The sequence below is a fragment of the Bubalus kerabau genome, chromosome 1 (genome assembly GCF_029407905.1).
Source record: "Bubalus kerabau isolate K-KA32 ecotype Philippines breed swamp buffalo chromosome 1, PCC_UOA_SB_1v2, whole genome shotgun sequence".
NCBI classification, from domain to species: Eukaryota; Metazoa; Chordata; class Mammalia; order Artiodactyla; family Bovidae; genus Bubalus; species Bubalus kerabau.
Genome location: NC_073624.1, coordinates 19,997,389 through 20,126,038, shown reverse-complemented (window position 1 = coordinate 20,126,038; position 128,650 = coordinate 19,997,389). Strand labels below are relative to the sequence as shown.

Here is a 128,650-nt window from a genome sequence, read left to right as displayed (position 1 = left end):
CTGTCTGTGGGATTCTCCAGGCAAGAATACTGGAGTGGGTTGCTATTTCCTTCTCCAGGGGATCTTCCTGGCCCAGGGATTGAACCCGTCTCCTGTATCTCCTGCACTGCAGGCAGATTCTTTACCACTGAGCCACCTGGGAAACTTTTCAGGGAAAGGAAAGAGAATGATTATTGAAGGGTTTGTTAATAACATATGGTTCTGTTTACAACACATGGCTCTCACGAGTTCTTTCATTGCTTTCTGTCACTGTAATTCTGGTCACAAAAATTGCACAGGAAATCCTGGTAGGGGTACAAAAATCTCATGTTTTAGGGCAGCTGAACTAAGCTGAAATGAATGCATCAATTATGTCATATATATATGTATGTGTATATATATATATATATACACACACACCATATAATGAAAGTTTATATTTTACTAAAAATCGCTTACCGATGTAACATATTAACATAAGGAAAGGATAACATGTAAAGAAAGACTTAGAGTGAATTGATGCTTTTGAACTGTTGTGTTGGAAAAGACTCTTGAGAGTCCCTTGGACTGCAAGGAGATCCAACCAGTCAATCCTAAAGGAAATCAGTCCTGAATATTCATTGGAAGGGCTGATGCTGAAACTGAAACTCCAATACTTTGGTCACCTGATGTGAAAAACTGACTTATTGGAAAAGACCCTGATGCTGGGAAAGATTGAAGCCAGGAAGAGAAGGGGATGACAGAGGATAAGATGGTTGGATGGCATCACTGACTCGATGGACATGAGTTTGAGCAAGCTCCGGAAGTTGGTGATGGACAGGGAAGCCTGGCATTCTGCAGTCCATGGGGTCACAAAGAGTTGGACATGACTGAGTGAACTGAACTGAACTGATAGTGATTGAAGGCTGTTTAGAGTCTATTAACTTGTTGAATATCCAAGTGTTAGATGCAATTTGATTTTGAGTACTGCATGCACCCTTTTCTAGCACTTAGGGCTTCAAAGCAACTATCTTGTAGAATCATGACATTTGGCTCATTTTCAATTTCTTTTGTATCTCTTGTCAATTTCAAAGGCAGATCTTCCTCAGCTTTCAATGGCCTTGAGAGAGTGTGTGTGTGTGTGTGTGCACGTGTGCTCAGTTGATCAGTAGTGTCTGACTCTATGAACCCACGGACTGAGGCTCACCAAGCTCCCCTGTACATGGGATTTTCCAGGCAAGAATACTGGAGTGGGTTACCATTTCCTTATCCAGGGGATCTTCCAGACTCAGGGATCGAGCCCTTGTCTCCTGCATCTCCTGCACTGGCAGGTGGATTCTGTACTACTGAGCCAGCTGGGAAGCCCTTCAATGTCTTAACCTCCTGATAAACCCATTGGTAAATTGAAATTGTCCTGAATAGAAATGCATTTAATACTCCTAACCTCTAAACATGGTGGTTTAGCCTAGCTTTCTTTGAATGTTCTCAGAACACTTACATTAGCCTACAGTTAGGTCAAATCATCTAACACAAAGTCTATTTTATAGTGTTGAATATCTCACATAATTCATTGAATGCTGCGCTTGAGAACAAAAAATTGGAGTGGTTGGCTGGGTGCAGAATGGTTGTCCACCTTTGGGGTGGTGTGACTGGCTGGAGGATGTGTTTCATTCCTGTCACTGCCCAGCACAATGAGAGTAACTGACAGCATATCACCAGCCCAGGAAAAAATCAAAACCCAAAATTGGAAGTACAGTTTCTCCTAAACGTGTATTTCTTATCTCATTTCTACAAATGCTTGGGTCCTTTCACCCGTATTCCTATTTCAAAATCAAATTCATAACCACGGACCGGAAAAGATTCATGGTACCTTTCCTTTTACTGTTTATCATGTAATATGAAGATTTTATCAGAGTCAGTTGAAAGGCACTTTTAATAGAAAGAGGAACATCACAGAAACAGCAAAAAGGAGAAACATTTCCACTTACAGGAACTCATGAGAGCTCAGAATGAACCATAAACTTGATAAATGTTCTTCCCAAAGAGAAGGCTCAGGCTTAGCTGAGAGGAAGGGGAAGTCCTATGCATAACATGAGATAGTGGTCCCACTAGGGTTAACTTTGTGCATGATGTTTGATGTTTTTAACTATCTAGGGCAGGGATTGTGGACCCGAAACTTAGGTCCCAGAGACTGGGTAAAAATGTGTATTTTTAAATAAATATATCAGGCATATTCCTTGCCAGGGAGCATCTTTGAAAAGCAATAACTTACTGGGAATAAAATTAAGTCTAGAATGTTGGTGCCCCACACATGAAGATATGGAATTTTCAGTAACCAAAATTTGGAGAAAACAAATGGAAAACTATTGCAATTGTTGTATGTTTTAGAAAGATAAGAGGCTGGTTTCCATTGGAATTGTCTTCTAAAAGGATGAACTCTCAGCATAGTATGTGATGTGTTTAACCCTCTTGCCCCAGCACTCTGAAGAATCCCTGTGAAGAAAAGAAATAGAAGTAGCTAGAGGAATCCTGTGCTGTGATTAGATTTTCTGCCGAAGGTAAGCAGAGAGCTCCCCTTTGCACCATATAGGCATCAGAGCTGCATTTCCTCTTATCAATTGCTTACTGTTTCTGGCTCTTTAGATGCTCTAAATGGCCGGGGCTGGAAAACTGAGAACTACATTTCCCATAAACCCTTACAGGAGGAAGCTGAACTAAATTCTGATGATAGATTCTCCCATTTAGGGGAGATTTAGTTTTGCAGGAGTGTTTGCATTTGCTTGAAAATTGCTAGCCTTGGTGTTGCAGCATCCTTTAGAAGTGGTTTCCTGGGTTTTTTTTTGAAGCTTCCTGATGAGGATTTTGTAAGCACATGATTTCCTGTAGTAAACCACTTCCTGCACTAAATACTTACAGGGCTATCTGATTTTAGAACCCTAGGTCTCCGTGAATTCGCTTAACTCTTAGAAGAATTACATTTCAGGAGCAGGCAACCAGGTTTTAGAGTTGTAGTCTCTCATTCCAAAATATTGAAACATGAATAATAAAACAAGGAATAAAATAAAACATTTGGAAGGAATTTGTTGGGCATATAGATCAATAAGAGAGAGAGAGAGAAAGAAATTAACCTAATGTTTAGTTGATATGTCAGGTATGACTCTTTTGTGACTTCATGAACTACATGTAGCCCACCAGGCTCTTCTGTCCATGGGATTTCCCAGGCAAGAATACTAGAGTGGGTTGCCATTTCCTACTCCAGGGGATCTTCCCTACCCAGGGATCGAACCCTTGTCTCCTGAATTGGCAGATGGGTTCTTTACCACTAACCCACGAGGAAGGCCCAAAAGAAATTATACTGAAAAATTATCAGAAACTTTGGAAACAGAAGTAGAAAAGACATGCACAGGCCTAGAGATAAAGAAAACAAAAATTATTTAAAACTTTAAAAAACAAGCTATTAAAAAATCAAATTTAATAAATAACTTATTAAAAAGAAAACAATAAAAATAAAATAGAAAATAAGAGAAGAAATGTGTTCCCAGAAACTGCAGAAGCACCTATGAAGAGAAAGAATATTCAGACATAGGAAGTGACACACCCCCCCAAAATACAGATACAGACAGAAAAGACCAACATCCCACGGACATTTTGAATATCATCTTAATAGACATCCATACAGTTTTACAAACACCAAAGTGAATAGTGATTTCAGCAACTCCTTATCACAAATTATTGTAATTTTTAGACAATAAAGGTACTTTTCCAGACTGTTTTAACTTTCCATTCAATGTAGAAATTTCTCACCTAACTGTTCTGAAAGGCAGCACCAGATTTTTCTTTAACATTTCTACTTATTTCATCTCATGAACAACATCTCATGTTTCTTTCATCTCAAAACAACCTTCTCCATATCTTCAGTTCGGATATCTCTCTCCTCTTCTCCCTTCCACTCCTCTACTCTCCCCTCCTTCAACTCCTCCCTCTTTCTCTGTTTCCTTCCTCCATCTCTTCCTCCTCCTCTTTCTTTTGTCCACCTCTCCCTCATCCTTTCCCTCCTTCCATGTCTCTCTGTCTCTGTCTCTCTCTACCCTTCTTGTCCCCACCCTCCTCCAGATCCTTATATGCTTTTCCAACTAGAGATTCCTAGTAGATGCCTTAATGACTCATTAGAACGAACATATTGCATTTGGTTAAGAACAGAGGGGTAAACATGATATGTAAAGATGAGGAAAATTATGTGTAGAAACTTACATGAAAAGAAAACCTGATGTGGGAGAGGAGAGATAAAAATTAGTTTCACTTGATAATAATGAAGAAATGTTTGGGGGTCATAAAGCTTCTGGTAGAAAAAAGATCTATAGAACTTCCTTCTCTGCATCTCAGTGAAACTATGTTCCATGCTCAGATGGGTGAGGAGCTTACCAGTGATAAAAGAAAAAAAAATGCAACATGGACAGAACATTTCAGAAAGTTCAGATAAGTTTGCAGTGTGATCATCTTAGATGGAGAGAGAAAAGTCTCAGCTGTGCTCCTGAATTAAGTGACTGCTGAGTCTCACAGGGACCATGAGCTTTTCTGCCCCTGTAAGAATTACTGTATATGTTGCTTTAGGAGAATAAGATAGTGTAAGTAATCTACCTAGGATTTTTACCTGGAAACAGGAAATTTGCTAGAGATTTAAGTTGAATAAAATTGGTTGAGTACAAGAAGGAATAAGTTCAACAAGATATTCCTGGTAGCACAGAACTTTTCTGAGAGTCTCACAATATTTATTGTCTTTTTTCCCCAGTATAAACACAGGCAATGAAGGTCTCTGAAGACCTCTCCCATCTGGGATATGATGTCACAGGACTCCTTACAGGCTTAGCTACTTTCATCAAACGGATGGTCCAGGGGGACAGATCTCAGTCTCGGAATCCCTGGGCTCTCTTGCTATCCTCACGAACAGTGGGGGATCTCCTCTCATCTCTTCCTTCCCTCCAAGAACTTCTGTCCTTGGTGGCTCCAGGGGACAGCCTGAAACAATAAGAAAATTACTTGATGATGCCTGTGACCCAGAAGAATGATAACATCCATTTTAGAGAGCAGGAACAATGGAAGAGATGCAGAATGTAAAAATTGCTGTACATTGTCAAACACTCAGAACCATTCTGTCAGGACATAACTTTAGGTAGATAAATTAAGATTTTTTAGTTGGAGTTTCAATATCAAACTCTCAAAAGCTAATAGAATGAATATAGAGAGAAATAGAAAGATATAGTAGACCTGAAAATCACTATGAACAATTCAACATAATTAAGATTTATACAATTTTCACACAACAGAAGGATATAAATTCTATCCAAGTTCCCATAGACTATAAGATACACTGGAAACATATCCAGGGACAGAAAACAAGATGTAAAAATTTTATGGTCTGAAGGTATTGAAATCATATAGAATCTGTTCTCTTATCACTGTGGAATTATGTTAGAAATCAGTTATCAAAAGATATTTGAAAGTAGCCCACATATTTTTAAGTGCAATGTGACATTTACCAAGAGAAATCTTTGATTTAGCCACTGAAACCCTCAGTAAAGTTAGAAGACTGAAAAAACACAGAGGGTGACTGTAGAGAAGAAAGCATTTAACTGAGAAATTAATATCAGGACAGGACTTTATGACTCTTGACCCAGAGTCTGAGGAAAAGTTGTCACAAGAAAGGACTATTTCCCAAGGTGAATATACCAGAAGTGGGAGAGAGGAAAGCATAGCTCTAAAACTGTCATTGTCATTCCAAAGTGACAGACTGACCATTTTCTTGTGACTTGTCCCAATTCCTAAAATATCTGTGCAGATAATCCCAAACTTTATAATAATTGTTATATAATAGGAGTTGCCATGTGAGCTATAAAACAGTCTTCACCAGCAGGCTCGCAACTTTTCACCTTACACAGCAAAAGCAAGGACTTTCTAATCTGTTAATTAAAGACATTATAGCTGATATTTGCTACCTCAGTTCTCATAAGGGTCTATGAGTCTTCTAAAGAAATCTGCATTAATTTCTGCTCCATATAATCCAAGAAACTATATATTTGTAAGGGAGGTCAACCTAGTATATTAGGGGCAATGGTTATCATAAGGTAAGAAATGTCACAAAAATGTTCATATTGTGGCCTCTCACTGATTTTCCATGCAGAAATAATGCAAAGATCGATGGATAGTCCATGAAACTAATATTCAAGTCTGAGAAATATGGTCATAAAAGCACATAAAAGCACAGCGTGCATGCATCAGTTACTGAGAATGGAGGCGGAAAGGGGGTATAACCACAGAACACAGGATCTACCCAGCCTTTATGAGGACACAGAAATAACAGAAATGTCTTGAAAAGGGCAGACTTGATGCATGAGAGAGATAGAAGCCCACTCAGATTTTCTAACATCAGAAAAGATAGCTGTACTTTCCTCAGTCCCTTAGAGAGCCTTAGCTGATAAACCTGTACCCCTCTGTTAGAGAGACACTTCTTCACTCAGCAATGGAAAAGGAACCACGTCAGACAAAGCTGCTCATTCGACATCACTTAGGGAATTTTGTGTGCTGACTTTGGACTCTAAGGGCAGACAAGGGTTTCAAGGACAGTGGCAGTAGTGAAGTGGATCATGGATGAGGGAAGTGGAGACATTTGTACAGATGACTGTGTTACAGTGACTTAATGTAAAGTTTGGGGCAATTCATTTTAATTTTTCCAATTGCGTGTGTGCTCAGTATGGCTCAGTCATGTCTAACTCTTTGGGACCTCATGGACTGTAGCCTGCCAAGCTCATCTGTCTATGGAATTTTCGAGGGAAGAGTACTGGATTGAGTTGCCATTTCCTCCTTCGGGGAGCTTCCTAACCCAAGGATCAAACCCACTTCTCCTGTGTCTCCTGCATTGGCAGGTGGATTCTTTACTACTGCACCACCTGGGAAGCCCAAACATGTCCAACTACAATAATTAATTATATATTCTCAGGTTACATAATGGCAGTGTTGGGCTAGACATTCTGGTTGTTGACAATTAAAAAACATGATCTACTTTATTTTACCTCAAAGCAACTCAATAGCCTTTTACAGACTAGGCATTTAAATATTGTGTGAGGGAAACCTGGTCAGAGTATCTGCAGGACATGGGACATTAATATTGAGGGAGCGACATGGTGGATTCAGGGAACCCAAGAATCCAGGATGTCATCTCTCAATGATGTCACAAGGGAGCCATAAAACAGAAACCACCCTTTTCTGGAGAGGCAGGTCATTTGACATACACAAGTTGCAGGATTTATGGTCAATAGGTGGTCAGAATGTCTCCTAGAAAAATGGACTTTCAGTCTCCCCAGTGTGTTCGTATTAGGATCTATCTTATCACTTATCTTTACCACAAAGACAACTTTATAGGAAGTGCCTGGAGATGAGGCACTTCATTTTTCATTGTATAGCATAAAAAACAAACAAACAAATGTAGCTTAGTCACTGAGTCACTTGAGAGGGAACCTTGATAAGATGAGGAACATCCCAAATGTAGATGAGAAAAGAGAAATCTTTTAACCTACAGGAGCTCCTAAATAACAAGCCTATTTTGAACATGAGGTGACTGTCTCACTGAGGCCAGATTTGAGTTTGGTGTTCTCAGCTGTTTAGCACATGGACCATGGGAGTAACTAGACTGCCAGCCTATGGCCATATGAACCCAAAGGTGAAGGGCAAATGTTCTCACCTGGTCTTCCTAGATGGTCTATCTTCATGTCATCATTTTCTTTATCCTTATGGACAATATTGTGCAGAGTAAACCTGCATTTGAGCAAGACTAAGACAGCATGCTGGGTCAGACAACATCATCTGGAAATTCCATCATGTATTCCCAGTTCCCCAGGGTTCCTTGTATCCTTCCACCTGGGCATTATGTAAGCTCAGGCACGGCCCCAGATACTTCCTCATCTTTCACAGGTACACCAGGAATGGACTGCTTAGCCCGGTCCTGACCCATGTTCTGCAAGTACTTCTATCACATAGAAGATTGTAATTCTAAGATCTTTAGCCCAGTGTCATTGAGGCCTTGGAGATTACAGAAGAGTAGATATTTCCCCTCATGTTCCCCACATTATAGTATATAACCTCTCCTCTCTCCATACACACATTCTCTCACTATAATTTTCCTGTGCCCTAAAGCCCACTGTGACACTTACATTTCTTTACGTGTTGGTCTATCTCAAGTAAAAAGGGAGAAAACATGACAAAGAGAAAAAAGACAAAGAGCATAGAAAACAGGGCATAGAGCCAAGGAACACCATTTGGGGATAAACTGGCCTCTGGTACAACTTCCTCCATCGAGGTCTGAGGACACAGAATCCTGTGCCTCAGCTGTCTCGCCTCCTAGGTGACGAGGTGATGACGTCACAGCTTCAGGCACAATGGGAGATGAAGACATGGATGGGGATTGGCCAAGCCTCATCCCATAGCTGCTAGAAAGAAGCAGGCAACCTGAGGGAGCTTCACTTCCATCACAACTCCAGTGAATCAAAAATGCTAGATGATCAGGTTAGACCAGTGAGGAGGTAGATTTTCATCACTCATATTCGGAATGTGCCTCTCACACAGCATTGGAGACATATCCAATCACAAAATGAAGAAACTAATTTCTTTAGACTTTGTAGCCCTACAGCCAGTCTTACTCAGCAGAATAATGTCTAATTTAAAAGACCAAATAAAAGACAGGTTTTCCCTGCCACAGGGAACATTGTCCCGCCACTGCTCCCTCCCACTGCTCCCCCATACACACAATGATCTCAGTTCCTCGTCTGAACTCAGACTTCTCTAGGGTGACTGACCAGTGCAGAACACCTGGTAAGATGTTAATGTGGTTCAGTCTTTGCCAGCTCCCAAGACTGTTGCATACCACCTCCAGGAGTCTTCAAGCCTCACCTCCATCTGCTATGAATGTTTTCTCTCAAGGGCCACAAACCCTTTATTTCTCAACCACAACAGAAAAGACATCAACCACCTAAGAATACAAAAACAAAATATGTGGCCAGTGTTGGATTGGACAAGATAAATGAGTTCTAAAATCTGCTGCTCATCCAACTGAGGAAATGAAACCCAGACAGAAAAGGCAAGGGTCATTATGGACTATGATAGTCAGGGAGTACTTTATGAACCATTAGAGAGAAAAAATAACAAGCAAATACAGTTGAAAGGAAATTATCTATTGAAAGTCATATTGACTTCCTGATTCTGAGGCATATAAACAGGAAACCAAAATGCCTTTGTGCCTTTATTGGCTTAATTTTTGGCTGAGTATCAGATATTAAAATTCTCCAGCCTAAGTTTTTTAAAAACCTTATCAAGATAAGAATTTATGTTTAAAATCTGAAACAATATTTGTTCATGTCTTTTCACTCTCATAATTCCTAAGACCCGCACTAGGATAAAGTCTACATGGTTGTGTTGTGTTGACATCTTCACACAGAAAGATTGATGATTTAGGCTAAAATAACACTTATTGACTCAAGCACAGCTTTCTCCTCCTAATAAAGCTCTTTCTTCCTTATGCACAACTCTGCAATTTTTTATCATTTTTCATATAAAGTCTGTTTATAGCCCCTTGTGTAGGAAAAAATCAGGAAAAAGACAATTTAAATTGTCATAAATGAGGAGGCTTTTTAAAAAACAGTCTAGCATTTGCCTTATCCTTTTTACAAAGAGGGGTTTTTAAATCTGATGTTTTATTTAATGATTCAAAATATAAATATAAGTAATTAAAGGAGAACAATATAGGAACAAAGATGTTGAAATTGTATAGGAAAATAGTATAGTACCAAAAATTGGCTCACTAAAATATCTTCATGTTTTATTTTCTTCAGAAATTCCCACCCCCCCCCCCTGCAGATTTGTTGAGATACAATTAACATATGGCATTGTGTGAGTTTAAGATATACAACATGATACTTTGGTACATATATAGATATATATATATATTTTTAAAATACATTTATTTATTGCATCAGGTCAAGGCCAAAGTCAATGATCATTTTATATATGTTCTCCTCAAGGATTTTTACAGTTTCAGGTCATACATTTGAGCCTTTAAACCATTTTTAGTTAATTTTAGCATAAGTGTATAGTAAAGGGATCTTGTTCTATTCATTTGCTTACGAATATCAAGTTTTACCAACACCATTTTTTAAAAGATTTTTTTGATGTGGACCATTTAAAAAAATCTATTGAATTTATTGCAATGCTGCTTCTGCTTTTTGTTTTGTTTTGTTTTTTGGCCTAGAGGCATGTGAGATCTTAGCTCCATGACCAGGGATTGAACCTGCACCCCTGCACTGTACCACCAGAGAAGTCCCACCAACACCATTTATTGAACAGACAATTGCTTCCTAATTGAGTGTTCATAGTACCCTTGTCGAAGATTAGCTGAACACTTATAAGAAAACATATTTCTAATAGAATGAACATAAATGGCCCAACAATAGCATGCCAGTAGGTGTAGAAATTTGTAAGCCACTTAAAAAAATCACTTGCTGAGATTTGCAAACTATATACCTACTGTACCCTATAACCCAGAAGTTTCTTTTCTGAGTATATTCCTAAACAAAGCTTTCATCAATTTTGAGTAATAGTGGCTGACATGAATATACTTATATATGTGTTTTGGTAGAGAGATTAACTCATTTTTTGCTTCCCTATTATACAACTCTCATATCAGATTTATTTATAATGGCCAAAATTAGAAATAATTCAGTATTGAAAACACTAATAAATTTCTGATAGAGACTTGCATTAGAATATTAGCAATTAAAAAATACTGCTAAATATAGTAACATATTTGAATTTCACAGACACACTATCTTGCAAAGAAAGGCAGGCCAAAAGAAATTTTCACTGTTCAAATTGCTCAACTGCAGAAAAAATAAATCAGTGATGATTAATGGCACCCCACTCCAGTACTCTTGCCTGGAAAATCCCATGGACGGAGGAGCCTGGTAGGCTGCAGTCCATGGGGTCGCTAAGAGTCGGGCACGACTGAGCGACTTCACTTTCACTTTTCACTTTCATGCATTGGAGAAGGAAATGGCAGCCCACTCCAGTGTTCTTGCCTGGAGAATCCCAGGGATGGCGGAGCCTGGTGGGTTGCCGTCTATGGGGTCACACAGAGTTGGACATGACTGAAGCGACTTAGCACAGCGGTGGGCAGGGAAAGTAGAGAAGAGAGTGTCTTCCCTGGTATAGAAAATATTCTTTACCAAATAAATGTACAGGTATAGTTATGTATCAGTTCTTTAGTTATATACTTATTATTTGTGAAATTTGCTTTACATAAGTTAACTCCATAAAAAAGAAAATTAATATTGTTCAAGGCTTTTTAAAGGAGCTGGGTTTTCCCCTCTATTTTCTGGTACTTCTGTTTTTAAAATTTAAATAATAATTATTGTTTGAGAGTTTGATGAAATGTACTAGTAAAACCATCTAAGCCTGTAAGTTTTGCTGAGAAAACTGATCTTTGAAAAGCATTTCAGTTCCATTATATTTATTATTGAATTCAGTTTCACTGTTTCTTCTTGTGTTAATGGCAGAATTATATACATGTATGTATTTGATACAATTGTGGACTTACATATTTCTCTCTCAGGACTGATACTTTTAGCTGTACATACAATTTCAGATTCAATGTTCTTATCCTTTTAAAAATTTTGCTTTATTGTCTTGTATGTGATGTTGCTACCGATAACTTCAGAGTCAATCTGATTCTTACTTCTGGGCAGATGATGTACTGTTTTTTTCTGAAAATTTTACTTTGCCACTTAAAAAAATTTCTATGTAGTGTGGTGGATATTTTCCTTATTTCACTGGTAATCTACAAATCCTTTCAAAATGAGACCTTACCTATTTTTCAAAATTCTGTACAATTTATATCTATTAGTTTTTCAAATTCCTTTCTTCTCTCTAGTTTTATGTTTTTTTGATTTTTTTTTTCCTGGAATCCTCTTAAGTATGTATGCTGTCTCTTCAGTCACATCTGACTCTTTGTAGCCCCATGGACTGTAGCCTGCCAGGCCCCTCTGTCCACGGGGTTCTCCAGGAAAGAATACTGGAGTAGGTTGCCATGCCCTCCTCCAGGGGACCTTCCCCACTCAGGAACTGAACCTGCATCTCTTTGTCTCTTGCATTGGCAGGCAGGTTCTTTACCACTAGCGCCTGCTGTGAAGCCCCCCTTAACTATATGGTGATGCTTCACTCCTGTCCTCTGGATCACTTACAATTTTATTTTTATTTTCTACTTCTTTATTTTTTTCTCTTGACTTCTTGGAAAATCACTGAAATTGATATTCCAACTTACCCACTTGTTCTTCGTCCAGATTCATCCTACTTGTTTCCTAATTGTATATTTTAACTTCCCAGCTGAGTAGCACTTTTGTGCTTGCCTGATATTCGTCATGGACACAGTGAGTAGCTTCAGTTGCTACTATAGATTTCTGTGGCTATAAAACAAGTGATAAAATGAATGGGGGGAAATGCAAGATCAGAGCTCCACATGCAGCTTTCTTTCCATGCTGCAGCCACCCACCAGCCTCTGCCTGGTCCTCCTCTCTCCACTCATCAGTTCAGTCTGAGTTCAGTGTACACAGGGGATGCTTAATTCTTTTTTTTTTGGCTACACCGAGTCTTTGTTGCAGCGTGGGTGCCTGGGCTCAGCAGTTGCAGCCACCAGGCTTAATTACCTCCACAGCTTACAGGATCTTAGTTCCCTGACAGGGGATTGAACCTCTGTCCCCTGATTGGAAGGCAGATTCTCAACCACTGGACCACCAGGGAAGTCCCTATGTGGTCACTTCTTTGGATACTTATTTCCCCTTTGTCTCTGTCATTTCTCCAGAATTGATTTTGGAAATCAGAGTTGATTTTGGAAGTTAGCAGCCTCTGTTAGTTGAACATTTTGGCAGGAATAGGGCATTGTGGCCTATTAAAGAAATGATGCCTTTGAAGAAGAAATATTTGAGAACACAATGCACATATGTGTCTTTTTTTTTGAGCCAAACTAAATGTAATGTGATCAGTAAGGTGTAGAGTTCAAATTTATAAAATCATAATTATCCATTTATCTCTATGAATGATCCATGGTAAGGCAGTCAGTTTAGGATATTCTGTAGATACTGTAGCTCTTTCAGAGCAATGATAGACATATAGAGAGTGCACCACACATGTCTGCCAAGTAGAGACCAGCAGGGCCTTTCACATTGCTGTTAATCAGATATTACTAAAGATGCAGGATGTTTTTCTGTTCATCATTAGGCCAATTTGTGATTATAACCACAGTGGTATTTAACAGGAAGGAAAGTTTGCTGTATCAAAAGAAAGAACAGCAGTTGCTTTTGCATTCAGGAGAAGGAGGTGGGTTGTGGGTAATAGTATGTGTGTGAACTCAGTAGCATGCGACTCTGCAACCCCAGGGACTGTAGCCTGCCAGGCTCTTCTGTCTATGAGATTTCCCAGGCAAGGATACTGAAGTGGGTAGCCATGTCCTTTTGCAGGGGATCTTTCCAACTCAGGGATTGAAAGTGTGTCTCTTGCACCTCCTGCATTAGCAGGTGGATTTTTTACCAGTATGCAACCTGGTAATAGTAAAAGTTAACACTCTATGTGTGTGTTTTATTATCCATTTATTTGTACATTGGTGTCAATATCCAAATATTATAATTGAAAGTACATTCCTTATAGCAAGTCTGCTAGTCTGCTCCATGGACAAGGTTCCTGGCTGTACCTCCTAACTAATATGTTTCTATTCTATTAATTAAATTCTGCCAGCTGCCTTTACAGAAAGGTAGACAGTCCTGCCAGACCAAAGCACAAAGCTGGCCTAACCTCCAGATAGGCAGAATGTGCAAATGCTATTTAGTGGAATCAAACTGTGCTCAAAGATACCTTAAATATGAGAATCAGGGAACCAAAAGCTGGCCAGACAGTGACAGCTGAAAGGATAAACTGATTCTCTGATCTCCTGTCCAGGAATCAAGTATACAGTCTGAAGTGGACATAATTCTTCTTCTTTGTCTTTTTGGAAGGAGGACTTTTGGGGTCAACTTTCCTAGTACCTCTGTTTACCTGAGGCAGGAGGGTCAATTTTCAAAACACTTCTGGGAAGCATTTCAAAACATGTGAGAAAAAGAAATTAGGAAAAGTCAATAAAAGAGAGTGTGTGTACTAAGTAAGGGTGCTAAGTCGCTTCAGTAGTGTCCAGCTCTTTGCCACCCATTGGACTGTAGTCCCCCAGGCTCCTTTGTCCATGGGATTCTCCAGGCAAGAATACTGGAGTGGGTTGCCATGCCCTCCTCCAGGGGATCTTCCCAACTCAGGGATCGAACCCATGTCTTTTATGTCTCATGCACTGGCAGGCAGGCAGGTTCTTTACCACTAGCTCCAAGAAAAAATGGAAACAAAAACCAAGAGAAATCCCTCGAGCAGAGAATGGGGGAGAATAATGTTGGGATGTTAAGATTAGGTCAAATTTGTTATTTATTTACATTTTGCACCAGGCTATGTCCCCTACTCTCCCTCCTTTAACATTAAACTTTAGTAGACATTGACCACATAAAGTAAGCTTTTTTTTTTTAAATTTATTCTTTTTTGGCCACACCTTATCACTTGCAGGATCTCAATTTTCCAGCAGAGATAGAACCTGGGCCACAGCAGTGAAAGTCCAGAATCCTAACCACTAGGCAACCAGGGAACTCTAAAATAAGCTCTTCATACCAATGTTTTGGATGAGAAAGAAGAAGCAAAATGTCTACACATTATGTGAAATGGGGAAGAGAGAAGATTGGAGGCATAGAAGAAAAAAAAAAGAAGAAAAAAAAAAGAAGAAAAAAAATTTAGATTTTAACAGAAACACTCTCAGGAAGTCATGGTCAGAAGTATGATAGCCCAAAGACACTCAAGTGCTATTAGAAATACTTGTGCAACACTGCTTTTTAAAACATCGATAATCAACAAGGACCTGCTTGCTGTGTAGCATGGGGAATTCTGCTCAATGTTATGCGGCAGCCTGAGTGGGAGGAGAGTTTGGGGGAGAATGGATGCACATATATGTATGGCTGTGTCCCTTCACTGTTCACTTGAAACTATCACAGCATTATTTGTTAATTGGCTATATCCCAGTACAAAAAGATTTTCTTTCTTTCTTCTTTTTTTTTTAAAAGAAGTACTAGGTACAGTATACAAAGCTAATGATTCAAACCACTGTATTTCTTATTAGTCAAAGGACTTGAGAACTTGAACGTGTTTTATGTAGATGGTATATTTGTCCTCAGCAGACGTGTGAACTCTAATGATTTTTCCAGGAAGCTCAGAAGATGAGCAAGTCTGACCCTATTCTGTATAGGATTACATATTCTACAGCAAGTGAGAAATTAAGGACCTTATTCTCTCCACTTTCCACTGATAGGTACACATTAGAATGGAATTTGGGGATGAAAGCAGGTACTTTTTTCTTGTAAGAGCTTATCTTTTGACTTATCTGTACTGCTAGCTTGAGGAACTGATGCTAAGGCTGAAGCTCCAGTACTTAGGCCTCCTGATGAGAAGAGCCAACCCTGATGCTGGGAAAGATTGAAAGCAGGAGGAGAAGGGGATGACAGAGGACAAGATGGTTGGATGGGCATCACTGACTTGATGAACATGAGTTTGAGCAAGCTCCAGGAGTTAGTGAAGGACAGGGAAGTCTGGCATGCTGTAGTCCATGGGGTCGCAAAGAGTCAGACATGACTGAGTGACCGAACAACAGCTTGAATCTAAAATATTAGTCACTCAGTTGTGTCCGACTCTTTGCAACCCCATGGACTGTGTAGCCCACCAGTGTCCTCTGTCCTTGGGATACTCCAGGCAAGAATACTGGAGTGGGTTGCCATGCCCTCCTCCAGGGAGTCTTCCTGACCCAGGGATTGAACCCGTATCTCATGTCTCCTGCACTGGCAGATCGGTTCTTTACCACTAGCGCCACCTGGGAAGCCCATAGACAGAGTACAGCTGCTTATAACTTACATTTCCCAAAGTGTCATGTACCAGTATCTTCTAGGATATGAGCTAAGAGCTGAAAAGACTATCCATGTTCACCATGACTATAACATGCTGAGGGAACAAGAATGGTCCAGTTCCTAGTGAATCATCACTAAACCTGATGGTAATCCAGCTCCCAGCTCCTTCTTATCCACCAAGAGACTCATCATTTCTGATATTTTTCTTTAGCTAGAGGAAGTGAGAACAAGGAACTCAAAGTTGTTTTCCCAACTAAAATCTAACCATACTATGGGGTAACTTGAATTGATTTACATTGTAAAGGGTCACTATACTTGAGGACATGAGAAATAATCTTCATTTAAATCATTTATTAATACATACGTATGGAATCTAAAAAACATGGTACAGATGCATCTATATTCAGGGCAGGAATAGAAATGCAGATGTACAGGATGGACTTGTGAACATAGCAGGGGATGGGGAGGGTGGGACGAATCGAGAGAGTATAATTGACATAAATACACTGCCATGTGTAAAATAGATAGATAGTGGGAAGCTGCTGTATAGCACAGGGAGCTCAGCTCTGTGATGACCTGGAGGGATGGGAGGAGGGGGTGGGAGGAAGACTTGATGAGGAGGGGATATATGTATACATATAGCTGATTCACGCTGTTGTACCACAGAAACCAGCACAGCATTGTACAGTTCAGTCTCTTGGTCGTGTCTGACTCTTTGCGACCCCATGAACCGCAGCACGCCAGGCCTCTCTGTCCATCACCAACTCCTGGAGTCCACCCAAACCCATGTCCATTGAGTCAGGGATGCCATCCAACCATGTCATCCTCTGTTGTCCCCCTCTCCTCCTGCCCTCAGTCTTTCCCAGCATCAGGGTCTTTTCCAGTGAGTCAGTTCTTCATATCAGGTGGCCAAAGTATTGGAGTTTCAGCTTCAACATCAGTCCTTCCAATGAACACCCAGGACTGATCTCCTTTAGAATGGACTGGTTGGATCTCCTTGCGGTCCAAGGGACTCTCTAGAGTTTTTTCCAACACCACAGTTCAAAAGCATCAATTCTTCTGAGCTCAGCTTTCTTTATAGTCCCATTCTCACATCCATACATGACCACTGGAAAAACCATAGCCTTGACTAGACGGACCTTTGTGGACAAAGTAATGTCTCTGGTTTTTAACATGCGGTCTTGTATAGCAATTAACCAATTAAAAATAAATTTTAAAAATGCCAAAAAAGAAATACTCTTCATTTAAATTAACCAGGTAGCACACATTATGTCCTATAACTAGTAACTCAATCATAAAAAGACAAAATTGTGTTTGAAAAATAAAGCTGAAGCCTAAGAATCTTCACAACCAAAATTAAAAAGTTAACATAAAAACATTCTAAATGACTTCTGTACTTTCCTATTTCAATTATGCTTCTGAGAAGTTTTTAGATTTAGTTTTACTAAGAAGATTCTGCCAAACCTACATCTACCTCCATGAAATCAATTTTCCAGAGTCTATGTGGGGAGGGAACCCAACTTATGTAAGAAGAAATGATGTAATTAGGATAGAGCATTTCTGGAATATTCAAGTGCTGTTACTATGAGGTCATCTTGGGAGAAGAAGAACCCTGACTCTGGATCTGGATTCAGCACCTCTCTTAGTCTGACCATGGATCACTCACCTAGGGCTTAACTCCAGAGAAGAAAATATATATTTGGATGAAAGTGGCGAGGGGGTGAATATTGTAAAAGCTGTTTGTGTTAAAGTCTCTAGACGCTCACAAAGATTTCTCAATAATGGAACTGATATAAAAGGACCAAAGTATTTATTGGACAATGTATGTAAAAATGGGACACAAGTCAGTGTTACCCTTTTATTGACATATGAAGTGATATTGTCTGTACCTCTAGTTTGGACCAAAATGTAACAGGAGTTTCAATAGACACATATTTGTTCTTCAAATGGAATTCCACTGCTTCCAAGCGTAGCATCCTCATTTCCAAACTCACACTCTTCGGTCAGGAGTTTCTCCTCTCCCAGATTTTCTTTCTTTGAGGAACGTGAAAACCAGCCTGCAATAGCAAATTTAGGGCCTGGTTATGTTTATGACTCAGATGAAACAGAGCCCTCTAGAGGCATCAGAATGGAGGACAAAGTGAACACACAGCATTCCTGGTGACTCAGATTGAGATCATTTCTGCATGATATAAAACACATCAGGAAAAGCATTTTAGATACTGACTGTTGATCTCAGACCATGTCCAGGAAGTATCTGTAACACAGACTTAAAAACTTCTGTGAACTCTAATTTTCAGTCTATATAGATGGTTGGGACCTGAAACTGGAGAAAGGAATTTTGAGCATTTGACTTTTCTCAGTACTAAATCAGAGAAACTGGTAAGAAAAAGGTGCAACTCCATTGTTATCTATCCCATGAGGACACTTAGGGACCGGATCCCAACTTCCCAAGGGTCTACAAGGATAACCCTAGCCTTTTCTGAAAGTCTTCAATGGCTAAAGCTGCTTCAGCTTCCACAGTTTTTCTTCTCCCAAGGAACCCCACCACCCTCACACTGCTATGGTAAAGACGGTTTATTGGGCCTTCCAGCTCTGAAATTCTGTGGATCTGGGCAAACTCACAATCATGCAACCTATGCTCAGAAGGGCCCTGGGCTTGGTTTAAAGCTCTACTGTCACAAACTTCAATGTCTTAATAATTTTTGAACATGGAAATCCACACTTTCATTTTGCATTGGAATCTGAAAATTGTGAAATTAGTCCTACCATGGGTCTTAAAGAAAGATGAAGGGATTCTCACCTTTCATTCAAAACCGCCTCCATGAAAACATAGTTATCAGAGTAATCTTGACATTTAGCAGCTATAGAGTATCAAAATATATCTTAATATCAAGGTTTTGCCATTTTAACTGTATTTCTCACTTTGTCAAATCTTGGATTAACCACCTAGAAGGTACCCACTGTGAAATCTGATTTAGTTCCATCCTTCCTAGCAATACACAGAGTAACTGAATATGGGCTCACTCAAATTTTGTCTTTCCAGGTAGGATTGGCTTTTAAGGGTTCAAACACATCTTCCCAGGAAATAAGACTATAACTATAAGAGACTGGACTTCTCTTTTACTTGCTTCTCAGGGAATATTTTCTGGGAAATAGAATTTTGGGGACCTTATTATCCAAAATGCAGACCTCCTTATACAAAACTATTAAACATTTCAAGATGGCAACAGGAAAGTGATAAACCAAGTGCAAGGTCATTCCTAATGTGGCAGCCTGTGCCATTGCAGAGGTCACACGAAGGTGGACACTGAGATGGTCATCTCATTCATTTCACATAAAGAGATCTCAGGAAGAATTTCAGGCATAGAAGCCCTTTACTTTTGTCATTGAATTTTAGACGACTTCTCTTCTGTCCTTGAATAGCAGTCAAGAATCTTTGGTAGAAAGCATGCAAGTGGAGTCTTGAGAGTCCCTGGGACTGCTAGGAGATCAAACCAGTCAATTCTAAAGGAAATCAACCCCGAATATTCATTGGAAGGACTGATGCTGAAACCGAAGCTCCACTTTTGCCGCCTGATGTGTAGAGCTGACTCATTGGAAAAGACTCTGATGCTGGGAAAGACTGAAGGCAAAGGAGAAGGGTGGAGCAGATGATGGGGCTTCCCTGGTGACTCAGATGGTAAAGAATCTGCCTGCAATGCAGGAGACCTGGGTTTGATCCTTGGGTTGGGAAGATCCCCTGGAGCAGGGCATGGCAACCCACTCCAGTATTCTTGCCTGGGAGAATCCTCATGGACAGAGAAGCCTGGTGGGCTACAGTCTATATGGTTCAAAGAGTCAGACACGACTGAAGCAACTAAGCACTCACACATGCAGCAGAAGATGCAATGGTTAGATAGTATCACCAACTTGATGGACATGAGTTTAAGAGAACTCCAGGAGACACTGGAGGAGAGAGGAACCTGGCGGGCTATAGTCCATGGGGTCACAAGGAGTCAGACACGACTTAGTGACTGAACAACAAATATAAGTGGAGTGAACCCATCCCTGGGAATCAGGATAGTGTCATCCTGGATCTAACAGTGACTTCTTACATAACCTTGAGAAGTCACACATTATCTACTTTGTTACTTTATTTGTGGAGTAGTGTTTGACTATACAATCCTTATGATCCCTTCAAGAACGGATAATCCCAGAATCTACAATTAAAGGTATTCTGGATAATTGGTGGGTATATCAGCTTCAAAATTCTGTTAGCATTTTCCGCATAAAACATCAAAATGTTCACCAAATGCAATATCTCTCAGTAATATCTTTCAGTAGTATTTCTCAATTGTCTCTTGTTCTGAACTTTTATGATATTTTATCAAACCAGACATCTTGCTTTGGGAAATGCATTCACATTATCCATACATGTCCACACATCAGAAATTATTTTTTTTAAGATTTTTTTTTATGTGGACCATTTTTAAAGCTTTTAATGAATTTGTTACAATATGGCTTCTGGTTCATGGTTTGGCTTTTTGGCTGCAAGGCATGTGGGATCTTAGCTTCCCCATCAGGAATCGAAACCACACTCCCTGCATTGAAAAGCGAAATCTTAAGCACTGGACCTCCAGGGAAGTCCCAACATATTGGAAACTCTTAGAGCAACTCACAGACAGAGAACTTAGTCTATTTCTTCCTCTCTGAGGTCATGAGACAGTAACTGAGGTGCCAAAAAAAAGAAGAGTTTAAACCTGCTGGAGAAACAGTCATTCCTTTCCTTAGAGCATGGTCCTCAGGAAGACAGACCCTCCCTCTAGAGGACTGAGGTTTCCATCTCCCAAAACTCTTTTCAGTATCTCTTCCACACAAGACTTTCCTACCCTCATCCCCATTTTCAAGAGCAGAAAGCCCTGCCTTGTGTAGGACATGTCCAGAATCAACTTTGTTTTCATTCCTCGGCAGCTCTGCCACAGAATCATCTAACAGGTAAGAAACAATCCAAGAATAGACATGAAAAGAAAAATACACGAGTGTAAAAACTAGATAAGGGGTCAGAATAGATCCCCAGCCTTGACTTATTTTCATCCCAGAGAGAAGACAGTATTCACTGGGGATGGGAGATAACTGGTGGTATCTTCAGAGCATGGAGAGAGCTATAGGTCCAAAGTGGGACACAGGAATCTCGTATGTGGATGCATGACCACAGGTGATATTATGAATCACCCCAGATGATAGTTTATGTCTAGAAGAATACACAAGGGACTTCTCCACCTGACTCCATCTGTCTTTCCTCCCCAGGCTCAGGCTCACTAGTGTGCTCACAGGCAGCCTCCCATAGATAATATTTACATGAGGACAAGATTGATACAAAGATTCTGAGTCAGAAACTCACATCTTGAAACACCTTTATAGAGTGCTACTTTGACATCTCTGGGACTGCACTCAGCTCATCAGAGCCATTAGCCTCATGTCTTAGGGGCATACCCAGAATTCCTGGCCCAGTCCTAACCTGTGTCCCTGTACTTGATACTAAACTTATTGCTGTGATGTACAACATCTTGGCATGCCTATCTGAAGTTCACTGAGGTTGAGTCCAGAGAAACACAAGTATCATTTCCCAGAAAATGTAACGAGGACAAGATGCAGATTCAGTATCCCACATCACAGTGTCTCCCTTCTCACCCAAAGCCCACAAGCTCTCCTCCTCATCATCTCCATTTTAGAGCCTACCTTCGCACTTTATTTTCTGTCTGCACTTTTGAATCACCAGGAAAACGAAAAAAAGGAACATGCAGGGTCCCAAGATGCAACCAAGGATGCCTGTCACGAAGAAGATCCCAGGGCCAGGGTGGGAGCTTGAGTGGTTCCCTAAGAAAAACATGTTCTCAGGGTGGGAAGGAACATGGGAGAATCCTGCCCCTCACTAGCACCTGCTGAGTGCTCGGGGTGATGAAGTCACAACTTCAGACACAATGGGAGATTGTGAGAGCCTGGTAGACTGACCCAGGCTCTGTCCTCTGGGGATCTCAGTCCCATCCTATACTATTCTGAGGAGTTACACAAGAGAATACTAAGGACGTCAGTTCCAATCCCCCCAATTCATCCCATCCCCCTTTCCCTCCTTGGTGTTCATGTTTGTTCTCTATATTGGTCTCTATTTCTGCTTTACAAATAGGTTTATCTGCACCATTTTTATAGATTCCATGTATACATATTAATATATAATATCAGTTTTTCTCTTTCTGATTTATTTCACTCTGTGTGACACTCACTAGGTCCATCCATGTCTCTGCAAATGGCAGTTTCATTCCTTTTCATGGCTGAGTAATAATCCATTGCATATATGTGCCACATCTTCTTTATCCATTTCTCTGTTGATGGACATTTAGGTTTCTTCCATGTCCTGGCTATTGTAAACAGTGTGGCAAACAGATAACTAATGAGAACCTACTGTGTAGCACAGGGGATACTATTCCGCTCTCTGTGGTGACCTAAATGGGAAAGAAATCCAAAATGGAGGGGATATATGTATATATATGGCTGGTTCACTTTACTGTACAGCAGAGTAAAGCAACTCTATCCAATAAACAGTTTTAAAATGAGAGAATGCTAAGGGATATCAGGAAGCTTTCCAACAGTCACAGACTCATAGTTCAGAAGCACCACACCCAGTCCCTTTCCAGGGAGAGAGCTTGCCCATATCAGAGCAGAGAGACAGAAAGTTCAGGGCACTCTTGTTCAGGAAAAGAACATCCTCAAAGGGAGAGGTATCCATGTATATGGAGAGGGATCTGTTTCCCCAACTTTCCTGCCTCAAGTGAAACCGAGGGAGGGAAAATTTCCCTAAGCAGAGACTGTTGATCCCTTTCTGAATGTCCCATCAGGGCACATTCAGTCCCCTCTGAAATGTGTGCACCAGAAAGAATCTTGACTAACTCACCTGTCACATAAGACAGAAGGAATGGAACACTGTATCTGTTAAAATACCACCAGGCAAATTTTTCCTATGGTCTGGACATCAAGGAATCTCAGAATGTCCAAACATCACCAGGATATGCACCCTGACTTCCTCACCCCGTATTCCCTGGAGACTCTAGGTACCCTTCCAAAAGTGCCTGGAGAAACCCAGCAGTTCAGGCCATAGTCCCACCCACTGTAAGAACATTTACAGTCCACAGAAATACTTCTTAGTTACATTTTTTTTTTTTTAATTTTGGTTGTCCTGGGTCTACATTGCTGCTTGGGCATTTCTCTAGTTGTGGAGTTCAGTGTCTACTCTTTCTTGTGGTGTGCTGGCTTCTCTTTGAGGGGGCTTCTCTTGTTGCAGAGCACAGGCTCTAGGGTGCTCAGGCTTCAGTAGTTGCGGCTCCCAGACTCTAGAGCATAGGCTCAGCAGTCGTGGCACATGGGCTTAGTTGCTTCATTGCAGGTGGGATCTTCCCAGACCAGGGATTGAACCCATGTCTCTTGCATTGAAAGGTGGATTCTTTACCACTAAGACACCAGGGAAGCCCGTGAAACAGTACTTGAAAAAAAAAAAAAAACAACTTCTTACATTGCTACCCTGTTTCCTAAAGCTACCGTGAGAAATTAATAATTTTTAACAGAAATTTATTTTCTCACAGATTTGGAGGCTAGAAAACCAAAGTCAGGGTGTAAACAGGATTATGCTACTTCTGGAGCTTTTAGGGGAGGGTCCTTCCTTGCCTCTTCCAGTCTTGGTCAACAATCCTTGATAACAATCCTTTTATCAACAATCCTTGACATTCCTTGGTTTACAGATGTTCTGCTTCAATCTCTGCCTCCATCATCACATGGAGTGTTCTCCTGTGTCTCTTGTTTTCACATGGTGTCTTCTCTCTGTGTCTGTGTCTAAATGTCCCTTTTATTGTAAGGACAGTACCCACACTAATCCAGTAAAACCTCATCTGAACTTGATTTCATCTTGTTCAGTCTCTACGTTGTCTCTAACTCTTTGTGATCCCATGGGCTACAGCACACTAGGCTTCCCTGTCCTTCAACATCTCCCAGAGTTTGCTCAAATGCATGTCCATTGAGTCAATGATGCCATCCAACCATCTCATTCTCTTCACCCCCTTCTCTTCCTGCCCTTAATCTTTTCCAGCATCAGGGTCTTTTCCAATGAGTTGGCACTTTGAATCAGGTGGTCAAAGTACTGGAGCTTCAGCATCAGACCTTTCAATGAATATTCAGGGTTGATTTCCTTTAGGATTGACTGGCTTGATCTCCTTTGTGATTACATCTATGAAGACACTATTTCTAAATAAGGTCACATTCAAAAATTCTGGTTGGACATGAATGGGGATGGGGGAGCACTATTCAACCCAATACATACCTCATCCTCCAGGCTTTCAAAACGAATTCTCCTGTATAGAGTTTCAAGCCAGAGCTCAGGCCTCTCCACTACACTTCACTGCAGCATCCTTTTCTCCTTTGTTGTCTTCTTACAGTAACAAGTGCTGGCCTCTGGGGAGGACTCTCTGCCCTGGCACAGAAACCAAAGGAGGCAGATTGAACAGAGGGAGAAGTTGAACTATCCTGCAGTCACACAAAGGCTCAGTTAACCCCATGGTGAGCTGGAGTGGTCCTTTATATTTGTCCTAAGTGGAGGGAAAGGGATTGAATTTATATATTTGTGTACTAAAGAGTCATTGAATGAGGATGCTCCCCAAGAAAGGAACAGCCATCATCACCTATAGCTCCTGAGAAGCCAGCACTTCAGCCAGACAGAGGGTCATACCACGGCATCCATCCTTTCCTACTGCTCATTCATTTTTGTACCTTTAATTCATTTACTTCATTATTTAAGTACGTTGTGTGGGTGTACTCAGTAGCCTCCGACTCTTTGCAACCCCCTGGACTATAGCCTGCAAGGCTCCTCTGTCCATGGAATTTCCCAAGCAAGAATACTGGAGTGGGTTTTCATTTCCTCTGGGGAATCTTCTCAACCCAGGGATCCAACCTGCATCTCCTGCATTGGCAGGTGGATTCTTTACCACTGCACCACCTGGGAAGCCCAAGTTAAGTATATATTTTACATTAAATTTTGAGAGTTTATTCTTGTTGGATTTTTATATGCTTCTTATTTTTCCAGGGTAACTTGCAAGAGGAAGGTTAGTTAAGACAAGCTACAGACCCCATCACTGCAGTTGGGTGTTGTGTTCACAGCTATAAATCATCATTTCCCTCATTTACCACATTCTAGATTTCCTTCACCATCTTTTAGCACCTCTGCTGGTCTAGGCAGCTTACTTGGTGGAGCGGTCCACACCCTCACCCTGGGAGGTCTGAAACCCTGGCCACTATACACTTCTCAGGCTGTGGCTGGTGGACTCATATTTATTATCAAAATGGAGCAAGGGAGTGCCAAGAGATCCCAAATAGATTGCCTGGGTTTCAGATAGGTTTTTGCCTACACCTGTTATGCAGCAATTCTCTTTCTGATGCTTAGGGTATTCTAGCATTGAAAAAAGCTTATTGTTTACTTGCTTGTTGATAATTTGCCATGAAGATCCTCGGATGACTGGGAAGCAGTCATGGCTTAAAGTTTAAGTGACACTTACTGTGTGTGTCCCCTGGTGAAATCACTTTTCCTTCTGTGAACCAGAGATAAATCCATAAAGCCTAGACTTGGAATATGGGAAGCCCAAATTCCTCAAGTGGACCTTGAGAATAAAAGTAAGCCAGAAAGAAAAACACCAATACAGTATACTAACGCATATATATGGAATTTAGAAAGATGGCAACGATAACCCTGTATGCGAGACTGCAAAAGAGACACAGATGTATAGAACAGTCTTTTGGACTCTGTGGGAGAGGGAGAGGGTGGGATGATTTGGAAGAATGGCATTGAAACATGTATAATATCATATAAGAAATGAATCACCAGTCCAGGTTCGATGCAGGATACAGGATGTTTGGGGCTGGTGTACTGGGATGACCCAGAGGGATGGTATGGGGAGGGAGGTGGGAGGGGGGTTCAGGATGGGGAACACATGTACACCTGTGGCAGATTCATGTTGATGTATGGCAAAACCAATACAATATTGTAAAGTAATTAACCTCCAATTAAAATAAATAAATTAAAAAAAAAGCATAATCATTCCAATTTCCACTGATTCTTGGATCTGTGTATTCTTACTGTTGGGTATATCATGGGTAACCATACAATGATAATTGATTTGTGTGATTGATTTAGGGTATATGTATTTTGCCATGGAAAGGAAGTCTCATCTTTGCAGAATATCATGTCCAAGCTGGTTTCAGTTACCAGGTCAACAGGCATCTCCATCACTCTGACAGTATAGCAAATTCTGAAGAATCTTCATTCTGTTTTCCAAAGTGGCTGCACCAATTTACAATCCCACCAACAATGTATGAGGGTTGTCTTTTCTCCACATCCTCACCAATGCTTGCTACTTCTTGCATTTTTGATCAATAAAAAACAAGTTTAAAAAATTATATACTTAGAAATTCCATAAATAGTAGGAAATTTTAAAATACTTAAAAAAATTATCCAAAAGTAGAGAACATATCACAAACATTTTTAGGAAATATCTTGAATTAAGTGATAGTGAAAAGAAAATATATTAAAAATTGTGAGAGCCTGCTAAAGCTTTGCTTAGAGGAAATTGCCTAGTTTTAAATACCTATATTGAAAACAAGAAAAGAGTGACTTCCATGGCTGTCCAGTGGTTAAGACCCCATGCTTTCACTGCAGAGGACATGAATTTGAGCCCTGGTAGGGGAACTAAAACCCCGTATGCTGCATGGCACTGCCCAAAAAAGGAAATAAGAAAATATTAAAATATTATTGGCTAACCTCAGGTAGCTGTTGTTCTTCAGTCACTCAGTTGTGTCTGACTCTTTGTGACCCTATGGACTGCAGCACACCAGGCTTCCCTGTCCATCACCACCTCCCGGAGCTTGCTCAAACTCATGTCCATCGAGTTGATGATGCCATCCAACCATCTCATCCTCTGTCACACCCTTCTCCTTCTGCCTTCAATCTTTCCCAGCATCAGGGTCTTTTCCAATGATCAGCTCTTTGCATCAGGTGGCCAAAGTACTGGAGTTTCAGCTTCAGCATCAGTCCTTCCAATGGATATTCAGGGTTGATTTCCTTTAGGATTGACTAGTTTGATCTTGCAGTCCAAGGAACTGTTAAGAGTCCTCTCCAGCACCACAGTTAAGCAAACTGAAACCAAAACAAGTAGAAATAAATGAAAAAATAAGAGACACTGATGTATAGAACAGTCTTATGGACTCTGTGGGAGAGGGAGAGGGTGGGAAGATTTGGGAGAATGGCATTGAAACATGTAAATATCATGTATGAAATGAGTTGCCAGTCCAGGTTCGATGCACGATACTGGATGCTTGGGGCTGGTGCACTGGGACGACCCAGAGGGATGGAATGGGGAGGGAGGAGGGAGGAGGGTTCAGGATGGGGAACACATGTATACCTGTGGCGGATTCATTTTGATATTTGGCAAATCTAATACAGTTATGTAAAGTTTAAAAATAAAATAAAATTAAAAAAAAAAAAAAAAAAAGAAAAAATAAGGTAAATGTCTAGAAAAATAAAAGCAAACATTAGCAAAGTAAAAGTTGGGTTTTAAAAAATTAGTAAAATTGACCAAATCATAGGAAAAATAATTTTTAAAAAGGAAACAAAAGATCAATATCAAAAGTGAAAGTAATCATTCAGATACAACAGACCTTATAATGATAATGAAAATATACTATGAACAATTATATGCTAATAAACTTAACAGTTTAGATAAAGTAGATAAATTTCTTAAAACACACACACACAATATCAAAACAAAATCAAGAAGAAAAATAGCCCTACATTTATTGAAAAAATTTTGTCTTAGGAGCAGGGCAAGCTTTGTCAGGCTCCAAGAAGATGGTTGTAAGAAGGCCTTTTGGGGAAACTGGGGGCTGAAGTTGATTGATTCTTTAAGATGAAATGAGGTCACAACTGATTCAATGCAGAGAAGAGAAGACTATCCTTTAGATGGAGAATAGGAAAGGCATACTGGTTTTCAGGAAAAGGGCAGGCCTGCTCAGGAGTCTCTGGAGCCCTGGATCTTTACCAGGCTTCCAATCACCAAGGAGAAATGGAAGTGGGGGAAGACTCACCCTATGAAGCCAGTAATCTGGTCCCCTTGATGTTCATCTCACCTTTTTTTTCATTTAAGTAAGAATTTTTCACCTTTCTTATCCCGATTTTGTGCTCATATGACCTTTTGTTCTCTCCATTAGTTACTTAGTTTCTTTACAGCCACAACAGGTCAGTCACTTGACACTGCAGACTTCTGTCCAATGAAACAAAACTCATCTTTCCCAGGGTTCGTGAGGAGGTAGAGGAGGTAGAACTGACCCAGAAAGTGTTTCTGGCTGATCCCACCAGCTGAGCTGAACCAGCCATTGAGCCGGACACCTGGCATGGAGAAAAAGAAAGCCACATATATATATATTTTTTAACATAGCTTTTCTACATCAGCTTAACGGACAGAATGACACCTGACGTCAGATAACCTTGCATCTCATATAAGGAGATATTCAAGATTCAGCATCTAATTGGTGTTTGAACTTCAGAAAGTTTCCTTTTATATAGAGTCTGATGGCAGAGAAGATGTTAAAAAGCGTTTCTATTGGCTCGGAAGATGGCAGTGTCAGGGGATTGGATTATATGAACCCCTTTCTGCTGTAAGAGCCTCCATTAAGGGCCCAGAGGACTCCTCATGTAGTTTGGGGAAACTGAAGCTGTTACCCAAAGACAAGAGGATCAGAGAACCATGAACGGACACTGCTTTCTCCAGGGACTTGTCTGTCTGCTCTTTAGCGTCCTATCGCGTGCTCAAGGTAAGTGTTCTTAAATTCAGTAGACACACTGGATTAGCTATAAGACTGTGGGACTGTAAGGACAATACCTTTCTATTTGTTGACCATTTGGTTTTGACCAAATGTGATCCTTAGTGACAGTGAGTGCTGATTTTTCTTCCTCGGGGCTCAGTTTTTCAAGTTAAGCAGTAATATGCTGCAGACATATAAATTCTATTCACAGACCTAACTCTGTGTTTTTAGCCCTCCCCAAGTACACCTAACAGCTCAGAAAATGTCTGACCACTTCTCAGTTTTCCTCTAATGGATTATGGCTGAGGAACTTCTGTCTGGGTCTCTGATCTGTCCTTCCCATACTTTATATTACATCTCTCCCCACCAGTTCAGTATTTCAGATCTTTTAGACTGTGGACATGTGTGTGTGTGTGCACATGTGTGTTTATGTATGTATGCTTTAAGTGTATGCACATATGTGTGGACTTCCTGGTGGCTCAGTGATAAAGAATCTGCCTGGCAATGCAGGAGATGCAGGTTCGATCCCTGGGGCGGTAAGATCCCCTAAAGAAGGGAACGGCTATTCACTCTAGTGTTCTTGCCTAGGAAATACCGTGGATAGAGGAGCCTAGTGGGTGTTCATGGGGTCACAAAGATTCAGACACGACTTAATAAATAAACAACAACATACATATGTGTGTGCATGTGTGTGTGTATATGTGAGATAAGGGAATGGGTAAAGGTGAATTGGAAGAGTATGTATAGGCTAAATGTATGAACAGAAATAAATCTGCCCAGTGGAAGTTGATTTTTTAGATAGGAGTCCATAGAACTTTCCTGGTGGCACAGATAGTAAAGAATCTGCCCGTAGTGCAGTAACTTGGGTTTGATCCCTGTGATGGGAAGATCCCCTGGAGTAGGAAATGGCAACCCACTCCAGTATTCTTGACTGGAGAATTCCATGGACAGAGGAACCTGGTGAGCTACAGTCCATGGGGTTGCAAAGAGTTGGACATGATTAAATGACTAACACTTTCACTTTACTTTCCATAGAACTCATACTCTCTAAGCCAGACTGCTGGATTTGGTGGTAGCAATGGTAATGGTGGTGATGATATGTGTGTATGTATGTATGGTGAGGGCAAATATGGAAATCTTCCTTTCTGTGAGGAAAGCCCTCTCAGTAGAAATTGTAATCACACCTCTGGATAACGCTGCATTTGCATTCGAACTCTGAGTTTCTTTTTCTTCCCCACAAACAACCCACAGCTCAGACGTTTTTCTGCTTTTCTGTAGTCTTTCCCTAGCATAGGATTCGGCAGGACTCTGTCTTCCTGCCTGTGATATTTTCCCTTCCTACCTCTTGGATCAGTGGCTCTCCAACCACGCTGTGCAAAGGAAAAAAACTAACACCAAATGCAGGTGCCATCAATGGACTGATGCATTGAAGGCAGAAGAGGGATTTAGTCTTAGAGACTTGATGATCCCCACTGAGGCAGGTCAGTTTTTCTCTGTCTCAGTGGAGAGCACAAGCTTGTTCTGTGACATCTTAATGGGTCAGATATTTAGCAGGAACTCTGTGTTTGTGAACGTCCCTGTGGTGAATATTCTCACTTGTTGTTTGCACAGACGCTGTATGAAAGCTGGTCTTCACTGTGCCCTTAAATCAGGAGAGTCCCAGATACCTGCTTTGAGTTCCTGAAATTAGAATGAGCTAGTCACATGCCTGGAAAGTCAGCTTTTCCTGGTTAGCCCTTGCTCCTGTCTGCTTTAGCAAAGCTCATCTCTCCATCCCTTCCTGATCTCACATTCCCTCCTTATTTCAAGCCCCCCTCCCCTCTCCGCCCACCCTGTCAGAATTCTGCCTCTGTCTCTCTTCTTTGGGAAACTCCACTCCTCCCCAAAGGAGCAAGAAGTTCTGCTCTTCATTCCCTTTTTATATTTCTTTCAACTTCTAGTTGGGGACTTCCCTGGCGTTAGATTTCATCTTCCTAGGGGTTAAGATTTCATCTTCCAATGCAAGGGGTGCAGGTTCGATCCCCAGTTGGGGAGTTAAACTCTCACATACCTCACAGCCCACCCCCCCACCCCCTCAAAAAAAACCAGAACATAACAACAGGAATATTGTAATAGATCCACATCAAAAAAAAAAATCTTAAAAAAACCTGCAAAACGAAACTTCCAGTTCCTTGGGTTTGGGACATATTATAATGGTGGTTGTCATTTTTTCAGGCTTTGCAGGCTGTTAAGAATAGAGGTAGACTCTCTGAATGAAATATAAAATTGGCTCTCTGATTCCCCTTTGGCCTCTCCAGATACAAGAACAATGAAGGAATTTCTCATTAGGCTAAGGAGAAATCACAGTTAACTCAAACAACCATGTTTCCTCATAGAGAACGCTCTGTAGCATCATATTATTAAAGCACATATTCACACACTAAGGAACTCAGTTCACATGAGTTTGCCCCCATATACTTGTCAATTTCAACTTTGGTATGATCATTCCAAAGAGCATTAAATATTTTCTGAGCTTGCGCTTGTCTCTAAAGTACAAGGCAGGATATACCAGCTCCCTTTATATTCTTTCTGAACACAATCTCTGTATTAAATCTCAGTCCCTACAAACACACACACACACACACACACACACACACACACACACACACACTCGATTGGATCATCAGTTCAGTTCAGTCGCTCAGTCATGTCTGAATCTTTGCGACCCCATGGACTGCAGAACGCCAAGCTTCCCTGTCCATCACCAGCTCCGGGAGCTTACTCAAACTCATGTCCATAGAGTCAGTGATGCCATCCAGCCATCTCATCCTCTGTCATCTGCTTCTCCTCCCACCTTCAGTCTTTCCCAGCATGAGGGTCTTTTCCAATTGGTCAGATTTTCTTATCATGTGGCCAAAGTATTGGAGCTTCAGCTTCAGCATCAGTCCTTTCAATGAATATTCAGAACTGATTTCCTTTAGGATGGACTGGTTGGATTTCCTTGCAGTCCAAGGGTCTCTCGAGTTTTCTCCAACACCACAGTTCAAAAGCATCAATTCTTCAGCACTCAGATTTCTTCACAGTCCAACTCTCACATCCATACATGGCCACTGGTAAAACCATAGCCTTGACTAGACAGACCTTTGTTGGCAAAGTAACGTCTCTGCTTTTTAATATGCTCTCTAGGTTGGTCATAGCTTTTCTTCCAATATCATTTTATATCCACTTTCAAAATAATATATTTTAAATTTCTTTTTGTTCATTAAAATATTTTCTATGCCATTTGGATGGTTGCCAGTATTTCAGTCATCCCATTCATTGAATCATAACTTATTTATCTAATCCTATTTATTGTACATTAATATTTTCAAATACAATGCTGTGATAAAGTTCTTATGAACATCTACATTGACTTAATAGAAAAGCCATTATTTTTTCCTCAAGATAGCCAATTTAAAGGCCTCCCCCTATATGTATTGCCTAATTGTCCAGCACAGTAGTTTTCAATATTCTCAGCAACATTAATGGAATTAAAAGAGTATTATTTTGGGGACTTCCTTGGTGGTCTAGTGGCTAAGACTGTGTGCTCCCAATGCAGGGGACCTGGGTTCTAACCCTGGTCAGATAACTAGATCCCACAAGTAAGAATTTGTATGCTGCAACTGAGACCCAGCACAATCAAATAAATAATTAATTAAAAAAGAGAGTATTATTTTCTTCATAGTCTTGACATAAGAGCATTCATCATTTTTTTTTTCCACATAAACACTATATACAAAAGTTATCTTCTTTCCTATATTACTGTTTTAAGGTATCTTACATATCAATATTTTTTCTCTAGAATGTTTTAAAACTTCTTATTTATTTATTTATAGGAACTCTCTATAAACAAACAACACTTCTTGTTTTTCTTACTTATTTTTGTAAATATTTCCCCCAGTTTTTGCATATATTTTTAAGGTTGTATATGTGTATGGGGGGTTATGTGATCAAATCTATAATGTTTTACTTTTTTCATTTCTGCCTTTAATGCAATGTTTCAAATGCCATTATTCATCTCAAAGCAAGATTGAATTAAGTTTTATTTCCTGCAAATAATTTTGCAGTTTCACTAAAGAATATTCAAAACCTTATTTTGAATTTATGTATTTATCTGAATTTATTTTACTATGTGTGATGGTGTAACATCATCACCAGATAGGAATTACATTTTAGATATATGATATCTTAGTCCCATTACAAAATAAAAACACATTGTTTCATGATTTCATGGATATGATATCAAAAGTACAGGCAACAAAGCAAAAATAGACAAGTAGGGATATATCAAACTGAGAAGCTTCCGCAAACCAAAGGAAACATCAACAGAGTGAAAAAGCAAGCTAGCACAAATGATATAAGGTTTTAATTTCCAAAAAATTAAGGAACTCCTGCAACTCAAGAAAAAAAAACCCCAAACCTAATAACTCAATTAAAAAATTGACCAAGGGCTTGAATAGACATTTCTCTAAAGACATACAGATGGCCAATGGGTATATGAAAAAATGCTTGACATTGTCAATCATCAGAGAAATGTATATCAAAACCACAAAGAGATACCATCTCACACATGTCAGAATGTGGGGAAGGAAATGGCAACCCACTCCAGTGTTCTTGCCTGGAGAATTCCAGGGACGGAGGAGCCTGGTGGGCTGCCGCCTGTGGGGTCTCACAGAGTCGGACATGACCGAAGCAACTTAGCAGCAGCAGCATGTCAGAATGACTGGTTTTTCTTTTTTTTTTTTTTAAAGACACTTAAGTGTTGGCAAGATTGTGGAGAAATTGACACTTTCTGTGTACTTATCCATGTTAAAGGTATAAATTGTATTAATAAAACTATGCAATCCTGGGATTAAATCTCTGGGCTTTCACTGTGATGGGTCCAGATTCAACCCTGACCTGGGAACTATGAGCCACAGCACAGCCAAAAATCAAACAAACAACAGCACAAAAACTGTGACCAAAAAATCTGTATGATTCATAGTGATGTCCCTTTTCATTCTTGGAATTGTTAACTGTATTTTCTCTCTACTCTTCTTAAGCATTGCTCATTGTTCATCAATTTTCAATGAGCCATGTTTAAAGAGCTTTCTTCTATGTTTTCTAACTTATGCTTACCTTCTTTTCCATTAATTTTTATTCCTTTTTAAATTAACCCCAACATTCTACATCCTTTAGACTTTCTCATCTCCTAGTTTTTTAATTGGAAGCTTACATGGTTTTCACTTTCAGTCTTTCCTCTTCTCTAAATCTGGTATATAAATTTTCCTTAGGCACTACTTGGATTTCATTAGAAGAATTTATTATCATATCATTATTTTGTGTTTATTATCATTATTATCAGTCTTTATTATCATTATTTCACAATATTTTGTAAGTTTTAAATTTATTCCCAGATTCAGGGTTTTTTTTTGGAAGGGTGTTGCTGAATTTCCCCAAATAGGGATGGGTAACCATATTTTCTTATTAATTCTTAATTCTATTACACTGTTGTCAGAGTAAATACTCTGTATGAATTCAAAGAGTGAAAGATTTTGTCTTATTATATGGTCATTTTGATAAAAGTTCCTAGTGCATTTACAGTAATGTAAACTCTTGCATTGTTGCGTGCATTGCTCTCTGTGTTACTTAGTTAAATGTGCTGATTATGTTGTTGTACATCTACTGTATTCTTTGTTTTTTGTATGTTTGGTCTGTATGCTACTGAAAAAGATACAGTAATAATCCCAAATTTTGATTGTGATTTTGTCTATTTCTTCTTTTCAACCTGTCAAGTATATTTCAAAGCTATGTTCTGTTACCTTTCTTGAATTCTGTTGTCTATAATATCTTTTTTAAGGGTGCATCTCATTATAATCATGAAAATTCCTTCTTTAATTCAATTAGTATATCTTGGCTTAAAGTCTACTTTCTGGGACACTGATAAAGCTACTCCAGTTTTCTTACAGTTAGTACATTTTTTCCATCGTTTTACTTTCAACCTTTCTTTGCTTTCATAATATAAGGTGAGCATTATGCAAGTAATATCTGTGTCAATTTTGTTTTGTCTTAATCTGTTTAATGTAAATGCAATTACTGATATTGATGTGTTGGTATCTATCATTTGCTTTTTTTTTTTTTAATTTTATTTTATTTTTAAGCTTTACAAAATTGTATTAGTTTTGCCAAATATCAAAATGAATCTGCCACAGGTATACATGTGTTCCCCATCCTGAACCCTCCTCCCTCCTCCCTCCCCATACCATCCTTCTGGGTCGTCCCAGTGCACTAGCCCCAAGCATCCAGTATCGTGCATCGAACCTGGACTGGCAACTCGTTTCATATATGATATTATACATGTTTCAATGCCATTCTCCCAATACTTCCCACCCTCTCCCTCTCCCACAGAGCCCATAAGACTGTTCTATACATCAGTGTCTCTTTTGCTGTCTCGTACACAGGGTTTTTGTTACCATCTTTCTAAATTCCATATATATGCGTTAGTATACTGTATTGGTGTTTTTCTTTTTGGCTTACTTCACTCTGTATAATAGGCTCCAGTTTCATCCACCTCATTAGAACTGATTCAAATGTATTCTTTTTAATGGCTGAGTAATACTCCATTGTGTATATGTACCACTGCTTTCTTATCCATTCATCTGTTGATGGACACCTAGGTTGCTTCCATGTCCTGGCTATTATAAACAGTGTTGCGATGAACATTGGGGTACACGTGTCTCTTTCCCTTCTGGTTTCCTCAGCGTGTATGCCCAGCAGTGGGATTGCTGGGTCATAAGGCAGTTCTATTTCCAGTTTTTTAAGGAATCTCCACCCTGTTCTCCATAGTGGCTGTACTAGTTTGCATTCCCACCAACAGTGTAAGAGAGTTCCCTTTTCTCCATACCCTCTCCAGCATTTATTACCTGTAGACTTTTGGATTGCAGCCATTCTGACTGGTGTGAAATGGCACCTCATAGTGGTTTTGATTTGCATTTCTCTGATAATGAGTGATGTTGAGCATCTTTTCATGTGTTTGTTAGCCATCTGTATGTCTTCTTTGGAGAAATGTCTATTTAGTTCTTTGACCCATTTTTTGATTGGGTCATTTATTTTTCTGGAGTTGAGCTGTAGGAGTTGCTTGTATATTTTTGAGATTAGTTGCTTGTCAGTTGCTTCATTTGCTATTATTCTCTCACATTCTGAAGGCTGTCTTTTCACCTTGCTAATAGTTTCCTTTGTTGTGCAGCTTTTAAGTTTAATTAGGTCCCATTTGTTTATTTTTGCTTTTATTTCCAATATTCTGGGAGGTGGGTCATAGAGGATCCTGCTGTGATGTATGTCAGAGAGGGTTTTGCCTATGTTCTCCTCTAGGAGTTTTATAGTTTCTGGTCTTATGTTGAGATCTTTAATCCATTTTGAGTTTATTTTTGTGTATGGTGTTAGAAAGTGATCTAGTTTCATTCTTTTACAAGTGGTTGACCAGCTTTCCCAGCACCACTTGTTAAAGAGATTGTCTTTAATCCATTGTATATTCTTGCCTCCTTTGTCAAAGATAAGGTGTCCATAGGTGCGTGGATTTATCTCTGGGCTTTCTATTTTGTTCCATTGATCTATATTTCTGTCTTTGTGCCAGTACCATACTGTCTTGATAACTGTGGCTTTGTAGTAGAGCCTGAAGTCAGGTAGGTTGATTCCTCCAGTTCCATTCTTCTTTCTCAAGATAGCTTTGGCTATTCGAGGTTTTTTGTATTTCCATACAAATTGTGAAATTATTTGTTCTAGCTCTGTGAAGAAAACCCTTGGTAGCTTGATAGGGATTGCATTGAATCTATAAATTGCTTTGGGTAGTCATTTGCTTTAAAAAAATAATTTATTTATTTTAATTGGAGGCTGATTACTTTACAATATTGTAGTGGTTTTTGCCATACATTGACATGAATCAGCCATGGGTGTACATGTGTCCCCATCCTGAACCCCCCCCACCTCCCTCCCCAACCCCTCCCTCAGGGTTGTCCCAGTGCACCAGCTTTGAGTGCCCTGTTTCATGCATCACACTTGAACTGGTGATCTATTTCACATACAGTAATATACATGTTTCATTGCTATTCTCTTAAATCATCCAACCCTCACCTTCTCCCACAGGGTCCAAAAGTCTGTTCTTTATATCTGTGTCTCTTTTGCTGTCTTACATATAGGGTCATCATTACCATCTTTCTAAGTTCCATATATATGCCTTAATATACTGTATTGGTGTTTTTCTGTCTGACTTACTTCACTCTGTATAATAGGCTCCAGTTTCATCCACCTAGTTAGAACTGATTCAAATGTATTCTTTTTAACGGCTGAGTAATATTCCAATGTGTATGTGTACCACAGCTTTCTTATCCATTCGTCTGCCGATGGACATCTAGGTTACTTCCATGTCCTGGGTGTTGTAAACAGTGCTATGATGAACATTGGGGTACATGTGTCTTTCAATTCTGGTTTCCTTGGTGCGTATGCACAGCAGTGGGATTGCTGTGTCGTATGGCAGTTCTATTTCCAGTTTTTTAAGGAATCTCCAAATTGTTCTCCACAGTGGCTGTACTAGTTTGCATTCCCACCAACAGGGTAAGAGGGTTCCCTTTTCTCCACACGTTCTCCAGCATTTATTGTTTGTAGACTTTTGGACAGCAGCCATTCTGACTGATGTGAGATGGTACCTCATTGTGGTTTTGATTTGTATTTCTCTGATAATGAGTGATGTTGAGCATCTTTTCATGTGTTTGTTAGCCATCTGTATGTCTTCTTTGGAAAAATGTCTGTTTAGTTCTTTGGCTCATTTTTTGATTGGGTCATTTACTTTTCTGGTATTGAGCTACATGAGCTGCTTGTATATTTTTGAGATTAATTCTTTGTCAGGTGCTTCATTTGCTATTATTTTCTCCCATTCTGAAGGCTGTCTTTTCACCTTACTTATCATTTCCTTTGTTGTGTAAAAGCTTTTAAGTTTAATTAGGTCCCATTTGTTTACTTTTCCTTTTATTTCCATTACTCAGGGAGGTGGGTCATAGAGGATCCTGCTGTGATTTATGTCAGAGAGTGTTTTGCCTATGTTTTCCTCTAGGAGTTTTACAGTTTCTGGTCTTATATTTAGATCTTTAATCCATCATGAGTTTATTTTTGTGTATGGTGTTATAAAGTGTTCTAGTTCATTGTTTTAGAGTTGGTTGACGAGTTTTCCCAGCACCACTTGTTAAAGAGATTGTCTTTTCTCCATTGTATATTCTTGCCTCCCTTGTCAAAGACAAGGTGTCCATAGGTGCATGGATTTATCTCTGGGCTTTCTACTTTGTTCCATTGATCTATATTTCTGTCTTTGTGCCAGTACCATACTGTCTTGATGACTGTACCTTTGTTCAGTTCAGTTCATTCACTCAGTCACGTCCAACACTTTGCGACCCCCTGAACCACAGCACGCCAGGCCTCCCTGTCCATCACCAACTCCTGGAGTTTACTCAAATTCATGTCCATTGAGTCAGTGATACCATCCAACCATCTCATCCTCTGTTGTCCCCTTCTCCTCCTGCCCTCAATCTTTCTCAGCATCAGGATCTTTTCAAATGAGTCAGTTCTTCAAATCAGGTGGCCAAATATTGGAGTTTCAGCTTCAACATCAGTCCTTCCAATGAACACCTAAGACTGGTCTCCTTTAGGATGGACTGGTTGGGTCTCCTTGCAGTCCAAAGGACTCTCAAGAGTTTTCTCCAACACCACAGTTCAGAAGCATCAATTCTTCTGTGCTCAGCTTTCTTTAGAGTCCAACTCGCACATCCATACATGACTACTGGAAAAACCATAGCCTTGACTAGACATACCTTTGTTGACAAAGTAATGTCTCTGCTTTTTAATATGCTGTCTAGGTTGGTCATAACTTTCCTTCCAAGGAGTAAGCGTCTTTAATTTCATGGCTGCAATCATCATCCATAGTGATTTTGGAACCCAAAAAATAAAATCTGACAGTTTCCACTGTTTCCCCATCTATTTCACATGAAGTGATGGGACCAGATAGCATGATCTTAGTTTTATGAATGTTGAATTTTAAGCCAACTTTTTCACTCTCCTCTTTCACTTTCATCAAGAGGCTCTTTAGTTCTTCTTTACTTTCTGCCATAAGGGTGGTGTCATCTGCATATCTGAGGTTATTGATATTTCTCCCAGCAATCTTGATTCCAGCTTGTGCTTCTTCCAGCCCAGTGTTCCTCATGATGTACTCTTCATATAAGTTAAATAAGCAAGGGGAGAATATACAGCCTTGACATACTCCTTTTCCTATTTGGAACCAGTCTGTTGTTCCATGTCCAGTTCTAACTGTTGCTTCCTGACCTGCATACAGGTTTCTCAAGAGGCAGGTCAGGTGGTCTGGTATTCCCATCTCTTTCAGAATTTTCTACAGTTTATTGTGATCTACACAGTCAAAGGCTTTGGCATAGCCAATAAAGCAGAAATAGATGATTTTCTGGAACTCTCTTGCTTTTTTGATGATCCAGCAGATGTTGGGAATTTGATCTCTGGTTCCTCTGCCTTTTTTAAATGCGGCTTGAACATCTGAAATTTCATAGTCCATGTACTGTTGAAGCCTGGCTTGGAGAATTTTGGGCATTGCTTTACTAGTGTGTGAGATGAGTCAATTGTGTGGTAGTTTGAGCATTCTTTGGCATTGACTTTCTTTGGGATTGGAATGAATATTGACTCTTTCCAGTCCTGTGGCCACTGCTGAGTTTTCCAAATGTGTTGACATATTGAATGCAGCACTTTCACAGCTCCATCTTTTAGGATTTGAACTAGCTCAACTGGAATTCCATCACCTCCACTAGCTTTGTTCATAGTGATGCTTCATAAGGCCCATTTGACTTCACATTCCAGGATGTCTGGCTCTAGGCGAGTGATCACACCATCATGATTATCTGGGTTGTGAAGATCTTTTTGTACCATTCTTCTGAGTATTCTTGCCATCTCTTCTTAATATCTTCTGCTTCTGTTAGGTCCCTACCATTTCTGTGTTTTATTGAGCCCATCTTTGCATGAAATGTTCCCTTGGTAGCTCTAGTTTTCTTGAAGAGATCTCTAGGCTTTTCCATTCTATTGCTTCCTCTATTTTTTTGCATTGATCGCTGAGGGAGGCTTTCTTATCTCTCCTTGCTATTCTTTGGAACTCTGCATTCAAATGGGTATATCTTCCTTTTCTCCTTTGCTTTTTGCTTCTCTTCTTTTCACAGCTATTTGTAAGGTCTTCTTAGACAGCCATTTTGGTTTTTTGCATTTCTTTTTCTTGGGGATGGTCTTGATCCCTGTCTCCTGTACAGTGTCATGAACCTCTGTCCATAGCTTTGTGGTGTATTCTAAAGTCAGGCAGATTGATTCCTCCAGTTCCATTCTTCTTTCTCAAGAATGCTTTGGCTATTCAAGGTTTTTTGTATTTCCATATAAATTGTGAAATTATTTGTTCTACCAATACCATTGGTAGGTTGATAGGGATTGCATTGAATATATAGATTGCTTTGGGTAGTATACTCATTTTCACTATATTGATTCTTCTGATCAATGAACATGGTATATTTCTCTATCTATTTGTGTCATCTTTGATTTCTTTCATCAGTATTTTATAGTTTTCTATATATAGGTCTTTTGTTTCTTTAGGTAGATTTATTCCAAAGTATTTTATTATTTTCATTGCAATGGTGAATGGATTTTTTCCCTTAATTTCCCTTTCTGTTTTCTTAATTGATCCACCTTTATGCTTTATGATCCCTTTTCTCTCCTTTTATTTCTTCCTTTATTATTAAATAAATCTGTTATTATTTCAGATTTTCCTTTTTCCTTTTGATTTTCAGCAGTTTTACTAGGAGTGGGGGTTTTCATACTCTTCCATTTATTTTTTTGAAAAATTATCTATCATTATGTCTTCAAATATGACTTCTGTAGTTCTGTCTTTCTGTCTCTAGATCTCTTTTCCCTCTCCTCCTCCTCTTTCTTCTGTTTCTCATCTCTCATCTTTAGGACTCCTCTGAAAGAGGTGAAAGTGAAGTCACTCAGTCATCTCTGCCTCTTTGCGACCCCATGGATTGTAGCCTACCAGGCTTCTCCATCCATGGGATTTTCTAGGCAAGAGTACTGGAGTGGGTTGCCATTTCCTTCTCCAGGGGATCTTACTGACCCAAGGATTGAACATGGGTCTCCTGCATTGCAGGCAGACGCTTTTACCATCTAAGCCATCAGGGAACACATTAGGACTCCTCTGGCAGAAAGTGAAGAGGAACTGAAAAGCCCCTTGACGAAAGTGAAAGAGGAGAGTGAAAAAGTTGGCTTAAAGCTCAACATTCAAAAAACGAAGATCATGGCATCTGGCCCATCACTTCATGGCAAATAGATGGGGAAACAGTGGAAACAGTATCAGACTTTATCTTTTTCGGCTCCAAAATCACTGCAGATGGTGACTGCAGCCATGAAATTAAAGATGCTTACTTCTTGGAAGAAAAGTTATGACCAACCTAGATAGCATATTCAAAAGCAGAGACATTACTTTGCCAGCAAAGCTCAGTTTAGTCAAGGCTATGGTTTTTCCAGTGGTCATGTATGGATGTGAGAATTGGACTGTGAAGAAAGCTGAGCACCGAAGAATTGATGCTTTTGAATTGTGGTGTTGGAGAAGACTCTTGAGAGTCCCTTGGACTGCAAGGAGATCCAACCAGTCCATTCTGAAGGAGATCAGCCCCGGGTGTTCTTTGGAAGGAATGATGCTAAAGCTGAAACTCCAGTACTTTGGCCACCTCATGCAAAGAGTTGACTCATTGGAAAAGACTCTGATGCTGGGAGGGATTGTGGGCAAGAAGAAAAGGGGACGACAGAGGATGAGATGCCTGGATGGCATCACCGACCCGATGGATGTGAGTTTGAGTGAACTCTGGGAGTTGGTGATGGACAGGGAGGCCTGGCGTGCTGCAATTCATGGGGTCGCAAAGAGTCGGACACAACTGAGCGAATGAACTGAACTGAACTGAAGTCACTATATCTGGGTTCTATCTAAAATTCTTTGAACTTATTCATTCACTTTTTAAGGTTGGCAATGGTTCCTTTGATATTTTTATTTATTAATGATCATTTGGTATTTTTTTATCTTTTTATTCTGTCCTCTCTTTTCCCCTAAATACATTGATCGTAGTTAAAATCCTTATCGGCCAAGTCCAACATTTCTATCATGTTTGTCTTTGCATTTTATTATCTTCTTTTTTTCACTTTTATAATTTGTTGTGTTATCCTAGCTTGTAAAATGTCATTTTATTTTTTATTGAGTGCTATAAATTATATATGAAAAAGTAAGCCATTCCCAATACGTTTTCTAACACCTGTAAAGATTTACCCTTTGTTTTGTTAGACAGGTAGGGAGAAGGGGTATATGTCACTCAAACATCTAAATATAACCTAAAACTGAGCTGTAACAAGTGTGGGCTGCAGTTTTGGTAGCACTCAGTCCACTTCTGATTTCTCTGTCCCTGTGACACGGACTTTTCAGAGATTTCAGTTCAGAGCCTGGATTCTTTGGTAGCTCAGTACCCAAGAGAATGAGAAAGACTCTGCTTCCCAAGTCTTTTTATGCAGTTCTTTAGCTTCCTGCCCTTCACAGCTTATATACTGGTAAGATATTTGAGGAGAAAACGTGCTGTGTGAGAGAGGCTCTCAAGACTCGAGTTTTGTCTCCAGCACCAGGTAGCCCCCAGATTATGCTGCTTCCTGTCACAACAGTAGTCCTCTGCTTGCCTGAGCCCAGATTCTGAATCATTAAATTATGCAATGAATTGATAAATTCCCACAGAGAAAAAGAAGCTATAGATCCTGGACTAACATTGAAATAATCTCCACTCTTTAGAATTTTAGCATATTTAGTCCAGTTGTGTTAACAAATGTCAAATACATTTACTGTTTCGTAAAAAACATTTTTCAGCTTTTCAAGTTGTATCCAGCAAGACCCAGCAAGACACACTGGCCAGCTGCGAACTCCCCCATTCTCCCTGGCAGTGGGAAATTTTAGGGTTAATTCTCTACTTCATTATTTACTTAAAGTGCAGCACGGATAGACATTATTTAACCTTTCTTTACATCACTTTTATATATAAAAGGAGAGAAGAATACACTGAGTCTGTTAATGTTATTTGTTCAAGGGGTTTCAGAACAGGAATATAACTTATTTCTGCTCAGTGATAGAACCAGAAGGGCTTCACCAGTGGCTCAGTGGTAAAGAATCCACCTGCAATGCAGGAGACACTGGTTAGATTGCTGGGTCAGGATGATCCCCTGGAGGTGGGCATGGCAACCCACTCCAGTATTCTTGCCTGGAGAATCCTATGGAGAGAGGAGCCTGGCAGGCTACAGTTCATAGCATCTTAAAGAGTCAGACATGACTGAACCGACTAAGCATACATACACACTATTTCCCCCTCAAGATCACGTAACTCCAAAATTTGAATAACAGATTCTTGACACAAAGTCCAAGGAAGGGTTGTATGTTTGGGGGAGCAGAAGAACATTCTCTGAATCCCAATGGAATCTGGCCAATGTCAATCAATGTTACCTGACATCATCTCTCATGCAAATTGTTCAATCCACTCAAAAGATCACAGTTTTTGAAGCTGAGTATCCAGATCTGAAGTCTGAAGCTTAGAACCAAAAGTGAAATATTCTGGGGGTAAGCCAAGACATCTCAGAATCCATTTGTTTTTCAGTTCTGAATGACTATACCAAGGAGAAGGATTCTAATGGTAGATGATTCATGACTGCTCTCTGAAGCATCTGATGAGGCCAGTTCCTGACTCCACTCCCTTTAATCAACCCCTTTAACTCTTAGGTCAATGGCGTCAAAGTGTTTGTGGTTTGTAAGGAATCCATCCAGCTGCCAACTCGTTCCTGTGACTCTGAACTCATTTAACTGCTCTGGGAACAGAGACCAACATTTCCTGTAAATCTTTCTCAGATGCTGTGCAGAACTCTACAGATCAGAATGTTAACTCTAATATGACCTTATAACATCTTCTGTTTCAGACTACTCTCTAGAGTGTTTTCAACTTAATATTTCCTGTTTTATTTTCCTTCTGTTTTTCAACCTTATTAATTCTCTTGCCACTGCTATAGGAAACCAGACCCAGCTGCTGCCCCAGTGCAATGACTCCATTTCAGAATCAGCAGGGTCTGCAGCCTCAGAGGAGAGCGCCCCTTACTGTTCAGGTGAGGGTCCCACAGGACAGAAGACACTTCTCATTCTCCAGGTCAACGCCCAATTGTCCCATTTCTCTCTCCTCAGGCAGCAGACAGCTCCGCCTGGTGGACGGGGGCGGTCCCTGCTCCGGGAGAGTGGAGATCCTTGACGGGAGCTCCTGGGGCACCATCTGTGATGACGGCTGGGACCTGGATGATGCCCGCGTGGTGTGCAGACAGCTGGGCTGTGGAGAAGCCCTCGATGCCACTGCCTTGTCTTCCTTTGGGGCGGGATCAGGGCCCATTTGGCTGGACAACGTAAGGTGCACAGGAAAGGAGTCCCACGTGTGGAGGTGCCCTTCCCGGGGCTGGGGGAAGCACTACTGCGATCATAGCGAGGATGCAGGAGTCATCTGCTCAGGTATGGTCAGTTCATTGCCCACCAGCTGAGAGATTGGAAAGTTCCATGAAAGCTGGGGTCTGATCAGAGGGACAATAGGGGATGGCTGGGCTAGAGAGGACTGAGACAACTGCCCATCTTCCCTGAGTGCCCTGTAGCTGTGAGCAATGAGCTTCATATTCTTTCCTCTTACAAGTCTCTGCTATTCTTTTCTTCTTCAGTGGTCTTACCTGACACTAAATAACTTTATTTATTCTCCCAGTTAAAATAAATCCTCATAATTTTTTTTTTCATAATTCACTTTTTGTAAGAGTGAAACATTTGCTAACAGCCACATACACACTCTCTTTGCACAGGAAGGCTATAAGAGGCAGGGACAAAAATGAGGGTGTACTTTCCTGGGTGGAGTTGTTTCTATACAAACAGTGTGAGACATTATTTTGCACTAGGTTAGTATGAGTGGAGGCTACTCCTACTATAGGAGGATATCATTTACATGTATAGAAGGTATCCCTACAGAGGATATCATTTAACAGATTAGAGATTCTTGTGGATTTGTGCCAGATTTCAAGTTTCCTTTGCAAATTTAGACATAAATGTTCATAGTACTTTGATGGTAGAGAACTGTTGATGAAATGCTCTGACTCATATATTCTTCCATTGTTACTAGAAAAGTCTCTCTCTCCAATTTTTCCTTTAAAATATCTGTATAAATGAAACTTTTGAGGAACACTTAGCCATGTACTGACAAGTCAAAGGTGGAGGCAATAAAACTTGAATTTCTGTTTTATGATAAGAGATTATATAATTTATACTTGATGACTTCAATGATATAAGAGAATTGCATTGGGGGCTTATTTGGAAAAAGTGGACAAATATAATTTTTTAAGAAGGTGGAAAAGGTTTTATAGTAGCTGGGTGGAAGGCGAATGGCAATGGGAGCTGATGAAGGTAACTGTGAGGTTCTCTGAGCAGCACTGAGGGGCCAGGTGTGGTGTGAAGGATGCTACGTGTGCCTAAGGACACAGGATGTGTACACAGCAAGAGGCCAGACAAGGATATGTCTTTACTATATTTAATATCTTTACTCACATCAGACTTCTATTTAATAGTTTTCTTGGAATTTTCCCACACTTATTCTTCCATGTAAATTTTAAAATCAAGTATAAAATAAAAATGACACATTATATCTCAGAAGTCTCTATCTTGATATGTATAAGACTTTATTGATTATTCAGCATATATTTGAATATTTCACATGTATCAGGGTATATAAAACAGAATACAAGAAGTACTCCTTTCTTATTCTTTCTAAATTTTTAATCTCATAGAATTAATATAACAATAGCAATAACTTCATATATGCAGATGACACCACCCTAATGGCAGAAAGTAAAGAGGAACAGAGGAGAGCCTCTTGATGAAAGTGGAAGAGAAGAGTGAAAAAGCTGACTTGAAACTCCACATTCAAAAAATAATATCATGGCATCCAGTCCCATCACTTCATGGCAAAGAGATAAGGAAAAAATGAAAACAGAGACAGACTTTATTTTCTTGGGCTCCAAAATCACTGCAGATAGTGACTTCAGTCATGAAATTAAAAGATGCTTGCTACTTGGAAGGAAAGTTATGACAAACCTAGATAGCATATTAAAAGCAGAGACATTAATTTGTGACAAAGGTCCATACCATATAGTCAAAGTTATGTTTTTTTCCAGTAGTTATGTATGGACAAAAGAGCTGGATCATAAAGAAGGCTGAGCGCTGAAGAATTGATGCTTTTGAATGGTGGTGTTGGAGAAGACTCTTGAGAGTCCCTTGGACAGCAAGGAGATCAAATCAGTCAATCCTAAAGGAAATCAACCGTGAATAATTTATTGGAAGGATGGATGCTAAAGCTGAAGCTCCAATACTTTGGCCACAAGAAGTTCCTCCACAAGAAGAACTGACTCATTGGAAAAGACCCTGAGGCTGGGAAAGGTTGAAGATGGGAGGAGAAGGGGACTACAGAGGATGAGATGGTTGGATGGCATCACTGACTCAATGGGCATGAGTTTGAGTAAACTCAGGGAGATAGTGAAGGACAGGGAAGCCTGGTGTGCTGCAGTCCATGGAGTCACAAAGAGTCGGACACAACTGAGTGACTGAGCAACAAAAACAACCAGTTAAATAAAAATGCTTTAATTAGAATGTGTAGCCTGTGACCAAACTGCCAGCCAGAGGACTAAGGGTCCTAACCTGGGCCTCTCTGTTCAGTTCAGTCACTCAGTTGTGTCCTTTGTGACCCCATGAATTGTAGCACGCCAGGCCTCCCTGTCCATCACCAAAGTCCACACCCCACGTCCAAGGTAAGAGAAACCCAAGTAGGACGGTAGGTGTTGCGAGAGGCATCAGAGGGCAGACACACAAACCATAATCACAGAAAGCTAGTCAATCTAATCACATGGACCACAGCCTTGTCTAACTCAATGAAACTAAGCCATGCCATGTGGGGCCACCCAGATGGGCGGGTCATGGTGAAGAGGTCTGACAGAATGTGGTCCACTGGAGAAGGGAATCACAAACCACTTCAGTATTCTTGCCTTGAGAACCCCATGAACAGTATAAAAAGACAAAATGATAGGATACTGAAAAAGGAACTCCCCAGGTTGGTAGGTGCCCAGTATGCTACTGGAGATCAGTGGAGAAATAACTCCAGAAAGAATGAAGGGATGGAGCCAAAGCAAAAACAGTACCCAGTTGTGGATGTGACTGGTGATAGAAGTAAGGTCCGATGCTGTAAAGAGCAATATTGTATAGGAACCCAGAATGTTAGGTCCATGAATCAAGGCAAATTGGAAGTGGTCAAACAGGAGATGGCAAGAGTGAACATCGATGTTCTAGGAATCAGCAAACTAAAATGGACTGGAATGGGTGAATTTAACTCAGATGACCATTATATATACTACTGTGGGCAGGAATCCCTTAGAAGAAATGGAGTAGCCATCATGGTCAACAAAAGAGTCCAAAAAGCCGTAGATGCAATCTCAAAAACGACAGAATGATCTCTGTTCATTTCCAAGGCAAACCGTTCAATATCACGGTGATCCAAGCCTATGCCCCAACCAGTAACGCTGAAGAAGCTGAAGTTGAACGGTTCTATAAGACCTCCAAGACCTTTTAGAACTAACACCCCCAAAAGATGTCCTTTTCACTATAGGGACTGGAATGCAAAAGTAGGAAGTCAAGAAACACCTGGGGTAACAGGCAAATTTGGCCTTGGAATACGGAATGAAGCAGGGCAAAAGCTAATAGAGTTTTGCCAAGAGAATGCACTGGTCATAGCAAACACCCTCTTCCAACAACACAGGAGAAGACTCTACACATGGACATCAGCAGATGGTCAACACCGAAATCAGACTGATTATAGTCTTTGTAGCCAAAGATGGAGAAGCTCTATACAGTCAGCAAAAACAAAACTGGGAGCTGACTGTGGCTCAGATCATGAACTCCTTATTGCCAAATTCAGACTTGAATTGAAGAAAGTAGCAAAACCACTAGACCATTCAGATATGACCTAAATCGAATCCCTTATGATTATACAGTGGAAGTGAGAAATAGATTTAAGGGACTAGATCTGATAGAGTACCTGATGAACTATGGACGGAGGTTCGTGACATTGTACAGGAGACAGGGATCAAGACCATCCCCGTGGAAAAAAATGCAAAAAAGCAAAATAGCTGTCTGGGGAGGCCTTACAAATAGCTGTGAAAAGAAGAGAAGTGAAAAGCAAAGGAGAAAAGGAAAGATATAAGCATCTGAATGCAGAGTTCCAAAGAATAGGAAGGAGAAATAAGAAAGCCTTCCTCAGCGATCAATGCAAAGAAATAGAGGGAAACAACAGCATGGGAAAAACTAGAGACCTCTTCAAGAAAATTAGAGATACCAAGGGAACACTTCATGCAAAGATGGGCTTGATAAAGGACAGAAATGGTATGGACCTAACAGAAGCAGAAAATGTTAAGAAGAGGTGGCAAGAATACACAGAACTGTACAAAAAAGATCTTCACGACCAAGATAATCACGATGGTGTGATCATTCACCTAGAGCCAGACATCCTGGAATGTGAAGTCAAGTGGGCCTTAGGAAGCATCACTATGAACAAAGCTAGTGGAGGTGTTGGAATTCCAGTTGAGCTAGTTCAAATCCTGAAAGATGATGCTGTGAAAGTGCTGCACTCAATATGCCAGCAAATTTGGAAACTCAGCAGTGGCCACAGGACTGGAAAAGGTCAGTTTTCATTCCAATCCCAAAGAAAGGCAATGCCAAAGAATGCTCAAACTACCGCACAATTGCACTCATCTCACACGCTAGTAAAGTAATGCTCAAAATTCTCCAAGCCAGGCTTCAGCAATACGTGAACCATGAACTTCCAGATGTTCAAGCTGGTTTTAGAAAAGGCAGAGGAACCAGAGATCAAATTGCCAACATCTGCTGGATCAAGGAAAAAGCAAGAGAGTTCCAGAAAAACATCTATTTCTGCTTTATTGACTATGCCAAAGCCTTTGACTGTGTGGATCACAATAAACTGTGGGCCTCTCTGGGGAGATGGAAATGGATAAATAATAAAAGGCAAAGAGATCATCCTCTCTCTCATCATTTATTCTTATATCAGTGGTCAAGCTAATCCTTCAATTCTTTAATTTCTGTGGTATCTTTTCTGTTCTCTCCTGCTCTCTACAGTACATTTTTATTCTGTTACATCATTCTTTTTGAGACTTCAAAGTTCACATACTCATGCAATCAGAGTCCTTGACCAGGACAAACTCCACCATGTACGTAAATAACCACGAGCACACTCATAAACCATGCAAATTATTTAAAAAATTGTTCTTTATGATGTGCAGGGATTGTTTCCCATTGGATTACCATTTCTGTATCTAAATAGGGTCGCTGAAGGATGAAATTATGATCAAGAGTCTTTTCCTTGGTCTCTCTCTCATATTCCATCCACTCCCCGTTTAATTCACCCCACCTCTCCCTACAGAAGTTCTTCCCTTTTGGAGTGTCCTTTCCATCTATTTGTAGCTCTTAAGATTGTTTCTTCTTTTGTGCATTGAGGGAAATGGGAAAGGGTAGCACCGTTAGGTGGAAAATGGGAGGAGCACAGGGGATAAAAGGTGTTAAATCTTACTGACCAGGTATTTGGTTTCCAAATCTATGTTTCATCCCTATTGAGTCTTTTGCAATTTAGAAATCACTAAAATATATATGGCTTGTTTGCTCTCTGCTCTCTTCCTCTCACTCTCCTTTTTTATAGCTTACTGGCTTCTAATCTCAGAAATCCAAATAGGAAAGGCATGTGCAGTTGGCATATAGTTAGGGTTAGAATACAATTATCATCACTCCTTCACATTTGCTAAGTATCTCATGTCTAGTATGAAGTAATCAACTAACTCAGTTGTCTTGCATAATCCCACTGAGACTTCACTTTCTCTCAGGGACCTATAAATCCTAGGTATATAAACCCTACGTTTTTAAGAAAGATGGCTAGGACCATTCCTTTTCTCTCCTATGACTCTCTGAGCTTTCATCATTTCCAAACTTTTATGTGAGCAACTTCTTTCACAATTAAATTACCTAATTGTGACCTAATGCCTGTACTCAAATCCAGCCCGCATGATGTTCCCTGTCCTCAGTAACTTGAACATTGGCTCCGAGAGAAAACTGGCCAGAATTCTAGCCCCAGAAATCTCAGGATGACCTTCTAAACTTCTCTGGCTCTTAGGCCTCTAACCTCTTGAATCCCATGGTCTTTTTTCACTCTCAGTTAGTTCAGCTCTGCACCTGTTTGAATGTCTACCACTGTGCAGTTTCTTTGGGCACTGTAGTTTCCAGGCCCCTAGATAGGAATTAACATTCCTAACCAATATATATTCTTGGGATTCAGCCATTCCAAACTGACCCTGCAATCCTTCTGGATATCTCTTCAGAAACTCACTCATGAAAATGCAATTTGACAATGACAGCCAAATTCTCTCTTCTTATCCCCTCTTATTCCACTGCTGGAAAGAAAAGCTTTCCCACCATTGCCTGTGAGGTGTTGTTTCCATTTGTCAAGCCAGTTTCATGAACAGTCACTGGGTTTGTTCTTTGTTTCTCTTAGGATTTGTGCGTCTGGCTGGAGGGGATGGACCCTGCTCAGGGCGAGTTGAAGTGCATTCTGGAGAAGCCTGGATCCCAGTGTCTGATGGAAACTTCAAACTCTCCACTGCTCAGGTCATCTGTGCAGAGCTGGGGTGTGGCAAGGCTGTGTCTGTCCTGGGACATGTGCCCTTCAGAGAGTCCGATGGCCGGGTCTGGGCTGAAGAGTTCAGGTGTGAGGGGGAGGAGCCTGAGCTCCGGGTCTGCCCCAGAGTGCCCTGTCCAGGGGGCACTTGCCACCACAGTGGAGCTGTTCAGGTTGTCTGTTCAGGTGAGATTCATGGCAAGACTTAACCTCCATGTAAAGTCGGTTCAGCTAAAAAAAAAAAAAAAAAAAAAGACTTTGCTGAAATCCTGTCTTTTTCTATCAGTGTACACAGAAGTCCGGCTTATGAAAAATGACACCTCTCAGTGTATGGGGCAGGTGGAGATGTATATTTCTGGACAATGGAGAGCACTCTGTGCCTCCCACTGGAGTCTGGCCAATGCCAATGTTGTCTGTCGTCAGCTCGGCTGTGGAGTCGCCATCTCCACCCCAAATGGAGCGGAAGGAAGTGATCAACTCTGGAAAGCCCGATTTCACTGCTCAGGGACTGAGTCCTTCCTGTGGAAATGCCCTGTGACTGCCCTGGGTGTTCCTGACTGTTCCCATGGCAACACAGCCTCTGTAATCTGCTCAGGTAAGAGAGGGAAGGGCTACTATACCTTGGATGCTCCTGGAGTGAAGTGTCCCCAGAGCAGAAAGTAAGGGAAAACAGGCTTAAAAAGGAAGATATTCTGTAGTGAAATGTTTATTCTTGTTACTTAACTTAGGTTTCAGCTGCTCATTACTCAAGAATCCAATACTGAGAGAAAAGTGTGGGGTAAAATTAAAGACAGTTTTATTGAGGAAATCAGCAGTTCTGGGGAGACAGAGGATTAATGTACCAAGAACCAGCTCCTCCTTGATGATCAGAGGAAGAGTTTTTAAATGGGAATTTCAGGAGTGCACAGGTGGAGGTTTTGTCAGGTCTGACAAAATGTGGCCCACTAGAGAAGGGAATCGCAAACCACTTCAGTATTATTGCCTTGAGAACCCCATGAACAGTATAAAAAGGCAAAAAGACAGGACACTGAAAGATGAACTCCACAGGTCTGCAGATATGTGCCCAATATGCTACTGGAGATCAGTGGAGAAATAACTCCAGAAAGAATGAAGAGTTGGAGCCAAAGCAAAAACAACACACAGTAGTGGATGTGACTGGTGATAGAAGCAAGGTTTGATGCTGTAAAGAGCAATATTGCATAGGAAACTGGAATGTTAGGTCCATGAATCAAGGCAAATTGGAAGTGGTCAAACAGGAGATGGCAAGAGTGAACGTCGACATTTAGGAATCAGTGAACTAAAATGGACAGGAATGCGTGAATTTAACTCAGATGACCATTATATCTACTACTGTGGGCAAGAATCCCTTAGAAGAAACAGAGTAGCCATCATAGTTAACAAAAGTCCTAAACGCGGTACTTGGATGTAATCTCAAAAATGACAGAATAATCTCTGTTTGTTTCCAAGGCAAACCATTCAATATCACGATAATCCAAGTCTATGCCCCAACCAGTAATGCTGAAGAAGCTGAAGCTGAAAGGTTCTATGAAGCACCTACAAGACCCTCTAGAACTAACAACAACAACAAAAGATGTCCTTTTCATTATAGGGGGCTGGAATGCAAAAGTAGGAAGTCAAGAGATACGTGGAATAGCAGGTAAGTTTGGAGTACAAAATGGAGTGCAAAATGAAGCAGGACAAAGGCTAACAGAGTTTTGCCAAGAGAATGCACTGGTCATAGCAAACACCCTCTTCCAACAACACAGGAGAAGACTCTACAAATGGACATCACCAGATGGTCAACACTGAAATCAGACTGATTATATTTTTTGCAGCCAAAGATGGAGAAGCTCTATACAGTCAGCAAAAACAAGACTGGGAGCTGACTGTGGCTCAGATCATGAACTCCTTATTGGCAAATTCAGACTTAAATTGAAGAAAGTAGGCAAAACCACTAGACCATTCAAGTATGACCTAGATAAAATCCCTTTCGATTATACAGTGGAGGTGAGAAGTAGCTTTAAGGGACTAGATCTGATAGAGTGCCTGATGAACTATGGGTGGAGGTTCATGACATTGTACAGGAGGCAGTGAGAAAGACCATCCCCAAGAAAAGGAAATGCCAAAAAGCAAAATGGCTGTCTCAGGAGGCCTTACAAATAGCTGAGAAAAGAAGAGAAGCAAAAAGCAAAGGAGAAAAGGAAAGAAATACTCATTTGAATGCAGAGTTCCAAAGAATAGCAAGGAGAGATAAGAAAGCCTTCTTCAGTGATCGATGCAAAGAAACAGGAAAACAATAGAATGGGAAAATCTGGAGATCTCATCAAGAAAATTAGAGATACCAAGGGAAATCTTCAAAGATGGGTACAATAAATGACAGAAATGGTAGGGATCTACCAGAAGCAGAAGATATTAAGGACAGGTGGCAATAATACACAGAAGAACTATACAAAAAGATCTTCATGACCCAGATAACCAATATGGTGTGTTCACTCACCTAGAGCCAGACATCCTGGAATGCAAAGTCAAATGGGCCTTAGGAAGCATCACTACAAATAGTTAGTGGAGGTGATGGAATTCCAGTTGAGCTCTTTCAAATCCTAAAAGATGATGCTGTGAAAGTGCTGCACTCAATATGTCAGCAAATTTGGAAAACTCAACAGTGGCCACAGAACTGGAAAAGGTCAGTTTTCATTCCAATCCCAAAGAAAGGCAATGCCAAAGAACGCTCAGTACAGCACAGTTTGTGTAGTTGTAGCATGTGACAACTACTCATGTCACATGCTAGTGAAGTAATGCTCAAAAATACTGTTGAAGCCCAAGCCAGGCTTCAACAGTACATGGGCCATGAGATTTCAGATGTTCAAGCTGGATTTAGAAAAGGCAGAGGAACCAGAGATCAAATTGCCAGCATCCATTGGATTATCAAGAAAGCAAGAGAGTTCCAGAAAAACGTCTACTGCTTTATTGACTATGCCAAAGCCTTTGACTATGTGGATCACAACAAACTTTGGAAAATTCTTCAAGAGATGCGAATACCAGACCACCTGACCCGCCTCTTGAGAAACCTGTATGCAGGTCAGGAAGCAACAGTTAGAACTGGACATGGAACAACAGACTGGTTCCAAATTGGAAAAGGAGTATGTCAAGGCTGCCTCTTGAGAAATCTGTATGCAGGTCAAGAAGAAGCAACAGTTAGAGCTGGACATGGAACAAGAGACAGTTTCCAAATAGGGAAAGGAGTATGTCAAGGTTGTCTATTGTCACCCTGCTTATTTAACTTATACTCAGAGTACATCAAGCTAAACGTAGGGTTGAATCAAGCACAAGCTGTAATTCTGGTGTCTGAGACTGTAAAGTGTCTGTCTGCAATGCAGGAGACCTGGGTTCCATTCCTGGGTCGGGAAGATCCCCTGGAGAAGGAAATGACAGCCCACTCCAGTACTCTTGCCTGGAAAATCCCATGGATGGAGGACCCTGGTAGGCTACAGCCCATGGGGTTGCAAAGAGTCGGAAACAACTGATCGATGTCATTTTCACTTTCAAACTATTATTAGTTTGTCCTATTTGACTGTTTTCCTTCGTTTCTGATTTTTGTTCATTTCTGTGATTAAATTTATTCTTTGGCTAGGTTTTTATACAAACAGAGGCATGTGGAGGACACGAGGGTAGGCTGTCCTGAGAAGGCTCTGTAAGGTCCTGCTCCATAACATTCTCATTGTTCACTCATTTTTTCAGGGGAATTAAGTGCTAAGAAATGCTAAGAAGTGCTATGTCAGGGAAAGAAATGCCTAGATGAATAATATTTTTTATGAAACCTTATTATTTAAGGATAATAATAGAGAACAAAGTACAAACAATAAGTGTACACCTAGGTCATATTCCCCAACCCAGATCTACAAAGAGAACATTCACAGCACCACAGAATCACTATTGCCTCCCAATAGCTGTGTCCTCCTCCTCTTCAGGGAAGACTGCTTACCTAAGACTTGTACTGCCATAGAATATTTTGTCAGTTTGTGAAATTTATGTAAAACCATACAGTATGTTTTCTTTTGAGTCTAATTTCTTTGACTCCAAACTGTGTTTGAGATTCACTCATGATGTTGTTAGTGGCAACATTTTTATTCATTTTTATTGTTATATAGTATTCCTTTGAATGATCACATGACCATGCACTGATCCATTCAAGTAATGGCAGAGATTTGAATTTATTTCCAGTTCTTGACTATTATGAATACAATGGTGCAAATTACCATGACGATGACTTTTGGCAGAAATATTTTTTATAATTTTTGTGTGTTTAATTTTTGGTCTTATATTTTTATTTTCTTAATGGTATGCTGTACTTCAATGAGCCAAGTTGCTAATCTTAAGTTTGACTTATCAACTTTTTCTCTGTACATGTAGTGCTCCTTCAGTCAGTCAGTTCAGTTCAGTCACTCAGTCATGTCTGACACTTTGCGACCCCATGGACTGTAGCACGCCAAGCTTCCTTGCCCTTCATGATCTCCTGGAACTTGCTCAAACTCATATCTATTGAGTCAGTGATAACATCCAATCATCTCATCCTCTGTCATCCCCTTCTCCTCCTGCCTTCAATCTTTCCTAGTATCAGAGTCTTTACCAAAGGGTCAGTTCTTCTTATCATGTGGCCAAAGAATTGGAGCTTCAGCTTCAGCATCAGTCTTTCCAATGAATATTCAGGACTGATTTGCTTTAAGATTGACTGTTTGATCTCCTTGCGGTCCAGAGGACTCTCAAGAGTCTTCTCCAACATCACAGTTCAAAAGCATCAATTCTTCAGTGCTCAGCTTTCTTTATGGTCCAACTCTCACATCCATACATGACTACTGGAAAAACAAAAGGTTTGTTGGACCTTCGTTGGCAAAGTAATGTCTCTACTTTTTAATATGCTATGTAGGTTGGTCATAGCTTTTCTTACAAGAAGAAAGCGTCTTTTAATTTCATGGCTGCAGTCACCATCTGCAGTGATTTTGGAGCCCTAGAAAAGAAAGTCTGTCACTGTTACCACTGTTTCCCCATATATTTGCATGAAGTGATGGGAACAAATGCCATGATCTTCGAATGTTGAGTTTTAAGCCAACATTTTCAGTCACCTCTTTCACTTACATCAAGAAGCTCTTTAATTCCTCTTCACTTTCTGCCATAAGGGTGGTGTCATCTGCATATCTGAGGTTACTGATATTTCTGTCAGCAATCTTGACTCCAGGTTGTGCTTCATCCAACCTGGCATTTCACATGATGTACTCTGCATATAAGTTAAATAAGTAGAGTGACAATATACAGCCTTGAAGTACTCCTTTCTCAGTTTTGAACCAGTCCATTGTTCCAGTCCACAGAGCTCCTTATATCCTTCTGAAAAGAACTTTGTCTACTCCAAAATCACAAAAATGTTCTCTGAGAATATCTCACAGAAGTGTAATTATTTTTCTTTTGCATATAATTGTACATTACTTCTAGGATTATATCTGTGTAGGATAGGGTCAAGTGTCATGTTTTCATATGGGCATCCAGTTGACTCAGAATCTTTTTTCTGAAAAGACTATTCCCCACTGCAGTGTCAGCTTTGTGATAAGTGAAAGGGCACATATGTCTGAGTACTTCTTTCAGACTCTGTATTCTGTTCCACTGTATCATTTGTCTATCCTTGCACCTGTACCACATTTTCTCAATTATTGTAACTTCAATAAGTCTTGAACCTTCTCTGGTGGCTCAGATGGTAAAGAATCTGCCTGCAATGTGGAAGACCTGGATTTGATCCCTGGGATGGGAAGATCCCCTAGAGAAGGGAATGGCAACCCACTTCAGTGTTCTTGTCTGGAGAACCCTCATGGACAGAGGAGCCTGGTGGGCTACAGTCTGTTTGGTCACAAAGAGTTTGACATGACTGAGTGACTAAGCACACATAGTAAGTCTCAGTTCAGTTCAGCTTCTCAGTCATGTTTGACCTTTTGCGACCCCATGGACTGCAGCATGCCAGGCCTCCCTGTCCATCACCAACTCCCGGAGTTTACTTAAACTCCTGTCCATTGAGTTGATGATGGCATTCAACCACCTTATCCTCTGTCGTTCCCTTCTCCTCCTGCCTTCAATCTTCCCCAGCATCAGAGTCTTTACCAATAAGTCAGTTCTTTGCATCAAGTGGCCAAAGTATGGGAGTTTCAGCTTCATTATCAGTCCTTCCAATGAATATTCAGGACTGATTTCATTTAGGATTGCCTGGTTGGATCTCCTTGCAGTCCAAGGAACTCTCAAGAGTCTTCTCCAACACTACAGTTCAGTTGAACCTTTCCCAAATTACTGACCCAGGAAATCATGAGCAAAATTAAAAAAAAATTCCTTCAACTGCTAAGTTTGGGGGAAATTTTGTTATACAGTATTATTAAACAGGCACTTACCATATTACCAGAATTTCTAAATAGAGGAATATTTATCCTCTGATCTTGCATTTTACTGTTTATACTTTATGTTGATCTAATGTGCTGATACATGCTTTCTCTAGTTCTTAATTCAGTTATTACCTTTTACAGCTGTAGAATTTTCATTTGATTTTGTTGTCATTTCTCTGCCAAGATACACATTGTGTTAATTCTTTGAGAATTTTAATCATGGATATTTAAATTCTCTGTCAGACTATAAAACTCCTAGAGGAAAACATAGGTAGAACACTGTTTGACATTAATTGCAACAAGGTCTTTTTTGACCAACCTCCTAGAGTAAGGAAAATAAAAACAAAGATAAATGAATAGGGCCTAATTAAACTTAAAAGCTTTTGCATAGCAAAGGAAACCATAAACAGAACAAAAAGACAACTCTCAGAATGGGAGAAAATATTTGCAAATGAAGCAACTGACAAGGGATTAATCTTCAAAATACACAAACAACTCAATATCAGCAAACCAAACAACCCAATGAAAAAATGGGAAAAAGACCTAAATAGACATTTTCCCAGACATACAGATGGGTAACAAATACATGAAAAGATGTTCAACATCACTAATTATTAGAGAGATGCAAATCAAAACTACAGTCAGGTATTACTTCACATCAGTCAGAATGTCTATCATTAAAAAATCTACAAACAATAAATGCTGGAGAGAATGCACAGAAAAGGGAATCCTCCTACATATGGGTATGTAAATTGGCACAACTACTGTGGAGAACAGTATGGAGGTTCCTCAAAAAACTAAAGATAGAACTATTGTAGGACTCAGCAATCCCACTCCTGGCCATATACCTGGAGAAAATCATCATTCAAAAAAACGCATTCATCCTGATGTTCACTGCAGCACTATTTACAACAGTCAGGACACAGAAGCAACCTAAATGTCCTCACAGGAGGAATGGATAGAGAAGACATGATACATATATAAAATGGAATATTACTCAGCCATAAAAAGGAAAAAAAAGTTGTGTCCTTTGCAGAGACATGGATAGACTTGGAGACTGTCATGTAGAGTGAAGTAAATCAGAAAGAGAAAAACAAATATTGTATAACATCACTATATGTGGAATCTAGAAAAATGGTAGAGATGATCTTAATGCAAAGCAGAAATAGAAACACCACATAGATAAAAAATATATGGATACTAAGAGGAAAAATGAAGAGTGGGATGAACTGGGACATTGAGATTGGCATATACATACTATTGATATGCTGTGCTTTGTGCTTAGTCCCTCAGTCGTGTCCAACACTTTGTGATTCCATGGACTGTAGCCCTCCAGGCTCCTCTGTCCATGGGGATTCTCCAGGAAAGAATAGTGGAGTGGGTTGCCATGCCCTTCTCCAGGGACTCTTCCCAACCCAAGGATCAAACCCAGGTCTCCTGCATTGCAGGCAGATTCTTTACTGTATGAGCCACCAGACTCAGAAGTCCTACACTATTGATACTAAGTATAAAATAGATATTGCCTGCAGAATCCCGTAGACATGGAGCCTGACGGGCTACAATCCATAGTGTCACAGAGTCAGACACGACTGAAGTGACTTAGCATGCACACACACATAATAACCTATTGTATAGCACAGGGAATGCTACTCAGTGTTCTGTGGTGACCTAAATAGGAAGTAAATCCAAGAAAGAGGGGATATACATATACATACATATACATATATATATATATATATGTGTGTGTGTGTGTATGTTGTTGCTATTGTTTAGTTGCTGAGTTGTGTCCAACTCTTTTGTGACCTCTTGGATTGCAGCCTGCCATGCTCCTTTGTCCACAGTATTTCCCAGGCAAGAATACTGGAGTGGCTTGCCATTTCTTTCTCTAGGGGATTGTCCCAACCCAGGGATGGAACCCCAGTCTCCTGTTTGGCAGGCAGATTCTTTACCATTGAGTCACCTAGGATGCCCATGTGTATAACTTACTAAATTTGCTGTATAGCAGAAGCTACCACAATATTGTAAAGCAATTATACTCAAATAAAAATTATTAAAATAAATTCTCTGTTAGGTAACTCTAAGAGCCAAATACCCTGTGAAATTTTTATATGTTTCTTTTTCCTCTTGGTTTTCCATGAGATCTCTTTTATATATGTATTTTTTAAAACACAAACATTGTAGATAAAAAATTGTACAAATCCTTCAGAAAGGATCTTGTTTTGCTTCTATTTAAGGGATAGATTTAAGGACAGACCAACTTATTTAAACCCATTCTTAAGGCAAAGCTTAGCTTAAAACAGGAATTGCAGCCTTGTCAGTACCAGGGCTCTTCATAGAGAAAGGAAGCAGTAAAATTATGATAACTTTACTGGTATGTTCCAGCTTTCATCTCAGCTCCATCTCTGGGTCATTATTATTTTTTTCTTTTGAAAGTTTTACTTTATATTGGGGTATAGCCGATTAACAGTGTTACTATAGTTTCAGGTGTACAGCCAGGGACTCAGCCATACATATACATGTATCCATTGTCCCCCAAATTCCCCTTCCCTCCTAAAAATTATTTAAGTGAGTTTCCTGTTGTTCAACCCTCCCAACCCTCTAATCATTGCTGTTTCTTCAGGAAACCAGACCCAGGTGCTGCCCCAGTGCGACCACTTTGTGTCTGAACTAGCAGGATCTGCGGCCTCAGAGGAGAGCGCCCCCTACTGCTCAGGTGAGGGTCCCACAGGACAGAAGACCCTTCTCATTCCCCACGTGAACGCCCCATTGTCCCATTTCTCTCTCCTCAGACAGCAGACAGCTCCGCCTGGTGGACGGGGGCGGTCACTGCGCCGGGAGAGTGGAGATCTTTGACCGGAGCTCCTGGGGCACCATCTGTGATGACCACTGGGACCTGAACGATGCCCGCGTGGTGTGCAGGCAGCTGGGCTGTGGAGAAGCCCTCAGTGCCACGAGGTCTGCTCACTTTGGGACGGGATCAGGGCCCATCTGGCTGGACGACCTGAACTGCACAGGAAATGAGTCCCATGTGTGGAGGTGCCCTTCCCGGGGCTGGGGGCGGCACGACTGCAGACACAAGGAGGACGCCGGGGTCATCTGCTCAGGTCAGCACTCCACACTGTCTACAGGCTGGGGGAGGGGAGGGCCCAGGAGGACGGGGCTCTGAGCCCTGCGGGAGAGATGCCGCAAGGACCAGAGAAGGAGGCTTCCTCCCATGGAGCTTGTCTTTCCAGGAGACGTGAAGACGAGGTGCTTTTATATCCTCCTGCAGCATCTGACAATCTGGTCCTTTCTCGATAGTGTTTCCTGGCAGAGCCTTTTCTCACAGGTTTCTTGAAATCAGGGCTCACCCTCCTGGTACATATAGTAGAGAAGTCTTCAAGCCACTGTGCTAGTTTTTGTTTGTTCTGTAACAAATTGCCACATAGTTAATGGTTTAAAACAACATATTTATTTCCTTACACTTCTGTAGCTTAGATGTCCAGCAGGGATCTCACTGGACTGGGATCAAGGTATCAGCAGGGCCACAACACTTCTGAGCCTCTGTGAAAGAATCTGTTTCCTGTCTTTTCAAGCTTCTAGAAACTGCCTGCCTTCCTTCACTCATAACCCCATTCTGTTCATCATCAGACCAGCAACGCTCCGCCTCTCTAACTATTGAACATATTCACATCTCCCTCTAGCCAGAATGAAGAAAAGTATTCCCCTTTAAAGGATAGTGAGTCTAAGAATGTGATTAGGCTGTGCTCAGGTGGTTAATCCACCATATTTCAGGTTAATCTCACCATCCCAAGGTCCTTACCTTAATCAAAAGTCCCTTTTGCCAGATAAGGAAACATAGACACAGGTTCCATGTAGACATCTGTGGGTCCATTATTCCATCTGCCTGCACACTGTCCATATCACATCCCTTTCATACACTCTTTTAGATGTTTTGTCAGGAAGCAGGAGTCAGCTCCCTCTCCCTGCAGGTGTCCAGGTTGGTCTTTCTCTCAGTTCATATCCACTACATCATGGTGGTAGAAATATTTAGAAAGACGGACACAAATGGACAAAGTCGGATAGAAAAGAGACAAGTTTCACTCTGGTCATCTAGTGGATTTGCTTCCTCAGCTGGGTCACAGATGAGTGTTCACAATTTTGGAGAGAGAGGAAAACCCAGAGCTCTGAGTGTGGTGCTCACTGTGTCATGTCTCCTCTCTTTTGATCTTAGAGTTCCTGGCCCTCAGGTTGGTCAGTGAGGACCAGCAGTGTGCTGGGTGGCTGGAAGTTTTCTACAACGGGACCTGGGGCAGTGTCTGCCGCAGCCCCATGGATGATGTCACCGTGTCCATCATCTGCAGTCAGCTTGGCTGTGAGGACAGTGGAACCCTTAACTCTTCTGTTGGTCTTAGGGAAGGTTCTAGACCCCGGTGGGTAGATCTAATCCAATGTCGGAAGTCGGATACCTCTCTCTGGCAGTGTCCTTCTGACCCTTGGAAATACAGTTCCTGCTCTCCAAAGGAGGAAGCCTACATCACGTGTGCAGGTGACTTATGTCTGTTTCTGTGTCTGTCCCAACCCTGTAGGACGTTGTTAGTGAGATTTGATATTTTAAAACCTAAGTGATGGGTTTAAGTTGAGTTAACAAAATGAATTTTGGAGGGAGCTAATTTGATCCATGTTTCAAACTTGCTTTATTAAAAATTTTTGATATAATTGACATAACTATTGTTTGCCATTGCAACATAGTGGTTATGAATTTTTGTATATTGATAAATGATCACTGCAGTAAGTCTAGTTATATCCATCGCCATATATGTAGCTAAATATTTTTCCTATATGAGAAGAATGTTTAAGATGTATTTTCTCACCATCTTTCAAATAGACAATATGGTATTCATTATGGTAACCATGCTCTCTTCACTTATTAATTTTATAACTCAAGTTTATACCTTTTGACTACCTTTGCCTACACCAAATCCTCCACCTCTGGCAGCCACGAACTACTCAGCATCTCTGAACTTGCTTTTTGTTTTAAGATTACACATATAAATGAGATCATATGTTGTTTTCTTTCTCTGATTTGTTTCACTTAGCATAATGCCCTCAAGGTCCATCCATGTTGTTGAAACTGGCAAGATTTTCTTCTTTTTTATGGGTGGATATATATCTGCATTACATTTTCTTTATTCAGTCATCGATCAGTGAAGACTTATATTGTTTGGCTCTTGTAAATATTGCTATAAAATACTAAAAGATGATGTTGTTAAAGTGCTGCGACCAATATGTCAGCAAATTTGGAAAATTCAGCAGTGGCCACAGGATGGGAGAAGGTCAGTTTTCATCCTAATCTCAAAGAAGGGCAATGTCGAAGCATGTTCAAACTACCCCACAATTGTGCTCATTTCACATGCTAGCAAGGTTATACTCAAAGTCTTTCAAGCTAGGCTTCAGCAGTAAGTGAACTGGGAACTTCCAAGATGTACAAGCTGGGTTTCGAAAAGGCAGAGGAACCAGAGTTCAAATTGCCGACATTTGCTGGATCATAGAGTAAGCAAGATAATTCCAGAAAAACACCTACTTCACTGACTACACTAAAGTCTTTGACCATGTGGATCTCAATGAACTGTGGAAAATTCTTAAAGAGATGAGAATATCAGAGCATCTTACCTGCCTCCTGAGAAACCTGTATGCAGGTCAAGAAGCAGCAGTTAGAACTGGACATGAAACTGACTGGTTCCAAATTGGGAAAGGAGTATGTCAAGGCTGTATATTGTCACCCTGTTTATTTAACTTATATGCAGAGTACATCATGGGAAATACCTGGCTGGAAGAATCACAAACTGGAATCAAGATTGCTGTGAGAAATATCAACAACCTCAGATACGCAGATGATACCACTCTAATGGCAGAAAGTGAAGAGGAATTGAAGAGCTTCTTGTTGAGGGTGAAAGAGGAGAGTGAAAAAGCTGGCTTAAAGCTCAGCATTCTAAAAACTAAGATCATGGCATCTGGCCCCATCACTTCATGGCAAATAAAAGGGGGGAAAGTGGAAACAGTGACAGATTTTCTTTTCTTGGGCTCCAAAATCACTGCCAATGCTGTTTTTAGCCATGAGATTAAAAGAGGCTTGCTCCTTGGAAGGAAAGCTATGACAAACCTAGACAGAGTATTAAAAAGCAGAGACATCACTTTGCTGACAAAGGTCCATATAGTCAAAGCTATGGTTTTTCCATTAGTCATGTATGGATGTGAGAGTTGGATTATAAAGAAACTGAATGAGAGTTGGATTATAAAAAAACTGAATGCTAAAGAGTTGATGATTTTGAATTGTGATGCTTGGACACCACAATTGAATTGAGAGTCCTTTGGGCAGCAAGGAGATCAAACCAATCAACCCTAAAGGAAATCAACCCTGAATATTCTTTGGAAGGACTGATGCTGAAGCTGAAGCTCCAGTACTTTTGCCACTTGATGAGAAAAGCTGACTCATTGGAAAAGACCCTGATGCTGGGAAAGACTGAAGGCAAGAGGAGAAGGGGGCCACAGAGGATGAGATAGTTAGATAGCATCACCAGTTCAGTGGACATGAATTTGAGCAAACTTTGGGAGTTAGTGAAGGACAGAGGAGCCTGGCATGCTGCAGTCCATGGGGTTGCAAAGAGTCAGACACAACCTAGCAACTGAACACATGTTGCTGCAGTGAACGTTGGGTTTTCAAGTTAGTGTTTTTGTTTCCTTCAGATAAATACCCCAAATTGAAATTACTAAATCATATGACAGTTCTATTTTTAATTTTTGATGCACCTCAATACTGTTTCCATAGGGGCTGCATCAACTTACATTCCCTCTAACTGTGCAAAAGCTTTCCTGTCTCTTCACATTCTCCTCAACTCCTGTTATTTCTTCTTTTTGATAAAAGCCTTTCTAGAGGATATGAGGTGATATCTCGTTGTAGTTTTGATTTGTATCTTCTGATGATTAGTAGTGTTGAGCACGTTTTTATGTACCTATTGGCTAGTTGTATGTATTCTTTAGAAAAATGTCTATTCAGGTTTCTGCCCATTTTTTAAAAATCAGATTTTTGTTTGCTACTGAGTTGTTTGAGTTCCTTGTGTACTTTGCATAATAATCCTTACCAGAAATATAATATGCAAATATTTTCTCCAATTCCACAGGTTGCTTTTTCATTTTGTTGATGGTTTCCTTAATTGGGCAGAAGCTTTTTAGCCTTATGTCATCACAACTGCTTGTTTTTACTCTTGTTCCCTTTGCTTTTGGTGTCAAATCCAAAAAACATCACAAAGAATGACATCAAGGATTTTATTTTGTTTTTTTTCTGTAGAAATTTTGTGGCTTCAGGACTTGTGATCAAGTCTTTAATCTATTTTGAGTTAATTTTTGTGAATGGTGTAAGATAGTGGTCCAGTTTCATTCTTTTGCATGTGGCTGTGCAGTGTTCCCAATGCCATTTACTGAAAAAACTGTCCTTTTCCCAGTGTATATTCTTGGCTTCCATGTCAAAAGTTAATTGACCATAGAAATGGGGGTTTATTTATGGGCTCTCTATTCTGTTCCATTGATCTCTGTGTCCATTTTTATACCAACAAACTGTTTTGATTAATATAGCTTTGTAATATAGTGTGAAATCAGGAAGCACGACTCCTCTAGCTTTGTTATTCATTCTCAAGATTGCTATGGTGTTCAGCATCTTTTGTGATTCCATGAAAATTTTAGGATTGTTTGTTCTGTATCTGTGAAAATTTCCATTGGAATTTTGAAATGGATTGCAGTGAATCTGTAGATTGCTTTGGGTAGTATGGGCATGTTAATAATATTAGATCTTCCAATCCATGAGCACAGAATATCTTTCCATTTATTTGAGTCATCTTCAGTATCTTTCATCAATGTCTTATAGTTTTCAGTGTACAGGTCTTTCACAACCTTGGTTAAATTTATTACTAGGTTTTTTAAATCCATTTTTGATGCAAATGTAAGTAGAATTGTTTTCTCCTTATGGCAGTTTGTTGTTAGTGTATAGAGATGCAACTGATTTTTGTATATAGATTTTTCTTCTACAACTTTACTGAGTGTATTAGTTCTCATGTTTTTGGTGAAGTCTTTAGTGTTTTCTACATATAATATCAAGTAAGGGAGTTTCTTTCCTCATGACTTGGATGGTAAAGAATCTGTCTGCAATGCAAGAGACCTGGGTTCAATTCTTGGGTTGGGAAGATCCCCTGGAGGAAGAAATGGCAACCCACTCCAGTATTCTTGTCTGGAGAAACCCATGGACAGAGGAGCCTGATGGGATATAGTCCTTGGGGTCACAAAGAGACAAGACACGACTGAGTGACTAACACTTTCATTTTTCAATCTGGAAATAGTGTCAATTTTGCCTCTTCCTTTCAGATTTGGATATCTTGATTTTCTTTTTATTGCCTGATGGATCTGGATAGGACTACAAAAACTAAGTTGAATAAAAGTGGTGAGAGTAGACATTTTTGTCTTGTGTCTGATTTCAGAGGAAAAGCTTTTGTTTTTTTACAGTCAAGTATGATGTTAGCTGTGAATTTCTCACATGGCCTTAATTATGCTGAGATGAAATCCTTCTATACCTACTTTGTAAAAGAATTTTTACCATAAATGGATGTTGAATTTGTCACTTTTTCTTCATCCTTTGAGGATACGATTTTTATCTTCATTTTGTTTATTTGGTGTATCACATTGATTAATTTGTGAATGTTGAACTATCCTTGCATCCTTGGAATAAATATCACTAGATCATGGTGTATGATTCTTTTAACACATTGTCAAATTAATTCAGTTTTCTAATATTTTGTTGAGGATTTTTGCACTTATATTTATCAGAGTATTAGCCCGTAATTTTCTTTTCTCATGGTGTCCTTATCTGGCTTTGGTATCAGAATAATGTTGGCCTCATAAAGTGAATTTGGAAGTGTTCCTTTCTTCTGTTTTTGGAAGAGTTTGAGAAGGCTCTACCACTAAATACTGTTACATTGGGAATTGAGATTTTGATAGTAAATGTTGAATGAAATAAATAAATGTTGGGGAGGGCAACAAATAGTCAAACCAAAGCACTTTATTCCTTCTACATTTCTCTCTGTTTCTCTCCTTCCTTCCCCCTCTACATTCACAAACCCACAGCTAAGAATGTGGCGAGAGATACTTCAAAAGCAGAGGCTCATGCCCTTCCTTGCCTCTCTTTTTTCATCTCTTTGTCTTTTCCATTTGAGACCAAAGAGGCATTAAACTGTTAGACCTTTTATTGATGATGTTTTCCCTACAATTAAACCCCGTAAACTGAGAGGTGGTAAAGTCGTTGACCATGAAAAGGAGCAACCCCCTCACAGAGGTCCTGCCATCATTTTCTCAGAGGTTCTCTGCATAGAGTGGGTAGGAGGTTTGATAGGATGATCTGGAAAGAATATACAAAATTTGATACTTTATGACATGTTCTATTTACCCTTATTTTGTGTGTATGTGTGTTGTTTTGAATTTGTATTTATTTCTATCAGCTTCAATTCTTGTATATATGTATTTTCAGTCTTTTGTTCATTGTTTGCAGGAAGAAGACCCAAGAGCTGTCCAACTGCTGCCCCCTGCACAGGTATGTCGGCCCCGCCTCCTCCCATGGCTCCCAGGGGCTCCTTCCTCCCACCAGGGGAGTCACAGGAGGGGCTGCTGCCTTTTCAGACAGAGAGAAGCTCCGGCTCAGGGGAGGAGACACCGAGTGCTCAGGGCGGGTGGAGGTCTGGCACAGAGGCTCCTGGGGCACCGTGTGTGATGACTCCTGGAGCCTGGCAGAGGCCGAGGTGGTGTGTCAGCAGCTGGGCTGTGGCCGGGCCCTGGAAGCCCTGCGGGCCGCGGCATTTGGCCCTGGAAATGGGAGCATCTGGCTGGATGAGGTGCGATGCGGGGGCCAGGAGTCCTCCCTGTGGGACTGTGCTGCGGAGCCCTGGGGGCAGAGCGACTGCAAGCATGAGGAGGATGCTGGTGTGAGGTGCTCTGGTGAGTGAGGGGCTCGGGGTCCACCCTGGGTGAGCTGGGGCAGCACGGGGTAACAGGCTGAGCCAGGTGTGGTTGGGAGTTTGTATCCAGACAGCATCTTGGTGCTGGGGCTCTGATCTAGGACAGGGGAGCTGGGAGGACTGGACACTGATGTTGTGGAGACTGAGGGGTGATTTCAGGCTCAGGAAGGAAAAATGGGCTGACCTGCATTCTGGCCAATCACCGTGCTCCAAACTGCTTTTTTTCTCTTTAGGTGCAAGGACAACATTGCCCCTGACTACAGCAGGTACTGTGGTCCATCCACGGGCAGGAAAGAATACTCAGATTCTGAGGACCTGTTCTGTGGGCTCTCTGACAACTCAGGAGAAGAAAGAGCCTGAGGAGCTTGTGGCTGTTGGGGAGGAGCTGGGGCATTACTTTGGGGAAATCCCCTGCCTTGATTCCCAGGGTCAAATGTTCTCATGCCTGGGGATCCAAGTGAGTCTGGTTTCCATGTTGCAGAATCGAAGTACCTCCCACCTGCCCCTGTGTGTTGCTCTTCATCAGTGAGGTGTGGGTCCCAGGACTGTTTGATGTTCTGTCTCCTGAAGCCCAAGGAGAAGGGATGAGCTGCATCCTCAGAGGCTGTCTCGGCAGGGTAGCTCCCTGACAATCCCCGGCTCTGCTTCGGGGCCACACTGGCCAGAGTGGAGTTGATTTGTCTCAATATGAGACCCGGGGGAGCCCAGTCTGTTAGTGTACTTGTGTCTGAGGCTGGGACACCGTAGTCTGGAGCTCCTGGAAATGCTGGCAGGGGTTTCTCTGTGTGACCTTCTCCAACCCTCTTCCCTTGTTCTCCTTAGGGACAAGAACAACCTCAAATCCTCTCCCTGGCATCTTCTCCCTGCCTGGGGTCCTCTGCCTCATCCTGGGGGCCCTTCTCTTCCTGGTCCTCGTTATCCTGGTGACTCAGCTGCTCAGATGGAGAGCAGAGCACAGAGGTGGGCTGCAGGGGGAACTGGGGACCAGGGAGAGTGTGTGGAGGCAGGAGATGGGGCAGGTGTGAGGAGGGGAACCTCAGCCAGGTCTCTGTTCTGAGTCTGTAGAGCTCCACGTGCTCCGTGCTGAGCTCTAAGGGCTGAATAGTCAGAAGTTCTTAGGACTGGGGTGTGAACTCTCATAAGTCATGTCCTCTCCTTTGAGACCAGACAAGTTGGGGCTGAGCTGTGGATTCAGATAAGATGAAGGGAGAAGGTGCTGACACGGTGAACGGGGTGGGAGGTTAAGCCAAGGCCCTGACAGCCCCCATTTGAGCACTGGGGAGATGAAGGTGGGTGGCTGGATCAGGGTGTCTGGGGGCAGCATCTCTGACCTGCTGGGGGATCCCTCAGCCTTATCCAGCTACGAAGATGCTCTTGCTGAAGCTGTGTATGAGGAGCTCGATGACTTTGTGACTCGGAAGGAGGGTCTTCTTGGTAGCCCAGGTGGGTGTCTCTGTCTGCCTTCCTGGGACCTCTGGTTGTCACTGCTTACTGGGTGTGCGGGTCTTCTCAGCATCCGCAGACCCCACATGTGCCCCAGGCTCACAGAGGTGGCTCTCCAAAGTGGCAGGGTGGCCTCTCGAGCCCCGTGAGCCCCCAGCCTCTGTCTACACTGCAGAAGCCAGGCCTGTCCCTTCCCAACCTTAACACAGGTCCTGTGGGTGTGGGGAGGGTCATTCTGTGTGTTGTGTGATATTTATCTCCACATTAGGCTTCCTGTCAGATGACTCAGTGACTACACTGCCATATTACACCAGGGATGGTGAGGAGTACAGTGACTACAGATCTGCACCAGGTAATAGAGGTGAACCCACCTCGGCTGGGCTTTGGGGAGGAGAGTTTCCCTCCTCATAGTGACGAGATGCAAGGGGAACAGTCTTCCTTTGATGGACCAGAGGCAACCCTTGTGTCCAGATGGGGTTCGTCCTTCTCCTTCTCTGGCTGTTCTGTGATGTCTCACATTGGGGCCGGGCTCTCTGTGTCCAGAATCACAACAGGCACACAATGTTTTAAAAAATAACGTCTGTAAAGCACAATTTGTTGAAGTACTTTAGTAATGTTCAGTGGCATAAGAGTAGCTTTGAGATATGTAGTTTCCTTCAGGAAATGTTAAGATATATAAAATCATGTTTTAGTTTATGGGTAAGTCAAAATGAAACATGGTCTTAGAGAAAAAGTCTTTTAAATCAAGAAGTGACTGGTGCCTCTATTTAGCAATTCAGAAACTCTTGATCATAAGGGATCTTAGATATTTCCCAGACCAACCCATTTACTGTGGTTTCATCAAATTCCCTTGTCTTTCTTGGAACCCCTAGATCAGAGGACTGATGTCCCTGCTGAAAATTATGATGATGCTGAAGAGGTATCAGTGCCTGGGACTCTTCCTGCCTCTCAGGGGAGTGAGGAGAAAGTATCCCCAGAGAAGGAGGATGGGGTGAGGTCCTCCCAGAAAGGTGAGTGGGGTCAGCTGATCTACTATTTTTCTATCTGGAAAGGGTGAATTTGTGCTCCTAAATGCCCAGCCTCCCTAGAGATTCAAAATGTAGGTAATCTCGTACATTTGATAGCATCATCTTGACCATATGCCATCTTTAATGCTGTTAGATTCCTTGCAAGGAGTGAAGAATCACTCTACTTTTGGCATTTATGTCTCCCTAATGTGACATAAACTTATCATTTTATATGTGATATACTTGCATTAAGATTTATAGGTTACAGAATTTCCTGGTGGTCCAGTGGTTAGGAGTCTATGCTTTTACTGCTAGGGCCCAGGTCCAATCCTGGTCAAGGAACTACGATCCCACAAGCATTGTGTCATGGCCAAAAGAGAAATTTATTGATTAATTGAGCATATTTATAAAGAAAGCTAAGTGCCAAAGAATTGATGCTTTGGAACTGTGGTGTTGGAGAAGACTCTTGAGAGTCCCTTGGACTGCAAGGATATCAAACCAGTAAATCCTAATGAAAATCAGTTCTGAATATTCATTGGAAGGACTGATGTTGAAGCTGAAGCTTCAATACTTTGGCCATCTGATGTGAAGAACTGACTCATTGAAAAAGAACCTGATGCTGGAAAAGACTGAAGGCAGGAGGAGAAGGGGACGACAGAGGATGAGATGGTTGGATGACATCACCGACTCGATGGAGCTGAGTTTGAGTAAGCTCCGGGAGTTGGTGATGGACAGGGAAGCCTGGAGTGCTGCAGTCCATTCAGTGGCAAAAAGTCAGCCACAACTGAGTGGCTGAACTGAACTGATACATGAAAGGTAGACATTAAAAAATATATATAGCAGGATTGAATTGGGTGAAACATTTTTATAATCTAAGATGAGCTCTGTTTATATGTTAACATTAACAAGTACAAAGTCTATGATACATGGTGACCTTAACATTAAGCCATGGTGGTGGATCATAGACTCAGCATTTGTGATCAGTTCACTGGGCTGGAAGAAGCACAAGCTGGAATCAAGATTGCTGGGAGAAATATCAATAACCTCAGATATGCAGATGACACCACCCTTATGGCAGAAAGTGAAGAAGAACTAAAGAGTCTCTTGATGAAAGTGAAACAGGAGAGTGAAAAAGTTAGCTTAAAGCTCAACATTCAGAAAACTAAGATCATGGCATCTGATCCCATCACTTCATGGGAAATAGATGGGGAAACAATGGCAACAGTGTCAGACTTTGTTTTTTGGGGCTCCAAAAATCACTGCAGATGGTGATTGCAGCCATGAAATTAAAAGACCCTTACTCCTTGGAAGGAAAGTTATGATCGACCTAGATAGCACATTAAAAAGCAGAGACATTACTTTGCCAACAAAGGTCCATCTAGTCAAGGCTATGGTTTTTCCAGTAGTCATGTATGGATGTGAGAGTTGGACTGTGAAGAAAGCTGAGAGCTGAAGAATTGATGCTTTTGAACTGTGGTGTTGGAGAAGACTCTTGAGAGTCCCTTGGACTGCAAGGAGATCCAACCAGTCCATTCTAAAGGAGATCAGTCCTGGGTGTTCATTGGAAGGACTGATGCTGAGGCTGAAACTCCAATACTTTGGCCACCTCATGCGAAGTGTTGACTCATTGGAAAAGACCCTGATGCTGGGAGGGATTGGGGGCAGGAGGAGAAGGGGACAGCAGAGGATGAGATGGCTGGATGGCATCACCGACTGGATGCACATGAGTTTGAGTGAACTCCGGGAGCTGGTGATGGACAGGGAGGCCTGGCGTGCTGCGATTCATGGGGTCTCAAAGAGTCGGACACGACTGAGCAACTGAACTGAACTGAAGGTCTAATTTGCTCCAGTTATTTCAGTAGCCAGGAGAAGACACTCATTCACTAGAAAAGAATATTTCTCCATTTGAGGGCCTGTGAAGTCTCTGGGGAGGGGCCATCTGTGGCTGCACCTGTGATACTATTTGTGAACATTTGGGATCAGAGGTCAAGTCAACTAAGAGCAGACTTGGGTTGTGAGTGAGGAATTCAGATTTTTCCTGTCTCCAGTCTCCCTCTTATTGTGAATTTGCACCTATGACCTGTGAAAGGAGAAGATTTAAATTCCTTTTTATGATTCTTACTGTTGTTAGGCATCTCCTCGGTACTGTGTAGCCTGGAAACAGGTCTTCCCGGAGCTCCTGTGTGAGCACAGATCTCCTGTGATGCAGGATTTCCCCATGCACTGAGGCCCAGGAGACCACATGAACTGGATCTGAGAGGACAGCTGGGATCCATCCTCACTGTAACTGATGTGAAATAGCCTTAGCCTCCCTGCCCACACCTGGGTCCCAGGGATGCTTTGTCATAACCACTTGCTTGACTCCCTTCCACCGTAGGGCTCTGTCCTGTCCCCATGTCTCAGTTCTAATCAAACTTCTCTTTACTATTTCAGGCTCTTCTCTGAACTTCTCCAGAGAGGTGGCTGATCCTGGGGAAGGAGAAGAGAGCCCCTGGCTGCTCCAGGGGAAGAAAGGGGACCCTGGGTATGATGACGTTGAACTAAGCGCCCTGGGAACACACCCAGTAACTTCCCCATGATCTTGTATTAAATATGAGATGAAGCTTCAGATATTCTAATTGCCTGTATTTCAGTAGAGTAGTGCTGACCTGTAACTGTTTTATATGGAAATTGTCCAAAATGAAATATTCTGAATAAAGTAACTTTTTGCTGTGTTGGTAATTTAGCAAGTTCCATGTCAAATGCTTTTAGAGGATTGGTCTTCAAACACCATTTTCCTTACAGGAAATACAAGATGAATGAGCTGACCTGCTCTGTCACCTGTCTTTGAGGCTAATGAGAGCATGATTTTACCCTGGATCACAAATGCTCCAGGTCACTCTTATTTAGAAAAGGATGTAAACTTGGTCCACATTCACACAGTCCTTCCTAACAAGATGAACTCATGGGAAAAAACCCAATCCTGAACTTTCCTGGATGCTTTCCCTGAGATGTCACATCACCTGTTTGTAACCTGTTATTGGGCACCAGACTGGATGTGAGTTTCAAAGTGGAAGGTTGGCTGGTAGGAGAGAATGGATACAACTTTCCTTATCCTGCCTAAATGTGCACAGGCCAGTTTAAAATCTAACTGTACACAGCCACATCTTCCTTTTTCATCTCTCATTTATTCCTTAAGTGGATACAGACACCTCTTTGTTCTTCTCCCTCGTCTAGTTGATTATCCAATCTTTATAAATCCTTCCTTTCCTCTCCATCCCTTTCTACTATTTCTTCAGGATGCTGCTATTTCTTCAGGTATGCTGCTGTCTCTCCAATATCTCTCCTTCTAAGTGAATTATATCAGCTCATATATATCTTCAAGTTGATGGAGGGCAAATTGATGCTCACCCACACCCTGTATTCAGGTGGGACAAGAGGGCAAAAGTGGAGACCTAGGCAGAGGGGATCTAGAAGAATGGATGTAGACAGAAAGATCAGGAACAGTTGGTTATTTATGTTTCAGAAATGTGGATGGAGGGGTCTGATATAACTGATCTCTTAGAGGAAGAATTTCAGACCAATGGGCTTCTTTGAAAACATCTATTTTCAGATGTTTCAAGACTGTTTCAAGGTTGTTTTGATCTGTTTACTACTGAAAATGTAATCGTGATCCTGCCATGATTCCTCAGGGTAAAGAGAGCTGTCATGTAGGAGTGGCCAAGTAAAGATTACGTTTACACCACACCCCAACCCTCCCACCCCAATCCCTACCAACACCAGTTCCATTGTGGAGATCATGGAGAAGCTGCTGAACTAATATAAGACCTGAGAGTGCTGGGCTGGTTGTGAGCTGGACCCACCCGGTTACTTGGTTGATGACTTTGGAAGGTTTCCATGGCTCCAAACTACATTCATGCTTGCAGGTTTGTAGATTTAGGCTGTGCTTGGGGATGGGAAGATGCCCAGGGCTTCTCCCAGGGCAGCTCACATGGCTATTCACCATTGGGAAATGTGAAATAAATGACATATGATGAAATAAAGCATACACACCAAGGAGCTCACTGAACTCCAAGAAAACTCAAATAAACTACTAAACAAATTCAGGAAGAAAATATATGAACGAAATAAGATTAAAAAATATTTCTCATCATCATTATTATTCTTTTAAATGTTTGGTTGCACTGGGTCTTTGTTGCTGCACATGGGCTTTCTCTAGTTGCAGCAAGCAGGCACCACTCTTATTTGTGGAGAGCAGGCTTCTCTATGCACAGGCTTCTCTTATTGTGGAGAATAGGCTCTAGGTACCTGGGCTTCAGGGGTTGCAGCAGGCCGCCTCCTATTTGTGGTTTGCAGGTCCTAGAGCTCAGGCTCAGTAATTGTTGAGCTAGGGTGAGTTACTCTGCAGAATAAATTCAGATTTTTTTTTTACAGAGATAGAAATCATAAAAAAGGAAGTAAACAGGGAGTTTGCTGATGGTTTGGTGGTTAGGATTCGATGTATTTACTGCTGTGGTCTGGATTCAATCCCGGTAAGGAACTGAGATCCCTCAAGCTTTGCAGTGAGGCAAAGAGAATAACAGAAGGAACCAAACATAAAAATGAACCAGACAAATTTAGTTGCTTAAGATCCAGTTCAGTTCAGTCCAGTGGCTCAGTCGTGTCTGATTTTTTGTGACCCCATGGACTGCAGCATACCAGGCTTCCCTGTCCTTCACCAACTCCTGGAGCTTGCTCAAACTCATGTCCATTCAGTCAGTGATGCCATCCAACCATCTCATCCTCTGTCATCCCCTTCTTCTCCTGCCATCAATCTTTACCAGCATCAGGGTCTTTTCCAATGAGTCAGTTCTTTGCATTAGGTGGTCAAAGTATTGGAGTTTCAGCTTCAGCATCAGTCCTTCCAATGAATATTTGGACTGATTTCCTTTAGGATTGACTGATTGGATCAGTTGCTTAAGATTACAATGATTGAAATGCAGCAAAATGAAAAATGCTACAGAGAACATCTGCAACAGCAGAAGACTTTGTAACTTAAAAGGCAGGACTATTGAGGTTATCTAGCCAGGGGACAAAGAAGAAAATTATTGAACAAGTGTGAAAGAACCTGTGTGAACGATGGGGTAACATTTACAGAAACAACCCGTACATTATTGGAGTCCCAGAAGGAGAAGAGAGGGAGAAAGGGACAGAGACTGTACTTAAAGAAGCAATACCAGATAAGTCCCAAATCTGATGAGATTTAGACATCCAAGTTCATGTAGCTAATAGCTCACTCCTCAGAGTTCATTCAAAATGATCATCCCCAAGACACATTGCTTGTAATCAAGAAAAAGAGAGAATTTTATAAGCAGCAAGAGAAAAGTAAATGCTCACAAAAAAGAAATTCCCTTAAAAATGTCAGTGAGCTTTTTAGAAGAAACCTGACAGGCCAAGAGAGAAAGGGATGATATATTCAAACTTATGAAAAAAAAAGCCTACCAACCAAGAATACATTTTCTCAGGAAGGTTGTTTTTCATAAATGAAGATGATATAAAGACTTTCCAAATTGCAGGAATTCACCAACATTAGGCTTGGCTTACAAAATTGCTGAGGGGAGTTCCTCAAACTAAATGAAGGATGCTAATTTTTATATGAAAGAAGTGAAAATATATAACAGACTTGTAAATGTAAATATTGAATCCAATTCAGCATACTCTAAACTGTAGTATGATAGTGTGCTAACCAGCTAGCTCTAGTCTAAAGGAAGTATTAAAATAGCTATAGAGAAAAATATTTTGTTAGTGGATATACAATATAAAGAGAGGTAAATTCTGACATCAAAAACAAAAAGTATAGAAAGGGATAAAAAGGTAGAGCTTTTGTATGTCATGGAAATTAATTTGTTATCAGTGTGGTATGTACTGTTGTCTCTGTAAGATGTCTTATGTGAGCCATGTGGCAACAAAAGTGTAAAAACCTACAGTAGAGTCACAAAAAGTAAAGAGAAGGGAATCAAAGTGCAACATTATCCAAAATTATCAGTTCACAATTCTAACTGTTGTTGAGTTGTCCTGGTCTCCACATCATCTTTCAAGATTAGCCCCAGAGGATTCTCCGTTGCAAAGTGAAAGACTAATTAAGCTGTTTGTTATTTTAAGCCAAAGAACTCTTTCTGCACCTCATCTCCTTTCTTATATCATATAGATGGTATAACTGTACATGTTTAATCCCCAATTTTCTTTCTGTGATATTGCTGTGTGATTTTAATGAAAAAACTGTCAATGATAAATCATATGAATGAATATCCTGTTTCCTCAATCATGTTTGATTAAGACTTAGTAAGAATCCAGATGTTAGTATGTTGTGGTTTATCTCGTGTACCCTTAGAGATAGAGATTTGCGGTGTTAGTTGTGACGTATTTGTTGGTGATAAGCTGCTTGCTTTTGAAAATCAAATTTTGCCTTGCTAATTGCCAGAAACATTTGCCTTTAAAACAAAAATATTAGCTAAATGATGTTTTCAGAAACATTTCTTTATATTTAAGACAATTTCTCTTCAACATTTAGTACAATGCCACTCAGCCATTCAATAAATATTAGCTGAGCATCTATTAAGTTATAGAGAGGGGAAATACAGAGCTTATACACAGGTACAGGCCTCACTCCAATCCTCAGCCCTGGCAGGTCTCAGAAGATGCCTGCAGACTGCAGGAGCCTTGGTTAGCATGCCCAGATTGGGAAGAATTTGATGATAAGGAAGAGAATCTGTTCACAGAGTCTTTGATGTTAAAGGAGGAACACATTTTGCTGTATTTCCAGTGTTCTGAGGCTGGTCTGTGGGCAGGACTCAGCTGCACCAAAGCTCCATGTGCAATAGAGCCTCAGTTCATAGACTTTGAATCTGAGTAATCACTCAGGCTTTGAACTCTGAGTGCCACCCCAGAGGTACTAACCTTAGGTTTAAGTGGTTTAAGAATCACCACCCACAAGAACTCAATAGCTCTGCAGTTGGTAATTACATCAGCTCTGAGCAGAGGTGGGTTAATCATGAAGTTAATTAAGTGTGTTCTTCAGAGCCTCTCCTTGCACCAGCCCCTTCCAAGTCCCGAGGGGGCCCTAGGGCTGTGGTTGAAGCAGAGAGGACTCTATGATCCTTGCCCCCTCACCGTGTCTTCTGCCTGCCTTTTGCCTGTGGAAAACTTTAGTCAAAGAATATGTTTAATTGGAGAAGCGAGAAATGTGGAAACAAAGGAAAACAGTCAGAGGAGACTAAATAATAATGTAGTCATTAAGCACAGTCAAGGACCTTTAGTTCTTTCTCAAGGGTTATAGATGATATTCTGAGCCGTGTCCTGTGAGCTGTCTTATAGACACAAAACACCAGGCGGAGCAGTGAACTACATGATGACCACACTGTACCCAGGACTTGAGCGTCCACAATTCTGAGAACTGACCACAAAGACATGGGAACAAGTACACACAGGCACTAAAGACCAACTGTACCTAAAACAACCAGTGGATGCTTTGGATGGCATCACCAGCTTGATGGACATGAGTATGAGGAAGCTCTGGGAGTTGGTGATGGACAGGGAAGCCTGGTGTGCTGCAGCCCATGGGGTCGCAAAGAGTTGGACTCGACTGAGCGACTGAAATGAACTGAAGACAACCAAGATGATGCTATTCAGACCACTGATGACCAATTTGAAGATGACTGTTAGAGATGACTGTGCTGTTTCTGCATATAACCTCCCCCAACCCCAGCTCTGCTATAGAAGCTCTCACCCTCTTCTTGTCATGGGGTGAGTGGAGTCAGCCCTTGTATAGATGTCCACCACCCTCCCCGCCAGTTGCTGGCATCTGAAATAAACCAAACTTTCCTTTCCACCAACCTGGCCTGTATACTGGCTTTTGAGTGGTTAGCAGCTGGACTCCTCACACATACCTTTCGGTTACATGGTCACAAGGAGATAGGTTTTGAACGTGCCATTTGCTTCAGTTGAGGGAAAAAAAAATTCGGCAAAATTATTTCTTACCCAAAGGTGAAGAATTTAATTAACTACATGGAGAACTAAATCCAGGAATCAGATTTGTTCCAGAAATCAAGAAGAAACAGAAGAGGTTTGGAAAGTACATGCTGCTTTTTCATTAGTACAGGATTGGTGGAATGTAAAAATAAGATGAAAGATGATGAACTGACTAACTCAGAGCAAAGGAGAGCTGTTTAAGGATGAAGGTCAAGATGCTCAGAGACAAAAATGGGGAAAAGGAAGCACAACTGTCAGCGCAGACTGATGTAAAGGGAGGAGGAGCTGCACCAGGTGTGGATGCTCTTAAGCAGAAGTTTGGATCTAGTTGTTGGTCAATCAGTGATGGTGACTAGGAATCAACCAAGCCCCAAAGAGGAATCAAGTTGAGACCTGAGGGAGTAGCTTGGGATGAAGACACAGAAGGAAGAGGAGATCCAGAAAAGTACCTGCTTCATGTGAGAGATTTTGTCTTCCTTTCATGTCTTCAGAATAGGCTCTGTTCTGATGCTGGAACAACTGACTCCCAAATCTCAGAAGGAACACACACATGCATACACACATTCATTACCAACCTGCAAACGTACTGTGGTCAGCGAGGCTCCACTAGCTTACACGTGTACCATGTGGAACATGCAGCTTCTGGGGCAGGAAAGAGAGAAACCAGAGTTGCATGGGGTTTTCATGCCTCTACTCAGAAGTGACACAGGTGACAACACCCATGTTTCATTGGCCAGAATGAGTCACTGGGAGATAGAAAAACAGCTATTTGATGAATATTACTATTGATGCCACACCCTTGGTAGCAATGCTGTCAGTTTTTTTTTTTTCCTTGCCTTGGTGAAGTTTCTGAGGTACAATTTTGTGCAGAAATTAAATGTCATTAGACTGTCCCCAGAATGGGATTTGAAGAAGGCCTTCTGTATCTGGTTCCTTCGTCTGGTGTGTCTCTGGCTCCTTACTGCACTTCTGTCTGTGCTGAGTGGGAGTAGTCAGATTCGTGTCTCCCCTGCCCCCACCACCCTCCCCACTCAGTATCACTAACTGCAGGGTGATTTTCAGCATCTGTTTATGCATTCATTTCTTTATTTATCCACTATTTGTTAAGCTTTCTCTATGTGTCTTTACTTGACTTTAAAGAGATATTGAAGAGTAAGACACAATACTTCCTCTCAAGAAGCCCCCACTTTAGAGACAGTGGGAAAGGTTTTACAGATTAAATAAACAGAGCAGTAATTTTGAGCTGGAGGAATTAGAAAGAGTTCACAGATGTGACAACTCTGTGCTTTTAAAAACAAGAGAAGATTTATGAATTTTCTTTCTGTAATGGGCTTAAAAATGTGTCCTCCAGAATTGAAATATACATACATGTAATATTCTCTATTTTTATCACCGATTTCATCTTGTGCACTAGCAAGGGATGTTTGTGTGGACTGAAAGTTCCATAAAGTTAACACAGACACTCCCATTTAAAATTTATCCCTCAATTTAGCTCTGGTTCATGGTAATAACTGTCTTGTCATTTCTAGTTCAAGCTCCCTGCTGAGTCTGGTTTTCCTCTATTTCAGGAAGCATCTTCTTGTCTCTCCTCCCACAGGTGGTGCCTGGGGTGGGAGGGCTTCTTCCTTTCCAACAGCAGTAGGGAAGGACCCTTTGTCTGCATGCTCTCCACTTAGAATCTGCTTGTCTTTGATTTCTTAGCTTTGATCTGCTCTTGTCTCTGGGTATCTGATGTTGCACTATGGAGGAGTGAATGAGGCCAATTCAGTGCCACACTCTGTTCGATGTTTCTGGTTATAGACTGTAGAGGGCTGAACAGAGATGATGGGCTGGACCTCAGCCAGCTTATGACCTTGTTCTTTCCTTCATGCTCTTGTGATGAAGTGGTCTTTGGTAAAGGAGTCTTTACTAACCTTGGTCCCATCCATGCAAGGAACGCAGATGGTGAAGGGGGTCTCCAACGCTTTGGTGTAACAACTCAGTTAATCATTTTCCTTTAAAGTTGTATACCTTTTTTAATTTAAAAACATTTGATTAGTCCTGAGGAAATTTTCCTCAAGCAAGCTGGTTTAATTATTAACTTTCCTAGCAAAAAGATTACTGAACCTCTGACCACCATTTTCTCATGGTGATTTGGGAATAATAATGCTACATGTTGTATTGCTTTAGAATCCATAAGGACAAATAGTTAGCCTAAGTAAAAGAACAAGATTCTTTCTGCTCTTTATTTCTGTACTTCTAATTCAACATGGAAGATGTTTAATTTTTTTAATAACAAAATTTCTTCCTGTTACAGTTGTGTGTGGTTTGAATTGAAAATATGCCAAATGATAAATACATAAACATCCTGACCACTTGGCCATATCTGATTAAGACTAGAACGGGAGGCTTCATGGTCTTCACCTGTCAGTGTTCTGTGGTTTGTCTTCTTTATCTTCAGATATACAAAGAAATTTGCAGCATTTTTACGTGTTTAGAACTGGCTGTCTCAGCACTGCTCTTGTACTGGGGCTAGGTTGTTTCTAGTTATTGAAATTTACTGCATTCATTGCATAAAGGTGTTGAAGTGAACCATATATAGCTCATACCATTTAACAGTATTGAAATATCATTAAAACAAATGATGCAGCTTGCATTGTGCTGTTACATCCTCACAACAAGTTAAATTATTTCTCACAAGATTTCTTTTTGATTGAAATGATTTGTGTAAAATACCAGGCTGACATTCATTCATTCAGGTATACAAGAGACATAAGTATGATTTTTAGTTAGCCAAGCAATGGGGATATGGGGGTGAATTAGACACAAAATGTTTTACCAAGTACGTTCGAGTTTATAAAGTAAAATGATTAAGTAAACAACTTAATTCACAAAAGCTCACCAGTGGTAAGGTCGAGGTTCTTGAGCAGTTACATGGGGCACAGAGAGAAGGAGTGATGTGTGGAAGACTCACAACTCTGATTGGCACCAATGACCATCACAGCATGTGGTTCCTGGGAGAGTTCTGACAGCCTCAGTCAAGGCTCCAGGTCACAGAATTGAATTCCTGCTCTAGAGTCCTGGGATTCCTGGGATGAGATGGTGGGAGATGCCCTAACACTGTTTCTCTACTACTACTACGTGTGTAAGTATGTGTGTGTGTTAGTCGCTCAGCTGTGACCAACTCATTGTGACTCCATGGACTGTAGCCCCTCCAGGCTCCTCTGTCCATGGGATTTCCCAGGAAAGAATACCAAAGTGGGTTGTCATTTCCTTCTCCAGAGAATCTTCCTGACCCAGGGATCAAACTCAGATCTCCTGCATTGCAGGCAGATTCTTTATCATCTGAGCCATCAGGAAAGCAAGTTAACAATAGTACATAATACTACGACTATGCACTACTGCTGTTGCCTGGAAAGTTCCATGGACAGAGGAACCTGGCATGGGTTCACAAGGTGTTGGCCACGACTGAGCACATCAGCATCAGCACATGTACTACTGTTGACTAGTGTTGTAATATCACATGCTAATGCCAACTCACCTAATCCTCACCAAAATCAGTCATCTTGGTGGGATCATCACCCTCCTTTTACTAATCAGAGAGTGTAACAACCCTGTTCAAGGCCCACACTTGGCGTGTGGCTAAACTGTGAGTCAAGACCAGGCAGTCTGGCTCCCGAGCCTGTTTTCCTGACCCTTGTACTGCACTCTCTCATGTTCATTGTGGACACAGCTGGGTTAGTGTCCTCCCTAAAACTATCCTCCTTCAAATCTTTGATGAGATTGGATACTGAGATTTCTTTATGTGTCAGAAAGATGTAGCTTCTTCCAAGGGTGAGTTGGTCCATGTTGACCCTGCACCCCCAGCTCTGGGGTAGAGGGTGCTGTGGGGACAGGCTGCCAGCCCTGAGTTTGCCGCTCCTTATAGCCCATCCCTTTCTATAAAGGGTCTGGAGCTGCTAACAGCATCTTACCTGTGAGATCTCCATCCCAAGTTGAGACCATGTGTACCTGGTTCACTAAACGCATCCCTGTGTCACCCTGTGGGAGGGATGACTGGACCTCAGGAAGCACGTCCTGTGTTCTCAGTGTCTGGCTGGTGGTTTCTGGTGATGGTGTGGACTCCACAACTGGGTAAGGAATGATGACTCTGGGCCCAGAGGGAGTAGAGCATCAATTCTAAGTGACTGAGCAGATCCTGGTCTTCCTTCAGCAACTGAGTGTAAATTTTGGTTTTGATATTTATAATAAGTTTTTATCATTAATGTGTTAAAGATCCAGATATAGAAGGAGACAGAGTCAGGTACAGTCATGGGATGACAAGGAAGACCAGATGACAAGGAAGTGGTACTTAAATAAATAATGGGTAAATATTTGCATATTTAGAGGAAGAGAAGCATGTGTTCAACTGTCTTTCCTCCCGTCTCAAGTATGAAGGACAGGCATGGCGGGACAGAGAAGTTGTGTCTGCTGACTGGGATGACAGGTCCCTCTGGTGTGGGATGTGGCAGGGCTGTGGACTAACCTGCAGCTGCCCTCAGTGTTGGCCCTACTGAGACCTTAAGGTGGGCCGTGGGTGGTCTTGAAGCTGTCTCTGAGCTTCTGTGGGGACTCTGGGGCCTGTGTGTCACAGATGCTTCCTTCCACGTCTGTGCTGAAAAGAAGGAGTCAAGGTGAGGGGGCCTCAGGGTGGGCTTGTGTGGACCACAGGGCTGCATCATGGGAATCTTGAGCCTGAGGGGGCATGAGGAAAGGGGGCAGCACATTAGTGACCTTAGATTTCGATGGGGGAGCTCTATCTTGCATCACTTATGGCCCTTCTCAGTCTCTCTATTCATCCCTGGGGTACCTTCTGGGGGAGCATCTGGGAGCTTCTCTGATGAGTGGAAACAGAACAAGGCAGCAATGGCTACATTGGACATCATCCCTTCTGCTTGGATCTGTCCCCTCAACCCACCTGGGATTCCATTCTTGCCACCACCTTTCCTCTTAAATGCAGAACAGAGGAGGTGGGTTCATTGGTGGTTTCAGGCAGCATGAACCCCTTTCTCTTTTCTGCTTCACTCACCCCTTCTTTGCCCCCTGCCTGCAGCTATCATGTTACAGACTTTCTATTTCTCCATCTTTCTGGAACTGTTCCCTTAAATTATATTTTGTGTCTTCTTTAGTTATGGTTTTATAATACAAATGTATTCTGAATCTTATCAAACCATACTCTCAGCATATAAAGGGGGTACATGTGAAGTTTAGAAAACTTTAGTCTTTCTAAAGTATAATTTTCTTCTTGTTTTCGTTGTTTAGTCACTTAGTCGTGCCCAACTCATTTTGACACGATGGACTGTAGCTGGCCAGGCCATTCTGTCCGTGGAATTCTCCAGGCAAGAATACTGGAGTGGGTTGCCATTTCCTTCTCCAGGGGATCTTCCTGACCCAGGGATCGAATCCATGTCTCTTGCTTTGTGGGCGGATTCTTTATTGCTGAGACATCAGTGAAGCCCCATGTTTTCTTCTAGAGATCCCTGCTCCTATTTTGGTGGGCTAGAGTTGAATGACGACTTCTACTTTCTCTTTGTTTCCTTTAATAGCAATCTCTTTCTTTCTGTCAGCATCATTTAGTGACTAGCTGAAAGAGATACTTCACATAAAATGAAATGCAATAAAGGGAAAGGGATTTAACATGTCTGAATGTCCCTATAGGGAACCCGCCTTCCAATGCAGGAGAAGCAGATTTGATCCTTGAGTCAGAAAGATCCCTTTAGAAGGAAATGGCTCCCCCCTCCAGTATTCTTGCCTGGGAAATCCACTGGACAGAGGAGGCTGGTGAGCTACAGTCCATGGGTTGCAAAGAGTCAGACACGACTGAGCATGCAGGCACTTGCTCCAGGACCAAGTCTCCAGATCATTCTGAGAAGGGGGAAAACCCTACAATCTCATCCCCCCAACTTGATGGGTCTCACTTCATGCCTCCACAGTCACCTGTGAATTCCTGTACTCCTGGTCCTCATTTTCTGCTGACCTGATAAATATTATTGTATTTCAAGACTTCCTGTAGTTCTCTGCTTCCACGCTGAGCTAAGTGCCAGAGAAGATCAATACTCGATTCTACAAAAGTTATTCTCCACGGGTCAACAGATTCCACACCCAGACCCTGTGAGATCTCACAGTCTGCAGATATTGGCCAGGGTGATCAGGGGAGAGAAAGGCACTCATGATTTTTGATGGACCATTTCTACCCCAGTCCCAGTGGTGGGACCCAGCTGTCAGGACTACGGAAGCAGGAGGTCAAAGGACCATGTTGCTCATATAAAGAGATGTTGAAGATTCAGAAGCTCATTGGTGTCTGAGCTTCATAAAGTGGCAGATGCAGCCTCCAATAGTGCCTGAAATGGTGAAAGGTCTCGCTATTGGCTCTCAGGAGGGAGGGTGTAAGGGGTGGTCTATATAGACCCCAGTCGGCACCCTGACGCCTCCTCACAGGCTGATCCTGCAGCTGGGACTGTGACCTTGAGGATGTGGGGTCAGGATGGCTCTGGGCAGACACCTCTCCCTGCGGGGACTCTGTGTCCTCCTCCTCAGCACCGTGGTGGGGGGTCAAGGTAAGAGCTGCCCCTCTGTCCTGGGTCCACAGCAGGGAGTGGATCCCTTGGTGAAGGGAAAGGTGTCTGGAGTCCTGGAGCTGAGCCTCAGTGTTTTTGAACAAAAAAGAACCATGCTGATGTGAATACTGGTCCATCTCCTATGGGGGGTCCACTGGTTGTAGCAGCAGATTTTACAGAGCAGTGAGGTTTGGTCTGGACCAAGCTGGGTCAGCCTAAGTCACCTCCACAGTCTCCCTTGTTTTCAGGGAGCTTCTAGGAGTCCCAGTGGCTCCCAGTGTGTAGAAGGTCCAGTAACTGAGCTCAGCTGGGACTCTGGGCTGTTCCCACATGCTCCATGTGCCTGGTGTGTGAGCACTGCCCCTGGGTCCCCATGTATCCTGTGTCTTTGCTCCTGTAGGCTCTGTGATTGTGTGTGTGTATGTGTGCAGGTGAGAAGTGTGTGAGGGTGTGTGTGTTTCAGGGTATGAAGAGTGTGTGTGTGAATGTGTGAGGGTGTGTATGTGTGAGGGTGTATGTGGGTGTGAAGAGTGTATGTGTTTGTGGAGTGTGTGAGAGTGTGCAAATGATGTATTAAGGTGTGTGACGAGTATGTGTGGGTAAGTGTGGGTGAGTGAGGAGTGTGTGAGGAGTGTGTGAGGGTGTGTGAGGCTGTGTGAGGCTGTGTGTGTGTCTGTGTGAGGGGAGGTGGAGCCTGTCTGTGTGAAAGGAACAGAGCTGCTGAGCAGGGAGTGAGTCTGCTGGTCTGTGAAGCACACAGGGTGTCCATAGAGCTGGGTGTCATGGCCACTGCATGTAACTGGATCAGAGATAATTGTGCACTTGCCTGCCTCTCTCTGGCTCCTGTCTCCCATCTGCCGGGCTCCCCTCTGCTTGTTGCCATGTCTGCCAAGCACTGGGCTCTGTGAGAGGCTCTGCCTGCTGGCCTCACCTGTTCCCACCACGTGTCCATTAGGGAGCAGAGAAGCCCGCATCCAGGAGAGGGGACCTCTTGTCTGTTCAGTTCAGTTCAGTTCAGTCGCTCACTGATGTCTGACTCTTTGCGATCCCATGGACCGCAGCACGCCAGGCCTTCCTGTCCATCACCAACTCCCGGAGTCTACCCAAACTCATGTCCATTGAGTCGGTGATGCCATCCAACCATCTCATCCTCTGTCGTCCCCTTCTCCTCCCACCTTCTCTCTTTCCCAGCTTCAGGTTCTTTACAGATGTGTCAGCTCTTCACATCAGGTGGCCAAAGTATTGGAGTTTTAGCTTCCACATCAGTCCTTCCAATGAATGACTTGTCCCTCTGTTTGTAAAGATCAGTTGATGTGCAGCCCCATGTGTATAAGTTCCCAAGTCCTGCCCCGGTCCCCATGACTCATTTCCTGATATGCCAGGGTCCTGGGATGGTCCTTTCCCCTCCCAGGATCTGCTATGACTCTGTAGGGAGCACTTTCTCTCGTGCCGTTTCCTGTTCATCCCTCCCCGGGAGCTGCTTTCCCCTGAGTGAGGGTGGAGTATGTTACCAATCCTTCTGTTGTGGTCTGCAAGGTTTCTTTGGGCAAATCTGCTGATCTCCATATGGGAGTTCTCTTGGGTGACAGATTTTTTTTCTTCTCTTTAGACTTTCAGAATTCTCTCTTTCTCTTTGCATTTGGACAGTTTACTCTGTGAGTCTTGGAGAAGGTTGTTTTGGATTGAAATTTTGAGGTGACTTATTAGCTTCTTGAACTTAGATGCCCAGATTTTTCCCCAGGTTTGGAAATTCGCAGCCTGTCTTTCTTTCTTTTTTATAATTATTTATTTTCGGCTGTGCTAGGTCTCCTTGCTGCATGCGGGCTTTCTCTAGCTGTGGTAAGCAGGGGCTACTCCTCGCTGCAGTGCACAGGCTTCTCACTGCAGTGGCTTCTCTTGCTGGAGACCACAGGCTCTAGGTGCACACGTTTCAGCAGCTGTGGCACACTGGCTTAGTTGCTCTGCGGCATGTGGAATCTTCCTGGACCAGGGATTGAACCCATGTCCCCTACATTGGCAGGTGGATTCTTAACCACTACACCACCAGGGAAGTCCTCAGCCCTTAATTCTTTTCTCCTTCACTTCTTCTGTTATGACTCCAGTCCATACACTGTTTCTCTTTATGGTGTCCACTGGCTTTCTATATTCCTTTCATTCTCTTTTGGCTCCTCTATTGGGATGCTTTCAACTAATCTTTCTTCTAACACATTGATTCTTTTTTCTTTTTCTTTCCCTTGGTCAAGTCTGTTGTTGAATCTCTGTGTTGAATTCTTCAGTTTACTCATTGTATTGTGCATATTAAGTCGCCTCAGTCATGTCTGACTCTTTGTGACCCTATGGACTGTAGCCCACCAGGCTGCTCTGTCCATAGGATTCTCCAGGCAAGAATACTGAAGTGGGTTGCCATGCACTCCTCCAGGGGATCTTCTGGACCCAGGGATCAAACCCGAGTCTCTTACATTTCCTGCACTTGCAGACAGGTTCTTTACCACTAGTGCCACCTGGGAAGCCCATTCATTTATTATTCAGCTTCAAAATGTCTGGTTGAAGAATTGAAGAAGTGAAAGTCACTCAGTCATGTTTGACTCTTTGTTTCCCCATGGGTACACAGTCCATGGAATTCTCCAGGCCTTAGTGGAGTGGGTAGTCTTTCCCTTCTCCAGGGGGTCTTCCCAACCCAAGGATCAAACCCAGGTCTCCAGCATTGCAGACTGATTCTTTACCAGCTGATCCACAAGAGAAGACCAAGATACTGGAGGGGTAGCCTATTCCTTCTCCAGCAGATATTCTTGATGCAGGAATTGAACCGTGGTTTCCTTCATTGCAGATGGATTCTTTACCAACTGAGCTATCAGAGAATTGCAAAATATCTGGTTAGTTCTTTTTTTTTTTTTTAAAATAGAGTCTTCTGATGCTGGGAAAGATTGAAGGTGGGAGGAGAAGGGGACAACAGAGGATGAGATGCTTGAATGGCATCACTCACTGAATGGATATGAGTCTGAGTAAAGTCCGTGAGTTGGTTATGGACAGGGAGGACTGGCGTACTGTAGTCCATGGGGTCTCAAAGAATCAGACATGATTGAGTGACTGAACTGAACTGAACAATGGGAATGTCTCCATCTATGATATTCCTACTAATGAACTCCTTTTTATATGCAGAAACCAGAGTCATCTTATGACTTAATCGCTAAAGTGACATCTCATCACTTCCGTCAAATTCCATTTGTTAGATGCGTGTTACAGGTACATTGGAGTGTGGAATTACACAGAGACGTGAACACCAGATGGGAGGAATAACCAGGACATTTTAGAGCCTGTTATCCCAACCCTCTGTTCCTGAGCTGGATGAGATGCTTCCTATGGACAGGGAAGGAGAGGGAGGATTCCTTCCTGGATCCCAGGCCATGAGCTGCAACTGAGATGGAGAAGCTGGGCCCTAGTAGCCTTGGGCACATCTACAGGGAGGGCAGCATCCAGAGTCTCTGGAGGCCTGTCCTCGGTGGTGTCCCTGGAGCTGGTTCTACAGGCTCCTGAGAAATACTTGGTGCCTCCTTTCCTACTCCGGGTTCAGTAATGGCACACTGGGGGCTTAGAGTTAGCCACACTGGGAATGCTTATACCACAGAGGTCAGTAAATACTATATCCCATGCACTGTTTTGCTCCTCAGAGAGCTAATGTTTTAAATATTATGCCACTCTAAGTCTGCTAAAATCTTTCCTGTTGTGGGTCTCTCTTGCAGCTCTGGAGCTGAGGCTGAAGGATGGAGCCCACCGCTGTGAGGGGAGAGTGGAAGTGAAGCACCAAGGAGAATGGGGCACAGTGAATGATATGAAATGGAGCTTGAAGGATGCATCTGTAGTGTGCAGGCAGCTGGGGTGTGGAGCTGCCATTGGTTTTCCTGGAGGGGCTTATTTTGGGCCAGGACTTGGCCCCATTTGGCTTTTGTATACTTCGTGTAAAGGGGTGGAGTCAACTGTCAGTGACTGTAGGCATTCTAATATTAAAGACTATCGTAATGATAGCCATTCCCATGATGAGGATGCTGGAGTAGTCTGCTCAGGTAAGTCCTGTCTGGTCTGTATGGGGATTTCTAGCAGGAAAAGCCTCTGTCTTATTACCAGAATGACTCGAGATTACGGATACAGCCTTTAGAACATACTTGGGTGAAGGGTCTTTGTGATGTGTCACAGGAGGCAGAGGTGAGGTCAAAAGTTTCATACAGATTCAGCTTCTGGATTCGACCTCTGTGACACAGTCTCAGCATGGTAATTGTTCTGTATTCTTTGACATAATGGTCAGTAGGGTGTGGCTACATTAATGGTGGGGGGGTGTCATAGGAGAGTTGTAGGCAACAAGGTGTATTATCCTCATTGGTCCTAAAAGTCAGGGTCACCACACTCCATCAGGTTGGTATGTGGGTGATGTGCCAATAGAACAGGCTCAACCAAGCAATGGTGACCCCAAAAGGGCATGTGAAGACCCATGGACAGGTGACCATACCCGAAGTCATGGTGCAGTTACACAAGGAAAAGCTGTGAGAGAAATTCAGTGATGCATTTAAATGTCCCTAGGTCACAGTCAGAGGAGTCCAGAAGCGGGACTTGTGGCAGGGAAAATCTCATCACACTGGTGTACCTGATGAATAGAGTGGAGAGCTCACACCACATTTGCAGGGATGTTGAGGGAGCAGGAAAATGAAGTCTTGAAGTTTACAACACAGTAGCTGAAGCACATCACATTTAAGAGGCAGTGAATCTAAGAGTTCATGGGGTTCTCAAGGCAAGAATACTGAAGTGGTCTGCCTTTCCATCTCCAGTGGACCACGTCTTGTCAGAACTCCCCACTAAGACCCGTCTGTCTTGGGTGGCCCTACATGGCATGGCTCATAGTTTCATTGAGTTAGACAAGGCTGTGGTCCATGAACTGTGAACTTGCAGATGTTCAGCTGGAATTAGAAAAGACAGAGGAACCAGAGGTCAAATTGCCAACATCCGTTCGATCACTGAAAATGCAAGAGAGTTCCGGAAAAACATCTACTTCTACTTTATTGACTATGCCAAAGCCTTTAACCGTGTGGATCACAACAAACTGGAAAATTCTTCAAGAGATGGGAATACCAGACCATCTGACCTGCATCCTGAGAAATATGTATGTAGGTCAAGAAGCAAAGAGTTAGAACTGGACATGGAACAAAAGACTGGTTCCAAATCGGGGAAGGAGTATGTCAAGGCTGTATATTGTCACCCTGCTTATTTAACTTATATGCAGAGTACATCATGAGAAATGTTGGACTGGATGAATCACAAGTTGGAATCAAGATTGTCGGGAGAAATATCAATAACCATAGATGCAGATTCCATCACACTTATGGCCGAAAGCAAAGAACTAAAGAGCCTCTTGATGATAGTGAAAGAGGAGAGTGAAAAAGTTGGCTTAAAACTCAACATTCAGAAACTAAGATCATAGCATCTGGTCCCATCACTTCCTGGCAAATGGGGAAACAGTGGAAATAGTTTCAGACTTTTTTTTTTTTTTTTGGCTCCAAAATTACTGCAGATGGTGACTGCAGACATGAAATTAAAAGACACTTGCTCCTTGGAAGAAAAGCTATGACCAACCTAGACAGCATATTAAAAAGCAGAGACATCTCTTTGCCAGCAAAGACCGGTCTAGTCAAAGCTATGGTTTCTCCAGTAGTCCTGTATGGATGTGAGAGTTGGACTCTAAAGAAAGCTGAGCACCGAAGAACTGATACTTTTGAACTGTGGTGTTGGAGAAGACTCTTGAGAGTACCTTGGACTGCAAGGAGATCCAACCAGTCCCTCCTAAAGGAAATCAGTTCTGGGTGTTCATTGGAAAGACTGATGTTGAAGCTGAAACTCCAGTATGTTGGCCACCTCATGCGAAGAACCGACTCATTGGAAAAGACCCTGATGCTGGGAAAGATTGAAGGTGGGAGGAGAAAGGGATGGCAGAATGAGGTGGATGCATGGCATCACCGACTGAATGGACATGAGATAGAGTAAACCCTGGGAGTTGGTGATGGACAGGGAGGCCTGGCATGCTGCAGTCCGTGGTGTTGCAAAGAGTCAGACATGACTGAGGAACTGAACTGAACTGAATTGAAGCTAAGAGGACCTGATGTGACTCCTAAGAAGTACTCAGTGCTACCTAAATGTGTTTGACCTATGCCAAGGTGGATGCAGGAAAGACAGCAGTGAAACTAGGGTGTGAATGGGTGCTCACAGTGTTTGGCAGAGATGCTTCTAGTTGTTATCACAATTGCAGATTGGATGTCCAGGTTATTAATCACATCAGAACAATTGGACTGGAGGAAGATATTGTCAGTTATCACAGTGAATTCCCTAAGATAGAAGGCTGGTCTTAGGATAGTACCACCCCATCTAATGGGATGGTGGGACAGGGGAGCCCTGAAGACATCTGCAGTAGGTCCTTAACAGCCACAGCCAATCAGCTCTTGGGTCTTTATGTACAGGAAGATCACTGGAAAAGTGATCTTTTCTAATCTCACCTTCAGCAGATCTTTGATGATTCTAGCTGATGCCCTTAAAGAAACAATTCTTTTCTTTTTTAAAAAGTACATTATTGAGGTATGCCTGACATACAAAACTGCTTGATAAGTATGCATTTGTGAAACCATTACAGCACTTATGTCATAAATCTATTCATCTCTTCAAAATGTTTTCTTCCATTCTCTTTATCATTCTTATTAAAAATAATTATTTTCAAGGTGAATTTGAATTTTAGTTAGAAACTTTTGTTTTAAACAAACCTGTTTTCTGGCATCTCAAGTAACCTTCCTCATTGTCACAATGTCATAATCATGGTTCCAACTGAAGATAAATTTGTGGAAATACTACAGGTGTGTCTACCATATTTTGATAAATCAGCACCTGAATTAAAATGGAGTGTGTGATGTTGAAACTTTGTGTGAAATTAGAACTCCCAATGTTATCTTAAGAAAACTGATGTCTTGTTATTAATTCCAGTTAAGATATACTTAGAAGTAGAGAATTGGAAGTGCTCTGATATTTAACAAAGGTCTGTCTAGTCAAGACTATGGTTTTCCAGTGCTCATGTATGGATGTGAGAGTTGGACTGTGAAGAAAGCTGAGCGCTGAAGAATTGATGCTTTTGAACTGTGGTGTTGGAGAAGACTCTTGAGAGTCCCTTGGACTGCAAGGAGATCCAACCAGTCCATTCTAAAGGAGTTCAGTCCTGGGTGTCCATTGGAAGGACTGATGCTAAAGCTGAAACTCCAGTACTCTGGCCACCTCATGCGAAGAGTTGCCTCATTGGAAAAGACTCTGATGCTGGGAGGGATTGGGGACAGGAGGAGAAGGGGATGACAGAGGCTGAGTTGGCTGGATGGCATCACCAACTCCATGGATATGAGTTTGAGTGAACTCTGGGAGTTGGTGATGGACAGGGCGGCCTGGCGTGCTGTGATTCATGGGATCACAAAGAGTCGGACATGACTGAGCAACTGAACTGAACTAATATTTAAATCCTGATTGTGGTTTGTACACCCTGACTACCATTGCTCTAACTTAGACTCTCACATTTTTATGAACGGTTCCAGGTTCCTTCTATTTCTCTTTTTGTCACTAGTTTCCTCTTCCTGGTCTGTTTTTTCTGTATTTTCAGACATATTTTAATGATGTGAAGATAAGTCAGTGGTAGTGATGTAGCAGAAATAAGATTAGAATCGCATGTGTTTTCATTATCTTAATCAAAACTCGGAGTTTCTTCTGCTCATCCTTAGCAGTCAGGTATGGAAGAGAAATTTCAGCTTCAGTAGTGGATTGCTGGAAGTGAAGTACCGTGTTTAGGAGAAATCTAGAGTGGAAACAGGAGAAGGCAATGGCACCCCACTCCAGTACTCTTGCCTGGAAAATCCCATGGATGGAGGAGTCCGGTAGGCTGCGGTCCATAGGGTCGCGAAGAGTCAGACACGACTGAGCGACTTGACTTTCACTTTTCACTTTCATGCATTGGAGAAGGAAATGGCAACCGACTCCAGTGTTCTTGCCTGGAGAATCCCAGATATGGGGGAGCCTGGTTGGCTGCTGTCTATGGGGTCGCACAGAGTCGGACACGACTGAAGTGACTTAGCAGTAGCAGCAGCAGCAGCAGCAGAGTGGAAACAATGACCAGAGGAGAATGTAGAGAAGTTTGTTTGAAAAAATGAGATTTCAAGGAGTTCAGGTGGAAGATCTGGGAGGGAACACACAAACTGTGGACTGTGGTGCAAGCGTTCCAAGTTCCTTCAGTCCTGTCCTACTCTTTGTGACCCTATTGGAGTGGATTGCCATTTCCTTCTCAAGGGGATCTTCTCACCCAGGGATCAAATCTGGGTCTCCCGCATTGCAGGCAGAGTCTTGATTATCTTCTGAGCCACCAGGGACTACAGTACTGAAGTGCAAAATGATGACGGGATAAAGATGCAAGGATTGCAGGAGGGGAGGGTTGGAAGGATGCAGGTCAGTTCGTACATTCACCACAGCCTCTGTGTTACACTTCCTTCCTGCCCTCATTCCTTCCCTCCCTCTCTTCCTTTATCCTGTTGTGGGAGTCATTTCTGAGCTCTGTGGAAGTGCTAGCATTTGTAGCTGGCAGTTTTTTTAGTGGAAAATTTTTATAATATGGATTCTGTTTATTTAACAATTATGTTTACTCATATTTTTCTCTTTTTTCTGTATCAGATTTTGGTGAGTTGTGTTTCACAAGTAATGTGTTTTTAAGGACTTGGCCCATTTTACAAAAAAATTTCAAGTTAGTAACACTGGTTCATATCTCATATCTTTACATGTTGGGAAGATCTACAATGATATTCCTCCTTTTGTTACTGGTGCTGTTAATGTGTTCCCTCTTTTTCTTAATTGGTTTGCTAGAAGATTATCAGTGTTAATGTTCTTTTTAAAAGAATCACTAATGGACTGTATTGATTTTCTTGATCGTGTATTTGCTTTCTTCTTAATTGATTTCTATGCTCAGTTTTCATTTCTCTTTTTCAGTTATGATTGTGGTTGCTTTTGTGGAGTCTTGGATCATTTCCTTCTGTTTCTATTTTTATTCTAATGTAGTCATCAAGGAAGCATCAAGGTTCTAAATTTTCCTCTAAGCATCACTTTATTTTTAACCCACCAGTTTCAATACTATATAATTTCTTTTGTATTTTATTATCATAAAATGTTTCTTTTTCTCTGAATGAATTCTTTGTCTTATAGTCTGACTTTGTATGATATTAATTTAGATATTATATAGAGTTTTCTCTGAATTGTGTTTGCATGGTTTTAATTTTTACCTCTTTAATATGTTTCTATGTTTATATTTAAACACATAGAAGTTTGTAGACAGTATATTGTTTTGTCTTATTTTATCTGGTCTGATTATCTTGTTTTTTATTTGGAGTACTTAAGTTATTTATTTAATGTAATTATTGATATAATTGGGTTTAAGTGTACTTGCCTGCTATTTGTCCGAGAAGGCAATGGCAACCCACTCCAGTACTCTTGCCTGGAAAATCCCATGGACGGAGGAACCTGGTAGGCTGCAGTCCATGGGGTTGCTAAGAGTTGGACACGACTGAGCAAATTCACTTTCACTTTTCACTTTTATGCATTGGAGAAGGAAATGGCAACCCACTCCAGTGTTCTTGCCTTGAGAATTCCAGGGACGGGGGAGCCTGGTGGGCTGCTGTCTATGGGGTCTCACAGAGTCGGACATGACTGAAGTGACTTAGCAGCAGTAGCAGCAGCAGCTGCTGCTATATGTTATATCTTTGTTCTTATTTTAATCTTCGAGTATATTTTATCATTTTAATTTAAATACTGTATTGATTTATTAATTGTATCAGATTTTTAGGTGATTATAATGTTTAATTAAAAAAATTTTAGTAATTTTTATTTGTTGCTGGCTGGGTCTTCATTGCTGCATGGGCTTTTCTCTAGTTGTGGAGATCAGAGGCTGCTCTCTAGCTGCAGGCATGAGTTTCTCATTGCGGTGGCCTCTCTTGCTGTGGTGCACAGGCTCTATGGTGCACAAGCTTCAGTAGTCGTGGCCCCTGGGCTCTAGAGTGCAGGCTCACTAGTTTTGGTGCACAGGCTTAGTGGCTCTGTGGTATGTGGGCTTTTCCTAGACCACGGATTGAACCCACGTCTCCTGCATTGTCAGGTGGAGTCTTCACCACTGAACCACCGGGAAAGCCCAATGTTGAATTATTAATCCTCAATTACATTTTACCTTGCAATGATATAATGTCACAACACGCAATGTCAGTCACTATACTTTTCTTCCACTTTCCTGTCCCTGTCATTGGTGCTATCATTGTCATACATTCTATTTATAAATTTATTATGAATCTTATAGTTTGTTGCCAATATTTTTGCTTAAATCTTCTAATAGAGGATCAACATTTAGCACGGTCTCTATAGCTTTGAGAGGATCCATGTTTTCATCTGCTGTCATCTCCCTTTAGCTTGAAGAACTTTCTGAGGCAGTTTTGTGTAGTGTGTGTCTGGTGGCCTCCAATTCTATCATCTCTCATTTACCTGAAATCATTTTAATTTTCATTCAGTTTTGAAAAGTATTTTCATAGCTGATTCAATTTTAGTGTAACAAATGCCCAATCCCAATACTTTAAATATGTTCTTACATTGTCATCTGACTTTTATTGCCTTCAACAAAATGTCAGTAAATAATACTTTTCCTTTTGTTCCCTGTATATAATATGTGAAACTTCCCTGGCTACTCTTAACATATTTTTGTTTGTTTGTTTACCAATAAATTTCAGTAATAACATTGTCAAGTTTTCTGAGAATGGTTTCATTATCTTGTTTGGGATTTGTTTAGCTTTTTGGATTAGTGGGTTTACAGTTTTCAATAACTTTGCAAAAATGTCATTTATCTTATCTTAATATTTTTCTGCACATCCCTTATTCTGAATCTCCAAATACACATATTTTATACATTTTGATGTTATTCCACGTGTCATTGAGTTTCCATTCTTATTTTTCTGCCTTTTTACTCTTTGGTTCCATTTAACTAGCTTCTACTGCTGTGTCTTACTTCCCAGTTCTTTTATTCTGCAATGTCTAGTCTCTTGTGTAATTAATCCAGATGACTGTTCATTCCAATACTATATTTTTCAGTTTCAGAAGTCTCATTTGTTTATTTGTCCTAGTTTTCCTCCCTGTTTATTTTTATTGTTCATTAAGCATATTGATATTAGGGGTTTAAGGAGCTCTTCAGTCAATTCAATCATTTCTGTAATTTCTGAACCTACTTTAAATGATTGTTTTTAAAAAATGTGTTATAGGTTACATTTCTCTCTTTTGGAAATTCTAATAATTTTTTGGTTGGATGTTGGGCATCACTAAGCAGTCCTTTATCAGGAAGAACTTCAGGAGTAGATAATCAGAACACACGCAAAAAATTGGCCATGGGCTTGAATAGACATTTCTCTAAAGAAGACATACAAATGGCCAGCGGGTATATGAAAAATGCTTGACATTGTCAATCATCAGGGAAGTGTAAATCAAACCAGAAAGAGATATCATCTCACACATGTCAGAATGACTTTTTTTTTTTTAAGACACCTAAGTGTTTGCAAGGCTGTGGAGAAATTGACACTTTCCGTGTACTTATCCACATTAAATGTATAAATTTTATTAATAAAGCTATGCAATCCGGGGGTTAAATCTCTGGACTTTCACTGTCATGGGTCCAGGTTCAATCCCTGACCTGGGAACTAAGATCCCACAAGCCACAGCACAGCCAAAAACAAACAAACAACAACACAAAAACTATGACCAAAAAATCTGTATGATTTATAGTGATGTCCCTTTTCATTCTTGGTATTGTTAACTTCCTTTACTCTCTGCTCTTCGTTGGTATTGATCAGTGTTCATCAGTTTTCAATGAGCCATGTTTAAAGGGTTTTTTCCTATGTTTTCTATCTTATGCTTACCTTCTTTTCTGTTCATTATTGTTCCTTTTTTATTTTTTTTAATTTTTTTTTAAATTTTATTTTATTTTTAAACTTTACATAATTGTATTAGTTTTGCCAAATATCAAAATGAATCCGCCACAGGTATATATGTGTTCCCCATCCTGAACCCTCCTCCCTCCTCCCTCCCCATTCCATCCCTCTGGGTCGTCCCAGTGCACCAGCCCCAAGCATCCAGTATCATGCATCGAACCTGGACTGGCAACTCGTTTCATACATGATATTTTACATGTTTCAATGCCATTCTCCCAAATCTTCCCACCCTCTCCCTCTCTCACAGAGTCCATAAGACTGTTCTATACATCAGTGTCTCTTTTGCTGTCTCGTACACAGGGTTATTGTTACCATCCTAGATGTCCATCAGCAGATGAATGGATAAGAAAGCTGTGGTACATATACACAATGGAGTATTACTCAGCCATTAAAAAGAATACATTTGAATCAGTTCTAATGAGGTGGATGAAACTGGAGCCTATTTTACAGAGTGAAGTAAGCCAGAAAGAAAAACACCAATACAGTATACTAACGCATATATTTGGAATTTAGAAAGATGGTAACAATATTGTTCCTTTTTTAATTAACCCCAACATTCTATATTCTTTAGGATTTCTCATCTCCTAGTTTCTTAATTGAAGCTTACATTTTTTTCACTTTTGGTCTTTCCTCTTCTCTAAATCTAGGGTATAAATTTCCCTTAGGCACTACTTGAGTTTCATTAGAAGAATTTATGATAATATCATTATTTTGTGTTTATTATCATTATTATTGTATTTTTATTATCATTATTTCACAATATTTGGTAAATTTTAAATTTATTTCCAGACTCAGGTGTTTTTTGGAAGGGTGTTGCTGAATTTCCCAAAATAGGAATGGCTAACAATATTTTCTTTTTAATTCTTAATTTTATTCCACTGTGTCCAGAGTAAATACTCTGTTTGAATTCAAAGAGTGAAACATTTTGTCCTATTATGTGGTCATTTTTGATAAATGTTCCTAGTGCATTTACAATAATGTGAACTCTTGCACTGTTGGGTGCATTGCTCTATGTGTTACTTAGTTAAATGTGCTGATTATTTTCTTGTACATCTACTGTATTCTTTGTTTTTTGTATGTCTGGTTTGTATGCTATTGAAAAAGATACAGTAAAAATCCCCCATTTTGATTGTGATTTTGCCTATTTATTCTTTTCATTCTGTCAAGTATATTTCAAAGCTATGTCCTGTTACCTTTCTTGAATTTTGATGTCTATATCTTTATTAAGGGTGCATCTCATTATAATCTTGAAAATTCCCTCTTTAATTCAATTAGTGTTCAGTTCAGTTCAGTTCAGTTGCTCAGTTGTGTCCGACTCTTTGTGACCCCATGGACTGCAGCATGCCAGGCCACCCTGTCCATTACTAACTCCCAGAGTTTACCCAAACTCATGTCCATTGAGTCAGTGATGCCATCCAGCAATCTCATCCTCTGACATCCCCTTCTCCTTCTGCCCCCAATCTTTCTCAGCATCGGGGTCTTTTGAAATGAGTCAGCTCTTCACATCAGGTGGCCAAAATATTGGAGTTTCAGCTTCAACATCAGTCCTTCCAGTGAACACTCAGGACTGATTTCCTTTAGGATGGACTGGATGGATCTCCTTGCAGTCCAAGGGACTCTCAAGAGTCTTCTCCAACACCACAGTTCAAAAGCACCAATTCTCCGTTGTTCAGCTTTCTTTCCAGTCCAACTCTCACATCCACACATGACTACTAGAAAAACCATAGCTTCTGACTAGATGGATCTTTGTTGGCAAAGTAATGTCTCTGCTTTTTAATATGCTGTCTAGGTTGGTTATAACTTTCCTTCCAAGGTGTAAGCGTCTTTTAATTTCATGGCTGCAGTCACCATCTGCCGTGATTTTGGAGCCCACAAAATAAAGTCAGCCACTGTTTCCATATCTATATGCCATGAAGTGATGGGACCGGATGCCATGATCTTAGTTTCCTGAATGTTGAGCTCTAAGCCAATTTTTTCGCTTTCCTCTTTCACTTTCATCAAGAGGCTCTTTAGTTCTTTTTCACTTTCTACCATAAGCGTGGTGTCGTCTGCATATCTGAGGTTATTGATATGTCTCCCAGAAATCTTGTTTCCAGCTTGTGCTTCATCCAGCCCAGCATTTCTCATGAGGTACTCTGTATATACGTTAAATAAGCAGAATGACAATATACAGCCTTGAGGTACTCCTTTTCCTATTTGGAACCAGTCTGTTGTTCCATGTCCAGTTCTAACTGTTGCTTCCTGACCTGCATACAGGTTTCTCAAGAGGCAGGTTAGGTGGTCTGGTATTCCCATCTCTTGAAGAATTTTCCAAAGTTTATTGTGATCCACACAGTCAAAGGCTTTGGCATAGTCAATAAAGCAGAAGTAGATGTTTTCCTGGAACTCTCTTGCTTTTCAGTGATCCAACAGATGTTGGCAATTTGATCTCTGGTTCCTCTGCCTTTTCTAAAACCAGCCTGAACATCTGGAAGTTCACGGTTCACGTATTGCTGAAGCCTGGCTTGGAGAATTTTGAGCATTACTTTACTAGCGTGTGAGATGAGTGCAATTGTGTGGTAGTTTGAGCATTCTTTGGCATTGCCTTTCTTTGGGATTGGAATGAAAACTGACCTTTTGCAGTCCTGTGGCCACTGCTGAGTTTTCCAAATTTGCTGGCATATTGAGTGCAGCACTTTCACAGCATCATCAGGATTTGATATAGGTCAACTAGAATGCCATCACCTCCACTAGCTTTGTTAGTAGTGATGCTTCCTAAGGCCCACTCTACTTCACATTGCAGGATGTTTGGCTCGAGGTAAGTGATCACACCATCGTGATTATCTGGGTCATGAAGATCTTTTTTGTACAGTTCTTCTGTGTATTCTTGCACCTCTTCTTAATATCTTCTGCTTCTGTTAGGTCCATACCATTTCTGTCTTTTATTGACCCCATCTTTGCATGAAATATTCCCCTGGTATCTCTGATTTTCTTGAAGAGATCTCTAGTCTTGCCCATTCTGTCGTTTTCCTCTATTTCTTTGCACTGATTGCCAAGGAAGGATTTCTTATCTCTCCTTGCTATTCTTTGGAACTCTGCATTCACATGGGTATATCTTTCCTTTTCTCCTTTGCTTTTTGCTTCCCTTCTTTTTACAGCTATTTTTAAGGCCTCCTCAGGCAGCCATTTTGCTTTTTTGTATTTCTTTTTCTTGGGGATAGTCTTGATTCCTGTCTCCTGTACAGTATCAGGAACCTCTGTCTGTAGTTCATCAGGCACTCTGTCTATCAGATGTAGTCCCTTAAATCTATTTCTCACTTCCACTGTATAGTCATGAGGGATTTGATTTAGGTCATACCTGAATGGTCTAGTGTTTTTCCCCACTTTCTTCAATTTAAGTCTGAATTTGGCAATAAAGAGTTCATGATCTGAGCCTCAGTCAACTCCTGGTCTTGTTTTTCTGCCTTTATAGAGCTTTTCCATCTTTGGCTGCTAAGAATATAATCTATCTGATTTTGGTGTCAGCCATCTGGTGATGTCCATGTGTAGAGTCTTCTCTTGTGTTGTTGGAAGAGGGTGTTTGCTATGATCAAAACTCTATTAGCCTTTGCCCTGCTTCATTCTGTACTCCAAGGTCAAATTTGCCTGTTACTCCAGGTGTTTCTTGGCTTCATACTTTTGCATTCCAGTCCTCTATAATGAAAAAGATATCTTTTTTGGGTGTTAGTTCTAAAAAGTCATGTAGGTCTTCATAGAACCATTCAACTTCAGCTTCTTCAGCATTACTGGTTGGGGCATAGACTTGGATTACCGTAATGTTGAATGGTTTGCCTTGGAAACAAACAGAGAGATCATTCTGTTGTTTTTGAGATTGCATCCAGGTACTGCATTTCAACGGAGAAGGCAATGGTACCCCACTCCAGTACTCTTGCCTGGAAAATCCCATGGATATCCCATGGATGGAGGAGCCTGAAGGGCTACAGTCCATGGGGTCGCTAAGAGTCGGACACGACTGAACGACTTCACTTTCACTTCTCACTTTCATGCATTGGAGAAGGAAATGGCGACCCACTCCAGTGTTCTTGTCTGGAGAATCCCAGGGACGGGGAAGCCTGGTGGGCTACCGTCTATGGGGTCGCACAGAGTTGGAAACGACTGAAGCGACTTAGCAGCAACTGCATTTCAGACTCTTTTGTTGACTATGATGGTTACTCCATTTCTTTAAGTAATTCCTGCCCACAGTAGTAGATATAATGGTCATATGAGTTAAATTCAGCTATTCCAGTCCATTTTAGTTCACCGATTCCTAGAATGTCGATGTTCACTCTTGCCATCTCTTGTTTGACCACTTCCAATTTCCCTTCATTCATGGACCTAACATTCCAGGTTCCTATGCAATATTGCTCTTTACACTGCTGGACCTTGCTTCTATCACCAGTCACATCCACAACTGGGTATTGTTTTTGCCTTGGCTCCCTACCTTCATTCTTTCTGGAGTTATTTCTCCACTGATTTCCAGTAACATATTGGGCACCTACTGACCTGGGGAGTTCATCTTTCAGTGTCCTATCTTTTTGCCTTTTCATACTGTTCATGGGGTTTTTCAAGGCAAGAATACTAGAGTGGTTTGCCATTCCCTTCTCCAGTGGACCACATTTTGTCAGAACTCTCCACCATAACCGTCCATCTTGGTTGGCCCTACATGGCATGGCTTAGTTTCATTGAGTTAGACAAGGCTGTAGTCCATGTGATCAGGTTGGCTAGTTTCTGTGATTGTGGTTTCAGTCTGTCTGCCCTCTGATGCCCTCTCAGCACTACTGTCAATTAGTGTATCTTTTCTTAAAGTCTCCTTTCTGGGACATCGATAAAGCTACTCGAGTTTTCTTATAGTTAGTACATTTTTTCCATCATTTTACTTTCAACCTTTCTTTGTTTTCATAATATAAGGTGATCATTTTGCAAGTAACATTTGCATCAGTTTTGTTTTATCTTAACCCATTCACTGTAAATGCAATTACTAATATTGATGTGTTGGTATCTGCCATTTGCTTTTAATTGATCCACATGCTTTATGTTCCTTTTTCTCTCCCTTTTTTTCCCTTCCTTTAGTATTAAATCAATCTGTTATTATTTCAGATTTTCCTTTTCCTTTTGATTTTCAGCAGCTTTACTAGGAGTGGGGCTTTTCATACTCTTTAGTTTATAATTAAAAAATTCTCTATTATTACATCTTCAAGTAGTTCTGCCTCTCGGTCTCTGTATCTGTTCTCCCTCTCCTACTCTTTATTTTCCTTCTCATCTCTCATCTTTAGGACTCCTCTAAATCACTATATTCTAAGTTCTATCTAAAATTTGTTTGATGTATTCATTCGCTTTTTAAACCTAGATATTTTATTTTAGGTTGGCAATGGTTCCATTGCTATTTTTATTTGTTTATGATTATTTGTTAATTTTTTCATCTTTTTATCTGTATATTCTCCCCTTCTCTCCTTTCCCCTAAATACACTGATCATAGTTAAAATCCTTATGCATTTCTATCATGTGTGTCTCTGCATTCTCTTATCTCTTTTTTTCACCTTGGTCATTTGTCATGTTATCCTAACTTGTCAAATGTCATGTCATGTTTTATTGAATGCTATAAATTATATATGAAAAAGTAAGATACTCCTGATATATTTTCTAATACCTGAAAGGATTTACCCTTTGATTTGCTAGGCAGATAGGGGGAAGGGGTGTATATCACTCAAACATCTAAATATAACCTAAAACTGAGCTGTAATAAGTGTAGGTTGCAGTTTTGGTAGCACTGAGTCCACCTCTGATTTTTCTGTCCCTATGACAGGGGCTTTCAGAGAGTTCAGTTCAGAGCCTAGATTCTATGGTAGCTCAGTACCCAAGAGAATGAGAAAGACTCTGCTTTCCAAGTCTTTTTATATAGTTCTTTAGCCTCCTATCCTTCACAGCTTATATAATGGGCAGATATTTGAGGAGAAAACATGCTGTGTGAGAGAGGCTCTCAAGACTCTAATTTTGTCACTCCAGCACCAGGTAACCCCCAAATTATGCTGGCTTCCTGTCACAATAGTCCTCTGCTTGCCCAAGCCCAGATTCTGAATCATTAAATTATGCAATGAATCAGCAAATTCCCAGTGAAAAAGAAGCTGTAGATCCTTGGCTAACATTGAAATAATCTCCACTCTAGAATTTTAGCATATTTAGTCATGTTGTGTCAACAAATGTTGAATACATTTCAGTTCAGTTCAGTTCAGTTCATTTCAGTCACTCAGTTGTGTCCAACTCTTTGCGACCCCATGAATCGCAGCATGCCAGGCCTCCCTGTCCATCACCAACTCCTGGAATTCACTCAAGCTCACGTCCATTGAGTTGGTGATGCCATCTAGCCATCTCATCCTCTGTCGTCCCCTTCTCCTCTTGCCCCCAATCCCTCCCAGCATCAGAGTCTTTTCCAATGAATCAACTCTTTGCATGAGGTGGCCAAACTACTGGAGTTTCAGCTTTAGCATCATTCCTTCCAAAGAAATCCCAGGGCTGATCTCCTTCAGAATGGACTGGTTGGATCTTCTTGCAGTCCAAGGGACTCTCAAGAGTCTTCTCCAACACCACAGCTCAAAAGCATCAATTTTTTCAGCGCTCAGCTTTCTTCATAGTCCTTCTTTCACATCCATACACGACTACTGGAAAAACCATAGGCTTGACTAGACGGACCTTTGCCGGCAAAGTAATGGCTCCGCTTTTGAATATACTATCTAGGTTGGTCATAACTTTCCTTCCAAGGAGTAAGTGTCTTTTAATTTCATGGCTGCAATCACCATCTGCAGTGATTTTGGAGCCTCCAAAATAAAGTCAGCCACTGTTTCCACTGTTTCCCCATCTATTTCCCATGAAGTGATGGGACCAGATGCCATGATCTTAGTTTTCTTAATGTTGAGCTTTAAGCCAACTTTTTCACTCTCCTCTTCCACTTTCATCAAGAGGCTTTTTAGTTCCTCTTCACTTTCTGCCATAAGGGTGGTGTCATCTGCATATCTGAGGTTATTGATATTTCTCCCAGCAATCTTGAGTCCAGCTTGTGCTTCTTCCAGCCCAGAATATCTCGTGATGTACTCTGCATATAAGTTAAATAAGCAGGGGGACATTATACAGCCTTGATGTACTCCTTTTCCTATTCAGCCTTCTATTTAATAATTTTCTTAGAATTTTCACACACTTATTCTTCTATGTAAATTTTAAAATCAAGTAGAAAATAAAAAAGAAATAAGATATCTCAGAAGTCTCTATCTTAATATGTCCGAAGACTTTATTGATTATCCAGCACATATTTGAATATGTAACTTTTATCAGGGTATATAAAACAGAATACAAGAAATACTTCTCTCTTTGTTATTCTAAATCTTTAATCTCATGGAATTAATATAATATCAACAACCTCAGATATGCAGATTACATCACCCTAAATGGCAGAAAGTGAAGAGGAACTAAAGTGCCTCTTGATGAAAGTGAAAGAGGAGAGTGAAAAAGCTGACTTGAAACTCAGCATTCAGAAAACTAAGATCATGGCATCCTGTCCCATCATTTCATGGCAAACAGATGGGGGAAAAATGGAAACCGTGACAGACTTTTTTTTCTTGGGCTCCAAAATCACTGTGGACAGTGACTGCAATCATGAAATTAAAAGATGCTTGCTCTTTGGAAGAAAAGCTGACAAACCTAGACAGTATATTAAAAAACAGAGACATTACTTTGAGACAAAGGTCCATCTAGTCAAAGCTATGGTTTTTTTCAATAGTCATGTATGGATGTGAGAGTTGGACCATAAAGAAGGCTGAACACTGAAAAACTGATGCTTTTCAACTGTGGTGTTGGAGTAGACTCTTGAGAGTCCCTTGCACTGCAAGGAGATCAAACCACTCAATTCTAAATGAAATCAACCCTGAATATTCCCTAAAAGGACTGATGCTGAAGCTGAAGCTCCAATACTTTGGCCACCTGATATGAAGAACTGATTCACTGGAAAAGACCCTGATGCTGGGAAAGATTGGAGGCTGGTGGAGAAAGGGACGACAGAAGATGAGATAATTAGATGGTATCACCGACTTGATGGACATGAGTTTGAGCAAACTCAGGGAGATAGTGAAGGACAGGGAAGCCTGTCATTCTTCAGTCCATGGGGTAGCAAAGAGTCATACACGACTGAGTGGCTGAGCAACAACAACAACAACAACCAGTTAAATAAAAATGGTTTATCTAGGATGTGTAGCCTGTGACCAAACTACCAGCCAGAATAGATTAGGGGTCTTAACCTGGGCCTCTCTGGGGAGATGGAAATGGATAAATAATAAAAGGCAAGCAGATCATCCTCTCTCTCATCATTCATTCTTGTATGAGTGGTCAAGCTAACCCTTCAATTCTTTAATTTCTGCAGTGCCTTTTCTGTTCTCTCCTGCTCTCTATGCTGCTGCTGCTGCTGCTGCTAAGTCACGTCAGTCATCTCTGACTCTGTGCGACCCCATAGACGGCAGCCTACCAGGCTCTGCTGTCCCTGGGATTGTCCAGGCAAGCACACCGGAGTGGATTGCCATTGCCTTCTCCACCTGCTCTCTATAGTAGATTTTTATTCTGTTACATCATTCTTTTTGAGACTTCAAGTTCACAAACTTATGCAATCAGAGTCCTTCACCAGAACAAATTCCACCATGTACATAAATAATTATGAACACACTCAGAAACCAGGAAAATTATTTAAAAAGTTGTTCTTTATGATGTGCTGGTTTTTTTCTTATTGGATTACCTTTTCTCTATCCAAAATATGGTCTCTGAAGGATGAAATCATTATCATCAGTCTTTTTTGGTCTCTCTCTCTCATACTCCATCCACTCCCTATTTAACCTGCCACTCACTCCACCTCACTCCCTACAGAAGTTCTTTCCTTTTGGAGTCTCCTTGCCATCTATTTGTAGCTCTTAAGCTTGTTTTTTCTTTTCTGCATTGGGAGAAATCAGAAAGGGTAGCAGGGTTATGTGGTAAATGGGAGGAGCACAGGGGATAAAAAGTGTTAAAATCTTGTTGAACAAGTCTTTTTCCCCCCAAATCTTTTTATGTTTCATTCCTATTGAGGCTTTTGCAATTTAGAAATCTCTAAAGTATATATTAAAAGATGCTAACTCCTTGGAAGGAAAGTAATCTTCCTAGACAGCAACCTAGTAACCAACCTAGAAAGCATATTAAAAAGCAGAGATATTACTTGGCCAACAAAAGTCCATCTAGTCAAGCCTATGGTTTTTCCAGTGGTCGTGTATGGATGTGAGAGTTGGACTGTGAAGAAAGCTGAGCGCTGAAAAATTGATGCTTTTGAACTGTGGTGCTGGAGAAGACTCTTGTGAGTCCCTTGGACTGCAAGGAGATCCAACCAGACCATTATAAAGCAGACCAGTCTTGGATGTTCATTGGAAGGACTGATGCTGAGGCTGAAACTTCAATACTTAGGCCACCTCATGCAAAAAGACCCTGATGACTCATTGGAAAAGATCCTGATGCTGGGCGGGATTGGGGGCAGGAGGAGAAGGGAACGACAGAGGATGAGATGGCTGGATGGCATCACCAACTCGATGTACACGAGTTTGGGTGAAATCTGGGAGTTGGTGATGGACAGGGAGGCCTGACATGCTGCGATTCATGGGGTCGCAAAGAGTCGGACACGACTGAGTGGCTGAACTGAAAGTATATTGGGTTGTTTGCTGTCTGCTCTCTTCCTTTCATTTTCCTTTTTTATAGGTTGCTGGCTTCTTATCTCAGAAATCCAAATAGGAAAGGCATATGCAATTAGCATATAGATAAGGTTAGAATACATTAAATTATCATTACTCTTTCACATTTGTTGAGAATCTCATGTCTAGTATGAAGTAATCAACTAACTCAAATGTCTTGCATAATTCCACTGAGACCTCACTTTCTCCTAGGTGTCTTGATAAATCCTAGGTTTTTAAGAAATATGGCTAGGACCATTCCCTCCCTCTCCTATGACTCTCTGAGCTTTTGTCATTTCTAAACTTACCTGTGGACAACTTCTTTCACAATTAGATTATAATACCTGCACTCAGATCCAGCCCGTGTGATATTCCCTGTCCTCAGTGACTTGAATATTGGCTCTGAGAGAAAACTGGCCAGAAGTTTAGCCCCAGAAATCTCAGGATGGTCCTCTAAACTTCTCTGGCTTTTAGGCTTCTAAGCTCTTGAACCCCATGGACTTTTTCACTCTCACTTCAGCTCTGCACCCACGTTTGAATATCTACCACTGTGCGGTTTCTTTGGGCACTGTAGTTTCCATGCCCCAGATAGGAATTAACAATCCTAACCAATATATATTCTCGGGATTCAGCCATTCTGAACTGATCCTTCAATCCTTCTGGATATCTCTTCAGAAACTTGCTCATGAAAATGCAGTTTGACAATGACAGTCAAATTCTCTCTTCTTATCCCCTCTTATTCCACTGTTGGAAAGAAAAGCTTTCACACCATCTCATGCCTGTGAATGTTGTTTCCAATTGTCAAGCCAGGTTCATGAACACTCACTGTGTTTATTGTTCTTTGTTTCTCTTAGGATTTGTCCGTCTGGCTGGAGGGGATGGACCCTACTCAGGGCGAGCAGAAGTGCATTCTGGAGAAGCCTGGACCCCAGTGTCTGATGGAAACTTCACACTCCCCACTGCCCAGGTCATCTGTGCAGAGCTGGGATGTGGCAAGGCTGTGTCTGCCCTGGCACATGTGCCATTCAGAGAGTCCGATGGCCAGGTCTGGGCTGAAGAGTTCAGGTGTGAGGGGGAGGAGCCTGAGCTCTGGTCCTGCCCCAGAGTGCCCTGTCCAGGGGGCACGTGTCACTACAGTGGAGCTGCTCAGGTTGTCTGTTCAGTTGAGATGCACATCAGGACTTAACCTCCGTGTACACTCAGTTCAAGGTAAAAAAGAAATCAGATTGTGCTGAAATCCTGTCTTTTTCTATCAGTGTACACAGAAGTCCGGCTTATGAAAAATGACACCTCTCAGTGTATGGGGCAGGTGGAGATGTATATTTCTGGACAATGGAGAGCACTCTGTGCCTCCCACTGGAGTCTGGCCAATGCCAATGTTGTCTGTCGTCAACTCGGCTGTGGAGTCACCATCTCCACCCCAAATGGAGCAGAAGGAAGTGATCAAGTCTGGAAAGCCGGATTTCACTGCTCAGGGACTGAGTCCTTCCTGTGGAAATGCCCTGTGACTGCCCTGGGTGATCCTGACTGTTCCCATGGCAACATGGCCTCTGTGATCTGCTCAGGTAAGACAGGGAAAGGCTACTATACTTAGGATGCTCCTGGAGTGAAATTTCCCCAGAGCAGAAAATAAGCGAAAACAGGCTTCAAAAGGAAGATATTATGTAGTGAAATTATTGAACTCAGGTTTCAGCTGCTCATTACTCAAGAATCCAATACTGAGAGACAAGCATGGGGTAAAATTAAAGATAGCTTTGTTGAGGAAACCAGCAGGTCTGGGGAGACAGATGACTAATGTACCAAAGAACCAGCTCTCCCTTGCTGATCAGGGACAAGAGTTTTTAAATGGGAATTTTAGGAGTGCACAGGTGGAGGTAGGGGACAGGCTACCTGCAGAATAGCACAGCTAGCCCCGACAGTCATCTTGAAATAGGTCTGAACAGTGTCACCTTTATTATTTGAAATACAGTTAATCATCAGTTCTAGTGTCGATCTGTTCCCATTTCCTTGAGGCCAATTCTTGGAATTGTGCAAGATGAAGAAGATTATGGGCTTCCCTGTTGACTCAGATGGTAAAGAATCTGCTTGCAATGCAAGAGACTCAGGTTTGATCCCTGGGGTGGGAAGATCCCCTGGAGAAGAAAATGGCACCCCACTAGTCTGGTCATCATGTAATTTACTTCTACCTCCTGGTTGGGATTTCAGCATCTGCAAAACAACTCAAAGGATATGGCTCAGAATGTTAGCTATAGCCCATGAGGAGGAACTAAAAATCCTTGACTTTGTTTAGGGCTAAACTATTATTATTTTATACTATTTGACTGTTTTCCTATGTTTCTGAAAATTTTTCATTTCTGTGATTAAATTTATTCTTTGGCTAAGGCTTTTCTACAGACAGAAGCAGGTGCAGGACATGAGGGTGGTCTGTCCTGAGAAGGTTCCGTAAGGTCCTGCTCCATAGCATTCTCATTGTTTACTCACTTTTTTTCAGGGGAAAGAAGTGCTAAGAAATGCTAAGAAGTGCTATGTCAGGAAAGAAATGCTTAGATGAATAATATTTTTATGAAACATTATTATTTAAGGACAATAATAGAGAACAAAGTACAAACAATAAGTGTATACCTAGGGTCATGTTCCCCAATCCAGATCTACAAAGAGAACATGCACAGCACCACAGAATCACTATCGCCTCCCAATAGATGTGTCCTCCTCCTCTCCAGGGAAGACTGCTTACCTAAGACTTGTACTGCCATAGAATATTTTCCCAGTTTTTGAACTTTATGTGTAACCATACAGAATGTTTTCTTTCATGTCTAATTTCTCACTCATGATGTTGTTTATGGCAACATTGTATTCAATTTTATTACTATAGAGTATTCCTTTGAATGATCACATGACCATGCATTGATCCATTCAACTAGTGGCAGAAATTTGAGTTTGTTGCCAGGTTTTGACTATTACAAATACAAAGGTGCAAATTACCATGATGATGACTTTTGGAATAAATATTTATTATTATTTTTTGTGTTTAATTCTGTCTTATATTTTAATTTTCTTAATGGTATGGTGTACTTCAATGAGCCAAGTTACTAATCTTAAGTGAATTCATTCACCTTTTTTACTGTACATGTAGTGCTCCTTCAGTCAGTCAGTTCAGTTCAGTCACTCAGTCATGTCCGACTCTTTGCAATCCCATGGACTGCAGCACATCAAACTTCCCTGTCCTTCATCATCTCTCGCAGCTTGCTCAAGCTCATATCAATTGAGTTGGTGATACCACCCAATCATGTCATCCTCTGTCATCTCCTTCTCCTCCTGCCTTCAGAATTTTTCCACATCAGGGTCTTTTCCATTGAGTCAGTTCTTCCCATCATGTGGCCAAAGTATTAGAGCTTCAACCACAGCATCAGTCCTTCCAATGAATATTCAGCACTGATTTCCTTTAGGATTGACTGGTTTAATATCCTTGAAGTCCAAGGGACTCTCAAAAGTCTTCTCCAACACCACAGTTCACAAGCATCAATTCTTCAGTGCTCAGCTTTCTTTATGGTGCAACTCTCACATCCATACATGACTACTGGAAAAACTATAGCTTTGTTGGACCTTTGTCGGCAAAGTAATATCTCTGTTTTTTAATATGCTATCTAGGTTTGTCATAGCTTTTCTTCCAAGGAGCAAGCATCTTTTAATTTCATGGCTGCAGTCATCATTTGCAGTGATTTTACAGTCCAAGAAAATAAAGTCTGTCACTGTTTTCATTGTTTCCCCATCTATTTGCCATGAAGTGATGGGACCAGATGCCATGATCTTCCTTTTCTGAACGCTGAGTTTTAAGCCAACATTTTCACTCACCTCTTTCACCTTCATCAAGAGGCTCTTTAGTTCCTCTTCACTTTCTGCCATAAGGGTGGTGTCATCTGCATATCTGAGGTTATTGATATGTCTCCCAGCAATCTTGACTCCAGCTTGTGCTTCATCCATTCCAGCATTTCGCATGACGTGCTCTGCATAGAAGTTAAATAATCAGGGTGACGATATACAGGCTTGACGTACTCCTGTCTCAGTTTTGAACCAGCCCTTGTTCCAGTCCATAGAGCTCCTTATATCCTCCTAGAAAGAACTTTGTCTACTCCAAAATCACAAAAATATTCTCTGAGAGTATCTCACAGAAGTGTAATTACTTTTATTTTGCATGTAATCATACAGTGCCTCTAGGACTGATAACTGTGTAGGATAAGGGTCAAGTGTCATGTTTTCATATGGGCACACAGTTGACTGAAAATCTTTTTCTGGAAAGACTATTCCCCACTGCAGTGCCACCTTTATGATAAACGAAAGGGCACATATGTCTGAGTACTTCTTTTAGACTTTCTATTCTGTTCTACTGTGTCATTTGTCTATCCTTCCACCTGTACCACATTTTCTTAATTATTGTAATTTTATAGTAAATCTTGAACCTTCCATTGTGGCTCAGATGGTAAAGAATCTGTCTGTAAGGCAGGAGACCTGGGTTTGATCCCTGGATTGGGAAGATTCCCCTGGAGAAGTGCATGGCAACCCACTCCAGTATTCTTGCCTGGAGAGTCCCCATGGAGGGAGTAGCTTGCTGGGCTATGGTCCACTGGATCACAAAGAATCAGAAATGACTGAGTGACTAAAAACACATAGTAAGTCTGGGTAACTTTAAGAAGTTATGTTGTTGCTGTTCTTCCTAACTGCCTTGGTCATTCTTGGTTTTTGTATTTTGTATACATTTTTGAGTTGAAGCTCCGATACTTTGCCACCTGATGTGAAGAGCTGACTCATTAGAAAAGACCCTGATGCTTGGAAAGATTGAAGGCAGGAGGAGAAGGGGACAACAGAAGATGAGATAGTTGGATGGCCTCACTGACTCAATGGACATGAGTTTGGGTAAACGCTGGGAGTTGGTGATGGATAGGGAAGCCTGGCGTGCTGCAGTCCATGGGGTTGCAAAGAGTCAGACATGACTGAGTGACTGAACAACAACATAAACTTTGAATCATCTTGTCATGTTTCATACACACAAAAGCATCAGGGAATTTTATTGAGGTTAGCTTTAATCTGTATATAAATTTGAGAATGATTTATTTTGACAACATTGAGTGTCCCAAATCATTGGCAAAATATATCCCTTCATTCAATTTGGTCTTGAATTTCTCTCCGATGTTTTGCACATCTTTACCTAGGTTTTCTCCTAGGCATTTCATGGGTTTGATGTTACTAGTATTTCCTTTAGTGAAGGTTTTCTAGGAGTGAATTCTCTCTGAACTTTATCTGGATTCCCCAAATGTTAGGTTAGTATTTTGCTTTAATTCTTCTTTCTTTCTTTATTTTCTCTCCCCCTCTCTCTCTCTCTAGTTTTCTCTCTCTTTCTCTGTCTTGTTCTAGCTTTCCCTCTCTCTCCTCCTTTGTCCCTCTCCTGCCCCATTTACCCTTGAGTATGTAAAATCTTTCCGGATTAAGTTGCAGACAGGATGCTCCTTTATCCCTCCTAATCCCCAACCAAAAAAATACTTCAGGAAATTTCCTTACATAACCACAGTTCAATCAAACCTTTAGAGATATCAGCCCCAGATAACATCTAAGTGCAATCACATGAGAGACCCCAAAGATAGAACTGCCAAGTTGATTCTTTCCCAAATTACTGACCAGGAAATTATGATCAAAATTAAAAAAAAAAATTCCTTCAGCTGCTAAATTTGGGGGGAAACTTTGTTATACAGTATTGTTTAACCAGGCACTTACCATGTAACTAGCTTTTCTATATAGAGGAATATTTATCCTCTCATCTTCCATTTTACTATTTCTACTTTATATTGATCTAATGTGCTGATAGACTAATTCCCTAGTTCTTAATTTCAGCTGTTAACTTTTTCATCTGTAGAATTTTCATTTGTTTTTATTATCGTTTTTCTGCCAAGACACACATCTTGTTAATTAATTCTTTGAGGACTTTAATCATGGCTATTTAAATTCTCTGTCAGACTATAAAACTCTTGGGGGAAAACATAGGCAGAAGATTCTTTGACATAAATTGCAACAAGATCTTTTTTGACCAACCTTCTAGAGTAAAGAAAATAAAAACAAAAATAAACAAATAGGACCTGATTAAACTTAAAAGGTTTTGCATAGCAAAGGAAACCATAAACAGAACAAAAAGACAACTGTCAGAATGGGAGAAAATATTTGCAACTAAAATGAAACAACTAACAAGCAACTGATCTTCAAAATGCACAAACAACTCAATATCAACAAACCAAACAACCCAGTTGAAAAATGGGGAAAAGACCTAAACAGACATTTCTCCAGACATACAGATGGCTAACAAATACATGAAAAGATGTTCAACATCACTAATTACTAGAGAGATGCAAAACTGCAGTCAGGTATTACTTCACACCAGTCAGAATGTCATTAAATAAAATGTCATTAAAAAAATCTACGAACAATAAATGTTGAAGAGAATGTGCAGAAAAGGGAAACCTCCTACATATGGGTATGTAAATTGGCACAACTACTATGGAGAACAGTATGGAGGTTCCTCAAAAAACTAAAAATAGAACTATCGTATGACTCAGCAATCCCACTCCTGGGCACATACCTGGAGAGAATCACCATTCAAAAAGACACATTCATCTTAATGTTCACTGCAGCACTATTTACAACAGCCAGGACACAGAAGCAACCTAAATGTCCCTCACAGGAGGAATGGATAGAGAAGATGTTGTACATATATAAAATGGAATATTACTCATCCATAAAAGAATAAAGTTGTGAAATTTGCAGAGACATGGATAGACCTAGAGATTGTTATGTTCGGTTTAGTTCAGTTCAGTCGCTCGTCATGTCCGACTCTTTGCGACCCCATTGACTGTAGCACAAGGGGGCTCCCTGTCCATCACCAACTCCCAGAGATTACTCAAACTCATGTTCACTGAGTTGGTGATGCCATCCAACCGTCTCATCCTCTGTCGTCCCCGCCTCCTCTCGCCTTCAATCTTTCTCAGCATCAGGGGCTTTTCAAATGAGTCAGTTCTTCACATCATGTGGCCAAAGTATTAGAGCTTCAACCTCAGCATCAGTCCTTCCAGTGAATACTCAGCACTGATTTCCTTTAGGATGGACTGGTTGGATCTCCTTGCAGTCCAAGGGACTCTCAAGAGTCTTCTCCAACACCCCAGTTCAAAAGCACCAATTCTTTGGTGCTCAGCTTTCTTTATAGTCCAACTCTCGTATCCATACATGATTACTGGAAAAACCATAGCCTTGATTAGTAGGACCTTTGTTGGCAAAGTAATGTCTCTGCTTTTTAATATGCTGTCTAGGTTGGTCATAACTTTTCTTCCAAGGAGTAAGCATCTTTTAATTTCATGGCTGCAGTCACCATCTACAGCGATTTTGGAGCTCAAAAAAAATAAAGTCAGCCACTGTTTCCCCATCTGTTTCCCATGAAGTGATGGGACTGGATGCCATGATCTTTGTTTTCTGAATGTTGAGCTTTAAGCCAACTTTTTCGCTCTCCTCTTTCACTTTCACCAAGAGGCTCTTTAGTTCCTCTTCACTTTCTGCCATAAGGGTGGTGTCATCTCCATATCTGAGGTTATTGATATTTCTCCCAGAAATCTTGATTCCAGCTTGTGCTTCATCCAGCCCAGCATTTCTCATAATGTACTCTGCATAGAAGTTAAATAAGGAGGGTGACAAATACAGCCTTGACGTACTCCTTTTCCTGTTTGGAGCCAGTCTGTTGTTACATGTACAGTTCTAACTGTTGCTTCCTGACCTGCGTACAAATTTCTCAAGAGGCAGTTCAGGTGCCCTGGTATTCTCATCTCTTTTAGAATTTTCCACAGTTTATTGTAATGCACACAGTCAAAGGCTTTGGCACAGCCAATAAAGCAGAAAAAGATGTTTTTCTGGAACTTTCTTGCTTTTTTGATGATCCAGTGGATGTTGGCAATTTGATCTCTGGTTCCTCTGCCTTTTGTAAAACCTGCTTGAACATCTGGAAGTTCACGGTTCACGTGTTGTTGAAGCTTGGCTTGGAGAATTTTGAGCATTACTTTGCTAGTGAGATGAGTGCAATTGTGTGGTAGTTTGCGCATTCTTGGCATTGTCTTTCTTTGGGATTGGAATGATAACTGACCTTTTCCAGTCCTGTGGCCATTGCTGAGTTTTCCAAATTTTCTGGCATATTGCGTGCAGCACTTTCACAGCATCATCTTTAGGGTTTGAAATAGGATTGTTATGTAGAATGAAGTAAATCAGAAAGAGTAAAACAAATACTGTATAACATCACTTATATGTGGAATCTAGAAAAATGATAGAGATGAACTTACTGCAAAGCAGAAATAGAGACAACACCAACATAGAGAACATCATATGGATACTAAGAGGGGAAATGAAGAGTGGGATGAATTGGGACATTGAGATTGACATATATGACATATAGACACTATTGATGTGCTGTGCTGTGCACTTAGTTGTATCTGACTCTGCAACCCCATGGACTGTAGCCTGCCAGGCTCCTCTGTCCATGGGGATTCTCCAGGAATGAATTGTGGAGTGGGTTGCCATACCCTCCTCCAGGGGATCTTCCCAACCCAAGGATCACCCCAGGTCTCTTGCACAGCAGGTGGATTCTTTACTGCCTCAGCCACCAGACTCAGAAGCCCTACAGTATTGATACTAAGTATAAAATAGATATTGCCTGGAGAATCCCGTAGACATGGAGCCTGATGGGCTACAATCCATAGTGTCACAGAGTCAGACACGACTGAAGTGACTTAGCATGCACGCACACATAAACTTTGCCAACAAAGGTCTATCTAGTCAAGGCTATGGTTTTTCCAGTGGTCATGTATGGATGTGAGAGTTGGACTATAAAGAAAGCTGAGCACCAAAGAATTGATGCTTTTGAACTCTGGTGTTGGAGAAGACGCTTGAGAGTCCCTTGGAGTGCAAAGAGATCCAACCAGTCCATTCTGAAGGAGATCAGCCCTGGGATTTCTTTGGAAGGAATGATGCTAAAGCTGAAACTCCAGTACTTTGGCCACCTCATGCGAAGAGTTGACTCATTGGAAAAGACTCTGATGCTGGGAGGGATTGGGGGCAGGAGGAAAAGGGGACGACAGAGGATGAGATTGCTGGATGGCATCACTGACTCGATGGACGTGAGTCTGGGTGAACTCCGGGAGTTGGTGATGGACAGGGAGGCCTGGTGTGCTGCGGTTCATGGGGTCACAAAAAGTCGGACACTACTGAGAGACTGAACTGAACACTTAAAATAGATAAATAATAACCTATTGCATAGCACAGGGAACTCTCCTCAGTGCTCTCTGGTGACCTAAATAGGAAGTAAATCCAAGAAAGAAGATATATATATATATATATATATATGTGTGTGTGTGTGTGTGTGTGTGTGTGTGATTGCTGTTTGGTCGCTGAGTTTTGTCTGACTCTTTTGTGACCTCATGGATGTAGCCTGCGACACTCCTTTGTCCATAGGATTTCCCAGGCAAGAATACTGGAGTGGGTTGCCATTTCTTTCCCCAGAGGATCTTCCCAACTAGGGATGGAACCCTGGTCTCCTATTTGGCAGGCAGATTTTTTTACCACTGAGTCACCTAGGAAACCCTTACATGTATATATAATGTATTGAATTTGCTGTACAGCAGAAGCATCCACAACGTTGTAAAGCAATTATGCTCAAATAAAAATTAATAAAAATAAATAAAATAAACTCTCTGTCAGGTAACTCTAAGAGCCAAATACCCTGGGAAATTTTTTTAATGTTTCTTTTTCCTTTTGTTTTCCATGAGATCTCTTTTATTTTTATTTTTTTGAGATCTCTTTTATAGAAGTGTTTTTAAAATCACAAACATTGTAGATAAAAAAATTGAACAAACCCTTCAGAAAGGATTTTGTTTTGCTTCTTCTATTTAGGGGTAGATTAAGGATAGAGCAACTAATTTAACTCATTCTTAGGGCAAAGCTTGGCTTAAAGCAGGAATCGTGGCGTTGTCAGGACCAGGGCTGTTCATAGAGAAAGGAAACACTAAGATTATGGTAACTTTACTGGTATGTTACAGGTTTCATCTCAGCTCCATCACTAGGTCATTATTATTATTATTATTTTATTTTGAACTTTTTACTTTGTATTGGGTTTAGCCGATTAACAATGTTATTACAGTTTCAGGTGAACAGCCAGGGACTGTTTCCCCCCAAACTCCCCTCCCCTCCTAAAAATTATTTTGCTTAACTGAGTTTCCTGCTCTTCAACCCTCCCAACCCTCTAATCATCGCTCTTTTTTCAGGAAACCGCACCCAGGTGCTGCCCCAGTGCAATGGCTCCCTGTCTGAACAAGCAGGGTCTGCAGCCTCAGAGGAGAGCGCCCCCTACTGCTCAGGTGAAGGTCCCACAGGACAGAAGACCATTTCATTCCCCAGGTCAACGCCTCATTGTCCCATTTCTCTCTCCTCAGATAGCAGACAACTCCGCCTGGTGGATGGGGGCGGTCCCTGCGCCGGGAGAGTGGAGATCCTTGACCAGGGCTCCTGGGGCACCATCTGTGATGACAACTGGGACCTGGACGATGCCCGCGTGGTGTGCAGGCACCTGGGCTGTGGACAAGCCCTCGGGGTCTGCTCACTTCGGGGCAGAATCAGGGCCCATCTGGCTGGACGACCTGAACTGCACAGGAAAGAAGTCCCACGTGTGGAGGTGCCCTTCCCGGGGCTGGGGGCGGCACGACTGCAGACACAAGGAGGACGCGGGGGTCATCTGCTCGGGTCAGCACTCCACACTGTCCACCGACTAGGGGAGGGGAGGGCCCAGGAGGACGGGGGTCTGATCCCTGAGGGAGAGATGCTGAAAGCATCAGAGAAGGAGGCTTCCTCCCATAGAACCTGTCTTTCCAGCAGACGTGAAGACGAGGTGCTTTCACTGCCTCCTGCAGCAGCTGAGATTCTGGTCCTTTCTCCTCAGTAGTGTTTGCTGGCAGAGCCTTTTCTCAGTTTTCCTTGAAATCAGGGCTCACTCTTCTGGTACATATGGTAGAGAAGTCTTAAAGCCAAGGTGCTAGTTTTTTTGTTTTGTATCAAATTTCCACATAGTTAATGGTTTAAAACAACACATGTACTTCCTTACACTTCTGTAGCTTAGATGTCCAGCAGGAATCTCACAGGATGGGGATCAAGGTTTCAGTAGAGTCACATCACCTCTCAGCCTCTGGGAAATAATCTGTTTCTTGTCTTTTCAAGCTTCTAAAAACTGCCTGCCTGCTTTTGTTCATAACCTGCTTCTGTTCATCATCAGACCAGCAACACTCCACATCTCTAACTGTTATATTCACATCTCCCTCTAACCAGAACGAGGAAAAGTATTCCACTCTAAAGGATAGTGAGTCTAAGATTGTGATTAGATTGTGCTCAGGTGGTTAATCCATCATATTTCAGGGTAATCTCAAGGTCCTTACCTTTATCACATCTGTAAAGTCCCTTTTGCCAGATAAGGAAGCAGTCACAGGTCCATTATTCTATCTGCCTCCACACTGTCCACATCACACCCCTTTCATACACTCTTTTTGATGTTTTGTCAGGAAGCAGGTATCAGCTTCTACTCCCTGAAGGTGTCCAGGTTGGTCTTCCTCTCAGTTCATATCCACTACATCATGGTGGTAGAAATATTTAGAAAGACAGACACAGATGGACAAAGTCAGATAAAAAGGAGACAGATTTCACTCTGGTCATCTAGTGGATTTGCTTCCTCAGCTGAGTCAGAGATGAGTGTTCACAATTCTGGGGAGAGAGGAAAACCCAGAGCACTGAGTGGGGTGCTCACTGTGTCCCATCTCCTCCCTTTCAATCTCAGAGTTCCTGGCCCTCAGGATGGTGAACGAGGACCAGCAGTGTGCTGGGTGGCTGGAAGTTTTCTACAACGGGACCTGGGGCAGTGTCTGCCGCAGCCCCATGGAAGACATCACTGTGTCCGTGATCTGCAGACAGCTTGGCTGTGGGACAGTGGAACCCTCAACTCTTCTGTTAGTCTCAGGGAAGGTTCTAGACCCCAGTGGGTAGATTTAATCCAATGTCAGAAAACTGATACCTCTCTCTGGCAGTGTCCTTCTGACCCTTGGAAATACAGTTCCTGCTCTCCAAAGGAGGAAGCCTACATCTCATGTGCAGGTGACTTACTATCTGTTTCTGTGTCTGTCCCAACCCTGTAGGATAGTATTGAGATTTGATATTTTAAAATCTAAGTGATACGTTTAAATTGAGTTTCTAAAATGATGGAGCTAATTTAATCCACATGTTCCAAACTTGCTTTATTAAAAGTTTTTAATTGATATAATTGTTTGCTGTGTACAACATAATGCTTATATATTGATAAATGATCACTAGAGTAAGTCTAGTTATATCCATAACCATATATCTATAGTTAAATATTTTTCTTATATGATGAGGATGTTTAAGATGTATTTTCTCATCATCTTTCAAATAGACAGTATGGTATTCACTATAGTCACCATGCTGTATGTTATATCTCTTCACCTATTAATTTTACAACTCAAGTTTATACCTTTTGACTACATTTGCCACACCAAATTCCCCACCTCTGGCAGCCACCAACTACTCACATCTCTGAACTTGCTTTTTGTTTTAAGATTACACATATAAATGAGATTTTATGGTATTTTTCTTTCTCTGTCTGATTTGTTTCACCTAGCATAATGCCCTCAAGGTCCATCCTTGTTGAAACTGGCAAAATTTCTCCTTTTTTATGGGTGGATATATGTCTATATTACATTTTCTTTATCCATTCATCCATCAGTGAAGACTTACCTTGTTTGGCTCTTGTATATATTGCTATAAAATACTAAAAAGTAATGCTGTTAAAGTGCTGCAGTCAATATATCAGCAAATTTGGAAAATTCATCAGTGGCCACAGGACTGGAGAAGGTCAATTTTCATTCCAATCCTGAAGAAGGGCAGTGCCAAAGAATGTTCAAACTACTGCACAGTTGTGCTCATTTCACATGCTAGCAAGGTTATGCTCAAAGTCTTTCAAGCTAGGTTTCAGCAATAAGTGAACTGAGAACTTCCAAGATGTACAAGCTGGGTTTAGAAAAGGCAGAGGAACCAGAGATCAAATTGCCAACATTTGTTGGATCATAGAGTAAGCAAGAGAATTCCAGAAAAATATCTGCTTCATTGACTAGACTAAAGCCTTTGACTATGTGGATCACAACAAACTGTGGAAAATTCACCAGACCACCTTACCTACCTCCTGAGAAACCTGTATGCAGGTCAGGAAGCAACAGTTGAAACTGAATATAAACAACTGACTTGTTCAAAATTGGGAAAGGAATTCGTCAAGGCTGTATATTGTCACCCTGTTTATTTAAATTATATGTAGAATACATCATGGGAAATGCCAGGCTGAATGAATCACAAGCTGGAATCAAGATTGCCGTGAGAGATATCAACAACCTCAGATATGCAGATGATACTACTCTATTGGAAGAAAGAGAAGAGGAACTAAAGAGCTTCTTTTTGAGGGTGAAAGAGGAGAGTGAAAAAGTTGGCATAAAGCTCAACATTCAACATTCTAAAAATTAAGATCATGGCATCTGGCCCCATCACTTCATGGCAAATAAAAAGGGAGAAAGTGGATACAGACAGATTTTCTTTTCTTGGGCTCCAAAATCACTGCTGGTGGTGATGGTAGCCATGAGATTAAAAGAGGCTCGCTCCCTGGAAGGAAAGCTATGACACACCTACACAGAGTATTAAAAAGCAGAGACATCACTTTGCTGACAAAGGTCCATATAGTCAAAGTTATGTTTATTTCAGTAGTCATGTATGGATGTGAGAGTTGGATTATAAAGAAGCTGAGTGCCAAAGAGTTGATGCTTTTGAATTGTGGTGCTTGGATGCCACAAATGAATTGCGAGTCCCTTGGACAGCAAGGAGATCCAACCAGTCCATTCAGGAAATCAACTCTGAATATTCATTGGAAGGACTGATGCTGAAGCTGAAGCTCCAGTACTTCTGCCACCTGATGAGAAGAGCTGACTCATTGGAAAATACCCCGATGCTGAGAAAGACTGAAGGCAAAAGGAGAAGTGGGCCACGGAGGATGAGATAGTTAGCATCACCAATTCAGTGGACATGAATTTGAGCAAACTTTGGGAGATAGCGAAGGACAGAAGAACCTGGCATGCTGCACTCCATGGGGTTGCAAAAAGTCAGACACAACCTAGCAACCGAACAAATATTGCTGCATTGAACATTGGGTTTTCAAGTTAGTGTTTCCTTCAGCCCCAAATGCCCCAAAGTGAAATTGCTAAATCGTATGGCAATTCTATTTTTAATTTTTGATGCACCTCAATACTTTTTCCATAGGGGCTGCATCAACTTACATTCCCTCTAATTGTGCAAAAGCTTTCCTGTCTCTTCACATTCTCCTTAACTCCTGTTCTTTCTTCTTTTTGATAAAAGCCTTTCTAGAGGATATGAGGTGATATCTCATTGTGGTTTTGATTTGTATGTTCTGATGATTAGTAGTGTTGAGCACATTTTCATGTACCTATTGTCAAGTTGTATGTATTCTTTAAAAAAATATTTATCAGTTTCTCTGCCCATTGTTTGAAAGTTGTATTGTTTGATTTTTGCTACTGAGTTGTGTGAGTTCCTTGCATATTTAGGATAATAATCTTTATCAGAAATATAATATGTAAATATTTTCTCCAGTTCCATAGGTTGCTTTTTCATTTTGGTGATGGTTTCCTTAATTGGGCAGAAGCTTTGTAGCCTTATGTGGTCCCAAATGCTTGTTTTTACTCTTGTTCCCTTTGATTTTGGTGTCAAATCCAAAAAATCCTCATGAAGACTGATGTCAACGATTTTATTTTCTGTTTTTTCCTGTAGAAATTTTATGGCTTCAGGACTTGTGATCAAGTCTTTAATCTACTTTGAGTTGATTTTTGTGTGGTGTAAGATAGTGGTTCAGTTTCATTCTTTTGCATGCGGCTGTCCAGTTTTCCCAATGCCATTTACTGAAAAAACTGTCCTTTCCTCATTGTATCTTCTTGGCTTCTTTGTCAAAAATTAATTGACCATACAAATATGGGTTTATTTCTGGGCTCTCTATTCTGTTCCATTGATCTCTGTGTCCATTTTTATACCAACAACATACTGTTTTGATTAATATAGCTTTGTAATATAGTTTGAAAACAGGAAGTATGACACTTCCAGCTTTATTACTCTTTCTCAAGATTGCTTTGGTATCCAGCGTCTTTTGTGGTTCCATGCAAATTTTAGGATTGTTTGTCTGTATCTGTGAAAATTTCCATTGACATTTTGGTAAGGATTGCAGTGAATCTGTAGATTGCTTTGGGTAGTATGGGCATTTTAATAATATTAGATCTTCCACTCCACGAGCACAGAATATCTTTCCATTTACTTGAGTCATCTTCAGTATCTTTCATCAGTATCTAATAGTTTTCAGTGTACAGGTCTTTCACCTCCTTGGTTAAATTTATTCCTAGATATTTTATTCATTTTCATGCAAATGTAAATAGAATCTCAGTTTCTCCTCATGGCAGTTTGTTGTTAGTGCATAGAAATGCAACTGATTTTTGTATATAGATTTTTCATTCTACAACTTTACTGAGTGTATTAGTTCTCATATTTTTGGTGAAGTCTTTAGGGTTTTCTATATATAGTATCATGTAAGGGAGTCTCCTTTCTCATGACTCTGATGGTAAAGAATCCATCTGCAATGCAAGAGACCCGGGTTTGATCCCTGGGTTGGGAAGGTCCCCTGGAGGAGGGAATGGCAATCCACTCCAGTATTCTTGCCTGGAGAATCCCGATGGGCAGAGGAGCCTGGCAGGCTGCAGTCCTTGGGGTTGTGAAGAGTCAGACATGACTGAGCGACTAACACTTTCACTTTTCAGTGTGAAAATAGTGTCAGTTTTGCCTCTTCCTTTCAGATTTGGTTGTCTTGATTTTCTTTTTATTGCCTGATGGATCTGGATAGGACTACCAAAACTAAGTTGAATAAAAGTGGTGAGAGTAGATAATTTTGTCTTGTGTCTGATTTCAGAGGGAAAGCTTTTGTTTTTTTACAGTCAAATATGATGTTAGCTGTGAACTTCTCATATGTCCTTAATTATATTGAGATGCAATCCTCCTATAACTACTTTGTAAAAGAGTTTTTATCATAAATGGATTTTGAATTTGTCAACATTTTTTCTTCATCCTTTGAGATATGACTTTTACCTTCATTTTCTTTATTTGGTGTATCACATTGATTAATTTATGAATGTTGAATTATCTTTGCATCCTTGGAACAAACATCACTTGATCATGGTGTATGATTCTTTTAGTGTATTCTCAAATTCAGTTTTCTAATATTTTGTTGAGGATTCTTGCACCTGTATTTATCAGAGTATTAGCCTGTAATTTTATTTTCTTGTGGTGTCCTTATCTAGTTTTGGTATCAGAATAATGTTGGCCTCATAAAATGAGTTTGGAAGTGTTTCTTTCTTCTGTTTTTAGAAGAGTTTGAGAAGGCCCCACCACTAAATATTGTTACATTGGGAACTGGGATTTTGAAAATAAATGTTGAATGAAATAAATAAATGTTGGGGAGGGCGACAAATAGTTAAAGCATAGCACCTTACTTCCTTCAACATTTCTCTCTCTGTTTTTCTCTCTCCTTCCCTCCCCCTCCACATACACAAACACATACCCCTCATTCAGGTACACCTTGAATGGTACGCTGAATGTTGCCTGAAACCCACAGCTAAGACTGTGGCAAGAGATATTTCAAAAGCAGAGGCTCACTCCCTTCCTTGCCTCTTTTTTCATCTCTTTGTCTTTTCCATTTGAGGCCAAAGAGGCATTAAACTATTAGACCTTTCATTGATGATATTTTTCCTATAATTAAACACTGAAAATTGAGAGGTGGTAAAGTCTTTGACCATGAAAATGAGCAACCTGCTCACAAAGGTCCTGCCATCATTTTCTCAGAGGTTCTCTGCATAGAGTGGGTATGAGGTTTGATAGGATGATCTGGAAAGAATATACAAATTTTGATACTTTATGACAGGTACTATTTACCCTTCTGGTTTTTTGTGTTGCTTTGAATTTGTATTTATTTCTCTCAGCTTCAATTCTTTTATATATACTTTTCAGTCTTTTGTTTGTTATTTCCGCATCTTCTCAATACAAATTTTTCTCAGCAGGTTTTTTTTTTTTTTTTTTTTTTACTCTATTGCAAAAATTTCTGCCTTACTCAGTGTGTACATATATGTGTACATATATCTTCTTAGAATTCTACTAAGTCTTTCCTGTATATTTCTTTTTGAAGAGATTCCTAACCAACACTATGGGCTTTTCTGGTGGCTCAGACAGCAAAGAAACTACCTGCAGTGCAGGAGACCTGGGTTCGATTTCTGGATAGGGAAGATCCAGTGGAGAAAGGAATAGCAATCTACTCCAGTATTCTTGCCTGGAAAATCCTATGGACAGTGTAGCCTGGTGGGCTGCATTCCATAGGTCACAAACAGTCAGACACGACTGAGCGACTAACACACACACACACACAACCAACACTGCATTGTAGATCAATTATCTTCCAATTAAAAATAAATTTAAAAAAGCGTTTCCTTTTACAACAGTAGTCTTCACTTGCCCACTTGTCACACTGAATAGTAGGTAAGAGTAGCTTATAATCTATCTAATAATTTTCCATTAAAATTACGTATGTGAGATTTTGAGTATAAATTAACTCTGTGCTTCTGGACTGATTATTTTTAATATGAGCTATTATCATAGACTATTACCATGCACTTATATTTGGTTACTATTTCACTGATTAGTGTGAATTTAAAGTTTTATTTTACTGAATTTTATTCATCCATTCATTCAATAACTATGAAGCCCTTATCTAGGCATTTAGAAAAGGTTTTCCATACATATTTGTTGAATGAGTGCATACAATGTGCAGGCACTGTCCTAATAGCAGAAACATGGCACATATAAGATATACAAGGTCCTTCTTCTAATGGAACTTTCATTAAGAGTTTGGCCACCTCATGCGAAGAGTTGACTCATTGGAAAAGACTCTGATGCTGGGAGGGATTGGGGGCAGGAGGAGAAGGGGGTGACAGAGGATGAGATGGCTGGATGGCATCACTGACTCGATGGACATGAGTCTGAGTGAACTCCGGGAGTTGGTGATGGACAGGGAGGCCTGGTGTGCTGCGATTCATGGGGTCGCAAAGAGTCGGACACGACTGAGCGACTGAACTGAACTGATGTGTACATTTGTAGATGTCCATGTTTATATTTGCTGTGGGATGTGAAGACTGATAAACAAGTAAATATTTAAGTAATTTCAGCTGTGATCAGATGCAGTGAAAGTTTCAGCCCAGGAGTTAATGAATGAGCCTGTGTTTTCATGTGTCATTTGCACTGAGCCATGGACCTTAGATAATCTTATTTGGGGACAAGATCACCCCCAGCTGTCCCTGATCCACTGTTTCCCCGTTGTGTGCAGGAAGAAGACCCAAGAGCTGTCCAACTGCTGCCCCCTGCACAGGTATGTCAGCCCCTCCCCCTCCCCTGTGGCTCCCAGGGGCTCCTTCCTCCCACCAGGGCAGTCACAGGAGGGGCTGCTGCCTTTTCAGACAGAGAGAAGCTCCGGCTCAGGGGAGGAGACAGCAAGTGCTCAGGGCGGGTGGAGGTCTGGCACAGTGGCCTCTGGGGCACCGTGTGTGATGACTCCTGGAGCCTGGCAGAGGCCGAGGTGGTGTGTCAGCAGCTGGGCTGTGGCCAGGCCCTGGAAGCTGTGCAGGCCGCGGCATTTGGTCCTGGAAATGCGAGCATCTGGCTGGATGAGGTGCGGTGCGGGGGCCGGGAGTCCTCCCTGTGGAACTGTGCTGCGGAGCCCTGGGGTCAGAGTGACTGCAAGCATGAGGAGGATGCTGGTGTGAGGTGCTCTGGTGAGTGAGGCGCTCGGGGTCCACCCTGGGTGAGCTGGGGCAGCGCAAGGACAGTGGGCTGGGCCGGCGGTGGTGGGGAGTTTGTATTCAGACAGTGTCCAGGTCCTGGGGCTCTCATCTAGGACGGGGGAGCTGGGAGGACGGGACACTGGTGTTGTGGAGACTGAGGTCTGATTTCAGGCTCAGGAGGGAAAAATGGGTTTGCCCTGCTTTCTGGCCAATTTCTTTTCCTCATACTGCTGTTTTTCTCTTTAGGTGTAAGGAAAACATTGCCCCCAACTGCCGCAGGTACTGTGAACACCCATGGGCAGGAGAGAATACTCAGGTCTGGGGACCTGTTCTGTGGGCCCTCTGACAGCTCAGGAGAGGAAAGAGCCTGAGGAGCCCTGGCTGTTGGGGAGGAGCCTGGGGCATTATGTTGGGGAACTCCTCTGCCTTGGTTCCTGGGGCCGCATTTTTCTCATGACTGGGGTCCAAGGGAGACTGGTTCCTGTGTTGCAGAATCTAAGGTTCTCCCACCTGCCCCTGAGTGTTGCTCCTCATCATTGAGGTGCGGGTCCCAGGACCGTTTGATGCTCTGTCTCCTGAAGCCCAAGGAGAAGAGATGAGCCGGGTCCTCAGAGGCTGTCTCGGCAGGGCAGCTCCCTGACAATCCCCGGCTCTGCCTCGGGGCCACACTGGCCGGAGTGGAGTTGACGCATCTCAGGATGAGACCTGGGGGAGCCAGGTCACTGTCAGTGCACTTGTGCCTGAGGCTGGGACGCCACTGTCTGGAGCCCCTGGAAATGCTGGCACAGGGGGTTTCTCTGTGCCAAGGACCTTCTCCCACCCCTGTTGCCTTGTTCTCTTTAGGGTCCAGACCAGTGTCAAGTCCTCTCCCTGGCATCTTCTCCTTGCCTGGGGTCCTCTGCCTCATCCTGGGGTCCCTTCTCTTCCTGGTCCTCATCATCCTGGTGACTCAGGTGTTCAGATGGAGAGCAGAGTGCAGAGGTGGGCTTCAGGGGGAACCAGTGACCAGGGAGAATGTGTGGCAGCAGGAGATGGGGCAGGTGTGAGGAGGAGAACCTAGGCCAGGTCTCTGTTGTGAGTCTGAAGAACTCCATGCGCTCCATGCTGCGCTCTAAGGGGTGAGTAGACAGAGGTTCTTAGGACTGGGGTGTGAACTTTTATAAGTCATAGCCTCTCCTATGAGACCAGAGAGTCGGGGCTGAGCTGTGAATTCAGGTCAGACGAGGAAAGAAGGTGCTGACATGGTGCACGGGGTGGGAGATGCTCCTGAGGTCCAGGCAGCCTCTGTGTGAACATCAGGGAGATAAAGGGTGGGCCTGCTGGACCAGGGTGTCTGGGGCAGCATCTGACCTGCTTGGGGATCTCTCAGCCTTATCCAGCTATGAAGATGCTCTTGCTGAAGCCATGTATGAGGAGCTTGATCACCTTGTGACTCAGAAGGAGGGTCTTCTTGGCAGCCCAGGTGGGTGTCTCTGTCTGCCCTCCTGGGACCTCTGGTTGTCACACCCACTGGGTGTGTGCATTTTCTCAGCATCTGCAGACCCCACACATTCCCCAGGCTCACAGAGGCAGCTGTCCAAAGTGGCAGGATGGCCTCTTACAGCCCCATGAGCCCCAGCCTCTGTCTACACTGCAAGAGCCAGACCCATCCCTTCTCAGCCTGAACACTGGTCCCGTGGGTGTGGGAGGGTCATTCTGTGTGTTGTGTGATGTTTGTCTCCACTTTAGGCTTCCTGTCAGATGGTGAGGACAAAATTGACTCCAGATCTGCTCCAGGTAATAGAGGTGGACCTGCTTCAGCTGAGTGTTGCAGAGGACAGTTTCCCTCCTCACAGAGAGGAGATGTAAGGGAAGTCTTCCTCTACAGTCTTCCTTGAATGGACCAGAGGGATCCCTTGTGTCCGGATCTGGTCTGTCCTTCTCCTTCTCTGGCTATTCTGTGATGTTGCACATTTGGGGCTGGGCTCTCTGTGTTCAGAATCACAAGTGACACATGCTGGTTTTAAAAATAACATCTGTAAAGCACAGTTTGTCAAAGTATTTAATAATGCTCAAAGGTGGGAGAGTTGCTTTGACATATATATTTTCAGTCAGGAAATATTAAGATATGTAAAATCATGTTTTGGTTTATGGACACATCAAAATGAAACATGGTCTCAGATAAAAAAATCATTTGAAACAAGGAGTGACTGGTGCCTCTATTTAGCAGCTCAGAAACTCTGGGTCAGAAGGGATCTTAGGTATTTCCCAGATCAACCCACTTACTGTGGTTTCATCTGATCCCTGCTCTGCCCTCAGAAGCCCCAGATCAAAGGACTGATGCCCCTGGTGAGGATTATGATGATGCTGAAGAAGTACCAGTGTCTGGGGCTCCTCCTGCCTCTCAGGGGAGCAGGGAGGAAGGGCTCCCAAAGAAAGAAGATGGGATGAGGTCTCAGACAGGTGAGTGGGGATTAGCTGATCCCCTGTAATCTTTGGTCTCTGTCCAGGAAAGGGTGAATTTGAGCTCCTCAATGCCAAACCTTTCTACAGTTTCAAAACATGGGTAATCTCATGCATTTGATGGGCTTCCCTGGTGGCTCAGATGGTAAAGAATCTGCCTGCAATGCAGTAGACTGGGGTTTGATCCCTCGAGCAAGAAGATCCCCTGGAGAAGGGAATGGCTACCCACTCCAGTATTCTTGCCTGGAGAATCCCATGGATAGAGGAGCCTGGCAGGCTACAGTTCATAGGGATGCAAAGAGTCAGACACAACTGAATAACTAGCACTTCACTGCCTGGAGGCAGGTCTTCTCAGAGCTCCTGTGTGAGCACAGGTCTCCTGTGATGCAGGGTTTCCACATGAGCTGAGGCCCCAGAGAGTAAATGGACTGGACCTGGGAGGACAGCTGGGATCCATCCTCACTGTAGCTGATATGAAGTAGTCTGAGCCTCCCTGCCCACCCCTGGGTCCCAGGGATGCTTTTTCATCACCACTTGCTTAACTAGCTTCCTCCTCACTGTCTGGCCCCCTTGTCTCTGTTCTAAATCATACCTCTCTTTCCTCTTTCAGGCTCTTCTCTAAACATCTTTACAGAGGAAGCTGATCCTGGGGAAGGAGGAGAGAGCCCCTGGCTGCTCCAGGGGGAGAAAGGGGACCCTGGGTATGATGATGTTGAACTAAGTGCCCTGGGAGCATCCACAGTGACTTTTCCATGATGTTGTATTAAATACAAGATCATGCCACAGATATTCTAATTGCCTGTATCTCAATAGAATAGTGCTGACCTCTGTGTTATATGGAAATTGCTCAAAATGAAATATTCTGAATAAAGTAAATTTTTTTTTGCTTTGTTAATAATTACCACATTCCATGTCAAATGCTTTTAGAGGATTGGTCCTCAAACACCATTTTCCTCAAAGGAAATACACGATGAGTGCACTGCCCTGTTTTCTCACCTTCTTCAAAGGCTAATGAGGGCATGAATTTGTTCGAGATCACAGATGCTCCAGGTCACTCTGGCTTAGAAAAAGTATCTAAACTTGGTCCACATTCACACCCTCCTTCCTAGCAAGAGGACTT

General features: G+C 41.5%; 1 protein-coding gene and 1 pseudogene across 1 annotated transcript; both read left to right on the top strand.

Moving 5' to 3' along the window:
- Positions 1 to 28,825: 28,825 nt before the first annotated feature.
- Positions 28,826 to 72,337, top strand: LOC129623651 (antigen WC1.1-like). Its single transcript, XM_055541786.1, has 15 exons — positions 28,826 to 28,892; positions 44,046 to 44,138; positions 44,215 to 44,529; positions 50,654 to 50,962; positions 51,063 to 51,371; positions 59,810 to 59,902; positions 59,979 to 60,293; positions 61,403 to 61,717; positions 66,761 to 66,802; positions 66,889 to 67,203; positions 67,457 to 67,489; positions 68,046 to 68,183; positions 68,574 to 68,666; positions 69,539 to 69,676; positions 72,107 to 72,337. Exons 1-15 carry the CDS (start codon positions 28,826 to 28,828, stop codon positions 72,250 to 72,252), a joined length of 2,721 nt encoding a protein of 906 aa, XP_055397761.1. The 3' UTR covers positions 72,253 to 72,337.
- An 11,824-nt stretch (positions 72,338 to 84,161) lies between these two features.
- On the top strand, positions 84,162 to 128,286 carry LOC129623130 (antigen WC1.1-like; annotated as a pseudogene).
- The last annotated feature ends 364 nt before the right edge of the window (positions 128,287 to 128,650 follow it).

Coding starts and splice junctions, on each gene's coding strand:
- LOC129623651 (XM_055541786.1), top strand. CDS start 28,826: ATGAACGGACACTGCTTTCTCCAGGGACTTGTCTGTCTGCTCTTTAGC. Junction 44,530..50,653: donor TGCAGGAGTCATCTGCTCAG/GTATGGTCAGTT, acceptor TGTTTCTCTTAG/GATTTGTGCGTCTGGCTGGA. Junction 67,490..68,045: donor ATTGCCCCTGACTACAGCAG/GTACTGTGGTCC, acceptor TGTTCTCCTTAG/GGACAAGAACAACCTCAAAT.